This window comes from Cervus canadensis, chromosome 27 (genome assembly GCF_019320065.1).
Source record: "Cervus canadensis isolate Bull #8, Minnesota chromosome 27, ASM1932006v1, whole genome shotgun sequence".
NCBI lineage: Eukaryota > Metazoa > Chordata > Mammalia > Artiodactyla > Cervidae > Cervus > Cervus canadensis.
The window spans coordinates 8,270,270-8,414,448 of record NC_057412.1 but is presented as its reverse complement, the minus strand read 5'-3'; the positions used below and the strand labels follow the sequence as shown (position 1 = coordinate 8,414,448).

Sequence of the window (144,179 nt, the reverse complement as noted above, 5' to 3'; positions counted from 1 at the left end):
AATGATGCTTTATATCTCTGTACCTTCACCTACTCTGTTTTGCCTTCCCGAATCCCAGAACTTCCATTATGCCTGTGTGCCTGAGAAGCTGTTTACTCTCAATACGCCGCTCCTGTGACGACTCCATGGTGAAAAAATGCCAGGTGATGCCAGCTCCTCCCCCACATACAAAGAGACAGGCTGAGGTTTTAACAAGTGCCTTTCTTCTATTTTTGTTGCTGTATCCATAGTTCTTTTTGTTACCTTTTATATCTATCAAACAGTAGTAGTTGTTTGGTCACTTATATAATTTTCCCACTGGAGTGTAAACTTCTCTAGGGTAAGGGTTGTGTTATCTCCACTTGCCACTTGAAAAAGAAATTCTAGACAACGAAATGTTTACTTCAAGTCAGTTGAACTGAAACTTATTAAGACTAATGTGGAAATGATGCTTGCCCATGATGAGATTCAAATGAGTGTATAATTCTTTAAGTGAATTTTTACCGTGAAGAAATTATTTGCAAGCAGATTTTTAAAAAGTGTCTTCCTTTACGGTTCAAAATTTAAAACAATTGTTAAGTTATGATTTAATTTTTATAGGTGAGAGCTCTTTAATATAAGACTGATAACTAGAGTTGTTATTTAATTTATAAAAAGGATTTAAAAATGAGTAGGCTTTTATTCTTATTTCAGGTAGTACTATTGAACTAGATTGCCTTAAGAATCCTCCTGATGAAAACAATAAAAAAAAACTGGAGTAAATATTAAAAATAAAATCCTTATGAATGCATCTATGAACAGACAGGGAAATAAGGAATTAGAAGCCAAGGAATCAATGAGGAAAACACAACTTAAGTCTGTTCCCCTTGAACAAATTTTCTGTATGGGTGAAGTTTGTTTTCAGAGACTCTCTGGAAGTGTGGAAGCCAGATAAACCTCTGGTCTATACAAGATGAGATGTTCACAGGGAATCATCTTTCCATATCCCATACATTACCTCTCAAGAAAGGAAAAGAATAATAGTCTCTCTTGAATTCGATACTGTATGGAGGAAAATGAAAAGCTTTCTTTTAGGCTTTATGACCACAAGCCATCTGATTTCAGTTTTATGGACTGAATTCATATTTCCTGGGTGGTCTCAATATTCAGCATACAAGTATTCAGGGCAAACTGGTCCTTGGTTAGTAGTGCCCTTGGAACCTAGCAGGACCAGACAAAAACCCTCTCTCATAAAAATCACTGCAGCTCAGGGCTCAAATAATATCTACAGTAATATGAGCTCACAGTAAAACAAAAACAAAGAAAAAACAGAACAAAATAAGTGAGCCATGTTGAGTGAGAGCCAGCAGGGGAAAAAAAAAATAAATCCAGAATCAAATCTGCAAAAATATTAATTATTGGAATAAGACACAAAATCTAAAATAATGGTTTGAAAATAAACTTCAAAAGTGAGTCTATAAAAATAACCAAACACAAAATCTGAACAGAATGGGTTTATTAGTAGATTAGACAAAGGTAAAGAGCAAATTTGTGAACTGGAGAGAGAGAAAGGAGAAATTTTCAGAATATAACAGAGACTATAGTATGAAAGGGCTTCCCAGGTGGTGCAGTGGTAAAGAATCTGCCTGCCAATACAGGAGACACAAGAGATGCGAATTCAGTCCCTGGGTCGAAAAGTTCCTTTGGAGAAGGACACGGCTGCACACTCCAGTATTCTTGCCTGGAAAATTCCACGGACAGAAGAGCCTAGTGGGCTTCAGTATATGGGGTCACAGAGAGTTGGACACAACTGAGCAAACACACACAGACACACACAAAATGGAAACTAGAGAAAATAGGTTAAGAAAAATGGAAGGTGGAACACGCTTAAAAGGAAGAAATTCATGCCTAAACGTAACAGTAAAATTTCAGATGACCAAAGATAAATAGAAAATTTAAAACCTCAGAAAGCAGTGTAGATAGTTACGTTTAGGGGAATGACAACACTTGGTGAGAGATGATGTCTCCACATTAACAATAAAGGCTTGAAGAAAGTGAAATGATATAGTTAATACTCATACTAAGAGAAAATTCCTGACAGTGAAGAATTGTATGCTAGAAAACGACAAGAATGGAAGCAATATAAATAACCTTGCAAGATAAAGGAAACCTGAAATAGTTTGCCTACAATAGACACTAAGGAAAACTGAAAATATATATTTTAGGAAGAAGGAACATAATCTCAGATAGAAGTTTTTCCTATGGAATCAATCAACAATTTCAATATCAACATCAATGATTCTGAAGTATATATAAAAAGGGAGAACATTCCAGCTCCTTATATGAGAATAGCATAAATTTGATACCAAAAGTCCCCAAAAAGAGTGAATGAGGAAGATCTCAGGCCATCTTAGGCATGACATTGGTGTAAAACATTTTAGCCAAATAGTGAACCTAACTGAGAAATGTATAAAAAAGAAGATAAATACCTCTTGGTCAGGTAGTTTAATTCAGAAATATAACAGAGGTTTAATACAAGAAAACCAATGAATATAATTTACCACATGAAGAATTTTAAGGAGAAAATTTGACAATTGTATCAAAGATATAGAAAGATAGTAAGTAAAATTTAGCATTCATTCATTGTAAATATATTCTTAGGATACCAAGGACAGAAGAAACTTTTGTGATCTGATTAAAGGTTTCTATGAAAATTCTACAGCAAAATTATACTTAGTGAAGAAATTTGAAAATATTCCATATCTGAACTAATCAAGGGTACCTAACAGATATTGCCATTTCCAAAAAGCTTTCTTTGGGGGGACTATAAAAAGAATACAATTATATGCAAATTATATGATCATCATTAGAGAGAACCTAAATTAACTGATAAGTTATTAGGATTAATAGGAAAGTATAACAAGCTTTTGCATGTAAAATTAATATGCAAACTCATTTATATTTCTATATTCTACTAATAAACATTTAGAAAATGAAGTCAAATAAAATATGTCATTTATAAATATATTAGAAAGAAAATATTTGTAGGAATAAGTCTCATAACAGATACACACGAGTCTTCTACAGATGTAAAACTTTGGTAAAATATACTAAAGAAGATCTCAGTAAATGGAGAGATTATAATACATTCATATATTTAAAGACATTTTTAAAGAAAGCAATTAGTACTTGAATTGATCTATTAATATAAACAAAAAGCAACTAAAATAAGAACTTCAACAGTTTATTAGACTTGACAAACTGATTCTAGATTTGTGTGGAAGAAGAGAGGGACGCATTGACTTTCTGGTAAAAGGAGAACTTATCTGATAACAAAAACTAACATGGAGAACTTCTGATAGGTTACAGGAAGTAGAAGCAGACCGTTTCTTCCATTATACCAGATTAAATAATAGGAAAAAAGAACCAGCTACATCATCTTTACGTGTGTGAGTGTGTGCTCAGTCACTCAAGTCGTGTCTGACTCTTTGCAATGTTATGGACTGTAGCCTGCCAGGCTCCTCTGTCCGTGGGATCCTCCAGGCAAGAACACTGGAGTGGGTTGCCATTTCCTCCTCCAGGGAATCTTCCCGACCCAGGGATCGAATCCATGTCTCCTCCATCCCCTGCATTGGCAGGCAGACTCATTAGCATTGAGCCACCTGGGTAACCTAATCTTTACATATCTCGTTTTCTGGGGCTTCTTAATGTGGTTTGAGACTCTCATAGAATGAGCATACCTCAGTGTAGCTGAAGTTCTTAGACAGCAGCAGATCACAGTTTGAGCAGAGCAAGGCCAAAGACACCAGCCCACTATGGCTAAGTCTAGAACCTGTCATAATGTCACTTCCTTCATACTCTACTGGAGAAAGTGGTTGCAGGAAAGCTCAGATTCAATGGAAGGGATCACATCTTGATGGAAGGAGTGCTGGTAAGTTTGTGGCCATCTTTAATCCACCAGAGTCATATTGTAAAGATCATTCTTTTCCCATGAAATTAATTAGCACAGGATTTGAGTTTCCTGTACTGTACAGGTGATTCATGTTGATGTATAGCAGAAACCAACAGAATATTGCAATTATCCTCCAATTAAAAATAAAGAAATTTAGAGAAATAAATTTATTGGCACAGTTATGATAATTTAAATGAACATTTGTACATGAATCTATTTCAGAAAGCCCTATTCCGTTATATTCTTATAAAGTTAAGTATATAATTATCATATGACCCAGAAAAACTATTCTTCAGTATTTTCACAAAATAAATGGAAAACTATACCAATATAAAAGTCTTTCCATGAATGCTCATAGCAACTTCCTTCATAGTTTTCCCAAACTAGAAACAACTCAGATGTCCTTTAATAGGTCAATGGATAAAAAGACTGAAGTACAGCCATAAAATGAAATATTTGTGTAGCAATATAAAGGAAAGAACCAGTGATTTATACAGTAGAGATAAATATTATATACATTTTGCTAAAAAGAAGAAGCCAAACTCAAAATATAACATATTGCTTGATCTCATTTATATGATGCTATTGAAAAATAAATGATAGGACCTGCAGTTGCCAGGGTTAAGAAATGAGGGGAATGTTGACAACAAAGGGCCAGCCTGGGAGGATTTGAGGGTGAGAAACCCATTTGTATCACAGCTGTAATGGTGCGTTCATGACTATGCATTTTTCAAAAGCCTTTGAACTGTATACCACAAAGAGTGATAATTAAAAGTCAAACACAACAGAGAAATATGCAGAATATTTCACTGTGATTAGTAAATTAGTTTCTTATAGAGGTATGCATTAGTAATTCTGAAACTACTTTCTGTGTCTACTATGACTGATCAAGTAAGTAAATATCTTGTAGAAAATGAGAGCTGCTTCTTTTTTATTGTCTGAGAAAAAGGTTACAAATAAGTGAAACTTCTGGTATTGGGTTGGAGTTGGAGACATTTGTATGAACGTGCATGTATCTATGCTTGGTTTTCAATTGTACAACATATTTATGATTTATATATATATGTGCACACAGATAAATAAATATAGAAATAAATGTAATGTGTATGTGTGCATGCGTTAGTGTGTATGCGTGCATGCGTTAGTATGCACAGGTGTTCATACTATATATACTGAGAAGATTTCTCACCACATATGCTTGCATCCTTTAGCAATATGTTCACTTCCGGATGTTTCTAAACTTCTTATAAATAGAATGATATTGCATATGTTCTGCAATACACTTTTGCTTGTTCAATATTGTATTTATATAATAATCCATGTTAGTATTTTTCTGAAGACTAATTTTCTGGCACCAGAAATTGTTCTAAGCACATCACAAAATTTCCCCACCCAATCAGAGATATTAATACTTCACCACGGAGCTTTGGTTCCTTTCACTGCAGAATGGTATTTAGAAATCAAGACCTGGGCTCCAAGTATTCTTATCACTACTGGGCTGCCATTATCTAAAGAAAATTGAAGCCATGAAAAACCTGCTCTTTTGCATGGCATTTTCTTATTTGCTAAAAACAAAAGCACTATTGAACTTCCAACAGCTGAAAGACTTTTTAAAATCTCAAATACATCTTTCCATTGTTATAATTAATTCCATCTGTCTGGGTTCAGTAGATCGGGTGATTACATCCTCTGGGTGGTAGCCAAGCTTAAAATTGAAGACTGATTTTAGCTTTTTTTCTCTAGAGTAGATAATTAATAATTCCATGTCTTAAAGGTCATGTTCTCAAGTCATTTAATCACATTTGCGTTGTTCCTCTGGTCTTCTCTGAGTTTTCCTTATCTTTTGGCTTGAAAACCTTTTTCTACAGACTGCTGTGAAATTGACTACTCTTGAATATCATGAGTTGGTGAAGTCAATGTCTATGTGCTATACCCTCTATGGTATCAGTTTGCAACCCATGTACATTGGTTCCAAATTCAATTTCCAAAAAAGTTGTTAACAAGGTAACTCTCTATTCCACAATTCCCCAGATATACCCAAGCCTTGTACAGTTGAAATTTCTCACTCTCTCTCCATTTACTCAAATATTTCAGGGTATCATCTCTAACTATGTAGATAGTCTTTTTATTTGAACTCAGTTTGTAGTCATGGAAACATCTTTCTATAAAATATGCAAATAACAATGCAATGAATTTATAGAAATATAAATTTTCCTTTTTTTCAGAGCAAGTATGAATTAATTATTTCAGTATTTCCATGTGATTTTATGCCTATACAATAAACCAAATGCAAATTAATAGATACTGAGCGCAAGATGAAAATAGTAATTACACTGGAGGTAGAAAAGTCATAGACATATTTAAAAATTTTCTCTAAGTTTGATAGAGCCTGCTGGTAGTTGTGTATTAGATGTATACTTATACTACATATTTTGATAGTAATTCACAGAATACTTATTATATTACTAGTATTTATCTTCTTTATTCAGAAGAAATATAAATATATTTTTACTCAACGTAATGAAATGTAATGAGGTATCCTGGATTGGATCTTGAGATAGAAAAAGATTAGTGGGAAAATTGGTGGAATTTGAATGAAGCTTTTAGTTTAATGAATCAATGTCTCAACATTAATTCATTAGCTATAAGAATTAAACCTGGAGAAGGGATAAGCTACCCACTCCAGTATTCTTGGGCTTCCCTTGTGGCTCAGCTGATAAAGAATCCACCTGCAATGCAGGAGCCCTGGGTTCCATCCTTGGGTTGGGAAGATCCTCTGGAGAAAGGATCCACTCTAGTGTTCTGGCCTGAAGAATTCAGGGTCGCGGAGAGTTGGACACAACTGAGTGACTTCCACTTCCACTTTTGAAGAATTAAACCATGGTTGTGTAAGAGGGTAACAACAGGGAAGTCTAAGTGAAGAGTATATGGGAACTCTGTGTTTTCTCTGCAACTCTTCTGCAAAACTTCTATAAAATCTGGAATTATTTAAAATGAAAAGTTTATTTGAAAATAATGTCATGTTATTGTTAACTAAAAACTTCATTCCACTTAATATATGTTGAATTTTATTCGTCTTTTTTTTTTTTTTTTACTTAAAAGGAAAAATCCCATACATTTCAAGAAATTCAATCTCTAGGTGAATTAGTTAATATTATCACTTAATGGTAACCTTCAGCTAGAGTTTTTTCTATTGCATAAACTTATCCTACATAGTATACAATAATGAATATGCATTTTTAGTTTTGAACTAAGACTTAAAGGGAATTCCCTGGACTTAAAGAATCTGCCTGCAGGGCAGGAGACCCGAGTTCAATTCCTGGGTCGGGAAGATCCCCTGGAGAAGGAAATGGCAACCCACTCCTGTATTCTTCACTGGAAAATCCCATGGACAGAGGAGCCTGGTGGACCCACAGTCCATGGAGTCACAAGAGTTGGACACTACTTAGCGATTAAACCACATCAAGACTTAAAAAATATTTTTCCTGGAAAACGGTTGACATTTAATGTAACTTTGTAATTAGATGTCACATAACATAAATGTTTAAGTAATACAGAATATATAATTGAATATGGAAGATATAAATCTATCTTTGATGGATATTTTAGGTGAACCCAGTTATATAGTCAGGGTAAAGTTCCCTAAGTGTCAACTACATCCTCTATTTGGGTCCAAATGAGTGGTACAGGTAACTTTTGGTGTTTTTAGTGTTTTAACAAAGATATATGTAAAATATAAAAACAACATATAATTTAGTGTGATTTTTTTAAAGTTTAACAAGCAAGTCAGATTTAAATGAACTTGGGAAAAATCAAGTAACTTCTGAGGCTACATTTCCCTGTTTGTGAAAGATCAAACAAACATAATAGATTTCTCTGATATGTTATGAAAACAAGTGCATAAGGGTGTTTAAAAACTGAATAAAGATTCTATTTAAGTATAAACAATAAACTGATTTGTAGCATTTGCAAATAGGAAAGAAAAATAATAATTTTATCACAGATGTATTTCTGTTCTACTATTGGTATTAATAATTTATTTATGTACCAAAAAATACAGGGTAGTTAGATTTGTGTGATTTAAATGCGTGTTTATTTTCAAAAGTAATACTACACGGAATTAAAGCAAATAGAACTCTGAAAAGTTGTGAAGCTTTTCCTATGTTTTGGACATTTATATTGATTCGCAAGCAGAGCTCTTGCCCATCCTATGGAGTGAAATGTTCGTACATCTGTCTCTAATTTTTGTCAATGTACAATCCCTAAGTGGACGAGCTATACTTCCAGAAGACAAAACTTTTGAAACAAATTTGTGTTCATTGCTCCATGTGGCTTAAGTAAAAATAATCCTAAAGGCAAGAGAATCTTAATGAACATGATGTAATTCTGTTCTCTTGCATGGAATGTATTCCTTTATGTAATTAATTAAAGATTCATGGGCTTCGCTGGTGGCTCTGATGGTAAAGAATCTGCCTGCAATGCAGGAGACCAGGGTTCAGTCCCTGGGTTGGGAATATTCCCTGGAGAAGCACATGGTAACCCACTCCAGTATTCTTGCCTGGAGAATTCCATGGACAGAGGAGCCTGGTGAACTAAGTCCATGGGGTTGCGGAGTCGGACACAGCTGAGTGACTAACACACACAGACAGAAATTCATACTATTCCTTTACTTCAATTACTCCTTTCTCATATTGAAGCAGTGTTCTCAGAATGGTTATCCATTCAGAAGGGAAGCACTGGGCTCTGTCAAACACTATCTCCGCCTCTGATGGGCCAAGTCTGTAGTTCAGTGTAATGAGTCCTAAGTACATGACCACTTCCAATAAGACACACTATTTCGCTTTGAGAAACTCTTGCTAAGCCAGCTATTCAGGAAGCTTCATAAGCGTTCTCTTAAGAACATTTAGCTCTGGTCATTATCTTACTGCAAGTCTTCCTGCCTGTTATATCAGCATATTGTGTGCATGTGTGCTCGGTCATGTCCGACTCTGTGACCTCATGGACTATAGCCCATCAGGCTCCTTTAGTCACAGGACTTCTCATGCAAACATACTGGAGTGGGTTGCCATTTCTTTCTCCAGGGGATCTTCCTGGCCTAGGGATCAAACCCGTGTCTCCCTCATTGGCAAGTGGATTCCTTCCCGCTGTGCCACTTGGGAAGCTATATCAGCATATTAAACATTTTCCTAACTGAACTATAGTTGGTTTACAATATTGTGTTAGTTTCAGGTGTATTGCAAAGTGATTCAGTTATACATACACATATATATATATATACATTTTTTTAATATTCTTTTCCATCATAGGTTATTACAAGGTATTGAATATTGTTTCCTGTGTTACAGAGGAAATCCTTGTTGTTTATCTATTTTTACATAGTGGTTGTTTTGTTGTTGTTATCTAGTCGCTAAGTCGTGTCTGACTCTTGAGACCCCATCGACTGTAGCCCACCAGGCTCCTTCTTTCCTTGGGATTTCTCAGGTGGGGATACTGGAGTGGGTTGTCATTTCCTTTTCCAGGGGATCTTCCCAGGCCAGGGATCGAACTCATGTCTCCTGCATTGGCAGGTGGGTTCTTTACCACTGAGCCATGAGAGAAGCCCATGCATAGCGGTATGTTTATGCTAATCCCAAACTCCTAATTCATCACTCCCTCCCCAACCTTTCCCTTTGGCAGTCATTCATTTCTTTTCTATATCTGTGAGTGTTTCTGCTTTATAAACAAATTCACTTGTATCACTTTTTTAGGTTTCACGTTTAAGTGATATCATGTAATATTTGTCTCTGTATGGCTTACTTCAGTATGATAGTCTCTAGGTTCATCCACATTGCTATAAATGGCAGCATCCCATCCTTTTTATGGCTGAGTAATATTTCGTTGTATATATATGTACCATACCTGCTTTATCCTTTCATCTGCTGATGAACACTTATGTTGTTTCCATGTCTTGGCTATTGTGAATAGTATTTCAACAGGTGTGATGCATGTTTTTTGCAGTACCTCTCCTAGGCAATGATTATCAGTGGCCTCAGCTAAGACCTGTGAAGTCTTGGAAGTCTCATGAACAGCTAACTCTTCCACACTGCTCCTGTCTGATGCTGGGTCCAGCAACCACAACCTCCTTGCTGGAATTCCTGAATTAACTCCTACATTTTGGTGCTTGAGCTGTATCCAACAAGATTTAAGACAATTTGTAAAAGAAAACATAACATAAAGAAGAATAATTTGGAATAAAATCAGAATAGTACAGAGGTCAACAGCAAAGAGCAGAAAGAGCAAATGTGACCAGTACATGAGATGATCTGATTATCATAGTTGGGCACAGGGTTTAATTTGTCTGGAAACAAAGAAGTTTAAGCTAATTTTGCTTTTATAGTCATAATAATTTAAATGATACAAATTCACTTGTAGCAGAGTTTTCTTAGGAATCAAATGTAAAAGAGGGGCTTGCATAAGGAATGTGGTGGTTAAATTTCAGTGGTGAACTACTATGGTTTTACAAGAAAATCTCTAAAGTCATGCTTAAAGAAATGATATTTTTGTTGGCCTGAAGGCTGAAAATTATGTTATACATTTGTTAAATATTTTTTATGTTGACTAAATTAATATTTTAAGTCTCTTAATTTTCAATGATCTAATTAGTTATAGGAATAGGACTTTGGGAATCTAGATGAATGGGTGGATGACATGCTAAGTAGACTCTAATGAATCACTTGTATGAATCAATGGCATGTGCTGGGTCCCAGTAGATGACGTTTTATGGTTCTAACCTAAAGCAGAGAGATCTTTGCTATTGGTCAAATTCAGAACTGTAACTTTAAAAATAACCAGATGTGAGTGAGCAATTCTGCTATTTTGTTGTGATATTTTGAGAGCAGATTTCTCAGCTCACCTGGAGTTCAACCCACTTTATCAAGATAGGAGTAGCACAGGACTTTTGTTAGAGCCAAAAGTTTCTTTGAAGTGGGTAAATGTAATTGATGGAATTTAGAAGTATGAGACCTGGGTTTGATTTTAGCTCCATACTTGCAAATCATGAAGCCTCAGAAAAGCTGCTGTCTCTGGCTGTGTCAATGAACAGTGCAGTTCCTATAAGCATCTTTCCTAAAAAGGAAAGAGCAGACATGCTTTAGATCAAACTTTATATGAATGTGAGTGCTGAGAGACAAGGATAGAGTGGATGGGAGTGACAGGGGTTGAACCTCATGATTCCAAAAACTGTAACACGGAAACATTACAACTCCTATTTTATTACAGAGCATAAGTGATTAAAGTTTCTATTCAATTCTAACACTCTATAGTTAGGGTGAGAAACTAAGGCTGTACTCTTAATATGTTACTGATTAATGAATATACACACACACTTAATTTCCAAAGTTTTTCAATTTTGATGTTATGTAATAACAAGACCACCCAAAAGGTGGCACTAAAAAACAGATAGTCATTATGTGACCTTCAAGTAAGTGTAATTTAATGAGAAAAAAAGAGAGATGGTAGATAAACTTTAGTCTTGTTCTCTGTTTAAGTGCATAAATTGTCTTAACGATTTATAAATAATAAGCAGTAAAGATGTTAAAGAATGGCTTATATTTCCAGTCTAACATAAAACAGTTAAAATCATTTTGCATTGTAGCTGTATATGTGTACTTCATTATTTTTCAGCTTTTAAGTCTAGTGCTTTTTATTTTTATCATCAGTAGGCTAATTTGATTTACTTTGGAGTCATGCATTTACTGTAAACTCCAAATGGACAGATGATCTTATCCAAATCCCAGTTTATACATTACTGCATGTCTGTGAATTATAGAAAATGTTATCTTCAGGATGATAACATCCTGAAGATATTTTTTTTTGCTTTTCTTATTGTTGTTTTGCCTCTGTGCAAACAATCAAGTCTTAGCACAAGAACATTAAGAATATCATGCATGTATACTGACACTTTTATTTCAGATTGCTAATAAAATTTTCTGTGAGGGACTTCCCTGGTGGCCCAGTGGTTGAGAATCCACCTTCAAGTTCAGGGGACATAGATTCGATCCCTAGTTGAGAAACTAAGATCTCAAGCGGTGCTGGGCAACTAAGCCTGCATGCACACCACAACTAGAGAGAAGCCTGCATGCCACAACCAGAGAAACTCATTCACTGCAACGGGGAACCTGCACACCACAACCGAGACCCAAGGCAGCCAAATAAATAAAATGAAAAAAATACATGAAATTTTTTCTATGAAAAAGTCACAGTGGTTACGCATTCTACTAACTGACAAAAAGGTATTACTATCACTGAATATGAAAACAGTAGTTGTAGTATAACAACAGTATAAAAAAGCCTATCATCAATGTTGATGACAAGTACATTTACATAAATAATGTAGAACTCTATGCTATCTTCTGAGGTGATTTGGGGAATGTGATAAATTGCACCCTCCCTACCCATTCAGATTCTTCATCAGCTAAGAAATATGATACATGAGTCAATAGATGGAGAACAAAAAAAGAAAAAAATCACCCTTATTACAGGTAAAGCTGAGATGAAAGAATGTGCTCTGTCTGGGATAATGCAGGCTTCTTAACAACGAGCCCCAGATGCACACAAACTCATTTAGCTTGCCTCCAGTGCGTGACTGGGCAGGTTCTCCCTGTGAGAACTGGCCCACGGAGAAGTAAAGCAGAACATGTGGGCAGCTATTTCTCAAGGGAAAAAGAGAAGGAAGATGCTGGCTCCGCTTGCCTGGGTCTTCTTTCCACGCTTGCCAGTTAGATAGGCTGTTCCCGGTTAGATAAGCTGTGTGGGAATGAGGGAGCGGGTGAGGGAGGCCGGGAGGATGACAACACTGGAACACTCTCCACGTAGACGGAAATGCCAAGAGTAGAGAAGTGTTTCCCACCCGTCTACAGAGGGCCTCTTTTTCTTTTTCTTTTAATTTCTATGGAACTGGAGTTGATGTACAATGTGACGTTAGTTTCCATTGCACAGCAAAGTGACTCAGCTACACATACATATACCCCACTTTTTTGGACTTCCTTCCCGTTTAGATCACCACAGAGCATTGAGCAGACTTCCCCGTCCTTTGCAGTAGGTTCTTATTAGTTATTTATTTCATACACAGTGTCAGTAGGTGCATATATGTCAGTCCCAAGCTTCCAATTCATCCCATCGTCAGCTTTCTCCCTTAGTATACACGTTTTTTAATTCTCTACATCTGTGTCTCTATTTCTGCTTTGTAAATAAGATCATCTATACCATTTTTTTTTCTTTCAGATTTCACATAGGTTAATACTGTTTAGTTGCTCAGTCGTGTTTGACTCTTTGTAACCCCATGGACTATAGCATGCTAGGCTTCCCTGTCCTTCACCATCTCCTGGAGTTTGCTCAAACTCATGTCTATTGAGTCGATGATGCCATCCAACCATCTAATCCTCTGCGCCCCTTTCTCCTCATGCCCTCGATCTTTCCCCAAATCAGGGTCTTTTCCAGTGAGTTGGTGTTAATACACAGCCTTTGCTTTTCTTTCCCTGACTTCCTTCACTGTTATCACAGTCTCTAGGTCCATCCACATCTTTACAAAAGACTCAGCTTTGCCCCTTTTTATGGCTGAGTAATATTACATTACATTACACTAACCCTTATGGCAGAAAGTGAAGAGGAACTAAAAAACCTCTTGATGAAAGTGAAAGAGCAGAGTGAAAAAGTTGGCTTAAAGCTCAACATTCAGAAAACTAAGATCATGGCATCTGGTCCCATCACTTCATGGCAAATAGATGGGGAAACAGTGGAAACAGTGTCAGACTTTACTTTTTTGGGCTCCAAAATCACTGCAGATGGTGATTGCAGCCATGAAATTAAAAGATGCTTACTCCTTGGAAGGAAAGTTATGACCAACCTAGATAGCATATTAAAAAGCAGAGACATTACTTTGTCAACAAAGGTCCATCTAGTCAAGGCTATGGTTTTTCCAGTGGTCAGGTATGGATGTGAGAGTTGGACTGTGAAGAAAGCTGAGTGCCAAAAAATTGATGCTTTTGAACTGTGGTGTTGGTGAAGACTCTTGACAGTCCCTTGGACTGCAAGGAGATCCAACCAGTCCATACTAAAGAAGATCAGTCCTGGGTGTTCATTTGAAGGACTGATGCTGAAGCTGAAACTCCAATACTTTGGCCACCTGATGCGAAGACCTGACTCATTTGAAAAGACCCTGATGCTGGGGGGGATTAGGGGCAGGAGGAGAAGGGGACAACAGAGGATGAGATGGCTGGATGGCATCACCGACTCAATGGACATGAGTTTGAGTAAACTCCGGGAGTTGGTGATGGACAGGGAGGCCTGGCGTGCTGTGATTCATGTGGTCGCAAAGAGTTAGACACAACTGAGCAACTGAACTGAACTGAATATTACATTGTGTGTCTGTACCATATCTTTGTCCATTCCTCTGTTGATGAACAACAAATGGTCTTTCTAATGAAGAGGTTCTTGTCAACTATAAAATAGACTTGAGTATTCCCTGATAATAAGGTCTTGGAGTTAGATGGGACATTTATCTTGTGAAATGCCTATACTCATGGAATTCTCTCTAATTAAGCAGAACATCTGAAGCAGTAAAATAATAAAACATGATAACCGCTAGTTCCCATCTCTATTTTCTTCTGGAGACTCTAGGGAATCTGGCTATAACAGATCAGATACCATCTAGGTCATTTTAATTGATCAGCTTAGGTCTGTTATGCCCGATGTCCGAATCCCGGAGCGGGAAGAGAGAAGGCTTCCAAGACAATGCAACTCGCAGGAAGGGAAGTTTATTACCGACTCGAGCCAGGACTCTCTGTCCGCAACCAACGCAGTGGTGTGGGTCAGAGAGCCCTGAGCCCAAGCTGTTACACAAATTTATAGGGTGAGAAGCGGATTGGTTACACGTTTGCAAAGCAATTTCATTGGTCAATACTTTCGGGCGCGCGGGACTTTCCTGGGGGTTTCCACCCCGTTCCTAATTTCCTAATTGGCAAACATCGGTCAGTGTTAAGTGAAAACTAATTGGTCCTAATTGGCAAACAGTGGTCATTGTTAAGCGAAAGCTACCTGATAATCTTACCAAGTAGGAAGACCTACTCCTGATCTAAGTTGCGTTACTTCTGCTCGCCTCACAAGGTCAACATCAGTAAGTGTTAGCCTTTCATCCATGCTGAGTAGGGAGGTCCTGGTGCACCCAGGCTCTTGACCTTAAGATTCTAAGATTGTGTTTCTATCCTTGCTATTTTCCATCTGGTCTCTGACAGCAGGAGACTTAAGTGGATTTACTCAGAAAGGCAGTCACAATTCTCACTTTTAACCTATAGGTAGTAATGTTTCAGTATGCAGATCAAGAAGTAACAGTTAGACTGGACATGGAACAATGGACTGGTTCCAAATTGGGGAAGGAGTACATCAAGGAGTATATTGTCACCCTGCTTATTTAACTTCTATGTAGAATTCAGCATGTGAAATGTTGGACTGGATGAAGCACAAGCTGGAATCAAGATTGTTGAGAGAAATATCAATAACCTCAGATATGCTGGTGACACCATCCTTATGGCAGAAAGCAAAGAGGAACTCAAGAGCCTCTTGATGAAAGTGAAAGAGGAGAGTGAAAAAGTTGGCTTAAAATTCAACTTCCAAAAAATGAAGATCATGGTATCTGGTTCCATCACTTCATGGCAAATAGATGGGGAAACAATGGAAACAGTGACAGACTTTATTTTGGGGGGCTCCAAAATCACAGCAGATGGTGACTGCAGCCATGAAATTAAAAGACACTTGCTCCTTAGAAGAAAAGCTATGACCAACCTAGATAGCATATCAAATAGCAGAGATGTTACTTTTCTGACAAAGGTCCATGTAGTCAAAGCTATGGTTTTTCCAGTAGTCGTGTAGGGATGTGAGAGTTAAACCATAAAGAAAGCTGAGTGCCGAAGAACTGATCCTTTTGAACTGTGGTGTTGGAGAAGACTCTTGAGAGTCTCTAGGACTGCAAGGAGATCAAACCTGTCAATCCTAAAGGAAATGAGTCCTGAATATTCATTGGAGGGACTGATGTTGAAGCTGACATTCCAATCCTTTGGCCACCAGATGTGAAGAACCAACTCATTAGAAAAGGCTCTGATGCTGGGAAAGATTGAGGTCATGAGGAGAAAGGGGCGACAGAGGATGAGATGGTTGGATGGCCTCACCAACTCAACTGACACAAGTCTTAGCAAGCACCAGGAGTTGGTGATGGACAGGGAATCCTGGCTTGCTGCAGTCCATGGGGTCACAAAGACTTGGACAGGACTGAGTGACTGAACTGAACTGAGTAATATTTCAGTGTGAAACATTGCAATGCTTGTGTTGAGAATTTCTCTTTCTACACCAGCTAAGCTGAGATTATTGATACAAATTTATTGTGATGGACACTGTTAAATCTCTCTAAATATTGTGTTGATCCTCTACATTTTATGGCCCATTTGCAGTTGTAATCAGAGGCAATGAAAATCCTCTGTACAATTTTCTAGTTTCTCTCTTTGCCTGTCTCAGCAGTGGAGGATTCTGTGATAACAAACCCTGGAGCGCTTGTTTGCTGTGTATTTGAGAGACTGTTCAGTAGAGCTACCTGATGAATCACACGGGAGTGAGAAACGAACTTCTGTGAAGTCTCTGAGATTCAGAGGTCATTTACTACTACAGCACGAATTAGCTGATCTTGACTGATACAGTTATCCAGAACTTTTGTATATAAGAATAAATCCAAGTTAGTTGGTCAATTTCACTGGAGGTACAAATATTCCAGCAGAAAGGATTCAGTGAAATCATTTTTTTTAAATGATGAAATTATTCAAATCTTCACAAATCTCACAAATAATTGTGACATGTTAGCTCTTAGAAGGAAGGTAGGCTTTGGGATAAGTTGAGAAGGTCATGAAGACATATTGAACAGATGACTCTGAGAAAAGGTGTGATATGGTAAAACTGGTTTGAATGTAGCAAGGAGTTCTTGTTATAGCTATACAAAATGAACTTATAAGTATGATGGATCTAGAGTCAGGAATCTATATGATGTCCTTGAGGAAGACTGGGAGTGGAAGTGGAAAGACGAAAGCAGTTGGCAATACATCAAGAAGGTGATGTCGGCAGCAATATGACATCTTGATAAGATGATATTGTACCTAATTAGGTGGTATCAGAAAAGTTGGGTCTGTGATGGGTGTTTTATAACTACACTAATTGATTTCCTGGAACATTTGGTGATGGGAGAGTGAGAGAGAGGCTAGATACAAAGTACTGAAAAAAATCTTGACATGATTTTGGAAGATCAGCATTTATTTCTACAGAAACAGATGATGGAAAGAAGAACTAGTATTAGATTGAAGATTGATTCACTCTCAAATAAATTTTGATTGAGAAAATGCTACAGAGGACAGTTGTATATATACCAAAAAAGCCTAAAATTTAATTAGAAGTGATAACAGGAGCTATGGATTAGGGATTTAATGCTGAGTGGTGGTAATTAATGCCCTAAGACTGTGATTATAGAAAGGGGAATCATCTTACTGAGGTCACGATATAGAGAGGAGTAAAGGGCTGATGACTCAGGACTGCTCATGGTAGAAGGAAGACAAGTTCTTAAAGGATTATATTGTGTCTTTTGTGACCAGCATATCTTGTGCTTTACATTATGCATGATGCCTGTTTTCATTACAAACACCTATGAAACCATGTGTGTTTGCAGCGTTTATTCCATTTCATTCCATCCTAGGAGAATATCTGCCATAATAGTCCTATTATCCTCCCATCTCTTGTACAACTTTCATTATTTTTGTCTGAATTCATTTACCTATAGAATATTGTCCAAAATGTATGTTTCTTCTTTGATGCAATCTTCATCTTCTATAAAACCAATTCTGGTGGACTGGCTTATATTCCAGTGTGCCTGACACATTACTATATGAAGTGGTTCTCTGCAAAATCCAGAGGTTTACGGACATCTCTTGTTTTCAGTGTATCTCGGAGACTTTACAAATTGAATCGAGAGAAACTTTATATAAATCTGGAAAGTTTCATCTGATGGTTGTTGACATACAGAACTGGCATCTTTAGAGACTCCTGAAACTCTACAACATCTTGGTAGAAAGCTGGCTCTTGTGTTTACAAATAGACTGTATGGAAACATATTCCATCCAAGTCTTCTCTGTTACTCAGGTCTGTGTAAAAGACCCGAGTATGCAAACACTGGATGCATTATTTGCAAAAATATTTTCTGTGTATTCAGTCAGTCAATAAAACATTTATTGAATGTTTTCATGTGCTTGGTGTTCTCCTAAGCACAGTGAAAACACAGATGAATCACAGTTTCAAACTCAAGGAGTATAACCTGCCTTCTAGAAGGGAAAACATACAAAGGAACAGAAAATGATATTATAGAGTGATGCATTTTGTGTAGGAGGAATGCACAGAGTGACTCCTGTGCTGGTGTGAAAGAAGATCAGCATCTCTCGGCCGGGAGGGTTGCAGTGTAGGAGTTGCTCAGGTGAAATGAGGGCAGGGAGCAGGAAGGGCATTTCAGGCAGAGGAGCAGCTGGTGCCCTGGCCAGGAGATGAGATGATGGTGCTGGAAGCAGCTGTAAGGAGCCCAGTATGCTTGTAGCACAGGGCGGTGAGAGATGGATCTGGGGAGATAAGCAAGAGCCAGACCATGATAGGATTTGCCTTTTCAATTGTTCATTTAGTTACAGTTCACTTTGTTCCAGAAGAGTTTTCAAGTGCCTTGAAGGGCTGCGAATACCACGCTAAGACGTTTGGAACTCTCCCAAACACGATGGCAAGCTTCAGACGGAGCACACCATGATTGGATTTGCACTTTAGGAAATAATCTGTCATCTTTGGAGAGGATGAATTACAAGAACCAAGTCAGAGGCAGAGGGGCCAGTTGGTCATTTGCTGCAGTGTGAGGGGTTGAAATAAGGGAGAGGCTTTGGTGATGGGAAGAAGTAGGAGATTTAAAATAAATACAATCAACATGATGTGCTAGTGAATATTTTCTCAGTGAATGAAGTGTGACTCATTAGATGTGTGGGGTGAGGAAGGGGGAGAAGTTGAGGATGAATTACAGGCTGAGGCTTGGGAAACTAGGTGGGTGACAAGAAAAGTTATTGCTTGGATAGTGAATGCATTCCCTCAGCGTTTGTTGCGTGCCTGGGAATTGTAATCGTTGCATGTGGATTAATCTTAACTATAGAATAAACACTAAAAATAAGTCAGCATCTTTCTTTTTTATCTTTCAGTTTTCCAGCACCAACAGCAGGATTTATCATGCAAGTGTGATGTTACCATCCATGAATTGATTACAATTTAATGAATCCAGCACATGGTGTTATTTTTCAAAGAATGACTGACTGGTCTCAGTTGAGTGTCAGTTGAGATTTTTGCTTGCATGCAATAGAAACTGACTTTGACTAACATGAACCAAAGATGATTGTGGTGGGTTATTAAGTTCTCAGTTTAACGTAAAGTCTGGAGAAACAGGCTCAGAAATCAGAGCAAGAACTATAGAATAAACCACGAATTTCAGTCTCTTTGCTCAACATTCACATTCCAGAGCACTCTGAATTATTGCCAATCTTGAGTAACATCTCCACTGCTTAGCTAGGAGAAGACTGAGTTCCTAATTGTAGTTCCACAACAAGAGAAGGGGTAATTTCTCAAAGCAGTTTTTAAAAAGTAATTAATTTAGGCTGCATTGGGCCTTAGCTGCAGCATGCGGGGTCTTTGCTGAGTCCCCTGGGATCTTTCACTGCGGTGCGCGGACCTCAGTTGCGGTGTACAGGCTTGGTTGATCCGTGGCATGTGGAATCTTAGTTCCCTGACCAGGATCAAACCTGCGTGCCCTGTTTTGTGAAGTGGATTCTTAACCACTGGACCACCAAGGAAGCCCCTGATTCAAGCTTTTATTGTTTTCTGGTTAGAAAAATTCTTAAAACAAAAGGAAGCTTTGTGAAGTATGGGCATGAGAAATTCATTTTCTGGCTAAAAGGAACTTGGATCTTCTTCAAGTTAGCTGTGCTCTTTGACAAAGTATTAGGTCTATTATTTAACTTCTATTTCTAGAAAGAGATATTTAAAAAACAGTAGGTCATAAACACTGAACTAATGAGACAATCGGGAGTTCTAGAATTGGAGGGAAATGGTGTATAGATTTTGTAGGAGAAATTTGAATAGATGGGGGGAGGTGGAGTGGGAAATAAAAACATATGAGAAAAGGGAGGAACACACACAGAAGAAAAATCCAGGCTTATTTGGATACACTTCTGAACAACCTTCAAACCGAATCTCTAACTCTTGAGCATCTGGAGGGAACACCCGCCACTAATTACAGGACTAAGATATGGAAGAAGCCACTTCAGGCTGTGGAACCCGAATCAGCCATCCTGATGGTGGCTTTTAAGATGTGGCTGCGGTTGTTTGTTTGGTAGTAGGAGAGAGTTTAGAGTTATTTTCACTGGCCTTAGTCGATGTTGATATTTCCTCCATCTCTAATCTCATTCCAGAGCTAGGGAGATAGCTGTGCCAACTATGGGTTTGTCTGCTATGCCAGACAGTCCTGGCGCTCAAAGTCAAATCACCCTGAAGGATGTTTAGGTGAATGTGGGAAGAAGTTATGCTTAGAGATCACTGTGATGATTCCCTACACTATCCTTTCGGAGAAAACAAGTTAAAGGAGCTGGTATTATGATTGATTCTGAAGACTCTGTAAGTGTCTTAAGTTGATATATATTTTAAATCACAATTTTGATGATGTTTCTGTTTTCTTTCATTTCTAATAATTTTTTGAAGAGTATAACAATTTTTTTTCTGCGAACCATGATGAGCTCAATCTTGAGAAAGCTGACATTCTTTGGTAGGGTAAAATAAAAATGAAACTTTAGACATGATTTGAAAACCTAACTAGCATTTTTTGTGAGAAAAGTGGTTATTATATTAGACATGTTATAACTGGTTTAATATCAATCTATGCAGTTGATATTATAATTTTCTCTGAAAAAATGTTCAGTTTCTTTTATTTTTCCAAGCTAGAGAGATGTCCTAGAAAATAATGATTTATAGTTCACTTATTTACTTTTATTATTTTGCTTCTTGTGGATGTAATCCTTTTTCTCCTTTCTTTTCATTCTCTCAGTAGAAAAGATGATTATGGAATAGCAAATAAAAGAAGCAACTCTTCAAACTTGGAAATCATATAGCAGAGCTGTCTAAGGAGTAAATTTAAAAAGTATTTTAATTTGTCACACAGGAAAAAGACCTGACATATTCCTTCTGCTTCTGAAATATTTTCCTATCCTTACTGCTAGGAGATTTAATACACTGTCAGGGGGTGAAATTGAGCATATTAAACATCTGTTTGTGGGTTGGGCTAGACAATCTCTTAAGTTCATTCCCAAAATGCGTACAGTCCTTCCCAAATGTACGTAGAAGATTCGGTCCAGGATCCCAGTGGATACTAAAATCCACGGATGTTCAGATCCCTCTTAAAATGGCGTGGTTCAGTCATCTCTCCCTCTCTGTGGTTCTGAAACTGAATACTGAGGGCTGACTGCATCTATGCTACTGATGCTGTCAGGGATGTGGGCAAGGATATGAGCCAGACTGACTAGACTCACTTTGTTGTTGTTGCTGTTTGTTTGATTTGTTTGTTTGTTTATTGGTTTTCAATTTTTTTTCTGTTTGTTTAACCTTTTTAAAAATTTATTTTTATTAATTTTTTTTTGTTTTTTACTTTGTATTAGAGTATAGTTTGACTGACTGGCTTCCCAGGTGGTATAGTGGTAAAGAATCTGCCTGCTAATGCAGGAGATGCAAGAGACCAAGAGGCGTGGGTTTGATCCCTGGATTGGGAAGATCCCCTGGAGGAGGAAATGGCAACTCACTCAAGTATTCTTGCCTGGAAAATTCCAGGGACAGAGGAGCCTGTTGGACTATACTCCATGGGCTCGCAAAGAGTTGGACACGACTAAGCACATGTGCATGGACATATGCATAGCTGATTGACAGTATTGTGTTAGTTTCAGGTGTGTAGCAAAGTGATTCAGTTATACAAATACATATATCTATTAGTTTTATTTTTCAAATTCTTTTCCCTTTTAGGTTATTAAAGAGTATTGAATAGAGTTCCTTATGCTAAACAAACAAATAGGTCTTTGTTTTTTATCTGCTGTAAAAACAGCAATGTGTACACGTCAATCTCAAATTCCCAAGACTGCCTATATTTGAATATAGAATTAGCTACAAGTTGCAAACAAGTGGTTTTCTGCAGATCTGTAGCACTAATTGATAGAGAAAAATCTCAAAACTTCACTTTATTAGTTGGCTTTTGATTCCACGGTTCTGGAGAGTGTTAGAAATGTTTGTGTATGTTTTGATACTACCAAATTAAGAGATATTTGATCTCTTAATCAAACTAATTTGATCAACTAGTTGATATTTATAAAGCTGCTATTTCAATCCATTTCATTTGGAATACAGTTGCAGCAGTGTTAAATGATTTTGTGCTAGCTTCTTTGTATAGCACAGTCCACTTCTTTGTAGTACAGATGAGATGAGCAGGTGTGTGGAGATCAAACAGAATCCAAGATAGAACCTCATTTGTCTTGTGAGTCCTTATCACAATCTGGGATAGAGGGTGTGAGTGAGGTGGATGCTGAGATATTAACCCATAAATGGTGATCAAGATATTTATACAAGAGCTTATAGAACAAAACAAATGAACTTCTTGGCCAACTCAATACTATGATATCGAATGTAGAATGGCATGTTGGTGATGAAAACTTGGTAATTCTTCTTGGTCAAATTTTTACAAACATTTATTTTAGCATTTTCTTAGTCAACTCTGCCCTCCTTTCAGGCTGTCATTAATTGAAGGTAATGAAACATATGCAAAAACTTGGAGAAATTCCTTGGACTAAACTAATTCAGACCACAATTGGCAACAAAATTATGTGGCTTTCTGTGCATCGGGAAGTTATTTCAGGAGAGGTTTGAAGTTGAAGTTACTGATCCTGAAACCATTTTGAGCTTGCTACCAAAATCAAAACTAATTCCCTGAGAAATGCCTACATAATTTTGCTTGATTCAATTATATTTCCTGATAATTTTTCATAGATAATAGGTATCCTTGATCTTCTAATAGAAGAATAGATTTCTAGCTACAAAAATGTTGTCAGGTATGGTATAGCTTTATTACAGTATGCAACAAGTTGACTTTGTATAATTCTTTTTTTTCCCACTAAGGCTAGGAGGAGGAAAGGAGAAGGAATCATAATAAGTTACCAAAAGAAAATTTTAAAGTATTGTCTTATTTTTAGAATTTACATTTTCTGTGTTGCTGTGTCTTGATCTGGGCTAGATAAGACCAATGACAGTTATTTGGAATCTGAGAAGTATTCAGTCTGATATACATTTTAAAACTATTCAGAACTCTCTAAATGTTTCTCATGGGTTCATCTCTTCATGCCACAGTGAGAACATCATTACTACATGGCAGCACATCTGGCAAATGAGTGGCAAGATCAAGTTGAAGTCATGGAACATTCCAGAGAGGCCAACATTCTAAATAAAAGCAGCTTAACTCAGAATGCTGTGCAGTAAAGGGTGATTGCTTTGGCTTCTGCAGTAGCCTCATTGATGATCTGGCATTAAGAAGCTTTCAACAAGTAAAATTTAAAAGATGTGCCCATTGGAAAGAAGGTGAAAAATTATATCAATGGTAAGCATTTGATATAATATTCATTTAATTCAGATTTTTTTCAGATAGTTTCACATTGTCATAGTCTTTGCTTCTAGTACTATTGATATATTGTCCTATATAGTAGTCATGGGTCATGGGTGACCATTGAGCACCTGAAACCTAGTTAGTGAGACAGAAAAACTGAATTTTCAGTTTAATTTCAATTCCTTTAAATTTACAAATCGAACACCAAATATCTCATGAATATTTTTATATTAATGATATGTTAAGAAAGAAATATTTTAAATACATTGGTTTAAATAAAGCATATTATTAATAATAATTTCACCTGTTGCTTCAAATTTTTTTGTTGATGTGACTGCCAAAATGCTTAAAATTACACATGTAGCTTGCATTGTATTTCTATTGGATAGTCCATTTCTAGTTTGTACTCATTAGAGGCTCAAAAATGTCTAAATTGCCTAGATGCACAATCTCCTCATTTTCTGTCCCATAGAGTGACGATTATGTATGTTTTTCAACTAACTTATAGTTCGATTCTGATTCTGCCATGTAACTTCACAGTTCCTTAGAGAAAACCTTGTTTTTTCTGAGAACAAGTTATCAAATAGTCATTATCAAATATTTAATTATCAATAGTCAAAGTCACTGAATGTTCTCCCCAGTCTTTCTTTTTTTTTTTTTAAATGAAAGTATTTATTTTTTAAAAGAAAGATAATTGCTTTACAGAATTTTTTTGTTTCCTGTCAAACCTCAACAGGAATCAGCCATAGGTATACACATATCCTCTCCCTTTTGAAGCTCCCATGTCTTTCTTCCTTGGCTGTCTTTAATTCTTCAGACTAACCCATGTCAAAAATTACAAGCATGATGTTAGAAAATTTTTTGCTTTTATATATATATACATATATATATAAGCTTATATATTTGCTTAGATAACATATATATTTGCTTATATAATGCATTGCTAATATAATATATATAATTATATTGAAGTATAGTTGCCTTACAATGCTGTATTCATTTCTATACAGTGAAGTGAATCCACTATATGCATATATCGCTCTTTTATGGATTTCCTTCCCCTTTAGGTCACCACAGAGCACTGAGCAGGGTTCTCATTAGTTATGTATTTTATCCATAGTATCAATAATGTGTATAAATCACTCCCAATCTCCCAATTCATCCCACCTTCTCCCTTTCCCCTCCCTGTTTTCCATACTTTGTTCTCCACTTGCTTGTATTTTTGATTGGAAAATGCCTCTACTCTCTCTTAATTTAATCCACTTCCATCCAGCTAGTTTATGGACTCCTTTAGATTTCTGAACTTGGTCTTAAACCTCTGCTGTCTCCTTATCACATCCTAGATGCATTTGTTGATCCTTATTTAAATGACTTCCCACAGTTTCCTCAAAATACTGCTTCTTAAGGAACATCGTCAGGATTTCACACTCTGATGCCTGGGACTCAGGATCGTTCTGATTGAATGCAAAAGCGCTGCTGGCATCTTGCACCCTTCTTGGCCCCACACACAGTGCTGCGGAGGCTGCCTGGGCTTCCGACCTCAGGCGACCCACGGCCTAGCGGGAGAGGCACAAAACGAACAGCTGCGCTTCTGCCGGGCTGCTGGAACCTGCCTGGTCTGCAAGCACACAGAGGGGAAATGCCTGAGAATTCAGCTCTCCCCGAGAACAGCTCGTAGCCAAGGGCTGATATGTGGGTGAGTGTAAACACTCCATCCCTCAATCGGGGCAGCTGGTCCATGAGACTTCAGGGAACACAGAATGCCTTTGAGTTATTGCATTTAAGTTGTGCTCTGTGGAGGTTTTGTGGCTACCACACCCTTCTTTGTGCTACTCCCTGTTCTGATCTCACATTATCCCTCCTACGCTTGTGTCCTGGAAATATTTCAAATAGACTGCTTCCTGAAAATTCCTTATCATTGCATTTGCTTCTGGGGGATCCAATCCGATGTCACTGATCTTGGGTACTAGAATGGGCTCTAGGAAGCAGACCCTTGGGATGTCATTCTGGAATTGGATCACACAGTCAGCAGATGACACAGAAGTCCTGTTGTTTGTGGTGAGTGAAGGGATGACAACCTCTGACCTGCTGCAGCATGACTTTGTTGATACTTCTGCCTTCTGGGAATTGGGAAGGGATGCAAGTGTAAAAGGATTCATTGGACTATACAATAGCTAAAGAATTGGATGGTTATTATAATAGTAAGAATGATGGATGGACGAACAAGAAGATCTTACTGTATGTCACAGAGAACTATGTTTCACACTGTATGATAAACCATAATGGATCAGAATATTTAAAAAAGAATATATATATGTACACACACATATATATATAACTGAGTCACTTTGCTGCACAGCAGAAATTGACATTGTAAATCAACTATACGTCAATGAAAATTATTAAAAGAGAAAAAAAGCAAAAAGAAAGATGGAGATGTTTGGTCCCTGCTAACTGATGTACTGGGGAGAGAAAATTCTAAGCCTTGATGGCCGATTACCACTTTGTAGGGGAGGAAGTGCTCAAGAATTCTATTTTATAGATGCTTAGTTTTATTCAAGAGAAATTTCAAGGAGAGGGTGTTTCTGTGACTGTTGTTGTTATTATTCAGTTGCTCATACGTGTCTGACTCTTCGTGACCCCAAGAACACCAGGCTTCCCTGTCCTTCACCAATCTCCTAGAGCTTGCTCAAACTCATGTCCATCACGTCGGTGATTCCATCCAACCATCTCATCCTCTGTCTCCTTCTCCTGCCTTCAATCAATCCCAGCATCAGGATCTTCAATCATGCCCAGCATCTGGCATCAGGTGGCCAGAGTTTCAGAGCTTCAGCTTCAGCATCAGTCCTTAGTGGCAACAATTTGCTGGCATATTGAGTGCAACACTTTCACAGCGTCATCCTTTAGGATTTGAAATAACTCAACTGGAATTCCATTACCTCCACTAACTGTTCATAGTGATGCTTCCTAAGACCCACTTGACTTTACATTCCAATTTGTATTTCCTTGAGGATTGAACGGTTTGATCTCCTTGCAGTCCAAGGGACTCTCAAGAGTCTTCTCCAACACCACAGTTCAAAAGCATCAATTCTTCAGCATTCAACCTTCTCTATGGTCCAACACTCACACCCATATATGACTACTGCAAAAACCATAGCTTTGACTCGATGGACCTTTGTCAGCAAAGTAATGTCTCTGCTTTTGAATATGTTGTCTAGGTTTATAATAGCTTTTCTTCCAAGGGGTAAGCGTCTTTTAATTTCATGCCTGTAGTCACCATCTGCAGTGCTTTTGGAGACCAAGAAAATAAAGTCTGTCATGGTTTCCATTGTTTCCCCATTTATTTGCCATGAAGTGATGGATGCCATGATCTTCGTTTTTCGAATGTTGAGTTTTAAGTCAGCTTTTTCACTCTCCTTTTTCACTTTCATCAAGAGGCTTTTTTGCTCTTCTTTACTTTCTGCCATAAGGATAGTGTCATCTGCATATCTGAGGTTATTGATATTTCTCCCACCAATCTTGATTCCAGCTTGTGCTTCATCCAGCCCAGCATTTTGCCTGATGTACTCTGCATAGAATTTAAACAAGCAGGGTGACAATATACAGTCTTGATGTACTCATTTCCCAATTTGGAACCAGTCCGTTGTTCTATGCCTGGTTCTAACTGCTGCTTTTTGACCTCCATATAGGTTTCTCAGGCTGCAGGTAAGGTGGTCTGGTATTCCCATCTCTTTAAGAATTTTCCACAGTTTGTTGTGATCCACACAGTCAAAGGCTTTAGCATGATCAATGAAGCAGAAGTAGATGTTCTTCTGGATTCTCTTGCTTTTTCTATCATTTAAATATCATCTAACATTTTTATCATCTGTGATCCCTGGTTCCTCTGCCTTTTTAAAATCCAGCTTGAACATCTGGAAATACTGTGGAAGCCTAGCTTAGAGAATTTTGAGCATTACCTTGCTAGCATGTGAAATCAGTGCAATTGTGCAGTGGTTTTAACATTCTTTGGCATTGTCTTTCTTTGGGATTGGAATGAATACTGATCTTTTCTAGTCCTGTGGCCACTGTTGAGTTTTCTAAATTTGCTGGCATATTGAGTGCAACACTTTCATAGTGTTATCTTTTAGGATTTGAAAGAACTCAACTGGAATTCCATTACCTCCACTAACTTTGTTCACAGTGATGCTTCCTAAGGCCCACTTGACTTCACACTCCAGGATGTCTGGCTCTAGGTGAGTGATCACACCATCGTGGTTATCTGGGTCATGAAGATCTTTTTTGTACAGTTCTTCTGTGTATTCTTACCACCTCTTCTTAATATCTTCTGCTTCTGTTAGGTCTATACTGTTTCTGTCCTTTATTGTGCCCATCTTTGCATGAAATGTTCCCTTGGTATCTCTAATTTTCTTGAAGAGATCTCTAGTCTTTCCCATTCTATTGTTTTCCTCTTTCTTTGCATTGATCACTGAGGAAGACTTTTTTTTTTTTAGCTCTCCTTGCTATTCTTTGGAACTCTGCATTCAGATGGGTATATTTTTCCTTCTCTCCTTTGCCTTTAGCTTCTCTTCTTTTCTCAGCTATTTGTAAGACCTCCTCAGACAACCATTATGCCTTTTTGTATTTTTTTTTCCCTTGGGGACTGTTTTGATCACGACTGTCTGTACAATGTGTGATTGTAGATAACGTCAAACTTAGAGATACAACTTTTCAAATCATCACTGTACATATGATTGATGCAATTTATATTAGAGTTCTCAGTAGCGACGAACAGCCAGAAGAAACCATTTCAAAAAAAGAACATTGAATGGATGTTAAGTAACTCACAAATTTGCCAAAAAAACTGAGAACGAAACTCAGGGAATTGTCATGAATAAAGGAGGCAGGGAGCTAGCCAGAACTGCACAGACGTTGATAAAGCCACAGATCCTTTATACAGAGGACACTGATACTACCTCAGCTGTACAAATTGGTGTCTCAGATTATATAGCCTCCACTTCTAGCTCTAATTCCTGGATGCCTCTGGAGGCACCACTGCTACTGATGCCCTGGAAAATGGATGTGGTGCAGCTGGTATTGGAACAGATTTCCTATTGTCTCTGTTTCTATGTCTCACGAGCTCCAACTCTGAAGAGTGATGGATTCTTCTGATTGGACAAGCTTTGGCCATGTGCCTGTGTCCTGCACCAGCCACCCGTGCGTCCCACCAAGTATGCGCCTTCTGAACCTTAGGAGAGTGTTTTGGACACTCAACCATGCTCTCGTTTGATCATGCAAATTCTTTCCTATTACTGAGTAGTATTCATACACTATTTGGGCATGAACAACTTGTTTATATCTTAAAATATCCATGTCTTCATCAAGTCCTTAAAGGTTATTTTTCTGTGTTTTCTTTTGAAAGCTTTGCAGCTTTTGCTTTTATACTTATATTTAGGATCCACTTTTGAGAAAATTGTCTGTATGTTATGATATGTGTTGAAGTGCATTTTTTTTCCCACATGGATATTCAGTTGTTCCACCATCATTTATTGTATTTTGATCTTGTATTTCCTTAGCATGTTTATTGAAAATCAAATGACTGTATATATGTGGATATATTTGTAAGATTTCTATTATATTTCACTGAGCAATATGTTTATACATTTGAAAATACTACCCTGTCTGATTACTGAAGCTTTATAATAAGTCTTTAATTCAGTATTTCTTCTCCAGTATTTTTTCTGGATTTCTTCTCAAGTATTTTTTTTAATTTTTTAAAAAATTAAAAAAAATTTAAATTTAAAATATTTTTTAAAATCTTAAAAAATTTAAAATTTAAAAATTAAAAAAAAATTTTAAATTTTAAAAAATTTATCACCTTTGAAATTTCAACTAGATTTTTGAATCAGTTTGTTAGCTTTTATTTTTAAAAAATCCTTGTTGAAATTTTGATTGCAATTATCAGTACATTGATTTAGGAGGACTGATATTTTAGTATTATCTTCTAATCCATGTACATGGTGTATCTCTCCATTTATTTTTCTTAATTTCTCTCAGTAATGTTTTATGATTTTCACTATAGAAGTCTTACATGCCTATATTTATATACATATCTGAGTATTTTATGTTTTTATGCTACTGGAAATGGTACCTAAATACTTTATTTTTCCATTGTTGCTGCTAGTATATAGAATTAGAATAGATTTTATATTAAGTTTTGATATTGATCTTCAGTATTACATCCTGTGACCTTACATTATTGTAAATTTATCAGGATGTTCTAGGTAGGTTTTTTTTTGGTAGACTGATTTTTTTTTTAATGTATACTATCATATTATCTGCAAATAAAGACAGTCTCCTTTTATTCTGTTTAAGAGCATTGAGCTTGAGTAGATGTTGAATACTGTCAAATGCTTCGTCTGCCTGTTTATTGAGATAATACATTGTTTTCCCCTTTTTCTTTTAGTATGATGAGTAACCTGGATTGCTATTGAATTATTAACCAATCTTGCATTCCTGTGCTAAACCAATCAGTTATTCTGTGTTAACTTAGGTTTGCTACAACAATTAAAAAGTTAACACGAAAACCGATTGGTTTATCACAGGAATGCAAGATTGGTTAATAATTAGTTGGGAAGATCCACAGGAGAAAGGGATAGGCTACCCACTCCAGTATTCTTGGGCTTCCCTTGTGGCTCAGCTGGTAAAGAATCTGCTTGCAGTTCGGGAAACCTGGGTTTGGAAGATCCCCTGGAGAAGGGAAAGGCTACCCACTCCAGTATTCTGGCCTGGAGAGTTCCATGGACTATACAGTCCCTGGGATCACAAAGAGTCTGACAGGACTTTCAGTTTCACTTAGGTTTGCTAATCTTTGGTGTTTTTGTGTTTAGAAACTTGGTAGTTTTCTTATAATATCTCTGTTCTGGTAACCTGAACAAAACAATTGCAAAGTAAGTTGGGAATTTTTCCCTTCTCTTCTAATTTCTGGGTTTATGTAAGATTATATTTTCTTCCTTCAGTGTTCCATAGAATTCACCATTACAATCATTTGAGCCAAAGTCAGGTTTTTTTTTTTTCTTTCTGGACACTTCTCTTTTTCACTGGTTTTCAATAATGTGACTAAGATATGACTTCTTGTGGTTTTCCTTGTCTTTATCCTGTTTTTTGAATTTCCTGGTTCTGTGGATTTATAGAAGTATTACTCAAAGAGTACAAAGTTTGAGTTATGTAAGTCCTAGAAATCTGCTGTATAGCATAGTGCCTTTAGCTAATAATATAAAATTTATTGGAAACTAAAAATTTCTAAGACAGTAAAGCTTTTTGTCTTATCACAAAAATAATTAAATAAAGAAGGTAGAAGGAACATTTTGGAGGTGATAGGCATATTTATGGCATAGATTGTGGTGATGATTTCATGGATGTATACTTATCTCCAAACTCATTAGGTCTGTTGTCCATTTTTGTTATTCTGTTGATCAGTTGTGTCTGATTCTGAGACTCTGTAGACTGCATCATGCCAAGCTTTCCCGTTCTTCACTATCTCTTGGAGTTTCTTGAAACTCATTTCCATTAAGTCACTGATGCCACCCAACCATTTCATCCTCTGTTATCCCCTTCTCCTCCTGCCTTCAATCTTTCCCAGCTTCAGGGCCTTTTCTAATGAGTCAGCTCTTTGTAGCAGTTGGCCAAAGTATTGGAGCTTCAGCTTCAGCATCAGTCCTTCCAGTGAATATTCAGGGTTGGATTTCCTTTAGAATGGACTGGTTGGATCTCCTTGCAGTCCAAGGGACTCTCGAGAGTCTTCTCCAACACCACAGTTTGAAAGCATCAATTCTTTGGTGCTCAGCCTTCTGTGTAGTCTACCTCTCACATTGGTATGGTACTTGATTACTGGAAAAGCTATAGCTTTGACTATACAGACCTTTACATTAAATATGTATTGCTTTGAGTTGGTCAATCATACCTCTATAAAGTGGTTTTAAAGACATTCTGAAATTTTGCCTGTTCTCTCTCTTTTTTTCCCTTTTAATCTGTCTCCTCTCCTCTTTTTCAGGAATCCCTGTTGTTCTGCAGGTAAGTGAGTTTCTGTTTACTTACTTTTCAAACATTTTCTCCTCAGTACTTTAGTTTCCACTTCTACTATGTCTTCAAGCTTATTAACACTTTTATCCTCTCTCTCTAATCTGCAGTTAAGTCCTTCCTGTTAAATTTTCCTCTCAGATATTGTTTGTAAGCCTTATAAGCCATATTTCTTTTTTTAACCTTTCATTTCTCTCCTCATTAGATTCTTGTTTTCATTTAAATCCTTAGGAATATTTATAACATTGTTTTAATGGATTTGTCTGCTAGCTGCATTGCTTCTGTCATTTCTGAGTTCTTTGCTATTAACAAGCATTTCTCCTGACAATGAGCTTCAACAATGAGCTTCATTTTCCTGCTTCATGTTTAGAGAAAAATTTAAATGATTATAGTCATTGTGAATATTGTTCTGATAAGTGCATAGAATTTTCTGTCTTCATTTAGAGAGGACTGAAGTATATTTTGACAGGAAATTTAATTGCTTATAAATTAGTGTGAAGTTACCTTTCAGCTTTTTAAGAGTGACACGGGATAGATCTACCATGAAGACTTCTGGGGTCTCTATTGAATATCTCAGGTATTCAATAACTTCAGTTTGGGTAGCCAATACAAGATAGTGTCCCATCTCTGAGTGAGTTTTTTTTTTTTAATTTATTCAGTTTACAGTTCTCTTGTAGCTGATCATTTTTGCCCAGCTTCTTAGGCGTTTACCCCACACACTGCTTAGTTTTACCATTCATGTGTTGCTTAGTATTAAGTGAAAGTCTCAGGAAGCCAATGCCTGTTCCTGGAGCTGTTTCTCTGGGAGCGTTCTCATCTTTTGTATTCTGCTTTGCAAATCCAGCTTTCTCAGCCTCTGAGAACTTTAATCTCTACCCCAACAGCTCAGCAGGACTGCTATGCTTTGCCTGGGCTCCTCTTCCCTGCTTTGAAATTTAGAAAATGGAAAGTTGCTGTGTATAGTTCATTTTTTTTCTCCTCTCTTAGGTAACGCAATCCTGGACTGCCGGTTGCCCAGTGCCTAAAAATAGCAGTTTTGCATGTATTTTCAGTTTCTAATCATTGTTTGTAACGAGCAGGCGAGTCCAGTTACTGTGACTGTGTCACAGGCAGAAGTGACGGTCCTTTGTTCAGGTTTTAATCTCTCTTTTGAAATTTAAATGTGTCAAAACAATAATTAGGGGTGGTTTATTTCCAAAATCCACATGTCCCTCATATATGCTGACCTTAAGTGGAATTAGTAACAGAAGCTTTTATTTTGGAAATCCTCAGATCTCTTTGGTCTCAATTTTGATGATGAAAAAAAGAAGAATGAAACATTTAAGCAAACAAATTTCCAAAAGCAGCCTCAAAACAGCGAATTGTGTTTTGCTTGTTTCAGCTTTTCATTTATGGTTTTAAGAGTGAAATTCATATTCCTAAGAATGAATTAGTACTGCTGGAAGATTTTTTTATGCCTCTATCCTGTTTTTATATACTAAAATAATATTCTTGAATCAAATTTCAACACAAATAACAAGGCAAGAAAAAATGAGAACATCAGCAAAAAAATATCCTGCATTGCAGCTAAACTTTGCTCTCTGTTCGTGAATGTTCTGCCATGCAGGTCAATAACACAAAAGGAACGACCAAGCGTCCGTGTCTCCCGGCATACAATGTGTAAAGATGAGTTTCAGTGTCACTCTTCGGAAACTTTAAATAGTGATCTGTTCCCAAACAGAACTTTAAAGAGTTCCCTTCTGGTTCAAAGTGAGGTCCAATCAATGTTTCCAACACTCGGCACAATCTCAACTTTGATTTCTTTATCTGCTCTCACTTCTTGTGTTCTATCTGTTTTTGCTCCAAATCAGACCAGCACATCGTGAAGGCAGCACAAGGCTTTGTGGCTGGGAAACCCCAGGCTTCCTAGAGAGGACCTGAAGTTCTGTGCGCTTGGCGAGTCCCTGACGCTCACAGTGGTGTTGGTTTTGGTCAGTGTTTGTGGCACGGGGGGAAACCAAGAGCAAAGCTGGGCACAGTACCTTGCTTGCCGTGGAAGAGCATGCTGAAGTGACATGGAAATGGGAAGTGTTGGGAGGATGTAAGGACTTGATCCCTTTGAATCAGTAGATGAAGGGATGCTGTTAACAGCACTGGCAGGTCATTTGACCTCTAGTCATCAATTATTGGGGACTTTTCTGGCAGCTCAGATGGTACAGAATCCACCTGTAATGCAGGAGATGGGGTTCGATCCCTCAGCTGGGAAGATCCTCTAGAGAAGGGAATGGCTAGCCACTGCAGTATTCTTGCCTGGAGAATTCCATGAACAGAGGCGCCTGGTGGGCTACAGGCCACAGGGTGGCAAAGAGTCAGACACGACTGAGGGACTCACACACACACACATGAATTTTTTATCTCTTCCTCTAAAAATGCAACAGGGCAGGTGACCACACATTTTCTGAGCAGTTTGCCATCATCAGTTTTTGATCGCCTCCCTGTGTATGTGTCTGCTTTTATGGGTAAATAAATTAACTCCAGCTCTGTCAATTCTTCCAGCAAGCTTGGTCTTTATCTCTGATTTGACTGCATGAATTCCAGCCACTAATATTTAGTTTGACTTCTCATTTCCTAGGCCCATAGGACACCTTTAGGACAAAAATCAGTGAAGTTAACAATAAATGATTATCAGTCGAGGCAAGATGTAAAACTGATTTAAAGAATGGAGATGTGACCATTTTCAAGGTATTTTAGCTTTGAAGTCATTATTTTTCTGTCTGGTCACTTTTCTTCCTCTAATTTTCCTATTGCTGTGAACACATTATTGACCAGAGACATATTAGTACACTTTTTGTTACCCAAACATTATCACTTACATAATAAATCGCCAGCTGAAGGTGCTAATTTCTGCAACAATCCCACTGTCAATAATGAGTCCAGACACTTATCTTAGTTCAGAGTGATACTTCAGTACTTTTTGAAAAGGTAATAAGAATTGTACAGAGATATTAAAAAAGTAATAAATGAAATGATCTGGGCCCAAAAACTAAAAATGTGAGTATAATTGAGGCCTGGAGACTTTTCAGAAGAAAGGAAGCCTGCATCTCGTTTTGTTTGATGTTTGGGTAAGACTGTCCCTGTGTTCTTCTTAATTTGCCTGGATATGTCTAGTTAGTATTTGAATTCAGGTAATTGTGATCTCAGGTTCATTTTGTGACTTTTAACACTTACATTAACCAGAGATTTGTCAGTGTTTTGGTGTCATTAGGAGATACCAACTTTATGAAATGATTTACATGGAAATAAATATGACTTTAACTTCTCAAATCCTTAATTCTCTCAGATATACACATATTCATAATCAATTTCAGGAAAATTATATATTTTATTTTTATTTATTTTTTAACTGGTGGGAAATTGGCTTAAAAGTTTGCGTTGGCTTCTGTTGTACAACAACACAAATCAGTCATAATTATATATGTAGCTCTTCTCTTCTGAGCTTCCTTCCCCTCATCCTATCTCACCCCTCTAGCTCATCACAGAGCACCAGGCTGGGCTCTCTGTGTTACTTAGCAACTTCTCACTATCATTTTACATCTGATAGTGTAATATATAAATATTTACATATTCATATGAAGTCTTCCCTCGTAGCTCAGATGGTAAAGAATCTGCCTGCAATGCAGAAGACCCAGGTTCGATCCCTGGGTTGGAAAGATCCCCTGGAAAAAGGAATGGTTACCCACTCCAGTATTCTTGCCTAGAGAGTTCCACGGACAGAAAGTTTGGCAGTTTACAGTCCGTCTCATTTGCATGCAGAATTTCAAAGAATAGCCAGGAGAGATAAGAAAGCCTTCCTCAGCGATTAATGCAAAGAAATAGAGGAAAACAACAGAATGGGAAAGACTAGATATCTCTTCAAGAAAATTGGAGATACCAGGGGGATATTTCATGCAAAGATGGGCTCAATAAAGGACAGAAATGGTATGGACCTAACAGAAACAGAAGATATTAAGAAGAGGTGGCAAGAATACACAGAAGAACTGTACAAAAAAGATCTTCATGACCCAGATAATCATGATGGTGTGATCACTCACCTAGAGCCAGACATCCTTGAATGCGAGTGAAGTTAGGTGGGCCTTAGAAAGCATCACTACGGACAAAGCTAGTGGAGGTGATGGAATTCCATTTGAGTTATTTCAAATCCTGAAAGATGATGCTGTGAAAGTGTTGCACTCAATATGCCAGCAAATTTAGAAAACTCAACAGTGGCCACAGGACTGGAAAAGGTCAGTTTTCATTCCAATCCCAAAGAAAGGCAATGCCAAAGAATGCTCGAACTACTGCACAATTGCATTCATCTCACACGCTAGTAAAGTGATGCTTAAAATTCTCCAAGCCAGGCTTCAGCAATACATGAACTGTGAACTTCCAGAGGTTCAAGCTGGTTTTAGAAAAGGCAGAGGAACCAAAGATCAAATGGCCAACATCTGCTGCATCATCGAAAAAGCAAGAGAGTTCCAGAAAAACATCTATTTCTGCTTTATTGACTATGCCAAAGCCTTTGACTGTGTGGATCACAATAAACTGTGGAAAATTCTAAAAGAGATGGGAATACCCAGACCCTGACCTGCCTCTTGAGAAACCTATGCAGGTCAGGAAGCATCAGTTAGAACTGGACATGGAAAAACAAGCTGGTTCCAAATAGGAAAAGAAGTACGTCAAGGCTGTATATTGTCACCCTGTTTATTTAACTTATATGCAGAGTACATCATGAGAAACACTGGGCTGGAAGAAGCACAAGCTGGAATCAAGATACCTGGGAGAAATATCAATAACCTCAGATATGCAGATGACACCACCCTTATGGCAGAAAGTGAAGAACTAAAGAGCCTCTTGATGAAGGTGAAAGAGGAGAATGAAAAAGTTGGCTTAAAGCTCAGCATTCAGAAAACTAAGATCATGGCATCTGGTTCTATGACTTCATAGCAAATAGACGGGGAAACAGTGGAAATAGTGGCTGACTTTATTTTTCTGGGCTCCAGAAACACTGCAGATGCTGACTGCAGCCATGAAATTAAAAGATGCTTACTCCTTGGAAGGGAAGTTATGACCAACCTAAACAGCATATTAAAAAGCAGAGACATTACTTTGCCAACAAAGGCCCGTCTGGTCAAGGTTATGGTTTTTCCAGTGGTCATGTATGGATGTGAGAGCTGGACTGTGAAGAAAGCTGAGCACTGAAGAATTGATGCTTTTGAACTGTGGTGTTGGAGAAGACTCTTGAGAGTCCCTTGGACTGCAAGGAAATCCAACCAGTCCATCCTAAAGATCAGTCCTGGGTGTTCATTGGAAGGACTGATGTTGAAACTGACACTTCAATTCTTTGGCCACCTGATGCAAAGAGCTGACTCATTTGAAAAGACCCTGTTGCTGAGAAAGATTGAAGGCGGGAGGAGAAGGGGATGACAGAGGATGAGATGGTTGGATGGCATCACCGACTCAATGGACGTGGGTTTGGGTGGACTCCAGGACTTGTTGATGGACAGGGAGGCCTGGCGTGCTGCCATGGGGCCGCAAAGAGTCGGACACGACTGAGCAACTGAACTGAACTGAACTGATGGGCTCGCATACAACAGACACACAGTGTATATATGTCCATGCTACTTTCTCAATTCGTCCCACCCTCACCTTCCTCCGGAAAGCTGTGCTTTTTAAGTATTTGTTACGGGAATCACAGGAGTTAAGCATTCATTCCCTCTCCCAATGTTTCCCCCTCACATTCTTTCTGTTTTACTCAGGGTCTCTGCCTCCCTCTATTTTTACTCACGAGTTGACTTTGTTGGTATATTTAGTTTGTCATTCATTAAATGTGACTGGAAGCGAAGTTCCATTAGAAGTTTAGCACAAACATGACTGGTTTATTTCAGTGTAAGCCCATCGACCAAAGGTGGAAAAAGTTCAAAAAAATTCTATTTGCTGGAAAATTTGCTAATAAACGTTTGGTGGCTCAAAGGCTTGCTCACAATGTGGGATTTGAGGGTGGGGGCCCGGGTGGAAAGAAGACAAAATATAATAAACACAGCAGAAACTCACTGGCATCAAACTGATTGGAGTGTGTTAGGAAAACAACTTATGAGAGAACTATGAAAACAGGCTTTGTACTTTGTAAAATGGAACGTTTCAGAGATGCCGATTATAAAGATTGGAGCTAAGAGCAGTGCCCCAAAGCAAGGTTGCTGTTTCAGGCCTGCCTATGCACATTTTATTCTTCATTCATAAAGAAATCTTAGTTTGCAAACAGGATGTATACCAGACCCCTCGAGGATCTAAGAATTTCATCTACACAGAGAATTAATGTAAACACATGCCCTTCTTTTAGAGTGAGAAAAGGTTAAGCTAAAAGGAAACAAATGACATTTAGCTTATCTGATATTTCAAAATTAGAAAAGAAAAAATGGATGAAAGGAGAATCAGGCTTTTTTAAATTAAAAACATATTTTAGAATATTTTCTTCTGGGGGGGGCAAATTTATTTTCTTCTTCCATTTGTTGACTCCACCATCAATTTCAATAAGTTCTTGGTGTGTTCTTGGTTTATTTGACTTCTGATTTTAAAAGGCAAGGGATGAATTTCAGTTTCTAAATGTGGAAGAATGCCTTTGGAGTGAAGTCCTCCCAGTTTCCTGGAGGAAGTGGCAATCAACTTGGCCCTTAGGGAAAGGGCACAACTTTAATAATGAAAGGATGGGGTAGAGTCCTTCCAGACAGAGAGGATGGGATTCATAAGTGATAGAGGACCAAGCAGCTTTAGATGAGTGCTTGCGTGTGCATGCTCAGTAGCTTCAGTCTTGTCTGACTCTTTGAAACCCTATGGACTGTAGCCCACCAGGCTCCTCTGTCCATGGGATTCTCCAGGCAAGACTGTTGGAGTGGCTTGCCATGGCCTCCTCCAGGGGATCTTCCTGACCCAGGGATGGAACCCATGTCTGCCGGTGTCTCCTACATTGCAGGCAGATTCTTTACCCACTGAGCCACCTGGGAATCTCAGGTGAGTGATGAGTGAGGTGGCCTTATAATGTACGACAGGCAAAGGGGGAGAAAAAGTGTGATAATCAGGCTCATATCTGCCCTGGAATGCCAGGACTAAGAGTTTTATTTGGAGATTTTGTTCTTGAGAGACATAGACAGTTTTAAGGATATAGTGAAGAGGCAAGCTAGAAAAAAAAAAAGAAAGACCAGACATTTATGGAGCTATTCCTCTATGCTATATATTATATAGGGGTGCGAGGTTTCCCATTATGCAAAAAAGGGAAACTAAGACTCAGGGATGTTGGGAACTTGCTGAAATGTGTAGGTTGAGCATTTGGACTCAGTCCTGTTGAAGGAACAGGGCCAAAGCTTCATCAGTGACAAGCTGCAAGAGATGCTTCAGATCCAAGAGTTGCTTCAGGTCCAGCGATCTGACGTTAGACATAGAGAGGGGGCAAGAATGCGAGATGGGAACCTCTAGCCTGCTTCTAGATGCATGTGTATGCTATGTGTGCGTGCTAAGTAGCTTCAGTCATGTCCCACACTTTGTGACCCTATGGACCTCTATCCAAGGGATTTTCCAGACAAGAATACTGGAGTGGGTTGTCATTTTCTACTCCAGGGGATCTTCCCAACCCAGGGATCAAACCCGGGTCTCTTACATCTCCTGTGTTAGCAGGTGGGTTCTTTACCACTGGGGCTTCCCTGGTAGCTCAGCTGGTAAAGAATCTGCCTGCAATGCAAGAGACCTGGATTCGATCCCTGGGTTGGGAGGATCCCCTGGAGCAGAGAAAGGCTACCCACTCTAGTATCCTGGCCTGGAGAATTCCATGGACTGTATAGTCCATGGGGTCGCAAAGAGTCAGACACGACTGAGCCACTTTCACTCACTCACCTCTAGTGCAACCTGGGAAACCGCATCTAAATAGACCTCATAAACTAAATCTAACGATACAGAATGGAGGGCAGACACCAGAATTCTAGTTTTGTCCTTTTTTTTTTTTCCTGATTATTAAAGTTAATAGGATTTCAGGGTTAGCATGCTCAGTTCAGTTCAATTCAGTTGCTCAGTCGTGTCTGACCCTTTGTGACCCCATGAACCGCAGCACGCCAGGCCTCCCTGTCCGTCACCAACTCCCAGAGTTTACTCAAACTCATGCCCATCGAATTGGTGATGCCATCCAGCCATCTCATCCTCTGTCGTCCCCTTCTCCTCCTGCCCCCAATCTCTCCCAGCATCAGGACCTTTTCCAATGAGTTAACTCTTCGAATGAGGTGGCCAAAGTATTGGAGTTTCAGCTTCAACATCAGTCCTTCCAATGAATACCCAGGACTGATCTCCTTTAGGATGGACTGGTTGGATCTCCTTGCAGTCCAAGGGACTCTCAAGAGTCTTCTCCAACACCACAGTTCAAAAGCATCAATTCTTCAGTGCTCAGCTTTCTTTATAGTCCAATTGTCACATCCATACATGACCACTGGAAAAATCATACCTTTTACTAGATGGACCTTTGTTGGCAAAGTAATAAAGCATGTCTGGCTGCTTTTGAACTGTGGTGTTGGAAAGGCTCTTGAGAGTCCCGTGGACTGCAAGGAGATCCAACCAGTCCATCCTAAAGGAGATCAGTCCTGGATGTTCATTGGAAGGACTGATGCTGAAGCTGAAACTCCAATACTTTGGCCACCTGATGCAAAGAACTGACTCATTTGAAAAGACCCTGATGCTGAGGAAGATTGAAGGTGGGAGGAGAAGGGGATGACAGAGGATGAGATGGCTGGATGGCATCACTGACTCAATGGACATCAGTCTGAGTAAACTCTGGGCGTTGGTGATGGACAGGGAGGCCTGGCATGCTGCAGTCCATTGGGTCACAAAGCAGTGGACTTGACTGAGTGACTGAACTGAACTGAACATGCTTAATATTATACCTTATATTAGCTTCCCTTGCAAATGCCCATAGTGATACCCAGAGTGGCGGCTTCACTATAAATTAAACACAAGAGGAGAACAAGGGCAGAACTTTCTCGAATTGCATCTCAGGTGTAGTGGAGTTGAAAAGCTCAGTCTTAGGCTACTCATGCTAAATTCTAATCTCTGAACTCAGACACGAAAGAAGCCAGCAGAGCAGGTAGGCACATTAATTTTTAAGTTGTAAGTGTATTCAGATCCAAACTCATTAAATCCAGAGCCCAGTTCTTTTCTCATTTCTTCTATATGTCTATCATCCTTTTCTCTCTTGACATTCATTCAGAGACCACACATGTCAGCACACAAAAGGCCAGGACGTAGTGGAAGTAAGAGGTGGGCAGAGATGACAAATGGAACACCCAAAGATTAGAAGAGCTATGAACTGCCTCTGATTCTCACATTGTCATAGCAACTACCCTTATGGCTGATGAAGATGCAAACTCACTAGGTGCTCCTTAGATAAATTCCTCCCATGTGACACAGGATGAACAAGGCATTATTGTATCTTCTCTGCGATTTTGGATTCGTTGAGACAAACTCCTCAAATTCAAATGGTTTATGGCTGGAGGTGGGAGTGGATAGATGCTGGTTGTCGTCTTCACTGCAAAAATCATGTATGGATAGACTTGAAAGCTGAGTAGCTAACAAAAAAACTAACCAAAGCATGTGGTCTATGATAAAAAATAAATACAGAATTAGGACTGAAAACACTGCTGTCACAAAGATGTGCAGAAACGCTTTGTTCTTCTGGATGCATGATGAACCTCTCAAGGAGATTTTCTAAAAATATCAACACCTGGACCTCAATTTTAGAACTTCTAGTGTAACTGATGTGGAGCTAGGCCGGGGCATTGGTATTTTTAAAAAAGTGCCTGAATCATAGCAAGAACATCTTTCCACAAATACTTTCCTCTTACTTAATATCAATTTTCTTGTCTGGTAGGAGAGAAACATTCAATAAAGCATTGAATCATTGTGTTTCTCCCTTCTTCTTGGAAATGCTATTACTTTCCAATATTGTTTATATCCTAAAATCCTCCAAGGAAATGCATATCCACATGAGAGCCAAACAACAAATGAGATAAACCAAAACTGCATCTAGTTGAAGATAACTTCTTTGTGTCTTTTTAAATTTTAGAATTAATTGTCATTCCAAGATTGTCTGAGTGCAGACTGATAGAAAGCATTACTGATAAGGACAAGGATTTTTTTTTTTTTTAAGAAAACATTTTTATTCCTTGGTACTAAGAGAAAATTTCTTTATGAAGACTACTGTGACTCTTGCATGCTCAGTTGTGTCTGACTCTTTGTGACCCCGTGGACTGTAGCCTGCCAGGCTCCTCTGTTTGTGGAATTTTCCAGGCAAGAATACTGGAGTGGGTAGACATTTACTTTTTAGGGGATCTTCCTGATCCAGGGATTGAAACTGCGTTTCCTGTGTCTCCTGCATTGGCAGGTGGATTCTTTACCACTGATGCCACCTGGAAAGTATAAAGACTAGAAATACAGGAAAACCTAAAACCACCTAGCAAAAGTAGCTGTATTTGACTATATGAAAGCAGAAAATAAAAGGATTCAAGATATTGCAAAGTTTCAAACCAAACGTGACAGACTGGGAAAAAGTAAATATTTTACAACACATGTAATAAATGGGACCCTTGTCTTTTTTTGTAGGAATTGATTTAAAAATCTTATTGAACTAACTAATAAAAACTATGAATAGCATTTCATCGGAAAGGAAACAAAAGCTGCTAATATATGAAAAAAAAAAAAAGGATCAACCTGATTAATAGTTTAGAAATTTAAAATAAATTTAAAATAAAATTTTAAAATAAAAACAAGATCCCATTTTTTTGGTTCACCACTTGGCAAAACTTCAAAGTGTTCCAGTATCTAGTTCTGGTGAAAATGCAGATAAGGGGCAGATATATATTATTTGTGGGGAGTAGATTTTTGCTAGTAATTTAGAAAGTAATTTTGCAATTTCTTTTTAAAATTAATTTTATTTATTTATTTTTAAAATTAATTCTTATTGGAGTTTAGCTGCTTTTTGATGTTGTGTTAGTCTCTACCATACAGTAAAGTGAATCAGCAAATGTGCACACGTATCTTCTCTTTTTTGGATTTCCTTCCCATTTAGCTCACCACAAACCACTGAATAATAGTTCTCTTTGCTCGACAGTGGATTCTTATTAGTTATCTGTTTTATACATGGCTGTATATGCATATGTATATGTCAATGTCCATCTCTCAAATCATCCTACTCCTCTTCCTCCTTTGGTTTCCATACATTTGTTCTCTATGTCTCTATTTCTGCTTTGCAAATAAGTTCATCTGTATCATTTTTCTAGAGTCTACATACAAGTGACAATATGCAATTTTTGTTTTTATCTTTCTGACTCACTTCACTCTGTATGAAGTCTCTATGTCAGTCTATGTCTCTGCAAAACCACAATTTTGCTCCTTTTAAAGCTGAGTAATATTCCATTGTATATATGTACCACAATTTCTTTATCCATTCTTCTGTTGATAGACATTTAGGTTGTTTCCAAAGACAAGGACTTTGAACTTTGTCTAATGTAAAAAGAAGCCTGTTGAACTTTGTTCATATCCACAGACCCCAATGACTGCCTGAAGCCCTAGCAAAACCAACAGAAAAAGAAGTAGGAGTGTAAGCTTGGACCACTTTCTCCTAAATTCCCTGGCCCTCAGGTGCTTTATCTATATGATGAAGAGGGTGGGTGACATGATTTAGAGTTCCGTTAATTCTCTAATCTATGCATTATATTATTATTACTCTTATTCAGTATCAGGATTTCATTAGCATTGAGGAACAGATACAATCAAAAATATATTTTGCTAACTTTTCATCAGTTATTTTAGATGTCATGGAGAGTCCATCTCAGCAACAGGTCTCTGATGAGGTGAGTGAAGAATTTGCATGCAATCCCAAATTTAAGAAGGAGGCCAGGGTGTCATAAAAACTCATAATCAAGAAAAATAACATCTAGTGTTGCATTAAAAAAAAATGAATGCAACAAATCCACGACACCAAAATATCAACAATCTATGTAAGGACACTGCATTAAAAAATTTAGATTGACTTAGTATTGTAAAATATCTTGTGTTTGTCCAGGGTAATGTTCAAATATGTTCTCATGCCATCATTCATACAATAAATTAGCAGTGATTGAAAACATAAGGATATTGAAGACATGGGCTTTGCCTTCAAAAGATATATACTTCCATATGGGTGGGTGAAGTCAGTGAGGTAGGGAAGGAAGCAGAAATAGAAGATTATAATAATGTAGAGACCCATAATATGGGCAGTTAGATGACATGGTAACTGATTTTGACTGGGTGTGTGTGTCTGTGTGTGTGTGTGTATGTAGTAGATCTGTACAGTCTTCATAAAAAAATGTGACTTTTTACTTGTAAAGATGTCATTGAGAGACAAGATAGAAAGACAAGCAGGCTGAAGGAACAGCATGGTAAAAGTACAGATACTCAGGCGCACAGAGAAACTCAAGGAAGATGGCGGGCTTTGTGACAGAACTGTAAGTGTGTGTGATCAGATGTGATAGTTGGACATGTGGCTGGAAAAGCTGGTTGGATTTGAAATGCTATGAGTAGCCATCTTCTGCTGGATTCCAGAGTCAGGCCCTCTGTGGTGAAGAACTGAACTGTAAATACTCTTCAAAGAACGGAATCCCCACAAATGAGAATGCACCGCGTTTCTAAATGCAATAGTGTTTTGGAGTCTTGTAGCTCTGACCTAGTAAATGAAGCCAAGAAGATTTAGTTAGGCATCCAGGAAAACATGCTGCCTCCAGAATTTAGCTTTGAACTGACAAAAGGAATTATTCAGTCTCTCATCTCCATCAGCTGCCCAGGCAGTCAGAAGCAAGGTAACACGTTTTTAGAGACAGCTATCTGTTTTGATGACTTGTGTGTGTTAACACACCAGTCATCATGTATCAGGTTTTGCATTGAGCCAAGACTGAGTCTTATGATTGAAAGTCATTTCTGTGTGGAAAAAACAAAGACATCAAAGTGCAACCATTTTTCAAATTGTACACTCGCTTCCAAAGATGGAGCACTTTTGGCTTTGACTTGAAAGCTGTGGTGTTGAGTCTTTTAGGAGGTGGAAGGTAATGAGTTGGAACAGCAGAAATAAACAAGAACCTCAGGAATCCTTCTGGTTTGGCAGGAGGGAGCCCAGTGGCAAGTACACAGTATATATCTAAAAGTGAATAATAACCTCATGAAAATGTAAGCAGAATTTCAGTATGTCCTCTCCTGATCTTACCTGCTCTTAACTAAAATGCTTGTGAATCTTGCTCTCTTTAAAATCTTTTCTAAATTTACATTTTTATTTTATATTGGTGGTTTCCCTGGTGGCTCAGTGGTAAAGAACCTGACTGCCAATGCAGGAGACATAGGTTCAATTCCTGGGTCAGGAAGATCCCCTGGAGAAGGAAATGACAACCCATTCTAGTATTCTTGACTGGGAAATCCCATGAACAGAGGCGCCTGCTGGGTTACTCTCCATAGGCTTGTGAAAGAGTTGGGCATGACTTAACAACTGAGCTACTAAACAACAACATAGTTGATTTACAGTATTGTGTTAGTCTCAAGAGTGCATCAAAGACATCCAGTTACACATACATCCATTGTTTTACTGCTGGCTTCTCCAGTGGCTCAGCAGTAAAGAATATGTCTGCAATGCAGGGGCAGCAGAAAGTGCTGGTTTGATCCCTGGGTGGGGAAGATCTCCTAGAGAAGGGAATGGCTGCTCACTCCAGTATTCTTCCCTGGAGAATCCCATGGACAGAGGAGCCTGGCAGGCTATATTCCATGGGGAAGCAAAACGTTGGCTATGACTGAAGTGACAACACACATTCTTTTAGATTCTTTTCCCATATAAATCACTATATAATATAATAGAATTCCTTCTGCTGTACTTTAGGTCCTTGTTGATTATCTATGGACTGTAGCCCACCAGGCTCCTCTCTCCATGGAATTCTCCAGGCAAGAATACTGGACTGGGTTACCATTCCCTTCTCCAGGGGATCTTCCCCACTCAGGGATTGAACCCAGGTCTCCTGCATTACAAACAGATTCTTTACTACTGAGCCACCAGGGAAGCCCTTATTTTGTCCATAGTAGAGTGTATATGTTAATCCCAAATTCTTAATTTATCCCTCCTCCCACCTTGCCCTTTTTTTAACCATATATTTGTTTTTTTTGTTTTTTTATTTTTTTTAATTTTTTTTATTAGTTGGAGGCTAATTACTTCACAACATTTCAGTGGGTTTTGTCATACATTGATATGAATCAGCCATAGATTTACACGTATTCCCCATCCCGATCCCCCTCCCACCTCCCTTCCATCCGATTCTCTGGGTCTTCCCAGTGACCAGGCCCGAGCACTTGTCTCATGCATCCCACTGGGGCTGGTGATCTGTTTCACCATAGATAGTATACATGCTGTTCTTTTGAAACATCCCACCCTCACGTTCTCCCACAGAGTTCAAAAGTCTGTTCTGTATTTCTGTGTCTCTTTTTCTGTTTTGCATATAGGGTTATCGTTACCATCTTTCTAAATTCCATATATATGTGTTAGTATGCTGTATTTTTTGAAGTCTGTAAGTCTGTTTGTTTTGTAAATAAGTTCACCATATCATTTTTTTTTTTAGATTCCACATAAAAGTGATGTCATATGATATTTGTCTCTTTCTCTGTCTGACTTACTTCACTTAGTATGATTAAGAAAAACCAAAAAACAAAAAAATACTTCTCTCCCTCAGTAGTCAGTTAGAATATCATTTAGGCTATCCTGAAGAGCCAAGTTTGAGAATGTATAGTTTGGCAAGAAACCTCATATATAAACCTTTATATAACTCTTATTCTTAAACAAAAAAACAATATCTATTACTAGTGACTCATGGAAAACTGAATTCAGATTTTCTGTTGTATTAGGGTTTTCCTGGTGGTTCAGATGGTAGAGAATCTACTTGCAATGCAGGAGACCCAAGTTCGATCCCTGGATTGGGAAGAGCCCTTGAAGAAGAGAATGGCTACCCACTCCAGTATTCTTGCCTGGAGAATTCCATGGACAGAGGAGCCTGGTGGGCTACAGTCCATGGGGTTGCAAAGAGTTGAACACAAATAAACTAACAACACTTTTACTTTTACCTTGTTTTTGTATTTCTTAGAGTTTTTGTATTTCTAGAATTCCCTAGAAAGGAACACATACTCATTTATAGCAGTTATCATTTAATATATATGCTATTGCATCTAAAATAAACTATTGTTTAAACATACCCTTGAAGGAACAAAACTTTCATTCTTCTCAATTCTTTTCACTTGGCTATTAGGGAAATATTCCACTTAGCTCATTCAGAAAATGTGCATACCTGGCTTTGGGCACAATATTAATATTCTAAAATGGATGGACGGGGCCTAGTTTCCACACATTTCTTGCAATCGGTTGCATGTGGCTGGAAGTCAGACTAACGGTGATTTATAGTAATTGCCTATCATCAGTCTATGTCATGCTCACCTGCATAATCCATCAATTGTCCCAATATGCCCAGGACTCATAACCTACCTGAGGTTATTTGATTCTTGTATGAAGAAACACACCACCAAGTGCCAATGTCCCAATGATGAAGCATGGCCCTCAGATCCTACTGCTCCAAGTATCACAGCACCAAGGAGAAGAGCATCAGAGGCCTGTTGACTCCCATCTCGTTAGAAGATAAAAGGTAGTTTCCTGAGAATGTGTATTTCTACAGGCAGAGCAGGCAGGAGTTACCTACTGAGGTGGTATCTCAGCCTCAACACTACTGACGTTTTGGGTGAGATAATGCCTGGCCTGTGCATTGCAGAATCTCTTGATTCCTTCCATTACATGCTAGTAGTGTCTTGACCCCTACATTCTGGCAATCAACAACATTCCCAAACAGTGTCAAATATCCCCCTGGGGGAAAGGGGGGGATTTGCTCTGAATGAGACCTACTGTACCACGGAAAAGTAAAACTAGGCTCTTATAATTGGCCAGCACTGTGCACCGGATTCCTGAAGTATACAGCTGACTACAGGATAAAAGGAAATAATAAGATAAGTATTATTAACCATGTGCTCAGATGTTCAGTCATGTCTGACTCTTTGAGACCCCCTGGACTATAGCCCACCAGGCCCCTCTGGTTCTCCTGGCAAGAACACTGGAGTGGGTTGCCATCTCTTCCTTCAGGGGATCTTCCCTTATTAAACATGCTTACAAGTAATATATATATTAAACCCACATCTATGTATGTATTGTCGTTGCTGCTATTGTTCAGTTGCTAAGTCGAGTTTGACTCTCTGTGACCCCGTGGACTGCACCGGGCCAGGCTCCCCTGTCCTTCACCATCTCCTGCTCAAATTCATGCCCATTGGATTGGTGATGCTATCTAACCATCTCATCCTCTGCTGCCCCCTTCTACTTTTGTCTTCAGTCTTCCCCAGCATCAGGGTCTTTTCCAATGAGTCAGCTCTTTGCATTAGGTGGCCAAAGTATTGGGCTTCAGGTTTCAGGTTCAGCATCGTGTGTGTGTGTGTGTGTGTGTGTGTTTGTATATATATCACACATATCTCCAATGTGTGTGTGTGTGTTTGTATATATATCACACATATCTCCAAAGGTACACTGGTAGTTTTGGAAAACTTCCCTGGGGGAGGGGAGTGGTAAAAATAAACCAGTTATGGTATTTCTAGAGCACTTGTTTTTGGAACAAAAGTTGCAGTGTGAGAAAGGTAGACACTTTTGCCTACACTTTTGGTCTTTACTTTGACCTATTGATTGGTTTTAATTTTGCCCTTTCTTGTTCTGTAAAACAATTATACTTTTTCTTCCCCATGATAACTCATCAACTATATGAATACATATACTATATATATTGTTCTAAAGTCCCGTTCCAACTCTTTTTTCAAACCATACAAAATAGGACATTGTTGTAAGTTCCTTCAGTTTTCCAACTTCTTTCTCTCCCCTAAAGGAACTTCAGTCTGTTTACATTATTTTTAAATTATGGTTCCCAGAATTGAAATGGCAACTTGAGTCAATGAGAAATGCTTTTGTCTCAACAAAGAGAAAATTCAACAAGGATTTAAACCTTAAAAAAAAAATTTCTCGTAGAACAAGTATTCCAAAGATAGTTGATTGTTGGCATTGGTTCAGCTTTGCAATGACAGTCTCTTCTGCCCTACTATTAATATAGAGCAAGGAGGAAGGTGAAATACATTAACATTAACAATGTCTGCAGCATGGAGAATAGGAACACAATCACTGTATGGAACTGTATCAATACACTTCAAGAGTCTAATTGGTTCTTTGGCAACTGTATCACTTGACTGACTGTGTATTTAACTATCAGAGAAACTGTCACACTGCAATATAATTTCTTGGTCACCTATATGCCTCTCCCTGGTCCTTGAGGAATTATAATTATTTATTATCACAATGATAGTATTAATATCATTTCAGGCTATATTCTTTAAGTGAACAGTAAATTTTTTTAAACTTATCAATGTATACCAAATATATTCTAATCTCAAATTTTTCACTTGCAAAAAGTTGTTTATTAGAATATTTCCATTTAAAACATATTTATTTTTCTTTCTGTTGCATTATAATTTCTTGTTCAGCTTCGAAGTTCTAGGAATTCTCTAGTAATTGTGTATAATACTTGTGTGTACATCCATTTATGAAGCAAACCACAGGTTTAATCAGGTTCTTAAAGTGATATTTGGCTTAAGAAGTTTAAACTTTTTATACAACATAGATTTTTTAAAAAGATGAGAAATTAAAAGAAAATTTCTCTGAGAGAATTATTTTCAGGAAAATGAAAACAACTAGAAAGGGCCTATTTTGGAGAGATCTCTGTCTTCCTATGACCCTGAAGCATTACTAAAAGAAGAAAAAACAGAAAGAAAAAGAGAAAGAGAAGAAAGAAAATAGCATCTTCTATGACAGTTCTGGATTTCATGTCAAATTCTGTCTCTGAGCTCATATACTGATGTCTTACTAATACCAAAATCCAAAGAAGGTTCAGGACTCTACTGGATTATAAAAACAAAGATAGTGGGCTCCAGAAATACTCCACCAGTACTGAAACAGTTTTATTATTTCACTAGGAGAGAAATGCAACAGACAGGTTGTCCTTGCTACAAATCCCTGCCCCATTTTCAGAAGTACATGGCTTTAAAATTCTGTGTTGATAGATTTATATTGATTCAACCATAGTCTCTGGCTTCCCTGGTGGCTGAGAAGGTAAAGAATCCCCCTGCAATGTGGGAGACCCTGGTTTGATCCCCGGGTTGGGTAGATCCTCTGGAGAGTGGCATGGCAACCCACTCCAGTATTCTTGCCTGGAAATTTCCACGGACAGAGGAACTTGGTGGGCTACCGTCCAGGGGATCGCAAAGAGTCAGACACGACTGAGTGATTAACACACCTAACTTCCTGTAGGACCACTGACACAGGAACTAATAGAATTAGGAGTGAGGACTATCGCTGTAAGGAGCTAGAACTCGATGTTGTCTGTACTAAATAGAGACAAATTACAGTGCTATCTGCATTTCCTAGACAGGACATTCCCTATCTTCATCCTTCTAATTAGAGGGGCTTCCCTAGTGGCTCAGACGGTAAAGAGGAGACCTGGGATCACTCCCTGGTATGGGAAGATTCCCTAGAGAAGCGAATAGCTATTCACTCCAGTGTTCCTGCCTAGAGAGCTTCATGGACTGAGGAGCCTGGGGGGCTACAGTCCATGGGGTCGCTTTACTTGCTTATGAAATGACCTGCAGATGATTGAACAATTTTATTGTATACATCTGGCTGAACATATTTTAGCAAATAAATATTTGTTTATTATTTGCTTAATTCCACATGTACAGCTGATAACCTAAACTTTCTCTGCAATATTAAATTTGAGACCTGCTTAAGTCAGACACTCCTGGTCCATGGAGCTTCAACAACTTTCAGACACATTGAAATGTTTTTTCAGGGAAAAGCATGCATAGTGGGAAAACTACAGTAACAAAACCGGAACAGAGCAAAACAATAAAAATCAATTCATGTTTCCCACCCAACCAGAAAGATTCCCTAGAGTCTGGGCTGGTATACCAAGTTAATTACAAGACTGTGACTTCTTGTCTGTAGCCCACTGGTTTTGTACTCACACGAATATAAAGGGTAATGATTTCCACTTAATTGTTAACTATTATGTCTTTGTAGTCCTAAACATTGTTTTTTTTTTTCCCCTGAAATGAAAGCCTCCATTTATTTGTGTAGAAATGACATGGTTGCAAAGAAAAGTTAACTTTAAAAGGTTGATAACTACAAAGAATAGCGTATCGTATAATCTTTCAACTTTAGAAGAATCAAGGAAGGATCTATGAATGTTGCTGATTCCTTTATTGTGAAATATTTAATTAGTTGGGCTGAAAAAGAGTGTTCTGGGACTTCAGAGTCTTGGCCTCAAGAAACCATGTAGGTTCCACTTGGTTCTCTAGAAACACCTACTCTTGGCCTTCTGAGCCACTTGTAAGAAGACTGACCACAACCTGCTGAAAAGATCGTTCCTCAGGGAAAGCCCTGAGACTAAATGAAAAAGGAGGGCTCCAGCTGAGCCCGACCTTCTCGCTGTCCTTGCCAAGATGCCAGACTTGTGGGTGAACCTGTCTTGGACCCTCTAGTCCAGTCCAGCTACAGATGAATCTCATCGAATAACTCCAGTTGGTATGTGGAGCAGGCCCATCACTTAACTGAGGCCTGACTCACCATATCATGAGCTTCAATACACTGTAGTCTTAAACCACAAAATTTGGGAATGGTTCAATAATAGCAATTTATACTCAGAACATCCTTATTAAAACTTTGACTTATTTGATCAAAACTTTTATTCACTGATTTATTGTCAATAAAAGATTTCTTAGCTGCATTTTGGAGAACAAGGTTTCAGGCAATAGATTTCTCTATTCCATGAACTCCTATCCCTTCTGCCCCTGCTTTAATCCTGTTTTCGCTTGTTCTAATCTGTAGCAACAGATTCTCACTTCCCCTCAAGTTTTTTAGCTCATCTTGTCCTTGAGTCAAGGTGTATACATGGACTACTTTTCCAGCAGCCCAAGCGACTCCATGTCAAAGTGAGCTTAGATGAGGGTCTGATCTCAAGCCTTTGTGCCTGTTTTAGCAAGTCAGATTCTGTTTTTCTTGTGTTCCCCCTTCTTATACCATAACCCCAAGAACTGGTTCCTAACCTTGTTCATTCTGATTAATGGTCTAAACTGGTAGCCTTTCTAATATTCCACTCTAGATTTCTGTAAGTGCCATATCAAATTGCTATACACTTGGCAGCCTTTAGGCTGTTTTAACACCACCAGTTTATTATCTTCTATCTACAATTCTATGGTGAGATAATAATAGATGTTTAGATGTAGAGTTGGACCATAAAGAAGGCTGAGCACCAAAAAATTGATGCTTTCGAACTGTGATGTTGGAGAAGGCTCTTGAGAGTCCCTTGGACAGCAAGGCGATCAAACCAGTCAATCCTAAAGGATATAAATCCTGAATGTTCATTTGAAGGACTGATGCTGAAGCTGAAACTCCAATACTTTGGCCACCTGATGCCAAGAGCCGACTCATTGAAAAGACCCTGATGCTGGGAAAGATTGAGGGCAGGAGGAGAAGGGGACAACAGAGGATGAGATGGTTGGATGGCATCACTGACTCAATGGACATGAGTTTGAGCAAACTCAGGGAGATGGTGAAGGACAAGAAAGCCTGGTGTGCTGCAGTCCATGGGGTCGCAAAGAGCCGGACATAACTTATTGACTGAAAAACATCAGGCTCAACTTGGCTCAGTTGGGTCTCTGGTTTGGGTGTAACCAGGTTGGAATCAAGGTGTCAACAGAGTTGCATTCCTTTCTGGAGGCTCTGAGGATGTCTCTGATTCTGAACTTCATGCTGTTGCCAGAATCCTTCGTCTTGCAGGTGTAGAGCTGAGGTCCCTGTTTTCCTTCTGGCTGTCAACTGGGGGATTGTTCTCAGCTTCTAGATTCTATGTTCCTTGGCCCCTGACTCCCTCTCTTCATCTTCAGAGTCAGCAGTGGTGCATGGAATCCTTCTCATTCTTGGAATTTCTCTGATTTGCCCTTTTGCCTTTCTTTCCTGTCTTTAAGAGTTTATTTGATTACTTTGAACCCTCCACCCCACCCCCAGTTAATCCAAGGTAACCTTCCTCTCTTGAGTTAGAGAGGTTAGTAGGATTAATTCCATCTGCAAAATGCCTTTACAGCAGTGTCTGGATTAGCATTTGATTGAATGATCAAGGGTTAGGAATTATGGAGGGACATCTTTAGAATTCCTTTACAACATGTCACCCTAGGAACTAAAGATCTGTCTTGGAATTAAGGAGCTACCATGCATCTGCTTTTATTTCCCTTCATTCTTGACCTTTTGTCTAAAATGTCAGTGCTCCCTATTTAGAATAGTTTCATTGCCAAAAAAAAAAAATTTTTTTTTCGTTGCCTACCCATTTACTATGATGTCTTTGACCATTTTCTGAATCCCTTTAGTGACGATTATCTACATGTTTGCTATCCAATCCTTCCTTCTTTCCTTCATTTGGCAAGTACTTATGAGTATTTATTTTTGCCAGGTACTTTCAGGGTAGCTGATGGGATGGCAGTGAAGAAACAAACAAAAAGACTTTGCTCTCAAGATATGTTCTGAGTTGGCCAAAAAGTTCATAACATCTTGCAGAAAAACCTGAAAGAACTTTTTTGCCAGCCCAATATGTCAAGAAAGACTACAGAGAATCTAGGAATTAAAGATGGCTTGGACTTTTCACATGCCTATAGTTCCATTTTGAACCATCTTCTTTGTTCATTTTACTCCTAGTCTAAAAACTACCCTCTGGACCACTTTGATACTTTCTACTTTGCCTGAACCAACTCAATATTAATGTGAAGGAGTTTGTAAGATTAAATACCAAAGTGTTTTTTCCCCTTCCAGCCAGTTACTGGTTTTCTAAATCAAATTCTCTCTCCTTGAACAACAGCTCTTTGTACACTCTAAGCTCTTGTCTCTATTCTCACTGTTTGCCCAATTCTCCACAGTTTCCATGCCATTTTAATTGGAATTTTAGGATCACTCTTGTTTTTACTCAAGGGCCCACACATTAGGTCATTTAAATTCTCCCCCTAGCCCCCCCCATCTCACACATTCTTCCATGCACCCTGCAAACCCTCCCTCAGACTCCCTTTAAAAAGCCAATAATTGATAATAAATATCTAAAGTTGTTATACTAGTGGGTGGTATTTGGTGACAGCTAGACAATCACTGACAATTATGATTTGAGGGCCATCTGCAATGTTGGGATCTTAAGACCAGAGTCCTAAGGGTCATGGAGTGGAAAACCTGGGAGAAAATTGTGAGGTATTTACTATTGTGCCTGACACAAGAGGTGTTCAATAATCTTAAATTATAATATACCAGACTTCTAAATGTTTAAGTGTTTTAAATTATTTCTTTCAACACTATATATCCTACCAAGAAGAAAATTTAAAGTACAATTCTGAAATACTATTTGATAAGAGAGAGAAATTCAGTGTTTGCAATGTACATTAACTAGTAATGATTTCAGTTTTAGAAGGAATTCATGTCCTTCAGAATCTTAATGCTATAAATTTGATACCAAAAAATAGCCTTTTGCTAGTGAATGTTAATGCCTTTTAAATTTCGATGCATGCATTATTATTTTGGCTGTTTAGTTTTATAGCTAGAATACATTTGTCTTTATAAAAATAAGGATGAAGTAGGTAGGTTATGTTGCTTGTGGTTCCAATTTAACATCAGAAGTTTGAAACTAGACAGATTTAGGGGCTGATGGTCTGGTAAGAAGAACTTGAAGCAAAAGTTCATTATAGTTTAAGACAGACAAACTATTAAAGGCCTGTGCCAAAGTGGATAAGAGATGGTAGAAATTATAGAGAACCTGGGGCTTCATTAAGACCTAACTTGATCCTATTGCTGTTATGAGAAAATTAAGAATAAATAGACAATAGTTTCTACCTCTAAAACATATTATATGCCATACATACTTTAACCTATTTTACAATTTACATTTATTATGCCCACTGAAACCACAAAACCAATGTTTAATTTTACAGTTTAAAGTCACACATAAGGAAATGTTTTACAAAATAGGATATTGTTCCTTAATGAAAAATATTACAGTAAAGGTCCCAAACATCTTATTTCAAGTGGTTTACCTGAATAACAGAGCAGTTGTGGAATGCAGGCTACAAAACACAGTAACTCTTTCAATAGCTGTTTCAGGTTTGAAATATGCCAAAGCTGAAGAGACATTTTAAACAAGACCCGTCTTAGTTTTCCAAGATTTTTTTTTTTTTTTTGGTTTTCCAACAGCATTGTATTTACTGAAAAATGCCATCACTTCTGGAAAATTGAGAGTAGAAAGCAGCGTACATTTTACGGCTTGTATACAGTATGTAAATCTTCAATATTTTACTCTGCCTTGAAAGCATCTTTCAAGACTTAAAAATATCAGTTCTATACCTATTTAGGTTTATTACCTGACTTGACTCACAGACACTAATATAGAAATCAAATATCCGTGGCCACTGCCTATATCAAATCCAACATATTCTTGCAATCTGTTTAGTTATCTGCAGTCTATTTACAAAGCGCATGCATGATTTCCTCTTATGAATGATCTTATTAAAATGTAAGCAGTATTTGTCAACTCCTATATTTATGTTATGCTGGAGTGTGTAATGCAAAAATACCATCCAGGGACAATATAAATTTCTTAATCCAAAGTCTAGTTTCACAAAGTCACACAGTATGATACTGTATCTTAGATACACTCAGCATGGGGTGAAATGTTTCTAATATGTTGTGAATTGTTACAGAAAAGATGGAGATAGAATAGCCAAGTGTACAGACATAAAATACTGCAAAACTTGAAGTCCAGCCAAATATACACAAAATTCCTTTGTGTATAAGCAACTTGAGACAAGTTTGTTTGAAAGGAATGCTGATGGCTTAGTACATGATAGAATGTGACTCATCTAAAACTGGGCTGTGGCGACCTGATGCTTTTCAAGTTTGGATGTCACCTTAAATATACTCAATGTACATGGAGCTTCTGTCACTAAACCCTGCCAATCTGAATGACCATTAGGTACAATTTCCCAAACCTTGATTATCAAGTTGTGTCCAGCTTTGACAAAAAGACTTAAAGAGCTCTTTCTTGCAAACCAAGAAATCATGTAGAATAAAATAGTAACTCAGAAATACTGCATTTGGCAGCTGGGTCACTGAAAATGCTAGCACCTTGATAAAGATTGCAATTGTTCATTAGACTGTGCCAAAGGAAAAGTTAAAAAAAAAAATGCCCTGTTTTATTTGTAAATCACAGTTGTCCTCACAGTGTTAGACTTGGATCATTCTGCTGCAGCAGTGCCTTATAGGAAGATGTGTGAGGTGTGTGTTCAGTCTTGTCCGACTCTCTGGGGACCCCATGGACTGTAGCCCACTAGGTTGCTTTGCCCATGGGATTTTCCAGGCAAGAATACTGGAGTGGGTTGCCATTTTCCTACTCCAGGGGATCTTCCCTACCCAAGGATCAAACCCGCAATAGGATGATGGGCCATTATTTATTTCCTTCACTTGACCTATGGCAGGGCACATGGACCAGTTGGTGGAGATGTAAGATACGGACCACAGACAGCAAACTTGAGAGAACATTAAGAGAGTGCAAGCTAATGAATATATATATATTAGTCCTATTCCATTTTAAAACCAACACTTTCTAACAACACTTTCCTTTATCTTTTCTACAAAATCTGCATTGATAACTATGATATCATGGCAACAGGATAGCCAGATGGAATACTTTTCTGATCTGAACACTATGTATGTTTGCATTTTCTGAATCACTGATGCATAGGTTGGTGTTTCAATATGTTCTCATACATTAATTAAATAAGACATTCAGTATACAGTATAGACTGATATGTTTTAAGAGCTGTAACTTGATAAGTCATTTCTGTAGTTCATGCTAGTGAAAGTGAAACTCGCTCAGTCGTGTCTGACTCTTTGTGACTCCATGGACTATTCAGTCTATGGAATTCTCCAGTCCAGAATACTGCAGTGGGTAGCCTTTCCCTTCTCCAGGGGATCTTCCCATCCTTGGAATCAAAGCCAGATATCTGGCATTGCAGGCAGATTCTTTAGCAGCTGAGCTACAAAGGAAGCCCCGTAGTTCACGTGAACAGGAAGCTATTAGAAAGATTGTATTTTTCAGTGGGCTAGTTGATCTACCCACTTGGTTGGTCTACCTGTTTGATAACCTAAAACTACAGGTTGTTGGCAAATAAGAAAAATAATAAAGAAAACCTACAAGTTCCCTTTCTGTGTGTCTATATGATAGATCACCTTGACCCTGAACTTAAATGGCCATTTCTGTTCTCAAGGTCATTCATGTAGAATAAAACAGTAACTCAGAAGTTACTCTGTAGCTTTGAAATGTTAAAAAAAATATAAGGTGTTTTTATGACTTCAAGTTTGACTATTAACAGATTAATAATAGTCACTCATCATGCAGATAAGATTTCATACTCAGCCACAAGCTATTAGCAAAATCCAGCAATTGTTAAGTTCAGTCTTATTTCACAGTGAACTCTAAGTTATAGCACAAGCCCTGAACTTCTTTGGATCTGGCTGCTGTTGTCTCCCAAACCATTAAAATGACCTTGTTAATAAAGAAGGAGCCAAGGGGAGAAACATCAGAACCAAAGATTGATCTGGTCAACTGTGTGTCCAAAGGTGTTTTGCCTTACTGTGACCAAATCGTGAAATTATAGTCTGGGGCAAGCTGGTGTGATCATAGGTGTCCCTGCTTGTCCCAAATCCTATTATCCCTCCAAAAGATTAACTTGTAATAATAAAACATCATATCAATGGACATCCCAAACTTGCAGAAACAGTTATGACTACAAATATCTGAATCATTTAAGTCCGATTTGTTTACTCTCATTTACAAATTTCTAAAGATGCTGAGAGGAAATGCTATTAATGTTAAGAAGGGTTTCTAAAGCAGCAGAAGACATTATTTTGCTTTATTATCATTGATATCATTTGGAGGTTGTGATATATCAACAGCTCCTTGTCCAAGTTCGTCAGTGAAAGTGTATGGACCTGACTCTGAATTGTCTTAGCTTCTACTGGAAGCTTCCAGGCTACCTAGATACTCTAGTTTTAAACTTAGACCTTAGTTCCTTGAATAAATGTGTTTCTTAGCTGAGGTTTGGGAAGATTAGGAACCCAAAGACCTGTTAACTTAACTACAAGTGATGAATATTACTAGCCACGGAAGATTAAATTTAAAATGTCCTTAGTAAGGAAAGGGACAGTATCAGAATAAGAATACATGAGGAATATACACATATACACCTGTTTCACACAGAAAGCTTTCAGTAAAAAAAAAATACAAAAGCAACCAGTGCCATATATTATGTAAATTCACAAAGTGTACTTTATACACAAACATGAAGCATAAATTAAAAAGTAGGACAACAGCAGAACATCTTAAATATAGAAGAATTTGCACATATTTTCGTTAAATAAGAATAAATAATTTTATCACACAAATTCACATACCAGTTGCAAAAACAATAAATTACTTTTTTTTTTTTTCAGTGCTGCAACTTTTTTTTGTCTGTGATTAATCCCTTCATTCTTAATGTGCTAAAACTGTTTCCACAGGAAGGCAGAGGACATTGAATTGGTTGAATAAATTAAAACAATGTCCTTAAACCTCTAAACAACAAGGTAGGGCTTCATTTGACACTTTCTGTTCTAGAAGAAATAAATGTTGTATTGCTCTGGGCTCCCTTTTATCTACTGAAACAATCTGGAGTGTTTAGTTTTGTGAGTGCCATTAGATTCTTACTAACCTGAGCTTTTTCAGACAGACTCTTTTAAAGTCTTTTCTTTTTAGGAAGTGGCTTCTAGCATCCTGAATTTTACACTCTTAATTCAAGATGCAGCTATGGAAAAAGAAAAGGCATAACACAACCTGAAACTGAACTAAATTACTTTGCATATATTGAGGATTTTCCCTTTGCTTATCATTCTCTGTGTCTACTAAACACTCCATTTCTCTAAATTTCAGTTTCCAGTCTATATATTTTCTCAGGAGTTTAGACATACATTCCTTAGTCAATCTACTGACACCCGCACAAGGGGAAAAAAAAAAAAAAACTAAAAAAGCCCCTTAGATAGAAGCATGGAATAGTGGTTTATTTATTTATTTTAAACTCTCTAGGATTGCTCCTACGAGAAGTGTAAAACTTCGGTATTTGGGGAAAAAGGGAATCATTGGTAAATCATATTTTAAAATCTATGAATACATATGGAGAAGTAGAATAGGAGACAATCACGTTTGCTCTTCAATTATTTTTTAATGTTACTGCCAATACAACCACAAAAGATTAAAAAATTGCCATAGCTGAGTTACTTGATTCAAGTTATTTTGAATATTGGAAAAAGTAAAGCTGGTCTGTCAATTCTCTCGGCATAGTCAAATGATCAGTGTTATTTTTACTTTTTTCTACTGACGTGAACAGCTTTGCTCTCAGTGCCTCATATCTGGTACCTTCATCAAATGGAGGTTACCAGTCTTGTAAAGGCCTCCATTCTCTAACTGGCATTTGATTAAGAAAAAGGACCATGTCTAAAGCAAAGTCAGCCTACGAAAACCCAAAGAATGATGAACACTTTTGATTTCTTGAGCAAATACTTAAAACACAGAGATATCCATTCCCTTGGTCTATTGAAATGAATGTGCTATAGCAAGATCAATTACATATTTCTTTTATATTAAAAATATGTTATGACAAAAATAAACTCTCATGAGCTTAAGGAAACTCAAATAGTAGTTCCCTAATATCCTTATAAGCAAATCTCTAATAATAGGGCACATTTGGTAGGATTATTAGAAAATTTCATAAAAGCAAATTGTTTGTGCTATTTCACAAAGAAAAACCAAATAAAATGTAATATTTTGGTTTTTCTGAACCATGGCATAGAGGGATATGGTTTATTGCCTATGAAGTTTCTATGCAGATGACTGGAAAAATTTTCCATGCCTAACTATTCCAACTCACAATCTACCTAAACAGGCTATGGAAGTAAGAGCAAACTTTGCAAAGGCCATCACATTTCATCACTCACTGGTACAACCAAATGCTTTCTAACTGGGAACAATCTTAACAGTATCAGTATACTTGGATTAAAAAAAAATATGCAAAGAATTATTGCCTATGGTGTGGAAACAGTCTTGTTAATAGTAACCTTTTTTTTTTTTTGCACTAGCCACATTAACGATAACCACTTCTACATGCGGCTGACTACCAAGTCAACAAGTCCAAAACATCGTAGGTTAAGAAGCCTTGAACAAAGCAAAGAAACGAGCGAAAACAAAAGGCGCTATAAAGGCTTGCTGGTAAGAGGTATACCAGTGTTGAATGTGATTGAAAACTTCGCTGTGTGTTCTCTATGGATACGACACATTGTGAGATATCAGATAGGAGCCACAGAGAGAGAAAGCAGCTGTGAAAATCTAACTTGAAAATACGGTGAAGCAGGTATTTTTGTTTGTTTGTTTTTACTTTTAAATTTTAACAGGAGGTAATTAATTTTCAGACCTTTGAATACTGATGCACACACAAACACTTCTTCTACCTCCTCATGATACATTAATTTGTCTGGCTGCCTGAAAAAATACAGGCAGTTAGTGATTTAAATAAACAGACCCCTGCGTATATTTAAATGACTAGATACACTGAGACCCTTTTTTCTTTTCAGAATGTCTCAGAAGATGCTTGCTGTCAAAATGGTTTTTGACAAAAATTATATCTCCCGTAGTCTGAACGTATAACTAACTCTTTTTAAAACAGCAGCAAGTTCTTAATTTCCAGTAAAACATCCACAGCTCTTTCTGGAAACTGGAAAGAGTGGAAATAGCTGCAGACCTCCTTTGGTCAAATACTTTTTTTATATAGAAATATATATATATATATATTTTAATAGAACCAAGTGATATAAAGTGACATACCAAGGAAGCATGTATTTACAAACAATAAAAATAAGCTGCTGTGTAAATAATATGCATGAAAATGATTATGATGCCTTTGAAGACATTCTATAAGAGGTAGGTGACGAGGGAGAGACTGCTCTGCCATCTTCGAATGTTCCCTGTTTCTACATTCATCCGTGTTTCTGCAATCTCGTCGGCCCAGGGGATGTTCAAGAACTCGCAAGTGTTTCCACGTCCCAAGGTCACCACTGTCCCACGAAGCAGTGCACACCTTCATTTTGGTCGCTGAGGGCAGATTCTGCCCATAATCGGACTCCCCGTGGGTGATGACGCTGCAGGGTGTGACTTTCTGCGCTTTCGGGGGACCCTGCGTCCCCCGCGCCTGCATCCGAGAGCCGTCCTTTCAGCCGACCCGGCAGGAGGCCGTAACCACAGGGCTAACACTTCTTCAGCAGACACTGCTTGAACGCGGAAGGCCTCTGGGAGAGGGGGCAGCCCTTCGCCAGCTTCCGATTCCCGTCCTGGCACTGCACCGTCCTGGTGTGCCAGCCCGTGTCACAGGTTCGCGAACAGGCAAGCCAGGGGCCCGTCACCCACTGCAGCTGCGGGCTGGGCGAGCCCACGCTATTGCTGCCCTGGCTGGGGACAGAGTTTGCTTTTGGAGCGGACTTCTTGGGAACGAAGAAGCTGTAGCGGACATCGAGGGCCTTGGTGGGGTCTGTGGCAAGAATCTGCACGATGAGGATTTCCTTGGTGGCCGAGTAGCCCATCCCGTGCAAGAAGTCGTCCCTGTGGCTCCAGCCGCTGTAGTTCATGACGGTCCCGTTGATGTCGATGATGGTTTCCGAAGTGGAGATCATGTACTTGCCGTTGATCAGGTACTCACCGTTTTTCTTCTTCAGGGCTAAGTAGGCAGTGAACCTGGTCTGGTCTTTGGCTTTGAACTGGCGGACTTTTATGTGAGTCGCCCCTTCGGGGATCCTCACGACGTCAGTGTAACCCTTACTGGAAGCAGGGATGTCCAGCAGGGGAGAGAGAACGAACGGGAAGAGGGGGGAGGAAGGAAAAAAAAATATAAGTAAAACGCTTAACAAATAGATAAGGTAAATAGACATTTTCTAAAAGTGTGGAAGACCCGGCTTTGATCCCTGGGTGGGTATCAAAGGGAATGGAGAGAAGGGAATGGCTACGCGCTCCAGTATTCTTGCCTGGAGAATTCCATGGACAGAGAGAGTCCATGGGGTCACAAAGAGTCGGACACTGACTGAATGATTAGCACTGGCACATCACCTTATCTTAGTGCAGTTTTAAGGTATTAAAATTAAAAAATTTCAATTTATTAAAGCTTAAAATTGGTTTCAAACATTGGTTTTCTTATAGCAAAATATATTTTATAGTTAGACTATCAAACTGCATACATTTCTTTAAACAACAGATTTTTATTTACTTTTAAAATTTTCTCTTATTATTTTTGGCCACACCATGAGTCATGAGGGATCTTAGTTCCCTGGCCAGAGATTGAACCTGTGCCTTCTGCAGTCTTAACCACTGAACCGAGAAGGGATGTCCTGCACACATCTTTATTATGATGTTCAAAATTTATAAAGCTACTCTATGTTCTTTCTGGCACAAAATGGGATACACATAAACAGAAACCAACAAAAATCTACCCTCAATTAATCTCACAGAAATCTTTCAATTAACGTTCCTCAAACTTGTTTGCACATTAAGATCACATGGGGATTTTGGAAAAAGTTCAAAGCCTGTAAATCTGAATCCAGGGCAGTTAAATCCTCATCTTTCAGGATGGGTCAGAGGCAGCAGTACTTTTGGAGTTTCTCCCACTGTTCCAATGCTCAGACTAGTTGAGAAACCATGGGCTTAATTATTTGTTAGACTAGAGACAGGGTGGAGGCTCTGGTTCTGTTTCTACCTAACACTCTGGATTTGCTGGGGCAGGAAAGAAAATAAAACATAAAATTCTGTAACTGGGTAACCACAGCTTACTGGTATCAAAAGGGGAAAAAAAAAAAAAAGAAACATTAATGCCTTAGCAAATTTCCCAGAATTATTAGGGTCTGCAAAACTTTATGGTGGACTGACTCAGGCTTTTATGATGAGCAATAAATGAGATAAATTTCTAATGATCCATCTTCTGCTCAGGAAAGTGGGCAAAGGTAAAAGTATCTCTGATACCCATAAGTTTGCAGAAAAGGCTAGGATGAAAGTTAGCTGAGCACTAAGGCATTACACCAGTGCAGAGGAGGCATCTCTTGCCAAAATCTTTGTCTAAGTAATTACATTAATGTCTCCATATGTTTTAGCTTCCTAGCTATTTAAATATATACAAATACTCTGCTTGTGCAGTTTGACTAATGTGTGTGAAATTTACTTATTTACTTTCAAATTCTTACTCAAGTTTAGAGGATATGGGGCAACTGATCCATATATGGAAAATCCAAGTGTGTTTCCCACTCAAGTATTTCCTCTGAGTTGGAGAGAAGGCTTATTCCCAGGGAAGGCCCCTTTGTACTGGGCATCTGATCTCCAATGATGGCCAGGCAGGTGGCAGAACTTCTTACTGTCTTGAAGAGAGAAGATGCAATGCTGACGATATGGCTTACCTATTCAATGTGATTTATTAACTTTACTTATGTAGTACATTTTGGATTAGATTCTGTCACAGGATTTTTTTTTAAGTGTCTAATATTAAGAGATGAGATGTTTCTACTATGGCTTCAAACTAAGCCAGGAGAAAAATATTCCATCTTACCTAAAAAGCCTTTCACCTTGAAGAGGGTGAAAGAGAAGAGTGAAAAAGCTGGCTTAAAACTCAACATTCAAAAAATGAAGATCATGGCATCTGGTCTCATAATTTCATGGCAAATAGAAGGGGAAAAAGTGGAAACAGTGACAGAATTTATTTGGGGGGGCGCCAAAATCACTGTCGACAATGACTGCACCCATGAAATTAAAAGATGCCTGCTCCTTGGAAGAAAAGCTACGACAAACTTAGAGAGTATATTAAAAAACAGAGACATCACTTTGCTGACAAAGGTCCATCTAGTTGAAGCTATGGTTTTTCCAGTAGTCACGTATGGATGTGAGAGTTGGACCATAGAGAAGGCTGAGCACCAAAGAATTGATGCTTTTAAACTGCAGTGCTGGAGAAGACTCTTGAGTCCCTTGGACTGAAAGGAGATCTAACCAGTCAATCTGAAAGGAAATCAACCCTGAATATTCACTGGAAGGACTGATGGTGAAGCTGAAGCTCCAGTACTTTGGCCGCCTGATAAGAAGAGCTGACTCATTGGAAAAGACTCTGATGCTGAGAAAGATTGAAGGCAAAAGGAGAAGGGGGCGGCAGAGGATGAGATGGTTAGAATCACCAACTCAGTGGGCATGAATCTGAGCAGACTCTGGGAGATAACGAAGGAAAGGTGAGCCTGGTGTGCTGCAGTCCATGGGGTCGCAAAGAGTTGGACATGACTTAGTGACCGAACAATGACAACGACAAAACCGTACATTACCATGTGTAAAATAGACAGTCAATGGGAATTTTCTGTCTGACTCAGGGACCTCCAGCTGGGGCTCTGTGGCTACCTAGATGGCTGGGATGGTGAGGGAGGGTCAAGAGGGAGGGGACATATGTCTGCTTGTGGCTGATTCATGTTGATGTTTGGCAGAAACCAACATAATACTATAAAGCAAGTATCCTTCAATTAAAAATAAATACATTTTTAAAAAGGGAAAGCAGAAAAATTCAATGTGTAAATGAATTACACCGCTAAATCTAAACAAAACTCAAATATGTGTTTGGGAAAAAAAAGCGCCTATCAGGGAAGATGTATTAAAGTAATTTGCCAAGTTCACTAGAGTTAACCAGTGGCAGTGCTAGGACATTTGACTCCTAGTTTCTGCTCCTTTTACCACGTCCCTGTGCATGGAAACTTTAGCTCAATCAGCTGAACTTGCTAACAGTTAAATGAAAATATGTTCTGGTGATGCTCAGAGTTTAAGTGATACCAAACAGAGTGTCAAGAAAGTAAAGAATGTTGGTTGAGAGAATCAGACAGCACAGGCTTTTTAAAATCCTTTTTCTTGGAGTCTGACTCATACTCATGAGAATCACTGGGAGCTCAGCCCTGGGCAGGTCTCCAGACTGAGGCGCTCAAGGCACTGGGCAGTATGAAGATTCCTGTGCTGATTTCTTGATGCTTCAGTAAAATAGGATTTCCTTTTACTCCTTATTTGTTTTCTTTCACCCTGTTTGGTATCATTTAAACTCTGGGCATTAACCGGTTTCCTTGGTCGCCATGAATGAATGCAGCTGTTTTCATGGATGTATGAAGTATGAAGTGTGGATGGCAGGGCAAGGAGTCTTCTTTTTTCTTTATACATATATCCCCTCTTTTTTGGATTTCCTTCCCATTTAGGACATGGAAGCAACCTAAATGTCCAGAGGAATGGATCAAGAAGATGTGGTACATATATATATATGAAGGAATATTACTCAGCCATATAAAGGGACAAAATTGTGCCATCTGCAGAGACATGGGTGGACCTAGTGAGTCTCATACAGAATGGAGTCAGAAAGAGAAAAACAAATATTATATTAACACATATATGTGGAATCTAGAAAAATGGTACAGATGAACCTATTTGCAAAGGGAATCTTCTTGTGTCCAGGGCTTTCTCCATAGTACTAAGAACAGCACCTGCCATGAAGGAATATGTGCATTCTTACATACTACACATGCTGTCATGGAAGTGACATTCTAGCAAGAGTGGAGGAGTTAGACCCCCAAACAGGATATGCGATGATATCTGTTGATAAGAGCTGTGAAGAAGAGAGGAGAGTAAGAAGACAGTGGAACAAGGAGGAAGGGGGAGAGACCCTCCAATTCATTTAAGAAAGTCACTGCCTGGGGGCGATGGGGGTTACATTTAGCAGACATTTAAAGGAATTCTAGAGGAAGCATTGGTTATATTCATTGTCAAAAACTGTTCCAGGCAGAGGAAACAGTGCCCATGGTCCTGCTTGCCATGTCTGAAGAGCGTTGGGAAGTTGGGAAGTCCAGGATGTTAGAGCAGAACAAGAGAAGAGGCCAGGGAAGAAGAGACTTGGAGCAGGGCAGGGACCAAAGCTTTTGGCATCACCCAGGTTACAAAACAGCCTTGTGCACTGACTCTAAGTGAGATGGCAGCCACTGAAGGGTTGAGCCCAGGAATGCCACCAGCTGACTCAGGTAATGCAGGGATGACTCTCTCTGCTCTGTGAGGAAGAGACCGTGAAGAACCACGGGCTGGGGAGCCACCCATGGGAAGACGGCTGGACTGATACAGCCCAAGAGGATGACCATGGGATGGTGGTGTTTGTCCTCCTGCTGGCGAGGGGCAACCAGATTCTGGGACACACCCTGGAAGTAGGACTGATTTGCAGATGAATGGATGTGAGTTGTGACAGAAAATGAGGTGTGAAAGACAGCTCAAGGTTTTAGCCCCAGGCAGTAGAAGGACTGAATTACCCTTTAGGGACATGAAGAAAATTGAGAGAGGAGTGAACTAAAATTAGGATCATGCTCCTGAAGAGTTTTGAACTTAGTGAAATATTTTAATATGCATAATCTCATTTGATTCTCACAGAAACACTTATTTGCAAGATAATTACTATTATTTCCATTCTACTTTCAAGGATGTTAATAGGAAAGAAGTTGAGTGATTCTTCAAGGCCACGTGGCTAGGGAATTACTAAATCAGAGTTGGACTGCAAATATTCCAGCTCCAAGATCAATGTTCCTTTTTATCAATCAACTATGTCAAGATAATTTATTCAGGATACTCAAACAGGTTATTTGCATCACATACTCTAATCTTGATCAAATCAATTTGCAAGGGTTTATGGTGCATCATTCTTGTTGCTATCATGAGTGCTTTCATCTTTTTGTGTGACAGCAAATACGTGTTTATTTGCTGTAAATACATAAAAAACCTAAAAGCTAAATCTAGCATTGTAAGAGTCTTATAAGTTGATGTAGGAAAAATACATAGCATATAATACATAAGCTATTTTTTAAAAACTAATTTTATTTCTCTTTTGGTTCTGAATTTTTTCCCTTCCTTCTTTTTCTGTCTCTTCTTTTTTTCCTTTTTAACAAATAGCTTGTGCATCCTATTTTTATGACCTAAACTATAGCCTCTACTTTGGCATTCCTCATGTAAAACTGTCATGTAAAACTGCCTAAATCTTAAACTTTCGGAGTCCCAAATCCCTCATTTATAAAGCAAAACATTAGACTGGATCATTTCTAAGGTGCCTGCATCTTTGAAATATACTGAAATGCAGAATATAATTGGACTTGCAGCCTTTTTGACTTAGATGGTTCAACACCATTAGATGAATAATTATTATATCACTAGTAAACAAGATTTGAAATGACTATTTTAATACAGAATTAGTTCTCCAGCCATATATTTTTTATCATATCAAAGATCACTTCTAGTTTTTTACATTACCATGGCATGTGATTTGTTTTAAGAAATGCTTCTTGTGGACTTGGCTTGTATATTCCTCTCCAGTTACAGAGAACACAGCACAAACCTCAGGAATACAGATGCGCCTGACTGATGTGTGTGTGTGAGTGTGTGTGCATGCTCAGTCATGTCTGATTCTTTGTGACTTCATGGACTGTAACCCACCATGGAACTGTAGCCCTCCTCTGTCCATGGAATTTTTCAGGCAAGAATACTGGAGTGCGTTGCCATTTCCTGCTCCAGGGGATCTTCCCGACCCGGGGATCAAACCCGTGTCTCTGGCATCCCCTGCACTGGCAGGCAGATTCTTTACCACTGTGCCACCTGGGAAGTCCCATCTGACCAATACCACACAGCGCAAGGGTAGTCTGGTGAAGAGGAAAAACAATTCTGCGTTTCTGCAGACTCTTTAGCTGACTCAGTCATCCTAGCTGAGAGTATAATATTTCATGCCAGAAACTGGTTACTTTCTAAACTTACATTTTTAAAGCAAGAGTGTAATCAAGGACCATGAGAGGGAGCAGGAAACAGATATTATGCTTCATAGAGTAGATAGAAACCAGGGTAGTGCACGCAAAAACAGGCTTGCCCTCAACACCACTGCAGATCACTTACATTTTGGTTTGAGAAATGTTTTCTCAAGAAAAATATAGCCCAAAGAGAATTTATTTGTTTAAAAAAATGTAGTTAAGATGGAAACCAGTCATCTCTTCCTAAATTGTGTTTCAGGAATAACAGATCTGCAAGGTATGGCTCAAGTGGAATGTCACAGATTTTTCCTTTGCCTTTTTCACACTCTACAAAACCTGAAGCCACGGCCATTGTGATTCCATCTGCTTCGAAAGGTGCCACGAGTTTCCAGTCGGCATCCAGGGTCATTTCATGTCCTTGCCTTCCCTTCTCATATTCATAAAGCATTAAGTAGGGGGGCCTGGCTAAAGCTCTTTCTGGGACGGGCCTGGGACCCGGGACGCTTTGCTGCAGTGCTGCAATGCTTGCACCTGGACCCACCTCTCCTCCAGCAACAAAACTCAGAGAAACTGTGTGGGCCTAAAAATCACTGCATGTGTGATCGACTGTGTGTCGCTGGGGCAAATTCTGGGCCCAAGAAACACGAAGAGATCAAAAAACCCAACCACCACTTTTGAAGAGCATGGAGCCAAAAACAGGGTTCTGTGCCTGCCGCCCTTCATTCCACACCACCAGAAAGTGAGAGTGTCAGTCGCTCAGCTGCGTCCAACTCTTTGCAACTCTATGGATTGTAGCCCACCAGGCTCCTCTGTCCATGGAATTCTCCAGGCAAGAATACTGGAGTGGGTAACCATTCCTGCTTCTCCAGGGCATCTTCCAGACCCAGTGATAGAACCTGTAGTCTCCCGAATTGCAGGCAGATTCTTTAACATCTGAGTCATACCACCAGAAGGGTGGGAAAAATACCTAGGTCCCCCTCTGGCCAGCCCATGGACACACTCCTACCCTCACCCCATATAAAGAATGAGCTCCTCCTGCCCAGGGGAGTGAGCAAACAAGGGAACCTGTTGCTTGTTTTTTGCTCCCCCTTGCATCAGCAGGGGCCCCAGTAAAGCCTTGCCTGAATTTCTTGTCTGCCCCCTAGTCAATTTCTATTGCTTGGAGGAGGCCAAGAACCCTGGTGAGTAACATGCCCACAGATAGCTTAGGATGTAACGAGTCCTCCTTTATCAATTTTGCAAGAGTCTAAAGCCACCTGAACTGACTCATTTGAAAAGACTTTGATGCTGGGAAAGATTGAAGGCGGGAGAAGGGGATGACAGAGGATGAGGTGGTTGGATGGCATCACCGACTCAGCGGACATGAGTTTGAGTAGACTCCGGGAGCTGGTGATGGACAGGGAGGCCTGGCGTGCTGCAGTCCATGGGGTCACAAAGAGTTGGACATGACTGAGCGGCTGAACTGAAAGTCTTGTTCAGGTCAGTTAAGGGCAATGGTTCTCTCACATTACCTTTTTTTATTGAAGGTTCCAACCACCTTTGTGCAGCTGGAGTTGTCTCCTCCACAGACGCCACACTTGTCATACTGTAGCTTCGAGCCAATGATGCCATCACAGCCTGTCCGCACGCACTTCCCCCGGACACACACAGAATTGCTGTAAGGCCTACATTCCGTCCCGTCGGTCACCTGGATAACGAGAGACACCTTAGCGATGGGAAATACTGGCTCTGCATACGTGGTTTCTTTGATAAAATCAAGTTTTAATTTGGGACTTTTAAGTTTGATTGGAATAGATTTTATATCAGAAACTAAACAACCAAAAAAAAGAAAAAAGAAAAACCAAACAACCCCCCCCCCCCGCAACCCCAAACCATAGTTTCCAGGAGTACTGAGTAGAAAATCTTTGACATATTGGCAGGAAGAAGAACTGGGATAAATCAGGGTTGTGCCCTTTCTTTCTTCTTTCTCTCTTGAGTCTAATTCTAAATGTGTTAGGAGAACCAAGGTCCTCATCTCGATTTCTGTGTCTGCGATAAGTCCCCGTGGTATAGTCTTGTCTTTTTATTGATAGACTATTTCACCCAGGATGTGGGACTGTTTGTCGCTTGTGTGGGGAGAGGGAGAGCAGGATTTGAGCAGGCTCAAGTATGTGGACATCCTTTTTGGTTGCATACTTGTTATTACTGTCATAACACTGAAAATCTACACGGACACACGCAGCCTTGTCACGGCTGGAAAGCATTCCCTATTGTGTGGAATGGTGAGATGCTGAGATAGAGATGTGTGCATGCATGCTCAACTGCTTGTCATGTCCGACTCTTTGCAAACCCATGGACCATGGCCCAGCAGGCTCCTCTGTCCATGGGATGGTCCTGGCAAGAATACTGGAGTGGGTTGCCATGCCCTCCTCCAGGAATTAAACGCGAGTCTCCTGTGTCTCCTGCATTGCACGTGGATTCTTCACCACGGAGCCACTAAGGAAGCCCCAAATAGAGACAAATTTGTATAAAAAAAGAAGTCTGGGCAAGTCTGAGAAATGTACTTACTGGAAGAGATTGCATATTTTTGAAACAAGAATTAGCATATATTGAATAAGGTAGTTATAAAATAGTATGCATATGATCTCTTACTGGTTTGTGCATGTAAGTGCAAGTAACACACACAGTCATATGAATAAATGTACATATTTTGTATTTGTGTATACACAAAACCTCTCATCATATACGTCTGTGAGTATATGAATATGTGGACGTGTTAATTGGGTTGTGGTGGCTTCCCTGGTGGCTCAGAGGTTAAACGTGGGCGACCTGGGTTCAATCCCTGGGTCAGGAAGATCCCCTGGAGAAGGAAATGGCAACCCACTCCAGTATTCTTGCCTGGAGAATCCCATGGACGGAGGAGCCTGGTGGGCTATAGTCCACAGGGTCGCAAAGAGTTGGACACAACTGAGCGACTTCACTTTCTTTCTTTCTTCTTCAACAGGTTAACAACTCTCTGGATGATTATATTTCCAGATAATGTTTTTCACTTTTATTTAATATTTTTAAAAGAAAATGCATTATTTTACAATAAAAGATGAAATGTTTTAAAACACACATAACTTGGACATTAACTTACTTTTCTTTTTTTTTTTCATTTATTTTTATTAGTTGGAGGCTAATTACTTTTCAATAATATGTCATAAATATCTGAAGACCTGTTACAGAGGTGGCTTTAAATATCATGCCTATTTGTAAATTAGATTAACAGTATTTTAAACCATAGCATAATGTTGATTGTGAGAAGTGAAACTTCAGTAATTTAGAAAATGCGCTTCTATGGAAAATAAAGGATCATTTCACATGTATATATTATGATGTGTAAATCTAGAGGGACACTGATTCATATTAAAAGTGCAGGGCATTTTAAAGTCTAGGTCAGGGATAATGATGTTGACATCCTGCTTCATGAATCACCAATGGAATTCTTCAATAAAACATAGAAAAATAGAAAACTTTCTTGTTTTATAGTCTCCTTTACAAATATAATTTGTGCTAAAAATATGAGAAAGTATTCTTTTGAGAAGCAGTCATTCCATCTACGTAGGGAACACAAACTTTAGGCATCCTTTATATTTATCTTTGCTTCCCAGGTGGCTCAGGGGCACAGAATCTGCCTGCCAGTGCATGAGATGCGAGTTTTAACCCTAGGTCAGGAGGATCCTCTGGAGAAGGACATGGCAACCCACTCTAGTATCCTTGCCTGGGAAATCCCATGGACAGAGGAGCCTGGTGGGCTACAGTCCATGGGGTTGCAAAGAGTCAGACACGAGAAATTACAAACGTACCTAGGGAATACTATTTTGAAGTTAAGGTCACAACTCATCTTCCTGACAGAGTTACATGTTTTCAAAAAATAGCTTTTAAAACATTTACTTGTTCTGTTTACAAAATCCTTTTGATTCATTGTAGCAAGTTTGAAAATACAGAAATTACAGAGGTGAAAATAAAACCTTCCAAAATCTAGCCACCCCTCAAATAATGACTGTTTACATTTGGTATGTGCAGCCTCCATTCTACCAAATAACTTCCGCCAAGGACACCCACTTTTCTGGGCAGTCTGGGAGCAGTTACCTTTGGCGAGAACACCACGTAGTAGCCAGTGCCCTTAGCCCTGCAGGTCAGTTTGCACACGTCTCCGGGCAGGACTCCAGCATACTTGGGAACCCATTCCACAAAGGTTTTGACTCCTTTTGCGTCAGACTGATATCCATTTTTGGCCTCACACTGCTCATGACGAAAAGATTTACCTAAAAATTAAAAAAAAAGTACATTATTACTCTGTTCTGAAACTCAGATACATTCCTATTCATGTAAATACTTTCAAGGAGAAGATGCTAACTTTTTTTTTTTTTTTCCTACAGTCTCTCAACACACCAGTGTTGAAGGATTTTTATCCACAGAGTTGAAAATAGCAATTATTTTTTCCTACTCCCGGAATACTCAACTGTTGATAATAATTTAAAAACCACTCATGTATTTGTTACTGATTTGCACCCTGGTGGAACAGTGCAGTACAAGATTAATAGAATATTTCTTCAGCCTCTCCTATTGCCGACTGCTAGAATAAAAATTGTTGTTGTCCAGTTGCTAAGTTGTGCCTGACTCTTTTGTAACCCCATGAACTGTAGCCCACCAGGCTCCTCTGTCCAGAGGATTTCCCAGGCAAGAATCCTGGAGCCATTCCCTCCTCCAGGGGATCTTTCCGACCCAGGAATTGAACCTATGTCTCCTGGATAGGCAGGCAGACTCTTGACCACTGAGCCACCAAGGAAGCCCCAGAATACAAATGACACTGGATCTATGGTGGTTGCTGACTCTTGGGAGCCGCGTACCATTAGCCGGGCAGGGTGTCACGCTGCAAGAGCGGTAGATCGCCCTCTTCCCGGTGCAGTAGCGGCCGTGGTTCCTGGGCGCCGGGTTATTGCAGTGGCGGTAGGCAAACTGCACTCCGCCCCCACACGAGCGAGAACACTGGCCCCAGGACCCCCAGGACCCCCAGTTGCCGTGGCTTGATGTCTAAAACAGAAAACAGGAGATATTTTACTCAGAAGGGTGGACAACTTTCAAAATGTACATTTAGAAATCACTTGCATGCAATGACTCAGCGGAAACGTCATCGCAGATAAGACATGATCATCTCTTGAGTTTAACACGGTCACAGATGTTGAACACTCTGAAATTGCAATGCGATTCCAATTCTAAACAATCCACCTTTTCTGCCCCCTGCCCCCGGCCCCAGCACTAGAGGATCTGAATGGGTATGTGTTTGGTCACTCATTCTTGTCCAGCTCCTTGTGGCCCCATGGACTGTAGCCCACCACGGGCTCCCCTGTCCGTGGGATTATTCCGTGTCCATGCCAAGAATACTGGGGTGGGTTGCCGTTTCCTCCTGCAGGGCATCTTCCTGACTCAGGGATCAAACCCATGTCTCCTGCAGCTCCTGTGCTGGCAGGCGCATTCTTTACCACTGAGCCACCTGGGAAGCCCAGAGGGTTTGAAGACTTCGCCTGAAGTACTGAGCATGCTGCGAGGACCTTCTGATGCTGTGCATTTCTGTCCGTCACCACCGAATCATGGTTCACTCTGTGTCCACTCTGACCTTGCATCTTTAAAGAATTGTGTGATGCTAAAGAAGCTGCATGATCCCAGGCTGATTATGCTTCCATCTTTTCTCCCTCTTGAGCGCTCAAGTTCTGCAGTCCCTTTGCAGACATCACACAGCCCATCTGTCACATGTAAACATATCTGACCTGAGCTTGACTTCCTAACACCCAGTAGAAAGGAAACAGGGCAGACACTAATAGCATCCAATCACATGGACCCATGCCACAGGGAATGAAGCCCTATTATGACATCCCAGGTTGATTCCTCTGGAAACGCTGCAGCAGGAAGCCGAGAGATGCCAAAAGGAAGATATTAGAAACTGCTTTGTCAAGGGCATTCCTGAAGAACCTCCTCTGGTTGCATGGTTCAGGGTGTCTGTGTCAGGGTATCTGAGACTGGTAGCTTGGGTGGTAAGCCTTGAAAGGCACAAGCAATGTGCCCATGGCAAAGGTCTTCCAGGGACTCTGAAAATGTTGCAAGTGAGAAGGAGCCGATGCTTTGCTGAAAAGTGAAGCTGGTGGGAGCTGACCTGAAGCTGGACTGGGTATACAGGGAGGGAGGTGGGGTGCCTTCCTGCAGCAGGTGTGGTTATTTTAGTTCCTGAAGTTAGATGAACTTGCCATGGCCTCAGATGCAAGGTGGGAGGCCTGGGTTTGATCCTGGATTGGGAAGATCCCCTGAGGAATGAAATGGCATCCCACTCCAGTATTCTTGCCTGGAGAATCCCACAGACAGTGGAGCCTGGCTGGTTGTAGTCCGTGGGTTTGCAAAGAGTCGGACACGACTGAGCAACTAAGCATGCGGCAGGCACACGATGAGGGGGAAAACACGACCATTTTGGAGCTGAGCAAGTATGCCTGAGGATCATCTGTCAGCTCCACTGGGATTTCCTTCCCGAATTGAAACAAATGTGTTCCAATAACTGGAGCAGTTTGAAAACAAACTCCAAGCAGTGACTCGGGGGCCCTACTTGTGGTCTCAATGAGACAGAATCTGGGCTCTCTACTTATTTATTACTGGGTATAACCCGAGACTGGCATTTTCTCCAGTAATTGACAGCTGAGGATGACTCCTGTGGGTAAAAGAGGAAGCGGTAAATAGATCCCTCAAGGAAAAATATTTTAACTAGGAAGCAGAGCCTTCTGGGGATGGTCCCCTCCACATGTCACAGGAATGTACTTCAGCCCTTGGGGCTCGGGCCTTGCGTGACAAGAAAAGCACTTACCGAATAATATTTTTTCTTGGTTTTGTCCACACACTTGCCCTGCAGGCAGATCCTCCCTTTCCCACATGGCGTTCCCTCCACGGCCGGCAGCTTCTTGGTCAGGCACACCATCTGGCCCTGGCGCACCACGGCGCACCAGAGGCGGGCACACACGTCCATGCCGGGGCACACGGAATACTCTGGCCCGAAGGTCAGGTTGCACTGCTGGCTGGCGTCATAGGTCTGGCCCGGGAGCTCCTCGGGGCCCGGAATCTGTTTGCGTGGTAGGTCCAGCAAACAGTTACCTACAAGAACAACCAAGATTGGCCACTGTTTGGAGTTTCTGTTTCCAACTTTGAAAATGATGGCTCTAAACAGGCAAGACTCTGGCTGGTGTGGAGACACATCACATTCCCAGATCCCTGGCAAGGGGACTCTCTGGACGAGGCTGGGCGCCTCCATGAACTCGCCAACACTCACCAGGATTTCTGATGGATGATGTGCCCTGGGGTATCCATAATGATGGCATCATAATGATGGCAGTGAATTTTATTTGATAAAATAAAAGTTTGCAATGATTAGCTGTGAAAATAACCATCGTGCTGAGGGACTAACAGAAACTGGGATGGACCTGGCGGAAATCAGAAAGTGGGTATAATAACTGTGTGTGTGCTGTGTGCTAAGCCACTTCACTCGTGTCCGACTCTTGGCGACCCCATGGACTGTAGCCCACCAGCCTCCTCCGTCCATGGGATTCTCCAGGCAAGAATACTGGAGTGGGTGGCCATGCCCTCCTCCAGGGGATCTTCCTGACCCAGGGGTTGAACCCGTGTCTCTTATGTCTCCTGCACTGGCAGGCGGGTTGTTTATCACTAGTGCCACCTGGGTGTCACAACAACAAAAACAACAATAATGACAAAGTTGTGTTCACAACTTTGAGAAAGAGAGTTTGTCCTTGCGCCCTGTCTATACCCCTTTGTCCACACCAGCCCCAATTCTTACCTCTTTTTCATGCACTCATCCCCCATCCACGTTACCTTTCCATTAATTCCATAAATAAAGAACAATGAGATGCCGCGGTCATTGCTGCACTCAATAAGCTTAGCATGTACCGTGTTCTACCAAACATACCAGATATTTGGGAATACAGAAAAATGACCCAGATCCACCCCTTCAGGCCTGATAAGCTGAAGGAAGCAAAGTCAGTCAAGTCTTTCTCTTAGACTGAAAGCATTTTAATGAAGAGCTTTCAGGCACCACGTATTAAAGCAGTGGGAAAAGAAAGGAAAATATCTCTGATAACTTGGGACTGAGCCCGCTTTGTCACTCTTCACCTCCTTTTCTCCCCTTTGTGTCAGTTGTTGAATGCAATTGGTATTTGTTGGGTCCTTGGAGGGTGTCTGGTACACAGTGATGGGGCAGTCAGAAAGGGAGTGGGGAGTCAGTAGAAGCTGACACACAGACAGTGCAAACTCAGAAGCTAAACTACACCTCCCCTTCCCCGAAAGCTTCCCTAAGAAATTCCTTCTGAGTGAGTTAACTCCGTTAATTTCCTCAGTTTGTATAGGAGCTTACATATTGTCTTTCAGTTTCAGTACTTTTCTATTTACTTGATTTTAGGATCTACACACTGATTATTTATACACTAAAAATGATGAATATTTGTTATACACTGACACTCTTTTGGGGCTTTGCTGGTGGCTCAGATGGTAAAGAATTCACCTGCAATACAGGAGACCCAGGTTTGATCCCTGGGTTGGGAAGATCCCCTGCAGATGGGAACAGCAACCCACTCCAGTAATCTTGCCTGTAGAATTCTGTGGACAGAGGAGCCTGGCAGGCTACAGTTCACAGGGTCACACAGAGTCAGACAGCAACGAAGCAACTTAGCAGGACACTCTTTTCAGTTCTTTTAATGTATCAGTTTATTCAATTTTTAGGAGAATTCTATGTAGCAGATTCTGTTGTGTTGGCCAAGAAGTTCATTTGTGTTGTTTTCCATAGATGTTATGGAAAAACTGGAACAGAATTTTTGGTCAACGAGCATTATTTTCTTTATTTTGAGATAAGGAAACTGAGGAACTGAAGATCTAAGGATCAGTTACCTAAGGTCTCATAGCTATTAGGGCTTTATGCTCAGAGCCTGCTCTTCTCATCATATACAAACCTGACTCTGCTTACCATGTGGATAGGCTGCTTATTTTATTGCTAAAGGGCAGGCATGTGTACGAATCCTTTAAACGGTAACACCAGGCCTAATGGTAGAAACACCCGGTCTAAAGTCTAATTCTGGCAAAAGACTAAATGGCTGAGTGTTCTTGGCCAAATTAGTTCACTGTCCTTAATTTATTTTCAAGATCTATGAAATGTTGCTTTTCTCACTGTGACACTGGAGGGGCAATTAAGGGGTGACCAGAAAAACATAAAACAATCATACTGGTACTATGCCCAACATATTTAACAACATTTCAGATTTATTTTGAGTTATTCTTTTTATCCAACAAAAGAAAACCATGTTTAAATCCTATTTTCCACTGAGAAATGGAATATTCAGCACATTTTAAGTACACTGCAAATGTTTTTACAACTATGCTCAAGTTTCTTCAAAGCGAATACCTTGAAATTTGTCAATCTGTGATGGAGGCATTATATGAAAATGAATAAAGAGCAAAGTTCCTATTTAACTTCTGAGCCAGAACTTTTGAAGAGGTAAAGCTTCTTAAGGCAGGCCAGAAAAAGCATTAAAACTTACTATCCAGCCAAATAGAACTTTGGGAGAAAAACATCAAGCTAAAAGAAAAACATCAACAGCAAGTCAATAGGAAGGAATGATTGTCAAACCTCACTAAGCTTTGTTTAGAAGATAAAGTGCGATGAGGCCCTTTGGACTCCAGGAAAAGCATTATCTTCCTGCTTACATAAAAAACAGCCTTGTGTATAGCAGAGAATGCTTAGTGGATTGATGACGGAAGAAGACTGTCAACAGATCTCTGAGCCATCAAGAATGCTTTTCCAAAGTACTGGTTGACGAATCTTTTTTTTTTTTTTTTCACTGAAAATCACAAAGTGTAACACTGGGTGACTGAATACCAGCTGGGAAGTATTTAACACGTGTGGGTGCCTGTGGCATGGGTCGGCATCGCTTTTCCCCAAGTCAAAACAACTCATCACCTCCCCATGGATATGGCACTGACACCTTTCAACCTCCCTGGCAGATGGCTTGTGGAAAGAAATGGACAAGGCGATTGGAAACTGGCGTCAAGATGTGGTCCCTCTTTATTTAAGCTCGATGTGTGTCTCATGCTCAGTCATGTCTGACTGCTTGCCACCCTTTGAGCTGTAGCTCGCCAGGCTCCTCTGTCTGTGGGATTTTTCAGGCAAGAATACTGGAGCGGGTTGCCAATTCCTTCCCCAGGGGATCTTGCTGATCCAGGGATCGAACCCGTGTCTCCTGTGTCTCCTGAAATGCAGGTGGATTCTTTACCCACTGAGCCATCAGGGAAGCCTATGAAGCTCAATACCAAAGTATAAAAGTTCTAAAAATGTGTAACATATTTGCTTGACTATTAAGAAAAAAACAACATATTTAGCTCTGTGGTTTTCCCTTAGAGGTCATTTGGAGAGGAGCTGTTCTTGCTTAAAAAAAAAAACCGTTTTATTCAGATTTGCCTTTTACTTATGACTTTAATGTTGTCAACATTAGGATTTATTGCTGCATTAGTTTCTGATAACACTGAAATCTACAGTCGATCAATTTCATTTATTCGTTGACATGTCATTTGGTGATAAAATAGGTATAGACAGCGCCACCAAATGGCAGACTGGGGCCAGGGAACAAGAAAAAAATAAAAATACAGTTTGATTCTGCGTCTCACGATATGAAATATTTAAGATCTAAGTAACAGAGGATTGGATATACATCTTTCATCTAAAAAATGTGTACAATTTGGGGAGAGGTTACAAGGAAATTGATCAGTCTTTTAATACCATTTATATTGACCTCTAAAAGTGTTCAGTCTATTGCTGACTTTTCTTAATCGCCATTACTTTTATTCTCAACCATCTCTTTACATATTTCAAGATTTATCTTAGCCTGAAATCCCATCTGGGCTTCGCTGCCAACATTTTGTCTATTTATTTGCTCCATAAAATCGCCAAGTTCTTCTTTCCTTTTCTTTCCCCATCTCTTTTCCTTCCTTCTTTTCTTCTGTCTTAACATTCTATGTAAAGATAATGAAAATGTGTGCACATTGCAAATTTGTTTTCACTATCCATGTTAAATTAAATGCTTTAAGTAAGGTGAAAAGTTTAAAAAGTAAGACTCAGTGATTTGTGATGAACAAATAAAGAGAATAATGTGGTCATACCCCATGGCCATAAAATACATTTTTGGGTGATGGAAAGTATGTCAGGTCTCCAGGAAATGGAGCAGAAAAGTCTTTCTTTTTTATATCTGACTGGTGTCACTGTTCGTCTTTCATATTAATGATTAATGAAAATTATCACATGAAGGTCGGTTGTTCTTTTTCTACCCCCCCCCCCCATTTCTAGCACTGTAGTTATTTCTATCTTCTCTTCCTTTTTAATACACACACATGAAATTAAGAATTGACCCAAATAGAAAATTCCTTGGTGGCCCAGTGGTTAGGATTTCATGCTTCCACTGCCAGGGGCCTGGATTGGATCCCTGGTCAGTGAACCAAGATCCTACAAGCCGAGTAGTGTGCCCGTCCCCCACCCCCACCCCCAACACACACACAGTGGCCCAAACATTCTTGGTCTAGGAGAAATAAATTAATATTCCTAATGAAACTCATTCAAAGAACCCCCATAACACTACAAACTCTTTTCTTTATCATCATTTCTCTGGTCTTGTAACTCTTCTTTGAGGTCTTTATTTGAATGTCTAACATTAAAAGAGACACTGATACATCATGGGTTCAGTGATGGATAAACTAACCTGTTGCTTGTTGTTTAGTCCCTAAGTCGTTTCTGACCCTTTTGTGACCCCGTGGACTGTAACCTGCCAGGCTCCTTTGTCTATAGGGTTTCGCAGGCAAAAGTACTGGAGTGGGTTGCCATTTCCTTCTCCAGGGTATCTTCCTGACCCAGGGATCAAACCCACGTCTCCTGCATTGGCAGGAGGATTCTTTACTACTGAGCCACTAGTAGTAGTGTTAGTTGCTCAGTCATGTCCAAATCTTTGCAACCCCATGGACTATAGCCCTCTAGGCTCCTCTGTCCATGGGATTCTCCAGGCAAGAATACTGGAGTGGCTTGCCATTACCTTCTCCAGCAGACCTTCCCAACCTAGGGATCAAACCCAGGTCTCCTGCATCGCAGGCAGATTCTTTACCATCTGAGCTAAAGGGAAGCCACTAGGGAAGCCCTTTAACTTGGGTGATGACAAAGGCACAGACATTACTTGCTGGCCAAGGTAATTCAAGAGATCTGTTTGTGAAACTGTGAGAAGTATTAGTACATTGTTTAGCAGGTGTTATGCCATGGAAATTTCGATTAAAAATTCTCTGTGTTTGGGGATGAAGATTAGCTTTTTAAACAGAGGTCACTGTGGAGTTAAAATTCATGTCTTACTTGCACTCTGTTAGCATATTTACTGTGAAAAATCTAGAGGCTACCATAGTGGGCTTTGAATTTCATAAAACCTTAAAAACCAAATGTTAAGATCATATTATGACCTCTACTATCTATACTTACAAAGGATTAAGAGAATGGCTTTTTAATACCACTTTTTCTCCAAAGTTGTGTGTTCAGTAAGTGGCTGCAAACTTAGTTCTTTAAATATGAATTTTTCAAAGATGTCTATAGCTTTTCCTTAGCAGCCTGTGTCTTGGGTGTGCTTGAGTTGTATCTGCTTAGGCAGTGACCCTTTCTCATCACCTGGCACTGGGGACTCAGGGATCCAGGGGACACGGCTATTATTTTTGGCTTCAAGATTATTAAGCATTTGAGAAAGGAAATTTAATAACTTGCTTCTGCTAAGCAATTTCTCTGCCAGTGCTTACCTTTATTTTTGAGGATCATACTCCTAAGCCAATTTGCCTAGAGCTAGGTTGTATAAACACGGCAGAAAGTTACAAGTATCTTGGCCAGGCTGGGGTTGTGGGTGGGGGGAAGGTCCCCCATAAGACATGACTTCTTCCTTTCTGAATCACAAATTTGCAGGCCCAGTTATTTTAGAGTGTGCAAACTGAATTTTCAATCATAACCTAATTGCTGTGCATTTCTTGTTGGAACTAAATCAGAAAGCACTCAATATTAATAAATATTAATAAATTTAAATCTGGCAGTGGTAGAGTGCTACACGTGTCTAGCTACTTATGGCTAATACTTTTAAAAAAAACTCAAATGATACAAATTAAATTGCACTCTAAGGACTCATTTCTCCAGCATTGCTGGAGGTGGGAAGGAGACAGGTAAGCAATTACATAAATGGATGTTCTAGGTACTCTGCATGCGTGTGTGCTAAGTCGCTTAGTTGTGTTCGACTCTTTGCGACCCTATGGACTGTAGCCCGCCAGGCTCCTCTGTCCATGGGATTCTCCAGGCAAGAAAACTAGAGTGGGTTGCCATTTCCTCCTCCAGGGGATCTTCCCAACCCAGGAATCGAATCTGGGTCTCCTGCATTGCAGGCAAATTCTTTACCGACTGAACTATGAGGGAAGCCCTAAATTGTCAGTGGCCTAGAAAATCAGAACAGAAAAACAGAACCATTTCACTCCTACTGCATTCCATTTCATGAATGAATGGGGTCTGCATGCAAGTAGTTCCCTATGAGTAGACGGAAAAGGAAGGTTTGATGATATGGTTTCATGACATCAGCTTAGTCTTCTAACAAAGATGTGTGTTTGTTTGCTTTTGTTTGTCTTTCCATTGTCCTGGGCTTTGACGGTCCTCTTGATGCTCTCCTAAGCTCTGAAGTTGAAATGTCAGAACGGCCACCATCTCAAAATCCCGCTGACTAATTCCTATCGCCACACTCTCAGTTGAACAGACTTAAGTCAGTTTTTGGTTGCAATCTAAAAGTTATTAAGGTATTTAAAGTGACGCTTAAATGACAGTGCTACATAGAGTATTGTAGCTTTGATTCTGTCTCTGTTTTTCAATGAATGCTTCCCTGGTGGCTCAGCGGTAAAAAATCCGCATGTGACACAGGAGACTCGGGTTTGACCCCTGGATCAGGAAGATCCCCTGAAGAAGGAAATTGCTATCCGTTCCAGTAGTGTTGCTGGGATAATCCCATGGACAGAGGAACCTGGCGGGCTACAGTCCATGGGGTTGCAAAGAGTCGGACATGACTGAGCGTGCATAGGTTAGGTTTGAAATGAATATAATTGATCTTGCCACTGTGTCACAGCTACAGTGCCTTTTTTAGACTCATCATAAAATCAGTTTTCTTTTGGTGGGCGAGGTGGGGTTGAAGGGTTAGCTAAAACACAAAACTGCTTACTCAACATTCAAAAGTGAGAGAGTCTAGGTTTTGATGAAACGAATGAATGATTGACTATATTATGAGAATTTCCTGTCCAACAAATGTTGGTAATGAAATTTATTTATTTAATTAACATATAGATGGAAAAGTTAGATAAGATTTTCTCGGTGCAAATGAATGAGATCTATTTCTAGTAAAAGTACGGTTTGGTGGTTATCTACCAGGAGATCCTTTGGAGCAGATGCAGAAAGGTGTATAAAATTTGTTGTAAAATTTTAAAAAATCTGAGTGTAGACTCTTTTAAATACAGAAATGAGATTTAGAAAGTGAAAACAATACTGGAAGCATCTTTACTGCATGGAAAGTAAAATCATGAATTCCACAAACATGAAATAAATGAATCATTCCAGAAATATGGCAATAAGGAACAAGATTTTGCACAGCATTGTAATTAGCTGACCTAATACTTATACAGGGAAAAAAAAAAAAAAGTTGGTCCCATTTTAGCCATAAGTATTTGCTGCCTTAGCAACTAAATCTGTTCATTTAGTGATTCAAAGTTTAGCTCAACCTTTTGGAATGTGTAATGTGGGATTCTAAAATAAAATATTAATGTTATTCCATATTCACAAAAGCTGAAAAAAAAAAAAAACAACAGTAAAAGTAACCTAAGAGTGGGAACTAAGATTCCACCTAAGAAGAACTGTTACTAGATATGGACTTGATCAATAGGTAGGCAGATAATTAGGTAAGCATTCACCTCAGGACTCTCTGCATTTCCTCAACATTTTAAACTGAGCTAACTAAACAGAAAATTACCACTTTATTATTAGTCTAGGATAAACCTAATACATCGATTCTTAAAATTATTTCTAAATCTTTGAGATATTAGGCCATCTTTTCAACTAATAAAGAACATTTATTTTGTGTTAAGGGAAATTTTAAAGCAAGCTGGGTAGGGATTGTTTTCAGGAACAGGAAATTTAAATAGTCGGAAGTAGCTAAAGCATTATCAGTTCACCATTAACATAGCAAAAATGAGTCTGTGAACATTTTGGCTATAAGACAACAAAAGGCTATATAGTAGAATTTCCTTTTGTCTGAAAAGTACTGAATTTACTAATTGTTTTGTAATTATGCAGCCAAAGCTCAAGATGGCAAACTCACTAAGAAATTACAGAAATATCAAGCTTTAATTGCTGTGAAACTAGGGAAAAATAGTTACCCTAGATTCTCTTTATCCAGCTTTGAACCATATCCTGAGATAAATTTGTAAACAATTATCATCATCAAGAATTTCTGTCCCATTTACTTCAACCATCAGTTTTAGAAAGAAATAAATTTTAAGAGGAAAGCAAAAGGAATGAGAATATGTCCATTCAGGTGGCACAGTGGGTAAAGAATCTGCCTGCAACTCAGGAGATGCAGGAGATGTGGGTTCAGTCCCTGTGTTGTGAAGATCCCCTGGAGAAGGAAATAGCAACCTACTCCAATATTCTTGCCTGGAGAATCCCATGGACAGAGAAGCCTGGTGGGTTACAGTCCAAAGGGTCGCAAAAAAGTCCATAGTGTCAACGGGTAGGACAGGACTGAAGTGACTGAGCACACACACATGTAATATAAGAAACTGGAACTCTGGGGTCTCTGGAAATCTCTTCCAAATTTAACTCATCTATTTGCCTGTGTTCCCAGTATTTTAAGGTAACAGGGATGCTAGGAAATTAGCAATAGCTTGTTTCAAAGATTACTTCAGGGTCAGAATTTATTATTTCTAAAAATTGTTACTTCCTTGGTATTTTGATATAATTTACGGCACTAATCCTAGATTTAATAGACCTTAATAAAGTATGCTGCGCTCTTGAACTCCATTTAGAGGATAAAGCCAAAGATTTTCTTTTGAAGTTCTTAAACTGTTTTCTCACGGTTCAGATTGATTTTCTATTTCTGTTTCTGCAGCTTTTACTCCACTTTCAGGAAAACGGGCTGCCAGGGTGAAGCCAAGTCTTGTAGTGAGTGTAGATCTATAGAGCTTCCTTTCTTGGTTTTATGCTGCCATAAAGAGAATCTGATGGAATTGTCACTTACATTCTAACCATACCTTTATAATAAGCATGTAACAAATAATTCTGAGAGTCCTATTAATAACAGGGAAATGAGATATCTGCCAACATTCTCACAGGAAGCTGGTGTGGTCAAAGAGGGAATAAAAGCCAGGCTTTCAGGGCACTAGCGAGGCCTTCTGTGTGGTCTCCCACACTGCTTCTCTTTGAACTTAGTAATTCAAAAGCAAAAAATACCATAGCTATAATGCCACCAAGGATGTTGGCATTCCATACCAGTAGACAGACCCCCTTGTTCCTTTTTCTGACACTGTCTCAGCAACCATTGTCTTAGAGGGCAAAGTGAACACCAGGAGGATACAATGAGGTATTGTTTCTGAGCCTGGGGAACTGTACCTACCGTGGCCATCATCCAGAAATTCTGTGATGGTGGCTGAGGTGCATTTGGACCAGGGTTTGGATGCATCGATGCTGGTTAGGATGGAAGACATTAAGCGCTTATCTTCCGTGGAGCCGAAATTTTCTTCACAGAACTTGGAATCGTCATGGGAGAGGCCAAGCAGATGTCCTAAAAGACAGGATAGATGAAGGGCAAACAATGAGAGATTTTGGCACATCTGCTTTTCTGTGGCAATTAAACTAGTACTTGACTCTTCTCCTCCCAATTGTACATGAGTTCATTTTAACTGCTTTTTCACACAGAGACTGGACTCCCCCCAGGGAAATTAAAGCTGCATGTCATCAGAGTGGTCACTTCTGGTGAACATTCTGGGGAAAACTGAAAAATTACACTAGATGAGATGTTCCCATAATCCATCTGGATCACACATGCTCAAGAATATGTGGAAACAGACCTTATTTAGAATCTAGAATTCGCAAGGCAACTGTGGGATTATGTCATAGTCCTCACGACATATTATTTTGAATGTTGTTAATTTTCCATCTTCTATGCTCAACTACAAGCCCCATGAGATCAGAGAGCATCCCCCTCTTCCACTCCCCGCCAGCCACTGCTGGAAAATCTATATTTAACTCAATGTTCTGCAAGTTACAAACACTTAATACATGGTATTTGAAGGTCAGGGATTCCATTTTCTTGGCCAAGTAAATAAGTAGCCGTATAAGAGATGACTAGAGGAGAAAAGAAAAAAGTGAACTTAGTAACTTCCTGGTTTCATGCAAATGTTAGCTTGCTTCACTCTTTCATTTCTTTTAGTCATTCAGTGAGTTGGGAATGTTCACTAGTTCCACAAGTAAATGGTGTGTCTTGAGGATATACCCATTTGCATTTAAGAAATGTCCAAAGCACCAATGTGACTCTCACCAAGTGTTAGCCCTTGGAGAGAAAACAAATACTAAGAAGGGAAGTGATTGTCTAAAACCACTCAGTTAGGTGGTTGTTTGTGCTTAAGTTTACCAAACACACTCTCTGGTGTTCCCCCACACTGATGTTCCCGTTCTACCGTGCAAGGTATTATTCTGCAGAGTACATACGCCCATTCTTATAATCTGACTAAAATTTTTTTATTACATAAGATTAACTTTTCACATAGTCTAAAGGTATAATACATTCTATAACACATTTAAAATACTGTTGTTTTTTTTAGCTCTTTTTTTTTAATTGGGGGATAATTGCTTTACAACGATCTGTTGGTTTCTGCCACATGGCAGTGTGAATCAGCTATAAGTACACATATATCCACTCCCTCTTGAGCTTCCCTCCCACTCTCCTATCTCACTCCTCTGGGTCATGACAGAGCGCCAGCCTGAGCTCCCTGTAGTGATACAGCAACTTCCCACTAGCTATCTAGTTTACACACGGTAGTGTATATACCTCAGTGGTAAAATTCAGGACAACAGATTGGAGAGACTCTAAAAAGTAAACAAGACACCCTAGTAGTGTTTTTTGCAAAGCTTTTTAAAACCCTACACAAACCACCACCAAAAAAAAAAAAAAAAAAAAAGTGGAAAATACCATAGAAAAGTGATTACTGCATTCTCCTTGGGTTCCTGAATACCAAAGGCAGGAACTTTGACCATTCTGCCAAGAAAAAGTCCAGTGTGCAACAGTAAAACCCAACAGAGATGAAATTTTTCACGCCAAATTCCAACTACTTGGGGCCAACTTGTTAAATCACTAACACCTCATAACAAAATTGTCCACTGAACAGCTGCTTGCTGTTGTGGTTGAAGTTAAGTGGCCAGGGCTCGGTGACCTTCTAAGCGTTGCATTTTGATACTATTTATACAGTTATTTACTTCAATAGCATTTACTCAGCTAGTCGGTTCTCTGTGGGAAACCCTCTTACCACCACTCACGTTCTATTTGGTCAGCAGCATAAACTCACAGTGGAGTTCATAAAATATCTTCCAAATAACATGCAAGAGAAGATTGGCAGGAGCTCGTCCAAGTTTTGGGTGGTATGTTGAGTTTCACCGCACCCACAGAAAAATAGTACCTTTCATTCATATTCTATTCGAAACTGCTAAAACTTACTTAGTACATCAAATACTCATTGAGAATGTAGAAAGGTTATCAGTGAACATTGTGGGATTAGTGTGGAGGTTTCACACTTGAGGTTTTTCGCCCCTGGCATAGTAGAAAAAGTGGCCTAAGAGAACCTCTGTATTATGAATCTAGGTTTTATACTTTAAAAAATGTGATCTTTGCACTCTATTTCATAAGACATTTATATTTATTTAATGGAGCAATGGTGGCTCAGACAGTAAAGAATCCACCTGCAGGGCAGGAGACTGGGGTTCGATCCCTGGGTCAGGAAGATCCCCTGGAGAAGGGAATGGCTACCCACTCCTATATTTTTGCCTGGAAAATTCCATGAACAGAGGAGCCTGGTGGGCTACAGTCCATTGGGTCACAAACAGTCAGACACAACTAAGTGACTAGCACTTTCAATGGAGTAATAGTCTTTTCTTCGAAATGTATCTAGATAAAAGCTCTGTTCATATGCATGTGTATTACTGCCTCAAGAGATACTCATTTCATCTGGAGGCTAAGTTTTAGATATTTGATTTAAATACAAGCCGCAAGGTAAACACCAAATTCACTTTGAGGGGCCGAGGAAACTACCTCTATTTTTTTTCTTTTATACATAATGGTGATGCCTATAATGCTAAATATCAATTATGAAAGCAAAGCAATTTATTTTAAGATGCTCTGGTCTAGAAACTATAAAACTCTTCGAGGAGAACATAGGCAAAACACTCTCTGACATAAATCACAGCAGGATCCTCTATGACCCACCTCCCAGAATATTGGAAATAAAAGCAAAAATAAACAAATGGGACCTAATGAAACTTAAAAGCTTTTGCACAACAAAAGAAACTACAAGCAAGGTGAAAAGACAGCCCTCAGATTGGGAGAAAATAATAGCAAATGAAGAAACAGACAAAGACTTAATCTCAAAAATATACAAGCAACTCCTACAGCTCAATTCCAGAAAAATAAATGACCCAATCAAAAAATGGGTCAAAGCTCTAAACAGACATTTCTCCAAAGAAGACATACAGATGTCTAAAAACACATGAAAAGATGCTCAACATCACTCATTATCAGAGAAATGTAAATCAAAACCTCATGAGGTACCATTACATGCTAGTCAGAATGGCTGCTATCCAAAAGTCTACAAGCAATAAATGCTGGAGAGGATGTGGAGAAAAGGGAACCCTCTTACACTGTTGGTGGGAATGGAAACTAGTACAGCCGCTATGGAAAACAGTGTGGAGATTTCTTAAAATACTGGAAATAGAACTGCCATATGACCCAGCAATCCCACTCCTGGGCATACACACCGAGGAAACCAGATCTGAGACACGTGCACCCCAATGTTCATCACAGCACTGTTTATAATAGCTAGGACATGGAAGCAACCTAGATGCCCATCAGCAGACGAATGGATAAGGAAGCTGTGGTACATATACACCATGGAATATTACTCAGCCGTTAAAAAGAATTCATTTGAATCAGTTCTAATGAGGTGGATGTGAAGTAAGCCAGAAAGAAAAACACCAATACAGTATACAACGCATATATATGGAATTTAGAAAGATGGTAATGCAAGACAGAAAAAGAGACACAGATATATAGAACAGACTTTTGGACTCTATGAGAGAAGGCGAGGGTGGGATGATCTGAGAGAACAGCATCGAAACATGTACATTATCAATTGTGAAACAGATCGCCAGTCCAGGTTGGGTGCATGAGACAAGTGCTCGGGGCTTGTCAGTGCACATTACTTAAGTGGTGCACTGGGATGACCCAGAGGGATGGGATGGGCAGGGAGGTGGGAGGGGGGTTCAGGATGGGGAACACATGTAAATCCATGGCTGATTCATGTCAATGTATGGCAAAAACCACTACAATATTGTAAAGTAATTAGCCTCCAACTAATAAAAAAAAGTTGGGAGAAAAAAAATAAAAAATAAAATGAAAGAAAAAAAAAAAGATGCTCTGGGCTTTTTAAATGACTCTTTTGGCAGACTCTTTGGCCTCTGAATTGCTAATTTATCTATGTAATTGCTTGTTGCTGAAGATACAGGTAGACAGTCATCAGAAAAGACTGTCATTCTGGGCAAGAACAAATCTGAGTTCCACTTTGGCAAGAGCTGAAAGGAGAAGTGAATTTTATAAGATCTCCCAGAGTCAGTCAGAAAGGGACCACTTACAGGTCAACTGAGAGAGAGACTCCTTGCAGTGAGGATGAATGTTCTGTTCTCCATGAAGAAAGCCTGTCAGCTGGCTGGGAGAGGAATGCTCTCCCCGGGACAAGGAGAATCACAAGAAATGTGAAGACCATTTCAGCACCCAGAGAAATAGGGAGCCAGGGCCACAGGAGCTGGATCCAGGGCACAGGGGGAAGACCCACGTGACTTCCCTTCAGGAGCTGGAGAGGGATTGAAATGAAAGAACAATGTGCGGGACGTCTGGACGCTCCTCAGGAGAGACGTGACAGGCATACTAAAGGCTGTGGACAGCCAAAGAAATGGCATTCTCAAATGTGATTCCCCTCATCATTAAGCTAGGACACCTAACGTCAGCCTGAAATCATCCTGTGTCTTTGAGCCCTAGAATGGTGAGATACATATAAAAGCATAAGTTACTTTCAAGGGACACTCACTTTAGAGACCACACACTTATTAACAGAGAAAAGCCTGGAACCTAGGAAATTTCGAAAGTTCTGTTGCAACTAACAACACATTTTAAGTGGATGTTTTGAAGGGCTTGACCACAATTTATCATGATGTCACTGATGGCCTTTTCCAGTGAGAATCTCTTCCTAAATCATAAAATGAGATGTGTAAAATGACAGGCGTGGATTGGAGATTAAGCGCTTCTCCCACAAGCAGCCTTGAGCAGGATTAGTGAAGCTGAGATTTAAACACACGTGCCCCAGAAGATAAAACAGTGCCAGAGAAAATGTTGACATCGCCTAAAATAATGTACTGCTTTCATCAAAAGGCTTTTTTATGATGAGTTTTTTGAGCAATGCAAACCAGAGTTAGTTGAAGGGTGGGCTTCCCAGGTGGTCCTGGTGGTAAAGAACCTGCCGATGCAGGAGATGGAAGAGAGACACGTTTGATCCCTGCATCAGGAAGATCCCCTGGAATAGGACATGGCAACCCACTCCAGTAATCTTGCTTGGGAAATTCCATGGAGGAGCCTGGCAGGCTACAGTCCATAGGGTCTCACAGAGTTGGACACAACTGAAATGACTTAGCACAAGATCAAGGAAGAGTTAGGGAGATAGGGTCCAGAAAGTCACAGAGAAAGGCAATTCTTTCTCTTGGAAAGACAGAGACATTTCTTTCTCTAGGCCAAATATGGGAACAGAGTGAAGAAGATTCAAGGCAGTTTTGAAAGGTAAGGGAAGAGATTTGAGGAAGTTCTACCAAGCTACCTTACTAAAACAGGATGTGGAAAATCCTAGTGAGGAAGCAAGGCTGATATGGATTGTGGACCACAATTCAAAATCTGGGTTTAAAGGAGAGGTTCCAAAGTCTTGCTTCAAGGAAGCATTAGCATTTGTATTTGGAACCATTTGTAATCAGGAGACGTGCAAAAAACTAAGAGAGGTTTGTTTGCCTTAACTAAGTTAAGCAACTTTATTTACAATACTATCTTTCTTGGTGAATCTTTTAATTCTTGAGTGATGTAATTGGAAGCCACTTCTCACATAAAATCCCAACACAGTTACAGACCAAACACTGTTAGGCAGTGGGTGAGTTTGTTAACGGCATTCATACACTAAATTTCTTAAAAAAGTGTTACAGAAGTCAGAGTGAAATTTACGGTGATGCAGGGGTCCAATTCATTATTTTCCCAAGTGATGCAGCCCTTACAGCTGTATCTTGATGTTTGAAATCATTAGTAAAAACCAAGGTGTAAATTATAAGGGCTTCTGTAGAAAATACCCATCTATTCTTAATAGATATTAAACCATATCATAAACATGACAGTCCTGCTAATGAGTGCCCATCACACAAAGTAACCTCAGCAAAGAGTTTATTTGAATTATGCCGAGGAAATGAGTTTTGGGTAAATTATGTCAAAGCAAAGTCTGCAGGGTAAGAGTCTGAGTTATAAGTGTCAGTTCAGAAACAGCAAACTATTAGTCACCTGGTAATTTTTTTGGACATCAATCATTTTTTAAAACTGGTAACTAGGCAGCACTTCATTAAATAAATTTCATCTTGGATATTCACAATGTAGATTTTAAAAAGCATCTTGCCTCCTTAAATTCACACATGAATCTGGTGTCAGAAAATCTGAAATAATGGACACCCTGGTGAAGACACATTACTTAACAGGAAAATGTTGGTTCAGCTTCTTATTCAACTCAGGTATTACTGTACAACCAGGGCTGATTTATAATATTAACCTCAGGAAGGAAACTGGGTTGTTTTTCTAAACTTTGGTCTGTAAATTAAACAGAACTTCAAGTTCTTGTGTCCTGACCCCGAACTGGCCAATAGGCATGGGGCCACAGCATCACATCCTAAAAAAATGTCACAAGAAGCTCTGTCATGTGTTTGCTTAAGCAAGCCCTGCTCACGAAGCATCTGTTTCTTAATGAGGTCATGTTTTTATTTTTACCTAATTTTCCAGCTGGGATTATTAAGGTTCAGGAAGGTCTTGCCAGGGGTTGAGAAAGGAGTCAAAAACTCACAGGGTATCAGGACCTAGAATCCTTGGTGAAGGAAACCAGGAGCCCCAGTAATTGGATCCTACACATCTTTTTAAATGCAAATCCTTCAAAGAAGTGATAAAACTCTTAAACTCCCATTTAAAAACAGATGTGTTAGTTACTCAGTCCTGTCTGACTCTTTGTGACCCCATGGATTACAGCCTGCCAAGCTCCTCTGTCCGTGGAATTCTCCAGGCAAGAATACTGGAGTCGGTAGCCATTCCCTTCTCCAGGGGATCTTCCTGACCCAGGGACTGAACCCAGGTCTCCTGCATTGGCAGGCAGATTCTTTACCATCTAAGCCACTAGGGAAGCCCTAAACACAAATGCTAAATGTTATATCAATGATGTAATTTAGAAGGAAGAAAACAAATTTTTTTCACCTTATAAATAGCTGTGTCAATATCCTTTTGATTCAAATTCAAGTCTATCTTTCAAAAGGGACACTAACAAGCCATTCTAGCACAGTGTCCAAATTTTGGGCTCTGGAGCCGGATAAATTGGATTTAACTTTTCCCCAAGCAGTATACCTAGTTGTTGACCTTAGATCAGTTTAGAGACTTCTCTGCACGTCAGCATCCTCCTTTCTTGGGTGACTCATTAATAGTACTCACCTCATGGGATTTTGTGAGGCTTAAGGGATATAAAAGTTGCAAAGTACTTAGAAAATGTGCCTGACAAATATAAAGGCCCAGTGATTGTTACTGAATTTTATTGTTCTCACTGATATCGTGGGTTTGTTATAATTTTAACTTACGAGTAGTCTAGTCTTACCTAGTTTTTTATAAATTCTGATTACCAGATGCTAGATGACTAGTGTCTGATTAGTTGACACTAGATTACTAGTGTCTGATAATCAGACACTCAGTTTGGGAGACAAGGGGAGATTTTCTAAGCCTAAGAAGGAAAAAAAAAAAATTACACGTTGTGTGTGATATATTTATTTTATGTCACCTTCAACTTGTTGGCTTTCCATACCCATGGCAGACAATCCATAGGCTTTCCCTAGAACCTTGGGGAATTGGGATTTGATTTCAAAACAAACCAGCTGATCCTAACACTACATCTTTCAATGCTGCCTCTGGACACGGAGCAAAGACCTATTCCCACCTTTCATCTGGGGGCCAAGAAAGACACAGTATGGCACTGCTCCAAACCGGATAGAAAAAAAAAATGCACAGTTCATGTTGATTAAAGCTATGGGTTTTGAGGGTAAATACCAAGTTTAATCCTGGCTTCCTTTCACCTCACATCTCACAGCCAGTCCTGACATCTGATTCTGTGTACTTGGCTTTGGTCTATGGTGTTTCCAGGGCCTCTGCAGCCTTTCAAAACATGGCCTCGTTTAATCTAATCGATGGCGAGGGTAGAGTCACACGCAGATCAGCAGAACCAGAGCACTCGCTCCAACCGCAGCAAAACACAGGCGGCCATACTGTTGTGTCTCCACCGCTTCCGAAGCTTCCAGCTGACTATCTGGCCCTGACTCTTTGAGCTGCCTGATTTTTAGCTTAGGAAGCATTTTTGGAGTCTTTCATGATGGAGAGATTCACTTAGCACATTTTATAATTAACCACTCTATGGCAGAACTTCAGCCTGTTTGCAAACTACGGATTTCATGAGTCTAAATAAAATCAGATGGCTCCCCTCTCACATTAGAGGCTGGCCCAACATCAAGAAAATTATTATGTTGGAGAACCATGTGTGCGGCAGGTGAAATCGTTATTCCAAGCCCATAATAAAAGTTTGACAAGTGAAAAACATAAACTCCAAATGTAAACTTACATTCACTTGAAACTTGCTACAGCTCACATTTGGATTGTAAAACAGCTATAGTCGCATTCTTACCTCCACCCATAGTCCAGGGATGGGAACCATGCTCTTGATAGTTTAAAAAACTTTCTCAAAGAAAACTTTTACTTTACTTGATGTTGACCTGTCCATATGATAGCAAGAAGGCAGGCAGTAAGGCAATTCATTACTGCCTAGGCAATGTCTAGATGCATCAAAATCTATTTTCCAGAAAGCTGTATTAACACCAGTGGACTGTGTCTCCAAAATCTAGCTTTCTGTTAGGAAGGAACAGGAAAGCAGGAAAAGAGAAGTATTCCCATTCACATGCGGCACAAGAAGCATCACTTCTCAGAACTGTTCATTTAAGTCACTTCATTATGACTTTAACATCATGGACAGAACACGTACAAGACAAAGACTTAAGGCCTGCCTCTGTCTTACATGATAATTCTCAATGTAGGGACATGTTTCAATGGACTAAGTGAAAGAGCAAGTCAAAGTGAGTAAAAGAACAAAAAACTTTGGGGGACTTTCCTGGTGACCCAGTGGTTAAAGAATCCACCTTACAATGCAAGGGATGCGGGTTGGATCCCTGGTCAGGGAACTATGACCCTACATGTCTGCAGAGCTACTGAGCCTGCACACTTCACAGCCTGTGGACCCTGATGAAAGATGCTGCATGAAGAAACCAAGACCCAATAAGTAAATATATTATTAAAAAAGGAACAAAAAGCTTTATATTCAACTCTCAAGATTGTGTGTTTTAAACCCCTATGGTTTAGAAAGAGGAAGTAGTGACTAGAGCATGCCATGAGAAACTAAACCCGTTAATAAAAGTGAACTTACATGCAGAGTACATCATGAGAAATGCTGGGCTGGTGGAAGCACAAGCTGGAATCAAGACTGTTGGGAGAATATCAATAACCCCAGATATGCTGATGACACCACCTTTATGGCAGAAAGGAAAGAGGAACTAAAAAACCTCTTGAAGAAAGTGAAAGAGGAGAGTGAAAAAGTTGGCTTAAAGCTCAACATTCAAAAAATGAAGATCATGGCATTCAGTCCCATCACTTCATGGCAAATAGATGGGGAAACAGTGGAAACTGTGACAGATTTTATTTTCTTGGGTTCCAAAATCATTGCAGATGGTGATTGCAGCCATGAAATTAAAAGACGCTTGCTTCTTGGAAGGAAAGCTATGACCAACATAGACAGCATATTAAAAAACAGAGACATTACTTTGCCAACAAAGGTCCGTCTAGTCAAAGCTACAGTTTTTCCAGTAGTCATGAATGGATGTGAGAGTTGGACCATAAAGAAAGCTAAGTGCTGAAGAACTGATGCTTTTGAACTTTGGGACTGGAGAAGACTCTTGAGAGTCCCTTGGACTGCAAGGAGATCAAGTCAGTCAAATCTAAAGGAAATCAGTCCTGAATATTCATTGGAAGGACTGATGCTGAAACTGAAGCTCCAATACTTTGGCCACCTGATGAGAAGAACTAATTGACTCATTGGAAAAGACCCTGATGCTGGGCAAGATTGAAGGCAGGAGGAGAAGGTGATGACAGAGGATGAGATGGTTGGATGGCATCACCAACTTGATGGACATGAATTTGAGCAAGTTCTGGGAGTTGGTGATGGACAGGGAAGCCTGGCATGCTGCAGTCCACGGGGTCGCAAAGAGTTGGACACAAGTGAGTGACTGAACTGAAATGATTTTTGATTATACCTTTCATTGCTGATAGATGAAATAAAGTAGAAAAATCATGGGAACAGCCTGGAAATTTTCTCCACAGCTTATGTTTTGAGCACAGAAACGTATTTACCATACACATGAAGCAAACTGCTCATTTTTGAATAGACTCGAGCGAATTCAAAACACTCTGGCAAAACTGAGGTTTCACAGCAGTGCTTTATCACCAAATGTAGCCTGGACATAACATCCAGATCTAAAAAGTAGTAAATGTCTAATAAAAAGGGAGGAAATTACATAGAAGAACAGAGTGGAATTAGAATCCAGAGCATAGTAAACTCAGGCTGATAGCTACAAGCAACACTCTAAAAATAAAGCGCTGGAAACAGAACAGGGAACTCCGTGACCCAAAAGCACACTGGCTGCAGAGGCAGGCAAAGCCCTGTAATGGTACACAGATGATTAGGAAATATTTTGTAAGGTTATCTTTGCTACAATTTTTAAGGCTCATACTTTATAACACATGTTCACAATATTTAGGCGAAAATTGAAATTAAAGAATAATAAAGCAATTAGAAAACAAAATGAATGAAAGCCAGATTCCTTTATGAAAGGGAAATTAAACCCATACCCCCCTATCCCCAGACCTTACATTTCTCAGATTAGGTCATATGTGACACATAAAGAGAAATGAAGTAGGCACTGTTTTATTGGAGGATAAATTACAGAGAATTCTAAAGAAGTACATAGAAATGATCCAATCAAGAAATTAAAAGGAACATGGAGTGTAGTCAGACATCAAAGATTTACGTTTGACTTTTTTTGCAGAGAAACCCACATTTCTCCCACATTATTCTCTTGTAGAATCATGTCCACTTAAGAAAAAGAAAAACTTATTGTACATAAATAGTTTTAATAAAACATTTGTTCTCATTAGCATCTTGCGTCCTACCTCTCTGCTGTATCTGCCCATAAAATCTCTTGGTTTAGGAACTCAGGAGGACTGAGAAAGGTGGTGCTAGAAGGTTCTTCATTCCAATTCAGTTGCTTTGAGGGTCCATGAAGCCTCAAAGAAGCTCCATTTACTGCCACTGTGGTTTCCTTACAAAGAAACCTCCCAGATGCTGTCAATGTGTGAAAATAGATCACTGCTGCTGCTGCTGCTAAGTCACTTCAGTCGTGTCCGACTCTGTGCGACCCCATAGACGGCAGCCCACCAGGCTCCGCCGTCGCTGGGATTCTCCAGGCAAGAACACTGGAGTGGGTTGCCATTTCCTTCTCCAATGCATGAAAGTGAAAAGTGAAAGTGAAGTCGCTCAGTCGTGTCCGACTCTTAGTGACCCCATGGACTGTAGCCCACCAGGCTCCTCCGTCCATGGGATTTTCCAGGCAAGAGTACTGGAGTGGGGTGCCATTGCCTTCTATCTTGAAGCTAAAGAGGCTCAATTAACAAAGTGTTAAATTGAATTATTATCAGTGATGCTATTGGACAGTTATTTACATTAAGATACCATGTTTGTGCTTTTTTTTTTTTTTTGCTTAGGTGGTAAGAAGAGTGTCAGTTAAGAAAACTTAAGATCATAAAAAAAAAAGAAAACTAAGCTCATGATTAACACATATTAATTGGAACTTAAGTACTGATTTCTATTTTACTGCTCTAATATACTGACTTATGCAATTGTACTTTTGATGTGAAATTAAGTCCCCAAAGAAAACATAGCAGCCAAAAATCAACATATTGTGAAATGTTCTTTGCTTACTAAAGTGGAAGAAAAGTTTTAAGTTGATTTTAAAATGACTGTGTTAGCTTAAGAAAACTATATCTGTTTAATAAAATGCAGCAAAAAGTGCAATAATTATCAAACCATACTTTGCCCCCAAAAAGATAATGCTAAAAGGTGATATATTAAAAAGTAAATGAATTAGTTAATTAAAAAGCAAAACAGAAGTATATATGAATATAAATAACAGCTGGTATCTATAATTTACCCAACTTGGTCCCTGAAATAATTCAGTGAAATCGGCACAATTATTTCTATATTTCAGATATGAAAACTGAAGCTTAGAGAATTTAAATCATCAGACCAACAGGACATAGGCAGAAAGTACTTTAGCAAGAACTGAGCCCAGATGTATCTAATCCTAAAACCTAATCCTAAATACTAAATTAACTTCTCATATATCTAGTAGCCTCGGTCAGTGATTACGAAACACATATTCCTAATTGCTGGGATATTTGTCATATTTAGCCTTAAATTTCTAGTTTCAGTATTGAAATGAGTTTCTTAATGTCACCAGGTAAGGAACACTTTACAATCAACCCTGGTGACTGTTAGGTTTTGTTTCATTTGCTTTGCTCTTAAAAACAAGACTGGAATGGTGACCATAAGCTATTGATTACCTTTGCCAGGAGTCGATGTATCACTGACAGTGGAATAAAACCTGATGAATTTCTGTGTAAATTGATTCACCCTGGATGAGTCCACAGAGTAATTTCTAAGACAAACATCTCTGCATTCCATTGTCAGCTGTGACAGATTTTATCTCATCAGGTCCTGGGTGGACGCTTTATAAGACTGGCAGTAGTGACTTTCTCTTAAACTTTTAAATGGCACCAACAGAAAGGAAGTCTCTGCCACGTGTGCCTAACTTTGGTTTCCGTCCCTCTTAGGAGTTAACCCTAAAAGTGCAAATATAAACAAATGTAATCCCCAAGGGTTATCCGAACCAGGAGAAATCTGGAATTAATTGCCAAGTATGCCGGTTCCTGTTGCAGCTGTTACAAGTGTTTGATTTGGCCAGGCAAGAGAAAAGACGCTGCATACCAATTTCGTGAGCCACGGTGAAGGCGGCGTGGAGGCCATCATCTTCAATCACTGCGCAGCTGCGCTCGGGAGAACATATGGTCCCAACGTCTGCCATTCCCAGGGTGTCGCATGAATGATGCCCACATAAATCCTGCCCCAGAGAAAGAAAGAAATCATTAAAGTCAATTTACATCCAGAAGGAGCCACCTTGTAGAACCACTTGCTCACTCCAAATGTCAACACTGGGATTTGTTTATGGTATCACCTGCTCAGCTCTGGAAATGGTCCAAAGACAAACTAACGGCATTGACTCTGCTAAGCTTCTCCGGGCCCCAGAAGCACAGAAGGATGATGGGACTCAATTACATTTTAAAAGATGTCCAGGATTGTGGCTTGTCCGTTACAAAAGTAGCCACGGTCTTAACAAAGCTGTATCATGTGACTGTAGGCACGTATGTTATGGATCATTTTCATATAGGCTCATGCTTAAGAAAGTCTTACTATGCTGACCTAAATTCATGTTAAATGTATCAGAAGTCAAACGTAATAATTTATTTTCCATCACAGGGGCAAAACTGCAATTCTGCCACATATTTATGGCAGAATATAAATTTCTCAGTCATTTGGATAGAAAACTAAATTTTAATGTATGAGGGTAATTCCTCAAAAGATCATCTCAGTTTCCAAATCAAGTTGTAATTTCATAGATTGTTTCTTTAGAAATGTATACAGTCTTTCCCATAGTGTTTAATGTAGTATTTCTCAACCTGATCAATCTTCAGAAAATATAGGTAACATATTGTGGCTGACTCTTTGTGGTCCCATGGACTGTAGCCCACCAGGCTCCCCTGTCCATGGAATTTTCCACACAAGAATACTGGAGTGGGTTACCATTTCCTCCTCCAGGGGATCTTCCCAACCCAGGGACTGAACCCAAGTTTTTTGAGTCTCCTGAATTGGCAGGCAGAATTTTATCACTAGTGCCACCTGGGAAGTCCCTGTAATATATTATATTTATATAAATGAGTGTATGTGTTTGTCTGGTGAGAAGTTGTGTGGCTTATAAGAGTTTTTCAAAGGAGAACACGATCACACCTCACTAATGGTTGTGAAAGTCCCTCAGTTGTGTCCAACTCTTTGCAACCCTATGAACTGTCTCCAGGCCAGAATACTAGAGTGGGTAGCCCTTCCCTTCTCCGGAGGGTCTTCCCAACCCAGGTCTCCCACATTGCAGGAGGATGTTTTACCAGCTGAGCCGTAAGCGAAGCCTGTTACTAATGGTTAAGATGATCAAATTAGATGAAAGAGACATCAACAAGACAATTTTAAATTATGAAGCATAAAGAGAAAATAGAAGCCAAAATTTATGATGTAGATTTGTAATGACAAACTTTCCACTAAATGTTATTTGAATATTAATGGATATTAGCTTTTCTTGTATTTGACTCCTGTTTTCAATGAAAATGAATTGAGACTTTGTATATTTCTAATAAAAAAGCCATAAGTGAATAATGGCAGAAGAGTTTTTTAAAATATTAATTACTATGAAAGATGACTGTTTACTAATTGAAATTGTTCTCTCTATTGTAGCTATTAGCTTTGTGTCACCAACTACCACAAGGTCTGACTTTTAACAGGAACTCAAAAAATATTTGCTTAATTGAAGGTGAATTCTGACATATAGTCGGATGCAATGTAGACCTCACACACCTTTATTTTTTGTTCATTTTTTTTTACAACATAAGCTAATATTTATATTCTACTAGGACAAGGAGAAAAGATGTTTATCTTATGTGGATTTTTGCCTTACTGAACATTGTCACACATGTTTAATATGCTGTATGCTACAAGACCGCAATAGACTCCAGGAAGCCAACAGGAGATGTTACTACTATATAACCAATGCCGCCTAGTCAGTGTCTACATACGCTTCTAACCCTTCTCTATTTTGCTGCATGGAAGTCCAGCCAAGGTGAATAATATTTAAAAGATACGCCCTACAATCTCCCTAGTACTTTTTCAGATCCTTATTGTGTTCCATATATTATGGGATCCCAGCTGTGATGAACTGTACTGTGGTCGCCATGTCATTATAACTTCAGACAGTGGAAATCTCAGCCAAGTAGCTTTGGTGAATCCAGTCACCAAACCAACAATAGTCTCCCAAAGTCTCCTGGGTATCCTCATATGCCATCCCGTGGGATGTCAAATTACTGCTGTTGAGAACAAATTAGTAGTTTTTAAAATTGAAATTAGAACACACGTTTGCATAACAATCGGTCTTTGAGATAATTGTATAGTAGAATGCATGTTTTAATCCATTTTTTTCCCCCAGTCGTTTTAGTAGCTTTAAGACCAAAGACCCAGGTCACGGTTTAAGTGAATTGCTGGACACTGTAGGTTATTTCTGCACATGCAAATTTTTTTTTTTTAAAAAAACCAGGATTTATGTTTACCTTTGCAGTTTGGGTTATTATCTTCAAATGATAAAATCTAAGAAATGTTTCCCCTTCTTACGCTTTACTTCATTAATAAGCTTGGATGAAGAGTCACAGCTAATGGAAATGACCTCTTGTTCTACACAGAGTTTAATGTGGATTCTTCCTCTCTCTCTCTGTTTACTGATAATCAATTGCTCATTAGAGCCCATCAACCCTCCTTGTCATCCTTGAATTGCATTAAATGCATTTGGCCCTTTGCCATGGAAATTTGTACATGTGACAAAATTATGAACAAAAGCAGTTTTTTTTTAAATCACATTGATTAAACCCCTTGACTGCATAGCCACAGTCTTTATTTCTGTAACTGTAATTATGTGAACTGGCAACCTTTCCATTTTACTCACGCAGTTTCAAATCATGGCAGCCCACTTATGGTGTCTTCCTCAAGACTGACAGTGAATGCCTGTGCTTCTTTGTGATCCAATGTTCATTCCAATCCATTAAAACTGAACTTGTGCATCAAATTATTAAGAATATAACATATCAAACTCATCTCTATTTTCTGATGATGATTTATAACAACATTTACAGGTGCAAAGCTTATTGATGTTTATAGGTGTTTTTGTTTTTTTAATTCAGAGCAGGATTAAGTATCCTAGTGAGGCAATAGCATATCTACCTATCTATCTGTCTGTCCATCCACTCATCTATCTTCCAAAACTGGAGGTAGGAGATACTAAAGGAATGAAAATCACAAAAGTATCCACATAAGAGTCAAATGAATTAAGAGTGCTGACAAGGACTTTTCTGCTTAGTGTAAATCTGAAGGTAAGTTATATCTGTCATGTTAAAGATGGTCCTTTTTAAGCAGGATTGATTTTATGATATTGATATGTGTAGACAATGATGCAATGGAAAATTTAATACAATGTAAGGGTTACAAGAGCATGCGGAGATTTAACCAGTGGGCTTCTGGGGTGTTCCTGGCCGGGCGACAGGTCTGGGACAGTGTACCTAAAATAGAGCTGAAATGGTCAGCAAGACCAGGGAAAGTGTGACAGAGAGGTCACTGACATGGTGACCAGGGGTGGCCATTTACAATATCAGTATCTGTGATTCATCGTGGAGTTTAGAAGGACTCACAGTGTCCCAGACCTATTCTTGCGGATGGAGTGGGGAGCAGGGAGCCAGCAAAGGATGCTACCTTGAAATGCAGGTGCCCAGAAGCTAATACAACTTGGAAAAGCAAAGTGATTGGTATTGGGTGGGGAAAAGGAACTAAGCAGACATGAATGTGCAAACTGGAAGTAAGAGCAAGAGATGCAGGGGAGACTGGTCTCTCAGGCAGCACAAACACGCTGAGGGAAGGAAGGAACACAGAGGCTGATAAGAGCAGATTTGATCACATCTGCAGAACAGCAGCCAGAATGAAGGCAGAGTGCTTTGGAAGGGGGAATCTGGAGTTAACTAACACTTCAGTTCAGTTCAGTTCAGTTGGTTTGTGGTGTCCAACTCTTTGTGACCCCATGGACTGCAGCACACCAGGCCTCCCGGTCCATCACCAACTCCCAGAGTTTACGCAAACTCATGTCCATCAAGTCAGTGATGCCATCCAACCATCTCACCCTCTGTCACCCTCTTCTCCTCCCACCTCCCATCTTTCCCAGTATCAGGGTTTTTCCAAATGAGTTAGCTTTTCGCATTAGGTGGCCAAAGTATTGAAGTTTCAGCTTCAGCATCAGTCCTTCCAATGAATATTCAGGACTGATTTCCCTTAGGATAGACTGGTCGGATCTCCTTGCTGTCCAAGGGACTCTCAAGAGTCTCCTCCAACACCACAGTTCAAAAGCATCAATTCTTCAGCACTCAGCTTTCTTTATAGTCCAACTCTCACATCCATACACGGCTACTGGAAAGACCGGCAGAGTAATGTCTCTGCTTTGTAATGCACTATCTGGGTTTCTCATGGCTTCTCAGCTAGACCCCTACCTACTGTTGATCAGCTGGTCATTGCTGTTGAGGTGCTCGACAGTTGTGGCGAAGTGATGCTCAGCCTAGATTCTCCCAGTGTTCCTAACAGTACTTTCTACTAAATATTTATACAGATATTACCACCGATAAGGACAAACCTGGGCTTCCCTGGCGGCTCAGTGGTAAAGAATCCGCCTGCCAATGCAGGAGATGCAGGTTCGATCCCTGGGTTGGGAAGATCCTCTGGAGAAGGGAATGGCAACCCACTGCAGTATTCTTGCCTGGAGAATGTCATAGACAGAGGAGCCTGGCCGGCTATAGTCCACGGGGTTGCAAAGAGTCAGACACAACTGAACCACTGAGCACCCACAGGATAAGCCCGGAGCTCAAGGGAAGGGCAGAGGAGAGGGTTTACGTAGCCTTCCGTGTCTGCCTACCTGTCTGCCCAGTTCCTAATGAAGAAGAATTACTGATAGGAGAAAGGGGTGTGGTACATATTATGGCCATCAGTATAACTCAGATATACACTTATGCATCATAATTCATATCTGTCCTGTAGAATCCGATTCTTTTCTTTAAGATTTTTTTTGATGTGGAGCATTTTTAAAGTCTTTATTGAGTTTGTTATAATACTGCTTCTGTTGTATGTTTTGGTATTCTGGCCTCTACGAATGAGGGATCTCAGTTCCCTGGCCAGGGATTGAACCAACACCCTCTGCCTGAGAAGGTGAAGTCTTAACCACTAGATTGCCAGGTAAGTTTCCCTGGATCTGATTCTTGAGGTGCCATTTCCCTCTCTGGCTACTTAAAGGGCATCCCCCAATAACAGAGGGTCTCATGTGGACCTCAGCGGAGACTACATTATTTGGGTCTGTTAAGCCGAACAAGACAATGTCCCATGTTATGCAGTCTCCATCTGGGCTTCTGGATACAGCTAGGTGACAGAAAACACAGAGAGCCCTGCTGGATTAGGGACCAAGGGACCTGGGTACACTCACTCCTAAAATAATTACTGTGTGTTCACAATCTGCCAGACACTGTACTAGGTGCTGGCAGGATAGTGAATAAATAAAATAAGATCTGATCTCAATGGTTAAGAAATGTGACATGATTTAGACACGTCAAGAGGGACGCAGAGTGAACAGACTATTGAGGGATTTCAGAAGAGGAATGATGCGTTCTCCTTGGGGAAATCAGTAAAGATGTCTCAAAGGAGGTCACTGGATCTTGAGGGATGAAAAGATATTTGACAATGTTAAAAAAAAAAAAAAGAGTGAAAGTGTTAGTCTCTTGGTCATGTCTGACTCTTTGGGACCCCATGGACTATAGCCCACCAGGCTACTCTGTTCTGGAATTTTCCTGACAAGAATACTGGAGTGGATTAATATTTCCTCCTGCAGGGCATCTTTCCAACCCAGGGATCAAACTCGTGTCTCCTGCAGCCCCTGTATTGGCAGGTGGATTCTTTACCACTGAGCCACCCGGGAAGCATAATCTTTATCTCTATGGTACATCTGGTGAAATTCAATAATCTACACAGTAGATTCCATACAATCTGCACAGTACAATCCATACGAAATGCACTGAGAAAGATATTCCAGAAAAGAAGTTGAGAGTGATGGACAAGACACCTGAGGACGTCATTAACTTGCCTGTCTCCCACTGGCCATATCAGATCAGTCACTGGGAGTCACTGACTCCATCTCCCAAATGTCTCAGGTAGCCATCCTCTCTTTCCTCTCATTGTTCCTTCCTGTCTATCACCTAAGGCTTCTAACGGGTCCTTTGTCTCCTGTGAGATCCCTACCTATATGCTGCAGTCAGTTACCTCTTAGCCTCCTGATGTTGTGCTGGGGGCTAATCGGCTTCAGTCATGTCCAACTCTCTGTGATCCTATGGACTGTAGCCAGCCAAGCTCCTCTGTCCATGGGATTTTTCAGGCAAGTATACTGGAATGGGTAGCCACTACCTCCTCCAGGGCACCTTCCTGATTCAGGGATCGAACCTGAATCTCTTGTGTCTCCTGTGTTTCTTGAATTGGCCGGCGGGCTCTTTACCACTAGCGCCACCTGGGAAGCCCCTGTCCTCTCATGTGTGTGTGAAGTCGCTCAGTCGTGTCCAACTCTTTGCGACCCCATGGACTGTAGCCCACCAGGCTCCTCTGTCCATGGGATTCTCTAGGCAAGAATACTGGAGTGGGTTGCCATTTCCTTTCCAGGGGATCTTCCCAACCCAGGGATCGAACCCGGGTCTCCCGCATTGCAGGCAGATGCTTTATCCTCTGAGCCACCAGGGACCTGAACCTTATTATATTTCCCAGGATTGCCATGCTGCCTCTGGGCAACTCCAAGAATTAATTTGGTGTTTCTACAATGCCTATATCCTCCTTATGGATCTGGTTAATTCTTCTCTTTCTTCCAAACTGAACTCAGATGGGTAAGGCTACCTTCTAATGTACTCCCATGACATTTAATGACCACATTTCTTAAAACATCATCACACTGTATAACAACCATCTACTTCCTTTTCTGTTTCCTACATTAGGATTCTTAGGGAAAGGGCCACTTTTCAAACCTCTGAATCCTTCTTTGCCTATTAGAAATATATTGAATGCTTGCATAAATTCATTGTAATATTTCTATCTTAGAGACCACTTGAGAGGACAAACTTCCCTCTCAGCCATTTGTCAGCTGTTACTGGGAGAAGTTTATCTCTGTTTCTCTTTGTATGAATGTCCTTATGTGTCATATGATAGTAAGATCAGATGCGTGCAGATTGCTGAAAGAATTACTTCTTAAATGATTTATGACTATGAATAGCATCTTATGAAATGCTCAACAAAAGCTGGTTGAATCCAAATCAAATCTATCCATCCTTTGAGGACCAATTCAATTCTCCATTTACAATAAGGCCTGTATAAATATGCAGAGGCAGAATTGATTGTTCCCTTCTCTTTCCTTTCTCAGCTTTTGTTTATAGCTCAGTTGCAGCAATTATTAGAGCTTTTCTAATATTAGAATGATATATGCATATATGTGAGCTTCCCAGGGAGCACTAGTGGTAAAGAACCAGCTTGCCAATGTAGGAGAGGTGGATTTCATCCCTGGATTGAAAAGATCTCCTGGATGAGGGCGAGGCAACTCACTCCAGTATTCCTGCTTGGAGAATCCCATGGACAGACAGAGTCTGGCAGGCTATAATCCACTGCATCAACTGAAACAACTTAGCTTGCAGGCACAGCACATATACATATACGTAAGCCGACAAAGGTCTATATAGTCATAGCAATGGTTTTTCCAGTAGTCATGTACAGATGTGGGATTTGGACCATGAAGAAGGCTGAGCACTGGAAGAATTGATGCTTTCGAATTACAGTGCTGGAGAAGACTCTTGAGAATCCCTTGGACTGCAAGGAGATCAAACCAGCTAATACTAAAGGAAATCAGTCCTGAATATTCATTGGAAGGACAGATGCTGAAGCTGAAGCTCCAATACTTTGACAACCTGATTCGAAGAGCCGACTTATTGGAATAAGACCCTGATACTGGGAAAGATTGAAGGCAGGAGGAAAAGAGGGCAGCAGAGGATGAGATGGTTAGATAGCATCACTGACTCAGTGGATATGAATTTGAGCAAACTCAAATAGTGGATGATGGGAGATGGTGGAGGACAGGGGAGCCTGGTGAGCGGCAGTCCATGGGGTCACAAAGAGTTGGACATGACTTAGCGACTAAACGACAACAACATGCATATATCTGCTTCCTCTCCCCTGGCGACAAGCCAGAGCAGGCAGGGATAAGATATTTTCTTACTCCCTTCAACTCCCTAAATGAGAGTCTCACAAATAGGAGATGCTCAGATGCATGAGCTGAGTAAAAGAGACGACACTGAAATATATCCTCTGTGTTGTGGTTTATTGTCTCTGATCTAATGGCTTTTGATTTTGTGGAATAGTCTTCACAGCTACTTAATTTAGACATAATTTACTTACAACATTATGTTAGTTTCAGGTGTACAAAATAATGATTCAATAGCAAAGTGATCACCATAGTAAGTCTACTTAACATCCATCACAAAATTTTTCCCTCTTGATGCAGAACTTTTAAGACCTACTCTCAGCAATTTTTAATTCATAATTTATTATTTAAACGTCAACTTCAGCTGCTGAAGCTGCCCCATCTTCCCATTTCTGAGTTATTTAGCTTTTTACCAGTTAGAATTGACCAACTGGCTATGATTCTTTGAGAAGGCTTCCCTTTTCAGTTTAAATGGGATTTGAACTCAAATGTGTGACAGAATCAGTTAATCTAGCCTACAAGCAAATAAGAAAAAGCTCATTCTTCTCCCTCTTCCAAACTCCCAATCTTCTTCTAGGGCCCCCTATTATGATAACCTTGCAAGAAGCTAGCTAATAATTCTGAGTGGAGTCCCCATTCCAGTGTAAGAGGCCCCCTTATAAAGCCTTACAGCATTACAAGGAAGAATGCAGTTTGGGATTGACATGTACATGTGCTATGTATGTACATAGCGTACATACATCAGATGTTCAACATCTGCTATGTTTGAGACAGAAAACCAACAAGGACCCACTGCATAGCACAGGGAACTCTGTTCAACACTCTGTGATAGACTGAATGGGAAAGGAACTTTGAAAAAAGAATAGATACATGTATTTGCATAGTTGAATCACTTTGCTGTATGCCTGAAACTAACACCAATATTAAAAATACTTAAAAAACAAGACCAATTACAGGAGCAAGGTGTTAACTGACAGACAGTTACCTGTTAACTGGCACAATGATGATTCATGAGAATGAATGAACTGTTTCTATTGCATAGTCTGAGAGCTGGTTCAGTTTCAATCCAACACTTCCAAATCATGAAAAAGTCAAGCTTTCATTGATGATGTGCAGAGGGCAGAAAATATTAAACAAACAATTTCCCACTTTGTTCTCAAGCAGGTAGGTGTTTTATCTCTAAAGAAAATAGCATGGCCTCCAAAATGGATTTAGGAATTTGTCTTTAGAGAAACTATCTTAAAAAAAAAAAAAAAAAAAGAGGAAGCCAAGAACCAGAAAAGAATTCTGGAAGGCAAAAATAAATCCTAGGGCGATCGGATTTCTACTGTTTGATGGAAGAAGTGGTGTGAATTCCAGTGTAAGTGCCACTCCGGAATGAAAACTGCTCCTCTTGCAAAAAAAAAGTGGCTGGTGCTAAGTTTCTCTAATTAGGACAGCGCCAAGTGCTGGGGTACAGTCCTAACAGTGAAGTCTGTTAGTTTGATAAATGAATTACCAGCAGTATTCTGCTGACTCCTAGACACAGCATTCAAGGTGGCCTCGGCTAGTCAACAGGGGTGGAAAACATATCCTCACACATTTACTTCATGCCTGAAAAACAAGCAATTTAGGAGAAGACATCTGGACACAGAATTTGAACAGTGCTCAGAGCCCATCAAAACATGGATTTCACGGCTTGGCGTCTGGCTGCTAAGCAACGTACTTCTTACATTCAAAACAGAGTTGTAAAAGTGGGATCCTGGTGCCAACTCCGGGTATTGCTCATTGAAAAAAAACAGCCATGAAAGTTTTTCTTTAGATCCCAGATATCTGATTTCCATGAAACTGAAGATCTCAGATCATTTCTCCTTTAGTTCCCCTTGGTTTCCACAGTCTGAAGTAATAACCAGAGACTGACATTGTATTTTAAAGTACTCCCCAGTGAATGCTATGTGAGAATCTTGCAATATTCTTCTCAGCTCCTTAATTAATAGTGCCTTTTAAAATTAGATGCATATAATCATGATAACATGCTTTTTAAATATTTGGTTCTCATCAAGTTAGATGTATATACCAGAGGGCCAGCCACCAGCTAAATGAGATTTACTTTACTGCTGCTACTTGGCAAGGAGGCCAGGGAGGGCCTATGTAAAATATTTTCCATGTGTAGACTAGCTTGAAAAATGAATGTCCTTATAGTACTTATTAAAATGAAGATAGATGTTAGTTTATTCCTTCCTTATCTATTAAAAGGTACTGATATATTCCAAAGCTTGGAAAATAGGAATTGTTAACTACTCAAATCAAATCCAGAAAAGGCAACAGGCAAATCATTTTGAATCACTGACTAGTTTTACTTTTTTTCTTTTTATTCTCAGATGCAATTAGGAAAATTATAGGGCAGAAACTAGGGAGCCATGGGGTCTTCTATTTATGTTTATTTTAAAAAATTATGGAATCTGCATTTGTATTAAAAATGAAAGTGCACCATGACAATATTCAAAGGGAACACTTTGGAGTAGTATGCCTACAAAAGTATTTTTTCTTCTGTCTTTGGAGAACTTCCTTCCATAAACTCTCTGAAGCCTCCTTCTTGGCAGCCTCTAGTGATGTAGCAAAGCAAGAAATCCAGACACGGAAAGTTGCTTACCAAAAAAAAAAGCAAAAAAACCTGGAAACCAAATAAGAAAGGGACAGTTTTACAGGAGAACTTCACTTCATATGGAAGGCTACAAAAGTGAATGCTCTTCCGTTTTAAAGATTAATGTTGTGCAGAAAAATTAAAGGATGGTGTCCCAGAGATCACTTAATGAAGAGAAAGATTTTCCATCTTGCAAAGCACCATGTCCCTAACTGCTGCCCTCCAGCGTCTTTATTTACATGTGGTTTACATTTATGTCCACACCATGAACCACAAGTGTTTCTTCACTCCAAATTTATCAACACTTTTCCTTCATACCAGGAGTGCCTTAGTAAAAATAGGAGAATTAGGTGGTGGAACTGTGTGATTCTGAAACCTCCTGCAAGCCGTCACTGAATTTCCTGTCCTGTTTCCGTTCATTCCCTTTTGTACCATGATTTTGCATAATATTCCAAAGTTTCTAATCCTTCATCTGTCCTGAATGGATCCCAAACACTTAAAGAATGTGCTATCAAGGTCCATTCTTACCAGACATCTGAGAGCATGACTCAAAACTGCCAATCAGAGGACAGTTGTGAAAACCGAGGCTCAGAGCTCCCAGCAAACCCAGCACAATACCAGCTCGGACTATGTATCCGAATGTCACACTTTTGTGGTGGTCTACATAGGTACTGGGTTACTCCCAGAACCTCTGAGTCTATAAAGATCATTTTTCTCCCCCTCCCTTTACCTCCATCCTTAAAAGAGGGAAATCCTGGAAAAACATTCCTTCATGTCTTGACTCTCTGCCCAGATCTTTCCGCTCTGGGACTTCAGAAACATTATCCAAAACCCAAACATGCGAGTTGGATGTGACCCTTGACTGGCAGCTGTGGACAGCCTAGCAGAGCTTGCTGTGCACTGAAGGACCAGGCAAAGCCGTTGCTAAGGAACCTCACAGGACTGGTTTCTATACCCTCCTGGCCCTCCCGCATCTCTTCCATCCAAGGAACCAAGTTTCCACCAAAGTGGGTATGTCAGAACTCCATTAGAAAGCCAGATGAGAAAATGAATCCTTCCTTTAGAAAGTCTTCTTTTGACTTATGCCCGGAAAGAGGTTCAAGGAAGAAGGTTGGGCATTTACAGAGCAAGATGGTGGATAAGAGTGACTACAGTGAATCACCCATCACAACCCTTTCCATCAGGTTAGCCAAAGTTCTACCTTTGGGTTCATTGTAAAGTAGATAACCCCTGATTCCAAAGACAGATTCAGCTTTCCCCTTTTCCCCATGGGAACCGTGCACATTTCCCCAAGCATGCTAGCCCCATTTTATCCTATTTATGCCTGTGTGGTACCAGATCTCGGACTGGAGACATCCTAACTGATGGATTGATGTCTGAGCCCGACATGGTCATTTAAGGTTTGATTAACTGCTGACTGTATCCTCTGAACACAGGAGCACAGTGGGAGGCGGTCATGGGTTTCCTGCAAGGAACAGGTCAGCAAACCCATGGGGCCAGGCAGTTCGTGGCAGAAAGAAGGCTGTCAACAAGGCTGCCCCTTTGACCTACCTCCTTACTGCAGGGCTTGAACCACTCACCCAGGCGGGACCTACCTCCCGAGTAAACAGGATGGCCGCGTCATAGTGCTCCTCGTGATCATCCCCCAGCTGGTTGAGCTGGTGCTGCCACTTGCAGAAGTTCTTGAGCGTGGTGGCCGCGTTCTTGCTCACCTCCAGGCTCTTGTCCTTGTCGCTCAGCACCACCACCTTCACCACGACCAGGCGGATGTGGTTCTCTATGCTGGCGTGGCTGTACAGTTTGTTGGCGATGGAGGCCAGGGTCAGCAGGTAATGCTGGAGGCCCCGGCCGTACATCCGCGCCATGGACGCGTCGGCCACCAGGAGCAGCTCCACCTGGCGGGCCCGGGAGATGGAGCGGCGCCGCCGCCGCCACCACGTCCGTGGTCCCTGACTTCCGTCGGACGAGGGGGCCGACTGTCCCGGGAGCTGCTGCGGGGCCAGAGCCCAGCGTCCGTCCGCGCGGCGGGGCGCCGGGGGGCGCTCGTGGGCGCCTGGCGGGGACGCGAGGGTCTCGCAGCTGGTGCGAGGAGGCAGAGCCTCAAAACTGAAACCCTCGCGGGTGTAGACGTGCAGGATCCGCGCGGACCCGTCCCCGTAGACGCGCGCATCGTCCTCCGCCTCCGCCCAGGGACCGCGCAGCAGCGGATACAGGGTATAGCGCGCGCGCTTGACCGCAAAGAAGCCGTCGAGGCCGCCGCAGAGGTCAAAGACGGCCAGCGAGCGCGGGCTGCCGTCCACCGTGCCGCGGTAGAAGCAGTGGCCCCGGTGGCGCCGGGTCGCGTTCGGCCCGCCTCCTGTGGGCACCAAGCCATTGGTGCCCACCGAACCGTCCCTCTCCAAGTCCAGGAGGAACCGCCGACCTCCCGCGTAGACGAGGTAGCCCACCTTGCCGCCGCCGGAGTAGAGCTGGTCGATGTTCTGCACGAGCCCGCGGCTCCCGCGCTGCGGCGCCAGGGGGTGCGGGTGGCCCGGAGGCTCGGCCGGCTCCTGCGCCTCCTCCCCCCGCCGTCCGCGGGGCTGGGCGGCCGCAGTCACAGCAGCAGCCCGAGGCTGCCCAGCTTTATCCTGGGCAGGTGCCGCGGCGGGGCCGGCGGCCACCGGGGGCAGGCGGAGCGCGCACAGCATCAGGGACGCCCACCCGAGCAGCATAGTGCGCTGCCCGCGGGGAGGGGCTGCGCGCCGGCGGGGACTTGGTGGGTTATTTGTTATTAGCTCTGGAAGTTACCCGGGCGGGAGGTGGGGACACACATACACTTGCTTGCAAGGTTGAATCTAGTGTCGGAGGGAGGGGGAACCCGGTAGCAGCGCCAGCCTGTCCCGGCCGCGATGCCAGCGTGCGAACTTTTCTTTGTTGCTTTGGAAAATGTTTGGATTCGGGCTCCGAAAAGAGGAGGAAAGAAAGAAAAGGGGGGGGGGGGGGGAAGATACACACACACACAAAAGCCGGGTTGCCGAGATTCAGCAAGTACTAGAAAAGGGGCGGAGGGGGGGAACCCAACACAGCCAGGATCCGGGCACCAAAAAAGTCAGGAAGGTGCCGCGCACCAGGCTGGCGACTGGTGCATGCTTTCCTCCAGGCTCCTTGCTGCTCCCGACCCGCCGGTCGCGGGGTTCCCAGCTCCGGAGCCGGCTTCCTTTCTTATTTGGGGGGTCTCCTTGACTCTACTGGAACCGGCCGGAAGGGAAGAAGAAGAGGGAAAAAAGGCAGAAAAATTAAAACAAAAATGCCAGGGGCGGCCTGCGGCGAGCCAGCGAAGCGGCGCGTCTGGGTCCCTTCGGATGCGGTGTCTTCCTGCCCGCCGTCATCCCCAGTCTGCCGCTGCGAGCGCCGAGGGCAGCGCGAGCGCTGTGAAGATGCGAGGAGGTGGAACAATGAATTTATAGCGGCATGCCATCCTGCAATGGCAATTTCAACAATTCGTCACTGCAAGCTGCCTCTTAAAGGGAGAGCTTCCCCCACCACTCCCACCCTTCCTGGTCCGCGCCTAATCAGATGGGGGAGGGCGGGCCTGGGGTGGGGTGGGGGTGGGGGGTTGATCGAGGAAAGGGCGACCGCGGAGGAGGAAGGGACCCGGCGAGGTGGAAGGAGGGAGGAAGGAGAGAGCAAGGGCGAAGGGGGAGAAAAAAGTATTTGAGGAAGCAAAACAGATTTCCTTGGCCTCATTTAAAGCCGCAGAGGCTCGGGGTTTGTCTGATATTTCACAACCAATGGGGTTGGCTAACCTCGGCTTACCTCATCTCCAGAAGGGGTGTTTTGGGTGTGCTTTTCAAGTTACTGAGACGTTTTAAGTCTCTCCCTGCCTCCTTCTCGCCTGCTTTTCTTTGCCTCGGTAGGAAGTTCCTGCCGCAAGTTTTCCCCCCGTCTCTTTGCACGCCGGTGCGCGCCGGCCTCGCAGACCTTGCAGCAGCATCCACCAGCCACGGGCTTTCGGCTTCCCGTGCACCCCCTCGCCCCGCGCTCCCGGTACCAATCTCCTCCCTCCACATTCCCCAGACTCTTCGCTGTCGCGTTCGGATGCCCGCTAGGGTAGGGTTTCGGGTGACTAACTTCTCCCAGCCTCCAGCAGAGGGGCCGGGCCGCTGGCGCGCCGCTGCGGTGTCCCCGGGCAGGGCCGCGGGAGGCCTGGGAACTCCTCGCCTTTGTGTGCGAGCCGCGCGCTCCCCGCTTTCCCCAGCGCGCTTTTCATCCGCGCCCACAATCTGTCACTGAATCCTGGATGACTGCAACTTCCTTTGGTTTGCTTTATGACGGCCAGGTTGAAAGCGTTAACTCATTTCCCCCCCCCCCCCCTTAGTATTAAAAAAAATAATGTACCCACACTTCACTTCTTCCTTCAGCTAAAATGATACAAACATGATAAATACCCATGAGTGAAGTGACGTGAAAGTTGCTCAGTTGTGTTCGACTCTTTGCAACCCCATGGACTTCTTCCATGGAATTCTCCAGGCCAGAATACTAGAGTGGGTAGCCTTTCCCTTCTCCAGGGGACCTTCCCAACCCAGGGATCGAACCCAGGTATCCCACCTTCCAGGCCACATTCTTTACCAGCTGAACCACCAGGGAAGCCCATAAATACCTATACTTATATTTATTTCTCTTAAAACAGCCACTCACCACCCTTGGTCCTGACATACTATCATTCTCAGAAATTCCTTGTAGGTGAAAAAGAAGACTGTTTTTGGGGAGGAAGGGCGCCAATTGGTGTTATTATGTGCGTGGCATTGTGACTGCAGCTTTATTTGTCCCTCCTCTTTCTTTCCTCAAATTATCAACTCTAGCAGAAAAAAAAGGAAAAAAAAAAAAGGAAAATCCAACGACTTTCTAACCACTCAGTTCAGTTCAGTCACTCAGTGGTGTCCGACTCTTTGCGACTCCATAGATTGCAGCTTGCCAGGCCTCCCTGGCCATCACCAACTCCCAGAATTTACTCAAACTCATGTCCATTGAGTCGGTGATGCCATCCAACCATCTCATCCTCTGTCGTCCCCTTCTCCTTCTGCCTTCAATCTTTCCCAGCATCAGGGTCTTTTCAAATGAGTCAGCTCTTCTTCGAATCAGGTGGCCAAAGTACTGGAGAGTTTTCTCTCCAAAGTGTTGGAGAGTTTTCTCCAACACCACAGTTCAAAAGCATCAATTCTTCGGCGCTCAACTTTCTTTATAGTCCAACTCTCACATCCATACATGACTACTGGAAAAACATTCTAACCACTACTGATAATGATTAAAAGGTCTACTCTAGGGACAAGAGCATCTTCCTTCCCCATTATTCCTAGGTGGATTAATGAATACATCAATGAAAAATGAATCTGCTTTCTACCTTAAATTCACAAGGATGCATGCCAAGGATAGCAGGGGCACCTCTGTGTAGGCCAAGCAGCGGATGGTTTCTTGTATCCTTGCCAAGAGATTTCATCACTTTTTCAGGGAATCAGGAGGGTCCTGAACTGGACTCAGGTCCTTGGTGGAGCAATGAACCTGAGAATGCCAGAATTGGCCTGCAATGATGCCCGTTGCCCTCTGCCTGGAGCACCCTCTGGAGTCATTGGAGAGGAGGGGTGAAGCCCGTTCTGAGAGTCAGCTCTCACTTATAGTTGTAATGATTATAATGATCGTTGGGGTCCTCGATGACCCCTAGTGGATTCTGAAATACCACAACATCTGGGAAGAAGTTACTATTGCTGAAGGTCACTGCCTTTAAAAATTTATTTTTAAAATTTTATGTTGGAGTATAGTGGAATCCCAGCTGGTGCAGCGCTAAAGAATCTGCCTGTTAATACAGGAGACAAAAGAGATGTAGGTTGGGAAGATCCCTTGGAGAAGGAAATGACAACCCACCTCAGTATTATGGCCTGGAAAATTCCATGGAGAGAGAAGTCTGGCAGGCTACGGTCCCTGGTCGAAAAGAGTAGGATATGACTGAGCACACACATGCACACATAGACACACACATAGTTGATTAACAATGTTGTGTTAGTTTCGGATACACAGCAAAGTGCTTCAGTTATACTTACACATTTATCTATTCTTTTTCAAATTCTTTTCCCATTTAGGTTATTCCAGAGTGTAGAGCAGAGATCCTACAGCGTAGATCGTTGTTGGTTATCTATTTTAAATGTAGCAATGTATACATGTCAGTCTCCCAGGCTAACCCTCCTCCAGCAGTTATCCCCTACTAATCATAAATTCATTCTCTGAGTTTGAGTCTGGTAAATAAGTTCTTGTGACATTTCTTGTATCTGCATAAAAGCAATATCGTATGATATTTGTCTTTATCTCTCTGATTTACTTCATTTAGTATGATAATCTCCAGGTTCATCCATGTGGCCTCAAATGGCATTATTTCATTCTTTTTATCCATTCATCTGTTGATGGACCATTAGGTTTCTCCCATGTCTTCACAATTTTTAATAGTGCTGCAAGGAACATTGGGGTGCATATGTCCTTTAGAACGTTGCTTTTCTCTGGATGTGTGCCCAGAAATAGGATGACTTGATCATATAGTAGCTCTATTCTTAGATTCTTAGGGTCTCTCCATACTGTTCTCCACAATAGCAGTGAAATTCAAATAAAAACTACAATGAGATATCACTTCACACCGGTCAGAATAAGTAAATAAGTGTTAGTCACTCAGTCATGTCCAACTTTTTGCCATACCATACACTGAAGTTCACCAGGCTCCTCTGTCCATGGAATTCTTCAGGCAAGAATACTGGACTGGGTTGGCATTTGCTTATCCAGAGGATCTTCCCAACCTAGGGACTGAACTCTGGTCTCCTGCATTGCAAGCAGATTCTTTACCGTCTGAGCCAAAAGGGAAGCACCCTGGACGCTCCCCCACCCCCTGCCACCCCACTCAGAATGGCCATCATCAAAAGTGTACAAACATTAAATGCTGGAGAGGGTGTGGAGAAAGGGGAATCCTCCTCCACTGTTAGTGGGAATTTATATGGGGCCATTGCTTTTTAATCCCACAATCCCTAAGGCTCTCAGTCTAAGACCAATACTACCAGTTGAATATTTTGAGGAACTGCAGACTTTCAAGATCAGGAAATAAAGGGGGACAACCTAGTTTTCTTGCAGTTTTCCTCTTCCTCCAATAGTCTTCAAGTTTGTGCTGGCCGTTCTGTCTTCAGTGGTCACTGTCTTGTGCCCTTAGATAGCATTTGTTATTATTACTATTGCTATTACCAATTTCAGTAAAAAACAATCCAATATATGTCACGAAATGCCATCTCTAAAGCAACTTGGATTCAATAATTTTAACCTTTTCATCATGGTTAATCTCAAAGGATCATTTTAATAGAGAGGCATTTTAGATGATAGTGGTGTATATTAATTAACTATAATTATTTGCATTCACAGATTTCTTATTTAGCATTTAAGGACATTCCAAATGAATTTTCTTCTTAGTGAACATTTTTCTCCTCTCCAAAATACTGCATTTCTCCCATGAATCGTGTCCATGAATTTTAGGCCTTCAGTTTTAATTACATAATGATATTTGTACTCAGGTTGTTGTTCAGTTGCTAAGTCGTGTCCTATTATTTGCAGCCCCGTGGACTGCAGCATGCCAGGCTTCCCTGTCCTTCACTATCTCTCAGCATTTGCTCAAACTCACGTCCGTTGAGTCAGTGATGCAATCCAACCATCTCATCGTCTGTCAACCCTTTCTTTTTTTGCCTTCAATCCTTCTCAGCATCAGTGTCTCTTCCAATGAGTCAACTCTTCATATCAGGTGGTCAAAGTATTGGAGCTTCATCTTCAGCAACAGTCCTTCCTGTGAATATTTAGGCTTGATTTTCTTTAGGATTGACTGGTTTGATAGATGATTTAAATGTTTAGAGATATGTTGAGCAACAGAATAGAAACAAATAAAGCTCCAAAGATAAATATCAAATAATAAATATAAATATAACCACATATTTACAAGGGCAGAAACTAATATAGCTTATAAATACAATGAGTAAATTCTTACACATTCAGAAAACTTCTACTTGGATATCATTTTTTTCTGTGAAAGTAACTTGGGCAATTTAGGAAGTTCATCTGGCAACACTTTTAAAATGGATTAGGATGAAAATTCCAGAAATGTTCCAGAAAAATTTATGTCTGTTCCTCCAAGGAAATAATTTGCACTGGAAATAGTTGGTTTTTATTTTCATTTTTTAAAGTAGAAAGAGAAAATATATGAGGCATCACATTTAGGGGGACTTATTGCTACTTCATTATTTCATTATTCTAAGTAACAGTTTTATTTGTGCATATTTAATGAGAGGTGTCTACTGCATTTCTAGAGTACATGAGCATCCCTGATGTGTAATTTCACATTTCCCCAAAGGAATACAGATGTTGGACTCCAGAATGTTATCAGTTGGAAACTAGACATTTTATGAAAGTCAAGACCAAAATGAGTTGCCGGTAAGCCAAAAGTCCACTAGTGGCCAGCTCTCCTAGAGCTAAAATCCCTTCCCTCATAATTTGATGCTCAATCCACGTCTCTTAAAATCCACCCAGTGTAACAAATACCTGCCAAGCACCCACTGCAGAGTGCTCTGGAGGTTCTCCAGAGACATATAAAGATGAATAAGCCATGATTAATATTCAGAGATGCTAACCATTCAGAGAAGGAGCCAACTGTACCAAGAAATACTTGGAGTGCAAACTGGAAAATGCAACTAGAGAGGGGAAAAAAAGCAAGAGAACCACTTCTGCAGGTGCTCTCAGCTGTGTATTTCCAGCACAGCTTCCCTGCAAAGGATGTGTATGTTCTTGTAAGTAATATTTTCTCAGATTTCCATTTGCTAAAGTGTTATTTCCTCCCCTTCCCCCATCTATGATTTTAATGCTGAGAGTGAGGAAATAACGGACAATAAAATATTCCCCTCTAGCCAAGCACCTGCTCCTTACCTCCCAAGTTGGAGAATCTCAGTCTCTCAACCCTGTAATAGTTTTTCCCATATTATGGTCCCTACCCTACAGGTCTTGCTGTATTTTGAGGTCCCCAAGTGTCATGTCCCCGAGTGACTGGGTGCTAGATGCAGCAAGTAGACCAGCACCACTGCTGCTGGAGGCCCTGTATGCACATTTTAAAGATTCTACGTCACCCTTCTCTGCAAGTGCCCCTCACATTTGCAAATTCTCCGAAGACCTGCTTCAAAACCAAAGATTATTTTAGATGACTCATATAAGTGCTATCATGCAGTGTCTGTTCTATGACTGGTTGACTTCATTTTACCTCATGTCCTTTGGAGCTTCCCTAGTGGCTCAGATGGGAAAGAATCTGCCTGCAAATGCGGGAGACCCGGGTTCGGGACCTGGGTTGGGACGATCCCCTGGAGAAGGGGATGATAACCCACTCCAGTATTCTTGCCTGGGGAATCCCACGGTCAGAGGAACTTGTTGGGCTACAGAGTACAGTCCATGTGGTTGCACAGAGTTGGATGTGATTCAGTCCTTCAGCTTGACGTGTGTCGTGCACACAAAAGAGGCACATTTCTAAAAGTGGAGAGAAGAATGATGATGCTAGGGTCTGGCAGGAGGGGGAAATGGAGAGTTCCTCTTAAGAGTGTAAAGTTTCAGTTACTGAGAATACTAAAATCTAGAGATCTGCTATAACAGATTGTGCCTACAGTTAACAATAGGGGCTTCCCAGGTGACTCAGTGGTAAAGAATCCGCCTGCCAAGACAAGACACAGGAGACTTGGGTTCCATCCCTGGGTTGGGAAGGTCCCCTGGATTAGGAAATGGCAACCCACTCCAGTATCCTCTCCTGGGAAATCCCATGGACAGAGGAGGTTGGCGGAATACAGTCCATGTGGTCGCAAAGAGTCAGATGCAACTGAGCACACAGTTAACAATGCTACATGGTATGCTCAGAGTTTATTGATGGTAGATTTCATTAAATATTCTTAACACGAAACAAAATGAAAACCAAAGGTTGCACTTTGGAAATAGGGAAGGGAGTATAGATAGTATGCTAGTTTTGATATTAACCCTAATTTTTTTTTTAAAGGGGGAACTATTACTTAAACTATCTTCTCTTTTTTCCTAGCCCTTTACCTCCCTGTCCATGTTCCTCCCACAATCCACAATGGTGTAAAGTGCCCCTTGACACGCCAACGCACATGCACAATCCTGCACAGGCCTGCACAGGTACCCTCTTCCTACCTAACTCAGTGTTCCTTGTAGGCTGTACTGACGTGATGAGAGTATACCAAATCCTGATAAAATGGGAGGAGGTATTGTGGCAAATCCTCCTTTCCCCTTGCAGAGAAAACAAACCTTCTTGAGACCTGCATTGCAGATTTTTTTTTTTTTTTTTAGGGAAATATGCCACATTCTTGATAAAACTCAAAATCCTTTTCTTTTGTCTCTGCCTAGGACAGATTACAGAACAGTCTATCTGCTGTGATGGATAGCATATGCTTCAGAATCAGTGTTACTTAATTTGATAAAAAAAAATGTTGGGAAAAGCTAGATTTTCATTTTTCTCACACACAGAAATTTTATACAGTATGGAAGTCTTCACGTGAATAATGTACATGTGTATTATTTAAGACATACAGGTGCTATCTGTAAAGTAAAACCGACAAGTCAGTTTTTATGCTGACCAGCTGTGAAATGTTGTTTTAGCTTTTCTCACACAATTATGTGCATATTACTTGCTTTTATGAGTTACTCCAGTTTTTTTTTTTTTTCTTTATTTTCCGGAAATCATCTCAAAGTCAAACCTTACTGGAAACACATGGAAAATCAGGAATTTCCAGCCTGGAGTAATTTGAAACATTTGAGGTTTTAATTTTTTCCTTCATGATGACAAATATAAGCAGAAATTTCAAATTACTTAATGAGTAGTGGTTGCCATTGTAATTGTAGTAGCTAGGAATTGTTTTCCATAAGCCTACAATTAGTTTTTATTTTTTTTTAAGCTTACATGGTAACAACACCTTGTTCAAGCTCTCCGGTTTCTTTCTCTCTATAAACAAGTCAATCCTTATTAAGTGCATTTGTCTTATTCTGGTCAGTCAGGTAAGAAGCAGAAGTTAGTCCAGACAAGGCTATTTTTTCCTACCTCATTCACCCCTGGCTAGTAAGGAAATGAACACAGTAACTATCTAATCAATGTGTACCTTACACCCATGTTATTGGGATCACTGAAAGTTGCTTAGATTGTTTGAGAAGAGACATATGGTATCATTTGTTTCATGACTGTCCATGGACTAATACATACCTTTCCTAGGCAGGTACTAGCAGATGGATGGAGCAGTTATCCTGGATATGACCCTACATGAGAATGGGAGTTCAAGTAAAAAGCTTGCAGTGTTTACTTATTTTCTTTAATTTCACACGTGTCACTCGTCCTATACTCCTCTTCCCAAGCCCTGAATCATGGAGTGAACAGGAAGTAACAACGTCACCATTACTCACTGACTGACTGACTGAATACAGATTTTACTCAATCAGTAAGTTCCAGGAAGGAACCCCTTACAGGACAGTCACCATCAACTCTCCCTCTTTTTTCCTTCCAGTTGGTCCATCCTGGACCTGTTGGAAATTCCCCTTTCACCACTACTGACATGCCTCAGGGTCCCAATAAGGTTCAATCGCTCATCTTTGAAAATAGGAGCAGATGCGCTTGAGAAGGCAGGAAGAGAAGAGGAAATGAAATTTGATTGAGTTTCAGTTGAGGGCCCCACTTTTTGCCCACATTTTCCTGTATTTGTCCCCAAAGTCAGAGTCTTACCTTTGCTCCTCTATTTTTTTTTTTTTTCCCTTTTTGGAATCTTATTCCAGTCCATCTACACTCTTTTCAGTTTAGATTAGTGATGAAGTAAGATTCCCGTTGTCCTTCAGACATGGGAGTCATCACATTTTCTTGAAAACAACTGGATTAGCAAGACTGAGGCCATAATGCCATCTTTCATGAAACTCAAACCTACATTCAAATCATCCTCTAAACAGAGTCCTCACCATATCTACTCACAAGCAAGGATTATCAGAGTCTTGAAGGTCCATGCCAGTTTGGGCCCAAATGTTTTAGGTGGCTTGAATTATACCTGAAAGAGTCCTTTTGACTCGTGATTTTAGAACTAAGTACCAGTAGTTGGTTGTGAATTACTAAACACATATTTACAATGAACTATATATAATCTCTGTAACCTGTTTTATTGCATCTCAGATCCTCATTTATTTCTGCCAAAGCAGTAATCAAATATGTCATTATTTTATCCATCTATTTGCCATGGACACAGAGCCTGGTGGGCTATAGTCCATGAGGTCAAAAAGAGTCAGACATGACCGGATCACTAACACTGAACTCACTCTTTGCTTGATATATCTTTTAGAAAAGTGGGTTGAGAAAAATGAGGTGGATAGAAAGTAAATAAGGTAGAGGCATTCATGGAAAGAAACTGTAAAGTATGACATAAAGAAAGCTTCTCACACTGGTCAAAATGACCATCATCAAAAAGTCTACGAAAAATGAATGCTGGAGAGGGTGTGGAGAAAAGGGAATGCTCTTGCACTGTTGGTGGGAGTGTAAATTGATACAGCCACTATGGAAGACAGTATGGAGATTCCTTAAAACGCTAGGAATAAAACCACCACATGACCCAGCAATCCCACTCCTAGGCATATATCCTGTGGAAACCAAAATTGAAAAAGACACATGAACCCCAATGTTCATTGCAGCACTGTATTTACAGTAGCTAGAACATGGGAGCAACCTAGATGACCATGGACAGATGAATGGGTAAAGAAGTTGTGGTACATATACACAGTGGAATATTACTCAGCCATAAAAAAGAATGTGTTTGAGTCAATTCTAATAAGTTAGATGAACCTAGAGTCTATAATACAGAGTGAAGTAAGTCAGAAAGAGAAAGATGAATACGGTAAGCTAACACATATATATGGAATCTAGAATAATGGTACCAATGCATTTCTTTGCAGGGCAGCAATGGAGAAACAGACATAAGAGAACCAGGCTTATGGACCCGGGATGGGGAAGAGAGAGTGAGATGTATGGTGAGAGTAACATGGAAACTCACAATATGGTCTGTAAGATAGACAGCCAATGGGAATTTGCTTTATGACTCAGGGAACTCAAACCGGGGCTCTGAATTAACCTAGAGGGGTGGGATGTGGAGGGAGATGGGAGTGAGGTTTGGGAGGGAAGGGACATAAGTACACCTATGGCTGATTCATGTTGATGTTTGACAGCAAACAACACTCTGTAGAACAATTATCCTTCAATTTAAAATTAAATTAAAAAAGAAAGTCTCACATACATTCCATAGCTAAACTCTACAGAATTTTCAGAAACTCCGAGTATAATTTTTTAAAATACTGGTATTCAGAGGATTAAAAGGCAAACTATCTTGACTGATTCTCTGCTAGCTTTGAGCCAAACCATTTATTCCCTAAAAATGCAAAACAGTGTCTTGAGACTACGAGGCATTTCTGTCTTTGTTTGCCTCCTCCTCCCTCTCTATCATAAACCTTGTTTTGTTTTTGCCTTTGATCATTGACAAGTCTAATGGTTGGGTTCCTCCTACACAAGTCAACTTTATGCAAGCTGAAGATAACTCCATGTCTCAGAATTACTCCCGGCCTTTTTCTCTTCCTTCTTTCGCCTTTCCCCTCCCTCTTTCTCCCTTTCTTTCTTTTTAAAATTTATTTATATATTTTTGGTGGCCCTGGGTCTTTGCTGCTGTGTGAGGGCTTTTCTCTAGTTGCGGTGCACGGGCTTCTCATTGCAGTGGCTTCTTTTGTTGCATGGAGCACGGACTCTAGGGGGCTCGGGCTTCAGTAGTTGTGGCTGGCAGGCCCTCAGGAGTTCCGGTGCCTGGGCTTCAGTTGTTCCGTGGCATGTGGAATCTGCCTGCACCAGGGATCGAACTGGTGTCCTCTGCAGTGGCAGGGGACTCTTAACCACTGTTCAACCAGAGAAGTCCCCTCTCTCTTCCTTTATGTCTGTCTTCTCCACTAGAGTGCATGTACCAGGAAAACAGGAAGCATGCTCGTCTTTATCACCTTGTAACTGCAGTTTCGTTCTTGGTGACTGGCAAATGGGATACATGAGTAGGTATATGCTAACTATGCAAAACATCTATGTTAATTTTTTAAAGTATTTGTGCATGTGTGTTTTTTTGATATTTGTGTCACCTTTCTTTGCCATTCTTTCTCTAACAGTAAAACCACATCTTCTCAGGGAAACCAAATTGATACTTTGTGTAAAACTGATCCCACTGCTACCCCTTTCCCACAGGTGTTGGTTTTTGATACCAAACCTGGAAGCTCAGAACACCCCCATTGACCTGGCCACAGAAATCGGTGGGTTCCAGAAAGAGTTCTGCCCTTTGGATTCCTACTTGGGATATTTGCCCAGGTCATTAGCCATCTAATTTTTTTCTCCATGGTCAGAAGATGTAAGGATGATTACTAAAAATGGAAATTTCAGTGCTGTTAAAAAAAAAAATTCTCAGTGGTCTCACACAATTAAAGTTTATTCTAACTGTTATAATAAACATCCTCAACTTCTCAGTGCTTTTACATAATCATGTTTTAGCCTTTGGTATCACTGTTCTTTGCTAGTTTATGGCAGGTGGAGTACTGTTCCATGCAATCCATCTAGAATCAACCGTGTTTCATCCGTAATCCTACCCCATCCTCCACCTGTTGCCTCAAAGGCTCACGTAGGGAAGAAAGAAAGAGTAGATGAGGCATCTTCCTGGCAGTGCTGTGAGCCCAGCAGAGCACCATCTCTTGTCTGTCTTGTCTGTGGAAGTAGGATTTAACATGTACAAACTTAGAAATGTATGTATATATTCTCCCTTCTCAATGTGTGCTTGCATCCTAAGTCACTTCAGTCATGGTCGACTCTTCACGACCCTGTGGACTGTAGCCTGCCAGGTTCCTCTGTCCATAAGATTCTCCAGGCAAGAATACTGCAGTGGGTAGCCATGCCCTGCTCCAGGGGATCTTCCCAACCCAGAGATCAAACCTGCATCTCTTATGTCTCCTCTATTGGCAAGCGGGTTCTTTGCCACTAGCACCACCTGGGAAGCCCAGTGGCATACTTCAATTCAGCTAATAGTCCATTGGCATAACTAGACATAGAGACCCACCCAGACATAAAGCAGAGATAGGCAAGGATGAATCCAAGGAAAAGAAAGGGGGCAAAAACAATATCGAGTCTGTCTTCGATGACAGCCATTTATCTTAGATAGGCCACCAAATGGAAAAAGACTATGAATGAAGTGAAGCCATGGTGAGAAAGAGAGCAAGAGGGAGAAAATAAGATACAGGGGGGAGAGAAAAGGGATAACAGTAGCATTAGAACCACGATAGCAATAAGGTCTTTATTTATGCTAGCTTAATTAGGAATTCTGTCACCTTAAATAGAAATAACCGAAATGGATGCATCCCTGTTTTGTTTGACACAGTACATCTAGTCCGGAACATAATGCTTCGTGTGTGATAGACAGTCTGAATATTTTTTTGAATCAATGATTATAGGAATGAATGCATAATATTAATATATTTGTTTGATGTTAGCTGTCAAACTTATACTAATAAATGGATGGCATGTTTGGCCTATAACTGTATTTCTGTTATTGTGTTTTATGTTCTCCTGTGTCTCATGATAATGGGTGTCAGAATTGTCAGCACTTTTTATCTGGGTTGATTCACTAATTACAGAAATTTTCACATTTATGGTTAGTGAAATCTGAGACTTCAGTCGTATTTCTTTGATTCTAAATCTGTTTAACCCTATTTAAGCACTGCTAATGTCTGTGACATCCTGGAACATCAGGACACCTATCGGTCCTCCGATGTGTGCTCTCAAGAGATATTTCGCTCCCTGCCCCCTCTGTGTGCCGGCCCCACAGCATGGAGAGACGTTCATCACGGGCTCTTGGTAATGAGAGAAAACCACCAGAGTTGAACATCATAAGAAAATTCCTCTACCAAACTGTGAGGCACAGAAGTGGCAGAAAGTCTTCTCGATGCCAACTTGCTCTCTGGTTCAGCCATCCCTCCAAACAGCAGCAACATGCCAAAAGCCCGTGTTTCTATCTCAGGCCAGGCACTGTCTGTGATCCCTGTAACTTAGAAATCATTTAGACCCTTTGTTGCACCTATTCCTTCATTTGCAAAAAAAGGGACAATAGTAACACGTATCTTCCTGGGTTCTTAGAAAGTTTAAGGGTTTAAATGTGTATGAAGTGCCTGGTAAACAGCAAATAAATAATAACAGTAATAATTATTATGATTACTATCATATTATTATATTGTAATTGTAATTGAGCTTCCCAGGTGACGCTAGTGGTGAAAAATCTGCCCACCAATGCAGAAGACTCAAAGAGATGCGGATTCAATCCTTGGGTCTTGAAGATCCCCTGGAGAAGGAAATGGCAACCCACTCCATTATTCTTGCCTGGAAAATTCCATGGGCAGAGGAGCCTGGCGGGCTACAGTCCGTGGGGCCACAAAGAATCGGACACGACTGAGTACACACATATAGTTATAATTGTTCTCAACCCATTACAGCAGTTGGGGATTTTACCTTAACTCCTTCACGTCCATTTGTATTTTGGTTCAGAGTCTCTCTGACTTTGTCCTTAAAGGAGGTTTTGAAAGAACATCACTAAGGCTGTGAAGGATAAAATATTTAAAGCATTCCAGGTGATAAATTTGGAGAATAGCCTGATGCATCGTGGAAACCCCAAAAGGGCCTGGAGAGATGCTTCTTCTCATGGTCATGACCTCTGGTGTCCGAGTGAACTTGTAAAGAGGAATTTAAATAAAAACACTTTGCTTTTTCTGTTCATGTCTTCTTGTGCGTATACTCCCTGATAATGTGGAAGTCATTTGTATGCTTGTTTTTCTGTCCCTTCTGCCACGTTCCAGAGGGCCATCCCAGAGTATGAGGACAGTCACACCCATCTCCACACACCTCCAGTGCAGACAACAACAGACCTCATAAACTCTCAACAAACATTGACTTTAATTTATTTCAATTAAATTCATCTCCTTTAATCCCACAGGGCTTAAGTGAGGAGAGATAAAGCACAAAATTAATTCCTGTTTCTTTTTTTTTTCGATCTTGATCTGAGTTTAAAGAAAATGGAAATAATTACAGTTTATGAAAGTAACCGTGACCATCTATAACTCTGTTTAATAGTAACTTTTGCCGTCTGGACTCCGATGTCTAGAGTAGAGATGGTAACAATATAGTATGGGTTGTTGGTATTGGAGGGAAGACTTATTGACCCTTATCTTTTTCATCACATGATATAATATATGGGACCCTTAGGATTAGTGGACATCATATTCACATTTTTAGTTTCTCGGTGGCTCCTGGAAGAACTTAGATACATAGTACACAGAAATTCATAATTTGGAATGTGGTCAGCCTAGGCACTTGCCTGACATTTCTGGTTCTGGGATTTGTTAGTTTGTTTTGTTTTGTAAAGTGTTTAACACACAATAAAAAGCTAAGGTAAAGAGATTAAGCAAAAAAATGAAAGCCCCAAGTCTTTGTTTCTTTAAAAGAAACCACCCCAAACCACAGAATGTGACCTTATTTGGAATGAGAATTGTTGCAGATGTAATTAGTTATGATGAGGTCATAGGGGATCAGGGTGGGTCCCAAATTCAATAACTGGTGTCCTTATAAGACACAGATACAGAATATACACACAGAGGGAAGATGGTTATGAGAAGATGGAGCAGAGATTGAACTGATTCAGCAGCTATAAACCGAAGAATGCCCAGATTTGCGGGCACCTACCAGGAATTAGGAAGATACAAGAAAGGTTTCTGCCCTAGTGCCTTTACAGAGCATGTGACCCAGCTGACACTAACTTTGGACTTCTATCCTCCAGGATGTGAGAAAATTAATTCCTGAGCCAAATGTTATAGGCCAAAAAATCCCCAAAAAACTGAGATTAAAACTTCCTGTTTTTTTTTAAACAGACATTTCTTCAAAGGAGATCACTATTTTTATTGGTGGTAGAAGTGAGTACAAATAAGTGTAAAGCAGCTGTGCTTTAAGTTAGAAAATAAATGGATAGATTTGAAAAGGGAATTCAGTAAAGGCTCAGATCTACCATGTAAACAATTGTACTTAGGCTGCTCAGAGTTATAAGAAAGGGAAATAGACGGGACAGTGACTCCAAGTGGCTCATGCAATGCAGGGTTTACTCACCAGTGAGATAAACATGTGGAAAAAGTTGCAAGATGGCAACATGTGTTATATACAAAAAGCACAGAATTTGGGATCTCCATTAAAATAAAGAGGAAGTCAAGCGTGCAAATAGAGCTACAGATGATGAAGGCAAGACGGTAGCAGTTGGACTAGAGTGAGTGTTGGTTTGAAGCTTCCCGAAGCATTTTATTTTTTGACAAATGTGAAATCAACAAATACGGTTACTTGACTCATTGCCCCAGGAGTGTTTCTTGAAGTAGAGAAGCTCATAGTGGAGAAATAACATGTTCAATAAAGAAAATGTCTTCCCAAATATTCATTCATCCGTGAGATGGGTAGGAAAACACAAGGATTTAAGGAGGCCAAGGACAGACTGACTCATCTACTTTTGTGGCAGTGTAGCATATTTTGGGATTACGACTCACTTGTTTTCCTGTTCTGCCATTTCCCAACATTAAGGGACTCGAATAAAAACTGCCTTAATGTTTATTGACAGTCCATTAAAAACAGTATGAAGCATGGCCAAATCTTATTTTTTCTTTCAAAAATACCCACAGGTACCTGTGCTAAGATGGAATTTTAAAATGGGTGGGTTCTCAGGGTCTTCTTGGCATATCTATAGAGTAGAATACTTTGTCTATACTTTTTTCCCTTCATGTTTCTCTTGACACAAGGAAAAAGCTTCCATTCTCTAGAAAGCAGTGAATCTCAGATGTTTTAGAGTCCCTTTGTCCCTTTAAAAATGATTGAGGAGCCCCCACACTTTGGTTTGTATGGGGTTTTCAGTATGTTATTATATTTCATAGTTACCATAATAGAAAATAGGATTAAAAAATAGATATTTGTTGATTCATTTATAATAACAAACCTATTTTATGCTAACATAGGCAAGATTTTCAAAGAAATTATATTTTTTAGAAATTTAAATATTGAAAATAAAATTGTATTTTTAAAATAAGAAAATATTTAAATCAATTTTATTGTTCTAGGCCCAGGTCTTCATTTACACACATGACTGGAGACAAAACAGAAAGTCAATATCATTGAAAACACACAAAGTTTAAATTACTCATTGTTTCTTAGAAATGACAAGCACTACTTGTATCATGAGGCCACTGGAGAAACACCAGGTTTTAGTCAGGAAGCAGTGGCAGGAGCTGGGAAGTGCCTAAGCTATGACCCTTTTTGGGGTTTTCCTGGGAAGGAGGAAAGACAGATCTGTCCATGGACACTATTGCTAGAGTCCATGCACAGTGGGTCCCTGCTAGGTTCCATGGGCTTCCACAGGAGACCCCTGTTCAATTTCTGGGTCCAGAAGATCCCCTGAAGAAGGAAATGACAACCCACTCTAGAATTCTGTCCTGGGAAATCCCATGGACATAAAAGCCTGGCGGGCTGCAGTCCATGGGGCTGCCAAGTGTTGGACATGTCTGAAATGACTGAGCATAGCACCTTATCTAGTTTGCATAATTTCAGTGTACTTTGAGCTGTAGCTGTGGGCTTTACTTGTCTGATACTTGGCCCTGGTATGATGAAGGCAGAAGGAAACTGTCATCTGTAGTAAGAAGGTCTTTTCATACTGTTCAAGCTGGATTTAGAAAAGGCAGAAGAACCAGAGATCAAATTGTCACTGTCTGTTGGATCATAGAAAAAGCAAGAGAGTTCCATAAAAACATCTACTTCTGCTTTATTGACGATGCCAAAGCCTTTGACCGTGTGGATCACAATAAACTGGAAAATTCCGAAAGAGATGGGAATACCAGACCACCTGACCTGCCTCTTGAGAAATCTGTATGCAGGTCAAGAAGCAACAATTAGAACTGGATATAGAACAGAGGACTAGTTCTAAATTGGGAAAGGAGTATGTCAAGGCTGTATATTATCACCCCACTTATTTAACTTCTATGCAGAGTACATCATGCAAAATGCCAGGCTAGATGAAGCACAAGCTGGAATCAGGATTGCTGGGAGAAATATCAACAACCTCAGATATGCAGGTGACACCACCCTTATGGCAGAAAGTGAAGAAGAACTAAAGAGCCTCTTGATGAAAGTGAAAGAGGAGAGTGAAAAAGCTGTCTTAAAACTCAACATTCAAAAAATGAAGATCATGGCATCTGGTCCCATCACTTCATGGCAAATAGATGGGGAAACAATGGAAACAGTGATAGACTTTATTTTCTTGGGCTCCAAAATTACTTCAGATGGAGACTGTAGCAATGAAATTAAAAGACACTTGTTCCTTGGAAGAAAAGCTATGACCAACCTAGACTGCATGTTAAAAAGCAGAGACATTACTTTGCCAACAAAGGTCCGTCTAGTCAAAGCTATGGTTTTTTCAGTAGTCATGTGTGGATGTGAGTTGGAACATAAAGAAAGCTGAGGGCCAAAGAATTGATGCCTTTGAACTGTGTTGTTGGAAAAGACTCTTGAGAGTCCCTCAGACAGCAAAGAGATCAAACCAGTCAATTGTAAAGGAAATTAGTCCTGAATATTCATTGGAAGAACTGATGCTGAAGCTTCAATACTTTGGCCACCTGATGCGAAGACCTATCTGACTCTTTGGAAAAGACCCTGGTATTGGGCAAAATTTAAGGCAGGAGGAGAAGGGGACAACAGAGGATGAAATGGTTGGATGGCATCACTGACACAATGGACATGAGTTTGCACAAGCTCAGAGTGTTGGTGATGAACAGGGAAGCCTGGTGTGCTGTAGTCCATGGGGTTGCAAAGAGTTGAACACAACTGAGTGACTGAACTGGACTGAGTGACTGAACTGTACTGAGTAAGAAGGCCAAGTAGAGGAACTTCTATCCCTAATAACCTGTGGTACTAGAGTCACCATATAGAGACAATATGACTTTGCATTGATTGGTTTGCATATCAAAGGTATGTTCTCTAGTTGAATCCCTGCATCTCCTTCTACCTCTAAGAGTTGGCTAGCCCTGTGAGGTATAATCTCTGCCTAACCAGAAAGGTTTTTTAAGATTTCAAAATATCATTGTATATATATATATATATATATATATATACACACACACACACATACACACATACATATATACACAATACATCTGTAAGCTCTTTATGCAGTTGAAGATAGTAATTTGGAAGAAAGTATTAAAGAATTCATCTAGAATGCATCTATCTTAGTCTGTTAAGGTGGCTATGTAGGAAAAAATACTATAAACTGAGTGGCTTATAAACAACAAGCATTTATTTTTCACAGTTCTGGAGGCTGGATGTTTAAGATCAACATGCTGTGATGATCAAATAAGCCCAAGAAAGAATGCTACATTAAATAGCATTCTAAAGGTCACACACAGTTAGTAAAGTGGCAGGGTTGTTTTTTGAACTGAATTTATTTTATTCCAAATCTTGTGGTTCCTACCACTGCACTATACTGTACTATATGTAGTATGTTAAAAATAAAGATTAAAGAGAATCCCAGTCCTTATTAGGCTCTAGATAGAAGCTTGTTAAATGTCTTTCTAAATGTTATATTTTAATGATATATTAGAAAATATACACTGATTTTTTTTTTTTTTTTTTCTTTTCACCATTCAGTCTGTGGTCAAATGGGCCACAGGCTTCTTGTTGCACTGTTATGTGTGGACAGGTCTAGGGAGCTCTGTGACTTCTTTTATAAGAACACTAAACCCGTTCATTCCGATTCCACCCTAATGACCTAACCCATTACCAAAAACCCCACCCCCTAATACCATCACTGGGTATTAGGACATCAGCATATGAATTTAAGGGAAATAACATTCATTCAGATCGTAGTAGCATGGTATAAAAGTAAAAGAGCATGTAAAAGACGTATTAATCAGGAAGGATCTAATAGATTCAGGGAATAGAGAGAAAAGTAGAGAAGAAGCATATGAAGAGAAAATATTTGATGTTTCCGGGATTCATTAGGTTTAAAATTTATTCCAAGTATCAAAATGAATTAATAAAAATAATGTTTTGACTTATTATACTGAATCTTCCTAAAACAAAGGATTATATATTAATGGTTACCAGAGGGGTCACTAAGTGGCTAAGTCCTGTCCCACTCTCTTGCAACCCCATGGACTATACCCCTCCAGGCTCTTCTGTCCAGCGGATTTGCCAGGCTAGACTACTGGAGTGGTTGCCATTTCCTTCTCTAGGGGATCTTCCTGATCCAGGGATTGAACCCTCATCTCCTGCACTGGCAGCCAGATTCTTTACCACTGAGCCTCAAGAGAAGCCCTAAGGTGAAGGGAAACTCAAATAAATACTTATCAAACTTTTGGTCAGCAAAAAATAGGTAACAGAAAACAGTGGATTAAGATCTTAAAAAGACTGAAAGGAAAACATTGTAAGCCTAGAATTTTATACCCAGCCATATTTTCCAAGAATGAGAGCAAAATAGAGATTAAAAAAATTTCCCCAAGACTATGAAATTTTTCCATTAACCAATAAGTCTAAAGTAGGAATGGTTAAAGTAGAAAAACTAGCAGGAAGAAAGGTCAGCACAGAGAGAAGTCTAGAATACAAGGCAAAATGCTAAACACAAAATTGATATAAAATGTTGATTAATATCTGGAGGAGATAGCAACCCACTCCATTATTCTTGCCTGAAGAATCCCATGGACAGAGGAGCCTGGCAGGCTATAGTCCACAGGGTCACAAAGAGTCAGACATGACTGAAACAACTTAGCATGCATGACTTAGCATGCATTGATTAATACATTGAATTTTGACATAATTGCAAAATAATACATTTTGTATGTTTTTCTTAAAGTACTTATCTAAAATAACAAAAATGGGGAAATTACTAGGAGCTTTAATACAGGAGCTAAGCTGAAAGTGCTCTCAGTGGCCGAACATGGGACAATTTCAGCAAAAAAATAAGGTTTTATTGGATTATAGCCCAAAGTGTATAATTAATATACATGAGTTAATACTGATACAAATGTGGTGGTGGAATTTTGTTTGCTAAGTCATTTACAACTCTTGCGACCCAGTGGACTGTAGCCCATCAGCCCAACTCAAGTCTCCTGCATGGGCAGGTGAGTCTTTACTGATGATCCACCAGAGATTCCTGATACAAATATGCTACTGAATAAATAAAAAGAAAAGAGACAAATTTCCCACATAATATATCAATACAGTGCCCTTAAGTTGATGGAACTTAGCTTTCCATCCCTTGAGTATGCGTTACAACTTAGTTGACCAGCATCCGATGAATGGAATATGGATATGGGGAAATATATCTTTACAGTGGAGAAATTCTGCAAATTCTGCCATATCAAGTGATCTGGGTCAACAATGCCAGTGATAAGTAACGGTGATAGTAAGTATCCTTGGTGGGATGTAATGAAAATGACATTTCATCTTTTATCTCTATAATCTTTCTTCCAAAAATCTATAACCTCAGTGTGACCATGAGGAACATATACTGAGAAAAGGGGAGGAACAGGTATTACTAAGGGCATAGAAAGGAAAAGAAAGGAAGGGGTGTAATAAAAAGCAGAGAAAAGCTTTTTAGTGAAACATAAATGTAGCTATAGAATAAAAAAAGAGAGGGAAGGTGAAAGCTGATTAAGGTCCAGGTGGAGGGACAGATGGAACTAGTGCACTTGGAAAGCTTTAACAGTGAAGAGAGAAAAGAGACAGAAAATGGCCAAGCAATGTGTGGCAATATCCAAATGGGATTTAACTTTAATGTTAAAAAGAGAAAATTACCTTGGCCAAGCAGAAGGGAAAGTGAAAATAAACAGATTTTGTGAATGGTGATAGTGTTTTGGTTGAGAAAATTGAATTAGAGAGCCTGTCCATGGGACAGAGCTCAGACTAAATAGGTAAGACAGGGCTTTTCAGTATGGCTTATACATGAAGCTAAAGGGAAATAACTCCCTTTTTGATTTTTTAGAGTAACCCACATGTTGTAAAGAAGGAAGAGCCTGGATATAGAGTCACCATAGAGAGCCCCAGGTCCAGAGTCCAGTTTCTTCCAAAGAGGAAGCTTAGAAGAGAAACTGACTGGGTAGAGGTGTGGCAAGAGAGAATTCCTAGAAAGAACTGCAGGTCAGAGCTGAGGGCTCTTTTGCATCAGAGAGATCACTCTTCCTCAAGTTTTCTCTTGCTCTGATACATTCCTCATGGCACTTGTTTTAACTAGAGGTGGTTTCTCACTTATAGCAATTTGACTTATAATGAGTCACATGCTCAGCACTCTGCCAGTTACTCAGGGCCCTGGCAGAAGACTACACACAGCTCCATCATTGGCAGTGTCTGCTTTTTGACCTGCATCAACACGTAAGATCCTGTGGTCTAAGTCCTTGACCTCGGATGGCTTCCTGAGAACCTCTGCAGCCCCCTCTGCTTGGGTCCATTTTGGCTCTTGGTCTCAAAAACTCTCTGTCAATAATTAATAACAATAATGTAGGATCCAGTGTGTAAAACTTTGCTCTCTACCTTCGTATGCATGGTCTTTCATTTGTTAAGTTGGTTGTTGTTGTTTAGTCACTAAGTCATGTCTGACTCTTTGCGACCCCATGGACTGCAGCACGCTAGGCCTCCCAAACTCCGGGAGATGGTTTGCCTAAGTTCATGTCCATTGAATCGGTGATACCATCCAACCGTGTCATCTTTGGCCACCCTCTTCTCCTTTTGCCTTCAATCTTTCCCAGCATCAGGGTCTTTTCCAGCGAGTTGAGTCTTCTCATCAGGTGGCCAAAGTATTGGAGCTTCAGTTTCAGCATCAGTCCTTTCAATGAGTATGCAGAGTTGACTTCTTTTAAGATTGACTTCTTTGATCTTGCTGTCCAAGAGACTCTCAAGAGTCTTCTCCAGCACCACAATTTGAAAGCATCAATTCTTCAGTGTTCAGCATTCTTTATGGCCCAACACTCACACCCCTACATGACTACTGGAAAAAACCAGAGCTTTGACTACATGGACTTAATTGGCAAAGTGATGTCTTTGCTTTTTAATATGCTGTCTAGGTTTGTCATAGCCTTCTTTCCAATAAATAAGCGTATTCCAATTTCATGGGTGCAGTCACCATCTGCAGTGATTTTGAAGTCCAAGAAGATAAATCTGTCACTGCTTCCACTTCCCCAATTCCTTCCCTTCCCTTTCTCCTGCCCCCAACTGGTACCAATAACCAAATATTTACTGAGCACTTACTAAGTGACTGTCACTTGGATGGATGAGTGTGTTAACCCTTTAAGAAATCTATGACAAAGAAGTGGCAAATTGTATTTTGCTTATAGATATATTAAGATTTGAAAACAGTGTGTAACTTGGACAAAGCCAGAGCTGGTCCATGGCAGAGCCAGAACTAATCCAAGTTTCCTGACTCTAAGCCTTATTTCCTTATTCCTTATTATAAATATATTTTGGGCTTCCCTGATGGCTCAGATGGTAAAGAATCCACCTTCAATGAGGGAGACCTGGGTTCAATCCCAGGGTTGGGAAGATCCCCTGGAGGATGGCATGACAACCCACTCCAGTATTCTTGCCTGGAGAATCCCTGTGGACAGAAGAGCCTGGCGGGCTACAGTCCATGGGGTCACAAAGAGCTGGACATGACTGAGCAGTGAAGCACAGCACATACATATATTTTCCTTCCCCAGGAGGGCCTTAGTTGTTCACTTTTATCTGTAAAATATTTATACAAGTTATAATTTCAGTAAAGACCAAGTATTTTTATGTGTCTAGTTAGCCATATTCACATATATTGACTCTATACACTGTTAAAATTTTATACTATGTACTGCATGCCTTTATGATTTAGTGAAAAATAATTATTTTTTAATAGAAATGGCTACTTTTCAAGAAAGTTGAGCATTAGATTGTTGATTAGGAAATATCCCAATTTTAACATTTTATCTGAGAGAAAACCAAAGTCAACTGGTATCATTTAATTAACAGCCCAAATAATGAGTTGTAAATTTAAGAAGTGTCTTATATTGGTCTAGGAAAAGAATAGAGTAGAAGACAAAGTCTTTGAAAGAGAAATTTCATCTTCATTTTTGATTCCTGAGTATAGATAGTGTAAAGTTAACCTAAGATCAGAGATTCAGAAATCTAGCCATTTACTTGTACCTTGAAATTGTCTCAATCAAGGACAGCTCTTGTTGGTATTCTGAGGGTTTATTATTCAGAGGTGTGAATGGACTATCTTCCGAGGTCTGCTCGCTGTCTACCAAAAGAGCCTCAGAGAAAACAAGCCTGGTGAATTTTCATGGTCTCAGATTGGATAATTAAATTTTCAGGTAAGAAACTGGGCCTTTCATTTCCCTAGCCCACCTACTTTTCAGTGTGGACAATCTTCTTTGAGACATACTTTCCTTGGGATTTTAAATGTACTGATAAAACTAGCAGCTCCTTTAGTTCTGGAAAACGTTTTGTCCCTTCTCATCATGTGTTGATGAACCGAGTAGAGTCATCTCTTGTCCTGTATGTGGCAGTAAGATTTAAGATGTAAAAACATAAATGTATGTATGTACTTTACCTTCTCCATGCCCACGTGCATGCTAAATCACCACATTTGTGTCTATCTCTTTGCAACCCCATGAACTATAGCCCACCAGGCTTCTCTGTCCGTGGGATTCTCCAGGTGAGAATACTGGATGTGAGTTGTCATGCCCTCCTCCAGGGGATCTTCCTGACCCAGGGATCGAATGCTCATCTCTTGTCTCCAGCTTTGGCAGGCAGGTTCTTCACCACTAGCGCACCTGGAAAGCCCCTCCCTTCTCCACACTACAAAGTTACTTCTTTTGGAGAACACTTACAATGCTTTCTAAAATAGAATAAAATATGAAAAATTCTTCTTCATGATGATTTATTGGTAACCCATATGAATTATGTTATATTTAAAATCATTGAGAAAAACATGATAAAATTATCACCTTAATAGCAAAGGTGATAGCAAATATAGCAAAATAGCTAATATCATCTTAATAGCAAAGAATTTATAATTTTGTGTATTTTGTTCTAGCTTTGAATTTTACAATTCTATCGACTGTATTTTATCAATTTTTTAAATGCTAAAAACCTTAGAGTTAAAAAATAGTATTCTTATGCCTTTATACCCGATAGTAATACTCCCCAGAAGCAACTATTCCAAAATATTTACCCGTTTCTTTAGGTATTTCCTTCTGTATTTCTAGGTGGTATGTTATTAAATGTTCTTTCTTAATTGTTTTTATTGAAGTACAATTGATTTACGATGTTTTGTTAGTTTCAGGTGTACCACAGAGTGATCCAGTTGTGTACGCTGCTGCTGCTGAGTCGCGTGAGTCATGTCCGACTCTGTGCAACCCCATAGACGGCATCCCACCAGGCTCCTCTGTCCATGGAATTTTCCAGGCAAGAGCGCTGGAGTGGATTGCCCTTTCTTTGTCCACCATATGTATGTATATATGCATATGTTCTTTTTCATATTCTTTTCCATTGTGGTTTGAATCATCATCAAAGATCTTCTTACAGTAGCTAACATTTGATTTCTTCCTTACAGTCCATGGGGTCACAAAGAGTCGGACATGACTGAACGTCTTTCACTTTCACTTTCGATCTCCTATCCATTTCTTCTGCCTACCCAACAGAGTTAAACAAAATTTTAAATGAACTCAGTAGTTTGTGAAAATACTCAATATAGGAAGCAAGACTGTTGACTGAGAGTGAAGAAAAGAAGAAAAATGTGGTAGGTTTGAGGAGAGAGGAGAACAGGAGACCCAGGAAAGCAGGAGAATACATTGGTTAATCGTTGTATTTCAGTATATTCTTGTGAAGGTATAGGAGTGAATGTAAATACATGGAGCCTATCTGGCACACTTAAAGAACAACAAAAATCACTTTTAAATAAAAAATGTATCTAAAGTGAGTTTTTATTTAGCTTAAATTTTGTGGTAAATTCTAAGCTTGGCTAAAAATAAGCAAAAGTTTTTTGGATTCCAAAGTTGTGGCATTGCTAACTGAAATAAGCATGTTTGCCTTTACTTATCCTTTAAACCAGCAAAAAGTAGACTAAATATGCTAAAGTTTGACTATAATAGAATAATTGTATTTTTCCCAATGGATTAAGTCTGGGTACGGGCATGCATGATGTTGCTTCAGTTGTGTCCAACTCTGTGACTCTATCGACCATAGCCCACCAGGATCCTCTGTCCATGGGATTCTCCAAGCAAGAATACTGGAATGGGTTTCCATTTCTTCCTTCAGGGGATCTTCCCAGGGATTGAACTCGTGTCTCTTAAATTTCCTGCAATGGCAGGTGAGGTCTTTACATGAGCGCCACCTGAGAAGCCCCAAGTCTAGGTGAATCCACCCCAATAAGTATTTTGATGATTTGGGGATGTGAAGTAGGCCATTTATGAGGTAGCTTGCTGTGCTAAGAATAGCTTGGCTTGGGGGTTGACAAATCACGTGTTTGGGTTGAATCTCGACTGCCAGGTAAATTTCCTCTTCTATTAAAATGTTCAAAAATATTTTCTTCATCTATTAAAATAAGAAAATTGCTAGTTTCCATATCTCTTACAATAACATTTCTCTCTCAGCAATATTGGGTGGAGTAGAATTCATTTTTACATAGCGGAAGATACTTTGGAGGACTTTAGTAATTAGACATTTCTTTGCTGTGGAATTACAGAATAGCTATTCTATGATGTGTCTCCCTGGAGGATATGGTGAAATTTAAACAGTGCTCAGGATCAGGATGGACCATTTTTACATCCATGAAAAGAAACCATTCACAGAGAAAGAAGGATGCCAAATACTGTGCACATAATTCTTGCTATAGAAACCATCTTCATTTTTTTCAGTTTATCTTCTTTTGAACCAAGACATCACACACGTGAAGTGTTTGCATATAGTCATTACTTTCATTGATCTGTGAGGCATTGGACATTTATAGACAATTAATATAATAGAATCACCATGCCTATGGACTAAAAATGATGCTGGCTTTCATACAGAAAGAAAGTCATTGTTAATAGTACATTACTTTTTGTAATTCTGTACTATTGCATCATGGGTGGGGATAAAAAGAGGAATATTCTGTCTTATTTCCTAGACTGTTATTTATTTTTTTTAATGTGTTTGGACAGCATGTAAATGTAGTGAGTACTCATTGTATATAAAGATATTGAGATTTGTCCTGTATAAGAATTACTTAATTAGAAATTCAGTTTCATTTAACTTCTAGGTTAAGTTTGAGTTTGGAATTTTCATGAAGTGCAACAGACACTGACTGAAACTCATTATCTTGTAAACTTATTGGAATGCACATGTCAATAAACCATTGTACATTTTTATACAGTGATAAAGTCTCCAGAAAACACATCTAGGGGGAGGAGATGCATATGGTATGCTATTTATATTTAAAGCCAAAACATTTCAACATCAATCAATCATTACAATGTTATCATGTTTCATTTGTGCTCCAGGGAGATAGAAAGTTCTTGATGGCTGATTTATCCCTAGTTTTAAAAACTTTTCACACTCTTCCTGCCCACTTTGTTGAAATTACTACTTCTTCACCTACTATCTCTCCTTCCCATCCTGCCAACCCACACAAAATACCAAATTAAAAAAACAACAAACAAACAGATACAAAACATTAAACACTCACTATGTGATTTGTTTCCTTCCTCACTGTTTTTGTATTCCATGACCTTTTTAAGGTCCTGGAATCATCCCAAGCTGAACATCACTAGTCCAGAGCTTGGACAAAGTAGGTGGACAGTAAATATTTATTAAGTGAATGAATGAATTATGTCAACAGCCCCACAAGCTACCCCTATCATTCTGTTTTCAGTTAATGGCACTGGCATCCATTCATCTGCTGCAGAAAACAAAACACAAGGATTCATCCTTATTCCTGACATTTGTTTGGTCAGCAAGTCCTGGCAATTTGACCTTAAAAATAACTCTAAATGCATCTTCTTTTTTCTGTCACTTTTGTCATATTATCTCACCTGAGATGTTGGGGTGGGACTTATCTTATCTCTGTCTGACCCTACCCTTGTTTTTTTTCTACACAGGGTAAACACATTAAAATAAATATCATAGTTGGTAAACTCCTATCACTAATGATGGGAATTTTCCAAATTTGCTGGCATATTGAGTGTAGCGCTTTCACAGCATCATCTTTTAGGATTTGAAATAGCTCAACTGGAATTCCATCACCTCTACTAGCTTTGTTCATAGTGACATTTCCTAAGGCCCACTTGACTTTGCATTCCAGAATGTCTGGTTCGAGGTGAGTGATCACACCATTGTAGTTATCTGGGTCATGAAGATCTTTTTTGTACAGTTCTTCTGTGTATTCTTGCCACCTCTTCTTAATATCTTCTGCTTTTGTTAGGTCCATACTGTTTCTGTCCTTTATTGTGCCCATCTTTGCATGAATGTTCCTTTGGTATCTCTAATTTTCTTGAAGAGAGCTCTAGTCTTTCCCATTCTGTTGTTTTCCTCTATTTCTTTGCGCTGATCACTGAGGAAGGCTTTCTTATCTCTCCTTGCTATTCTTTGGAACTCTGCATTCAGATGGGAATATCTTTCCTTTTTTCATTTGCCTTTTGCTTTTCTTCTTTTCACAGCTATTTGTAAGGCCTCTTCAGACGGCCATTTTGCCTTTTTGCATTTCTTTTTCTTGGGGATGGTCTTGAGCACTGCCTCCTGTACAATGTCATGAACCTCTGTCCACCGTTCTTCAGGCACTCTGTCTATCAAATCTAATCCCTTGAATCTATTTGTCACTTCCATTGGATAATCATAAAGGATTTGATTTAGGTCATACCTGAAGGTCTGGTGCCATTACTTTGCCAACAAAGGTCTGTCTAGTCAAATCTATGGTTTTTTCAGTACTCATGTATGGATGTGAGAGTTGGACTGTAAAGAAAGCTGAGCGCTGAAGAATTGATGCTTTTGAGCTGTGGTGTTGAAGAAGATTCTTGAGAGTCCCTTGGACTGCAAGGAGATCCAACCATCAATCCTAAAGGAAATCAGTGCTGAATATTCATTGGAAGGACTGATGTTGAAGCTGAAACTCCAATACTTTGGCCACCTGATGTGAAGAACTGACTCATAGAAAAGACCCTGATGCTGGGCAAGATTGAAGGCAGAAGGAGAAGGGGATGACAGAGGATGAGATGGTTGGATGGCATCACCGACTCGATGGTAGAGTTGGATATGACAGAGTAACTGAACTGAACTGAATGATGGGAAGGATTGAAGGCAAAAGGAGAACAGTGCAGCAGAGGATAAGATGGTTAGGTAGCATCACGGACTCAGTGGACATGAATCTGAGCAAACTCTGGGAGATAGGGGAGAGCAGAGAATCCTGGTGTACTTCCGTGGGTTGCAAAAAAGTCAGACACAATTTAGCAACTGAACAACAACAACAAATTGACTTGTTGCATTAAACGTCTTGAGAGTTTCCCCATTTTTTTGTGTGAGTCCAAAATCTTTTGTATCATATAAAAATCCATCAACAAGGCCCCAGATTACCTCTTATACTTACTTCATTGCTAGTCTTTCATTCACCCCATATTGTAGTCAAACAGGATTCCTTTCTTTTTTAAACACTCTTTATGCTTTCATTGCCCCTGTAGTTTTTTTTACTTCCTGTTCCTACCACTTTAATAACCTTCTTTCTCTTATTTATCTTGATGTATTTAAATTGCCATTAGAGCTGACAAATTTTGTGATATGCACTTTACTCAAGAAGAAATTAGTCCTTCCTCTTGTGCATTAATGGTTATTTTACAGATTGTAGTTACTCTTGACCTGCCTTTGACCCCCTTGAGACTGCTCACCTCTGTGGAAGAATCCACATCCTCCTCTTTGTACCTGTATTAGCTTCCTGTGGTTTCTTTAACAAATGATCACGAACTTGGTGGCTTAAAGCAACAGAAATTTATTTTCTCACAGTTCCAAAGGTCAGAAGTACAAAATTAGTATCACTAGGCCACAAACAGTGTATGTAGGGCTGTGCTTTCTCTGGAGGCTTTAGAGGAGAATATCTGTTTCTCTGCCTCTGATGTGGTAGTTTAGTTACTAAGCCGTGACCGACTCTTGTGACCCACATGGACTGTAGCCCTCCAGGCTCCTGTCCATGGGATTCTCCAGGCAAGAATACTGGAGTGGGCTGCCATTTCCTTCTCCAGGGGATCCTCCCAACCCAGGGATCGAACCCAGGTCTCCTGCATTACAGGCAGATTCTTTATCAACTGAGCTACGAGGAAAGCCCCATCAGAGGGAAGCTACCTCTGCTGACTGTCAGTGTTTCTTGCCTTGTAGACATGTCACCCCAATTTCTTGGCCACCTTGCCTTCTCCTACTTTCTGTCAAATCTCTCTATGTCTTCCTCATATCAGGGTAAACTGATGGAATTCAGGGCCCACTCAGATAATCCAGGATAATCTTCTCAAAATTCTTAACTTAATCACACCTGAAAATAACTTAAAAAATAGAATAGCATTTATGGATTCTAGGAATTAAGACCTGATGTTGTTGGGAATCATTCAATCATTATCATCGACTCTGATCTCCAAAATTTCATGTCTGTCCCATAGAAATAAGGCACTCCCACCATCCCAGCATTTCCAAATGTCTCAACCCATAGAGCATCAGTTCAAATCTCATCCCCTACATCATGTAAATCAGGAAGATATAAGACTCTAGGTAGGATCTATCTTGAGTCAAAACCTTTCTCCATCTCTGCACCTCTGAAACTAGGAGACACATTATCTGTTCCCAAAATGTAAGGATAGGGTAGACATTATAGAATAGTTATAAAAATTTCCATCCTCAAAGGGAGAAAATGGAAGAAGAAAAGGGTCTTTAGTCTCAGGCAGTTTCTTTTTATTTAATTTTAATTGGAGGATAATCGCTTTAGCCACAGGTATAGCTATGTTCCCTCCGGTCTGGAGCCTCCCTCCCACCTCTGACCCCATCCAGCCCCTCTAGGTTGTCACAAAGCACTGGGTTTCTGTCATGTAGCAACTTCCTGCTAGCTATCTATTTTGCATATGGTAATATATAAGTTTCAAATCTAGCAAATATGATTAGATTTCAAGGCCTGGAAATAGTTCTTTGAGGAGATTAGAGGCTCCACCCTCATAGTTCTAGTCTCTTTGTCCACTTGTCTAACATCTACACGCATGGCTCTGGCCTCTGGGATCAAGGCCACAGTGGTGGACTTGCATTTCCTTTTTCCTGAATGGTTGCACATGTGTGCATCTGAGTAGTGTTATCAGTCCGTTGCCTGCTTCTAGAATTTTGGGAGTCTGACAGCTCTCCTCTTGTCCTGCCTCTTTCTCTGTCAATGCAAGTTGATAGCTTTTAGCTGATATAACTTTCTTTAAAAATGCTATGATTCTCCAGTGTATGTCATGAGGATTCACTCCGTTAGACCAGAGTGTTCTCCAAATATCTTTCCCGTGTAATACCTTTTCTAGTTCACTTTCTGCTGAGATGGCCAAGGAGATCCATGAGTCTAATCTCTTCGGCACAAGCAAAAAGTTGTCAAGCCACACTTTTGACCTTCTCTCCAGAACACACTTCCTAACAGTGAATCTCCTAATTTTAGATCTTTTTACAATCTGGATGAGCTGAGAATGTTCTCAGTTATCAAGTAATGGTTCGTTTTTGTTTTAGAGTTCCTTTCTCAATTTACCTCTTTCCACTCATGTTTTACTATAAGCAGAAAGAAAAAACAAGCTGCATCTTCAACATTTTGCTTGAAATCTCATCAGGTAAATATCCAAGTTGATCATTTACAAGTTCTGCTTTCCATACAACAGTAGGACATAATTCAGCTACATTTACTATCATTATATAACAAGAAATGCCATTCCTCTAGCATCCAATAGCATTTTCCTCATTCTCAGGTTTACCAGAAGTGTCTTTTAACATCCATATTTCTCCCATCCACTTAAACTGCCATTAGAACTGGTAAGTTTTGTGATATGCACTTTGACTCAAAAGAAACCAGTCTTTCCTCTTCTGTTTGTTTAAGTCAATCTAGGTTTTTTCTATCATGTGTCTCAAAATGTTTCCACCATCTACTACCCAACTCCAAAGCCACTTCAACATATTTACTTTGTTACTGTGTTACTGAACATTCTGGTGCTAAAATCTGTATCAGTTAAGCTTCCAACAGAGAAACAGAATAGCAGGCTATATACACAGTAATATATTTATTGTAAGGAGCTATCTAATGAAACTGTGGGAGCTGGCTATGGCAATCCAAAATCCATAAAGCAGGCTTTCAGGAAGGGCGGGGTGAAACTCTCAAGCATAGGCTGCAGCTGCAGACGCCAGGCAGAATTTACTCTTCTACAGAATTCCTGTTTATTCTAAGAATAAACTGATTAAACCAGCTGAAAACTGATCTGTTGAATCAGGTCCACCCAGTTTATCAAGGGTAATCTCTTTTTCTTAGAGTTAGCTAATTATAAACTTTAATAACAGTTATTAAAGAAGGTAACACAAAGACCTGCATAGTAATATCTAGATCCCTGTTTGGTTGAAGAACCGGTACTATAGCCTGGTCAGGTTAATGCATAAAGCTGACTATCACCATACTCTATAGAGTTAGGACAGCTTCCAACATGCAGTGGGCTCTCATTTTACTTATGCTAAATAAATAAATGGATGATACCTCACTCTATGACCTATACTTCTGCTCTATATGACTTTCTATGGAGCTGCTTGGATTCTATGGTTGGTTACTTAAATAATCACTAACATAGTTCCGTCTTACGACCATGCCATTTCCCAATCTTAAATCAGCCCCACGGCACAATTTTTTGTTTGTTTGTTTGTTTGTTTGTTTCTCTTAATTTACCATCATGATGTCTTGAGCGCTGATATAGAAAATCTGGCTAAGAAGTGACATTAGTGAGTCCCAAGTATTTAATAGATATAAAGTCATGAAAATTTCAAACAGATTCATTTTATTTTTGCTCATCAAAAATGTGGTTATGTGAATAATTACACTTCATTTTATTTGAAATTAGTCTATGCCTCCTATTAATTACTATTTCACATCTTTTCCACATTTTAATTTCCTCCCAACATCATGAATCTGAGTAGCTATCTAGTGATTGGCACTTCCTTCACACAGTTTTCTGGATTCTCCTAGAAAACTTCCAATAAATCAAACAAGTTAAATCCTTAAATTCCTAAAGCTATCAACGATTCTTAAGATAATATTCTAAAATATTACAAATATTCCATGTAAATGTACCACACCCTCAAAGTTAAAATCCCCACTCTACAGTCTTTGAAATAGCTTCAAAAATGAAAATAATATGTTATTCTCTTTTAGTTCTCTTATT

General features: G+C 40.0%; 1 protein-coding gene and 2 long non-coding RNA genes across 3 annotated transcripts; 2 read left to right on the top strand and 1 right to left on the bottom strand.

Annotated features, from left to right (window-relative positions):
- Positions 1-20,525: 20,525 nt before the first annotated feature.
- LOC122428937 lies at positions 20,526-27,856 on the top strand. The gene is made up of 3 exons (XR_006265851.1): positions 20,526-20,662; positions 23,426-23,672; positions 27,806-27,856. It is a non-coding gene; the product is annotated as an uncharacterized LOC122428937 (long non-coding RNA).
- A 2,529-nt stretch (positions 27,857-30,385) lies between these two features.
- LOC122428936 lies at positions 30,386-35,648 on the top strand. Its single transcript, XR_006265850.1, has 5 exons — positions 30,386-30,604; positions 31,708-31,727; positions 33,584-33,703; positions 34,345-34,454; positions 35,361-35,648. It is a non-coding gene; the product is annotated as an uncharacterized LOC122428936 (long non-coding RNA).
- A 19,209-nt stretch (positions 35,649-54,857) lies between these two features.
- Positions 54,858-112,641, bottom strand: ADAMTS5 (ADAM metallopeptidase with thrombospondin type 1 motif 5). The gene is made up of 9 exons (XM_043448759.1): positions 112,374-112,641; positions 110,174-112,036; positions 97,765-97,897; positions 84,651-84,818; positions 74,759-75,042; positions 72,762-72,945; positions 72,001-72,176; positions 69,399-69,574; positions 54,858-61,888 (listed from the first exon to the last, which is right to left on the bottom strand). The coding sequence occupies exons 2-9, from the start codon at positions 111,287-111,289 to the stop codon at positions 61,321-61,323; spliced, it is 2,805 nt and encodes a 934-aa protein (XP_043304694.1). The 5' UTR covers positions 111,290-112,036; positions 112,374-112,641; the 3' UTR covers positions 54,858-61,320.
- Positions 112,642-144,179: the final 31,538 nt, after the last annotated feature.

Coding starts and splice junctions, on each gene's coding strand:
- ADAMTS5 (XM_043448759.1), bottom strand. CDS start 111,289: ATGCTGCTCGGGTGGGCGTCCCTGATGCTGTGCGCGCTCCGCCTGCCC. Junction 72,946..74,758: donor CCAAGAAAAAATATTATTCG/GTAAGTGCTTTT, acceptor TTTCTGTTTTAG/ACATCAAGCCACGGCAACTG. Junction 72,177..72,761: donor GACACCCTGCCCGGCTAATG/GTACGCGGCTCC, acceptor TTTAATTTTTAG/GTAAATCTTTTCGTCATGAG.